This window comes from Amblyomma mixtum, chromosome 8 (assembly GCF_055824585.1).
Source record: "Amblyomma mixtum isolate Tamu chromosome 8, ASM5582458v1, whole genome shotgun sequence".
Taxonomy (NCBI): domain Eukaryota; kingdom Metazoa; phylum Arthropoda; class Arachnida; order Ixodida; family Ixodidae; genus Amblyomma; species Amblyomma mixtum.
The window spans coordinates 145,124,119-145,268,297 of record NC_143019.1 but is presented as its reverse complement, the minus strand read 5'-3'; positions in this window follow the sequence as shown (position 1 = coordinate 145,268,297).

The following is a 144,179-nucleotide window of genomic DNA, read 5'->3' as shown; positions in this document are numbered from 1 at the left end:
GCACGTGTAGTGAATAATGAACAAAGGCGCGTATAGTGAATACGGTGTCTTCGTTCACTCCCATCTTCCTCTCTTCCCGTTACTGCGAGGTTTAGGTGTCCACCGAGATATGAGGGACATATACATTTCCGTTCCTCAAAAACCAGTTTACCGACGAGCAAGGCGTAGAACCGAACAGGCGATGGCGTTCTACGGACTCTCTGGCAGCCTTGCTAGACGCTGTCGCGTTCCGCTCTTAGAGGCGAAGCTTAACATCTTAACCTCACATCAGTGACACAAGCAGCAACACTGCGCTTTAGGCTTTCGGCTCACCGCACTTTAGGTCAACAAAGTGCACCCCTGAATTTTTGTAGCCACCGTCGGCGACGCATGCCTCGGGTGGCGCAGCGTTGGCAGTGTTTTATCGGTAACGCACTCCAGCGTGTAGCCGTGTTACGCTGGGCAGGATGATAACAAGGCGGAGGGTGCGCGGAAATATGCGCATGGTGTGCCGCCACCTCTTCATTTATGCTGACTTTATTTTTATTTTTTATTTTTGTTTTATTTGCGATTTTGGTTTTGCTTTTATTTCTGGATCTTTTCACTTTTCCGACGTACTTTTATATTTCCTTTAATCCATTTGTTACTGATTTAATTTTTAATATTATCATTTCTATTTTGCGCTCCGCCGCCTCCCAAGGTCGTTTTGCACGACCTTGCTGACATGACCATACAGACTTATACTATAGCTCCATGCGTCGACAGAGGCGTTAAAGTGTTGCTGTGTCACCAGCTGTCCGTACAACCGTCGTTGGAAATCGACGATGCGCTGTCCATCTCACCCGCTGCTCCCCGCGCATGCGCAACGCGACACGCTGCGCGGCGCCTCGTTGCTTCCTTGTGTGCAGGCATCAGATGCCACGGCGGCGTCTACTTTGAACTTAAGCGGTGATCGTTGCCAGATCGCAGTCTACGCAGAGTTCTTTCCGCTTCTCCGCACCTCAGCGCTAGCATTTATTTTGTTTTCATGTGGATTTATTTGCGAAGAGCAGGCACTCTGACGCTCTCTACCACCGCACGCTGCGCGCTGGCGGCTTAAGGAAATAAATAATCTGTGCTCTTTGAGTACGCGCTAGTGCGAACACATGAGTCGCACATTCCTTCGCTCCCGCAGTTCGATGGAGGGCGAAATTTACTTAAGTGCTGGCTGATGATTCGTGTAGAATTTCCATGTGCTTTGGCTGTCGAAGACATTCGGAAAAATGAAGCTAGGCGCCTCGTGCAAGCGCGGATGGAGACGGCGCTGATTGTGCCGCAAGCAACGCGCCGTGCTTGCATTTCTTTTCATTGGGATGCGATATCTACGAGCAGTGTTTGCAGAATCGGACAGCTTCAAAGCTCTTCGCGGTGCTGGCTGTATCTTTATAAGCTTCAGAAACTGCCAGGACAGCAGCTTGGGCATGTTGGTTATTCATTTGTGACGGAACAGCGCAAAACAACTTGTCCCGGTCTCTTGTCCCGGTGTTTTGTGCTGTTCCGTCACAAATTCAGAAACTGATTCGACAACGCAAGCACAATCTCTTTGTTAATGAAGAGAGAAAAAATTGCTGAGGCTCAGCCTGGCTAAGCCTGGGGAATGCGAAGCATATTAGTGGCTAGGCTTGGTAATACATGGCTTTCCTTGGTTGAATACTTGGTAATTTTAATACAACCACTACAAGCCTTCGTCGTGGGGAAAGACAACGGCATGGCTACAGCGGAACGCCGACTAACCCCGAGACGCGCGTTGGGTGAGCGCCTGGATTGCCACGGAAGCCTGCGTTCAAAGGGCAAGGCATCGCGCCGAACGGGTGGTTGCGTTCCTCCCTTCCTTTACGGTGCGGTTCGGGTGCCCACCGAGATGGCAGAGAATTACTGCGCCATTTTCTTTCCTCAAGAAACCTTGGGTTCAAATGGCAAGGCATCGCGCTGAACGGGTGGTGGCGTTCCTCCCTACCTGTACGGTGGGTTCGGGTGTCCTCCGAGATGACATTAGGCCCGTAAACATTTCATGCTTACTGTACTCTCGGTTACGGGTGGTGGTGGTGTGACATTTTTATTCGAACATACGGGAGAGGCAGAGATTTTTGTCCTGATCGTTTGGAAGTCAATAAACTTCTCTTTATAGTATGAGACACAAGGACATTCAAGTGGTTGTATTAGAAACAACGCTCTTCCAGCCGGTGCTCTCGTTCTTCGGAGGATTCCATGGCGCGCCTTTGTCGTCTATAGGCATTCCGACGCTCCAAACGAGTCGACATACTACTACACTCACTACCGTCCACACTGATTAAAGCACAGTTTAACTCTTGCACCAGAGTCGATACACCACTGTCCGCACTGGTTGAAACACAGTTCGACGGCGCGAGGTGGAAGCCGGCTCTCTCATCCGATGTCACGTGGTGTGACGTCACGGTGTCACGTGGTGTGACGGCTAGGGGTCCCGCGGCGACGGCGCGAGGTGGAGGCCGGCTCTCTCATCCGATGTCACGTGGCGTGACGACACGGTGCCACGTGGTATGACGTCACGGTGTCACGTGGTGTGCCGTCACGGTGTCACGTGGTGCGGCGTCACGATGTCACGTGGTGTGACGTCACGGTGTCACGGGCGGGTCCCACGGCGACGGCGTGAGTGGTAGCTCTAGCAATATGCTTCGCATGAAAGTACCGAACCTAAGTGTAGTTACTCCTATAACGAAAGCAGCTGCAGCAAGCTACATAGGAGCAAACAAGTTTTTACCGCTCCTTCGCCGCCGCCGCCGTACTCTGCTTCAAAGGTGTTCGCCCACGACTGCGCGAAGATGATCTGCAGAACCACCACCCTATTCAAATTACGCGCACAGTCTGCCGGGTCACGTGGCATGAGGAAGCTCAGCCTCCCATAGACTTTTTGCATACAGCCAAAGCCTCTACAGCTGGCGATAGCACCGTAGCGTTCGCTCGTGGTACAACTCAAAATGTTATAAATTAGAAATTAATATAAAGCGCATTCAGTGCATATCTTCCATACTGCAAAATACTTATAAGTTCGATACAGCCCTGCAGTGCCCAATAAAAGTCAACTAAAACATTTCTTGTAAACCTTGCTAACACATTAATATGCAAAACATCAGAGGTAATGTATTGTAAAAGAGACTTCAACTCACCGATAGTGACCATGTCGCACCCAGGAGTTGCATATCTGAGGCGAGAAACTATAGGAAATAATTCATAAGGTTGCACCATAATGTATGGATACGCGTGGCATGGATTAGATGAGCGGCAGCACCAACCGCGCTTGAGAGCGCAGAGCAAGACCTGGCGCTGTCTGGTCAACTTGATTTTTTGCTTTCTGGGGCGGTAACACCACTGACTTCATAACATGAGAGCACTGCGAATTATGGTTGCGTTCCATGGACCGGTAGAAAGATTTGCGTTTGTTTGGGCTGGATAGATAGCTGTTCAACTCGCACTGTACTCCTCCTTCGCCTTACCATTGGTCATTTTCAAGGAAGCCGCAAAACATAAGTAATTTATTCAATTTCGCTGCCAGTGGTTGTATGGGAGGCTCTTCCTGGCAGATTTTCTAAGTCGATAAGCTCTCTCATACTCAAATTCCACCCCAGTGAGGGCTGTGCTTTTGGCCGTAGATTGCACCGTAAACAAGGAACGCTCAGTGGTACCTAACACGGAGCAGAACCCTTTCTGAGCTCGATTTAAATTATCAGATGATGCAATGAGCACAAAGAGCAATTCACAAGTTTTTTTTTTTTAAACTTGAGTGGTTGATGAATTTCTGTGGAAAAGCAGTCGCCCTAATAGTACAAGATAGTGTGGCGAAAGTTACCAGAAAGTGATCATTGGAAGTGCCACAACCTGAACTAGACTAGAAGAGACCTGTACCCTGTTCGCTGCCAAAGTTGTCAATGACAGACAGAGAATCGGCATGCATATAGGTGACTCCTGGGCTTTTGCACAGCGCACCTTCCTTGTCGACATTCAGGACCAAAGAAGCTGCGCATAGGCACATCCATGGGAACTCCCAAATTCGTGATGATAATTGAAATCGCCATCTTCAAGGCCCATGTATTCGGCGCCGTCCCTCACAGGCTGTCACCATGCACAGCAAACGGACGGACACAAACTCATACAGGCGCGCCTCTCGCGTGTTCCTTCCCTGTGCATGTGAGCTGAGGTTGACTCGTGCTAACCACGGTTGATGTCTGCAGCTAGAGGGCAATGTGTCGTTGACCGCGTCTCAAGCTGACCACGAGTGCCGTTGTAGACAACCTACGCAGTGAGCAGCGGTGCCGCTAACATGGGACAAAAGCCATGTGACGCGATGCGGATTATGATGGCTCGTCGCAGCCCACTTGCGCTCGCCTCGCCGCAAGGGCTTGCACATTAGGATGCGCCCCGATGTATACGCTCCTGGAGTGTTCTGACCTTTCCCGCATTCTCGAAACATTCTGGTGTCCGGCTCCCCCTATCGCGCTCGGTAGCGACAGACTCACCCCCTTCTCTACCGTTGTGCGGAGGGCAGAAAAAAGAGAAAATTAATTTCCTTTCCACGAACCCAAATGCGCAAACAATGCATAGCGCAGTGAACTTCACTAGAACCTTTCATGTTTGTGTTGTTTGTGTGAGCACACTTCGACGGAGAGGAAGGAGCTCGACGCTTCTGGGCAAGACTCGCCATTTCGACGTCCGAAGTGCAGACGGTAGAGTCGCGGGTATCCCCGACACCATGCACAGGCACAAACGAGGAGGCAGCAGGAATCGGAGTCCTGGGAGAGTTACCAGAGACACTATGGGAAGGAGCAGTTTGTGGAGCGAGTAGACGAACAGCTGAAGGAGCAAACTGACTAGAAGTCACTCACTGGGAGAGAGCTTCACGAAAGGTCGTCCACATGCAATCCACAGCGCCTACAATTGCCTTCTCAACAACTGAGGCCACATACTTAGCACCGCATCCACATCAGACCCAGATGTCCTAGCAAGGCGCTCATGACAATGCCTTTTCCTGTCTAATAGTGCATAGACATCTGCTCTGAAACACCTTCAATGCTGGATGTTGTCCAGAACACTCTGGTCATCAGAACGTTTAGTCCAGACAGCATGATCAGCCAGATGAACGCTGCGACAGAGACTTAAAATGGGCGCGTCAGATGTGCGGAGGTCTGAGTAATTGTTTTCCCGCAAAGTCGGCAGCGCGCAGCAGATTTGCAAGCTTTGCTGCTATGACCAAAGCTTCAGCAATTTCTGCTTTGCAAAGGTCGAGGTTGTTGCCGGTCGACGACTATGAGCCAACCCATAAGGGCAGACGGGCACAAAGATCTTGTAAAAATTGCGATCACGGATTCTATGAGCACATGAGACCCGTCAGCGTCTCTTCTACAGCGGAATACTAATATCACGTAAACACCGGCGTCCTAAAGGTCCTCAAGCATTTACTGAGCAGAGACCAATAAGTCCACGCTGCGGATAATGCCCTTGGATCAAGCGAGTTACTCAGGTATTGGATGCTTAACTGGAAAAAAGGCTTGGAGGATTTGCAATGCAGCACATCCGACACGCACCTGCACATCAGCGTATCGGCACAGAATGTCCCGCCTGCAGAAAGGACGAACCTGCACATTAGCTTATCGCGCCAGAATGTCCCGCCTGCCGAAAGGATGCACCTGCACATTAGCGTATCGGCACAGAATGTCCCGCCTGCCTAAAGGACGCACCTGCACATTAGCGTATCGGCACAGAATGTCCCGCCTGCCTAAAGGACGCACCTGCACATTAGCGTATCGGCACAAAATGTCCCGCCTGCCGAAAGGACGCACCTGCACATTAGCGTATCGGCACAGAATGTCCCGCCTGCCCAAAGGACGCACCTGCACATTAGCGTATCGGCACAGAATGTCCCGCCTGCCCAAAGGACGCACCTGCACTTTAGCGTATCGGCACAGAATGTCCCGCCTGCCGAAAGGACGCACCTGCAGATTAGCGTATCGGCACAGAATGTCCCGCCTGCAGAAAGGATGCACCTGCACATTAGCCTATCGGCACAGAATGTCCCGCCTGCCGAAAGGACGCACCTGCACATTAGCGGATCGGCACAGAATGTCCCGCCTGCCGAAAGGACGCATCTGCACATTAGGGTATCGGCACAGAATGTCCTGCCTACCAAAAGGACGCACCTCAAAGATTTCAAAGTGGCGGCTGGTAAAAGCCTTCAGCTACTCGGATAATTTTAGAGTTCTCCAGCTTTAGGGCTCCGTCTCCAATAGGAACAACGGCCGCCGGAATTTTGCTGACGCCTTTCCGTACGAATGAACCCAAGGGCAAATTTCGGTCCGGCAGACTGGCGAAGCATGGTGCCGAACACCCACTCGGGGAAGCTAAAGACGTAGCTCGATGCCTCAGGGGACATTAAACCTAACCACAGCTTCAACAATGAAAAACAACACCTGGTCAAACCGCCACACGTAGAACGCCCTCACCGTCGAAGAGTGAAGAGGGAGTCCGGAGGAAGGAATGATGTGATCGGGAGCGAGGTCTGAACCGCTTGAGGAAGAAGTGGGCAGGCTACGTAGGGAAGCCTTCAGGATAATTAGCAAGATTTCAGGTTTATTTTACATATTTACAACACACACAGGGAGACCAAAATTCGGAAATTAAGTGCTCTGAAACCCACCAGATTGCGGGTTAAATACAGTTGATATTTCGTGGCACCTCGCTAGAGAATCCGTAAGCCGGTAGAGCGTCCAATGGTCTTTTAGCCTCTTTACAGGCTCCGGCCTCACCACGTGACCACGCAAAGCGCACAGAAACACACAGGCAAGAAGGAATCCTTCCGCCTTGCTGTCGCGGACTGCGGTTTTCTGCAAGTCGACCAGGTTCTAAGGGTCGTTGGCTCCTTGTGCGGCGATTCCGCCGGTGGAAAACTAGAGTTTCATTTCATTTCATTTATTTTTTCCTTAAAAGCTCGAAGGCATTACATAAGGGGTTAGCAAACTCAAGATTTGTACTAACGAAGACAAGAACACTACAAAGAAAGAAAAAGAAATAACAGTAAAGAGGAACAAGAATGTACAGGAGATAAGTGGCGCAGAAAAGGTCATATAATATGTAAGAAGTGAAAAAAAATTGAACATATGAGTAAAGCCACGGTAAGGAATGATATAAAAAAGCCTGGAAAATTCCCTCCATAAAGTACGTACTCGTATCATTGACAAGGTTCCTGTCACGAAAAATGGTCATTAATTATTTCACGGAATGATTTGTCGTTAGTGCATGATACAACGATGTCTGGCGGGGCATTTAATATTGCTATTGCGTGCGGAAAAAATACTTACGGGCGTGTGCTATCAGGGAGGGTTACGTCACCCGAAATTTGTAGCCTTGTTACTTAGCATTAGAGACATGGCACTGTTCTGAGTCTTGCCGCGTATTGCCTTGCCGGAGGTAGGGGCTGAGCTCAGACCTGATCGCTAATGCTCATACCAATGAATTCTTCAGAAAAGAAGCATGAATTAGCCGTGTCCACCCCCGCTTTGTCGGGAAGCTCAGGTGCAAGAGGGTGGTGGGTTGGCGCATCTGTCGCCGCCGCTCGATGTCTCCTCAATCGGAACTTCTGCACATCAGATCCGATCCTAAAGACAACACGAGTTTGCAAATCTCTCTGACGGGAGGCCCTATCAAAGAGGTCGGGGAGCTCCGCATACTAGGTCTGTTCATCCATAACAGGCTCAGCCCGGAATCCACTATTGCCAAACTCAAGCGCGTAGGCGAACAGGTCGGACGCATGATCCATCGCGTTTCTAACAAGCGTGGCGGGTTGCGAGGCAGGGACGCGCTTCGGCTCGCCCATGCCTTCGCGACCAGCAGGATCCTCTACTCCGCTCCCTACCTTCGCACTACGAAACAACAAGAAATAAGAATCGACACCATCGTTAGAAAGGCTACAAAGCGAGCACTGGGCCTCCCAGTGGCCACCTCCAATGCTAAGTTGTCGGCGTTGGGGGTGATCAACTCCTACCAGGAGTTACGGGAGGCCCACCTCGTGAACCAATATACGCGACTCTCGCAGACGGCATCCGGGCGCCGCCTGCTAGACCGCTTGCACATCCAACACGAGTGCACTCCAGAGGAGACGTGTCGGATTCCAGAGCTATGGCGTCGCAAGCTCTGGGTCCCTCCACTCCCGCGCAACATGGACACACATACACTCGAAGGCAGACGAGAGGCGCGCGCTCGGGCCCTCGAACACCAACACGGATCCAAACAGGGTGTATACTACGTTGACGTGGCAGGGCCGTCGCCCAATGGATTCTACACGGCCGCAGTAGTTCACCAGGATCAATGCGTTAACGGGCTCTCCTTTCGAGCTCGAAATACAGCACAGGCTGAGGAAGTAGCCATGGCGCTTGCCGCCTCGGACTTGAATTCGAGGGTAATCGTGACAGATTCGCGTCGAGCCTGTCAACTCTACCTGGCTGGCGAGATTTCACCTTTAGCCTACAGTATATTAAAGCGCGCAGTGAGGGAATCGGACCCTTCGCCCAAACGCATAGTTTGGACTCCAGGCCATCAGGGCGTTAGAGGTAATGAGGCTGCGGACGCGGCTGCCCGAGCGCTTACCTACCGGGCACCTCACCCAGGCTCTTCCGGCTCGGAGATTGTGCAACTGCTTCTGCGGTTCAGAGAAATTCTGGACGACTACTGCGAACGCCATCGCCTTTTCCCGGTCCCTGCTAAGGGCCTGAGTAAAGCTGATGAGCGAACTCTGAGGCGCTTGCAGACCAACACTCTGTTGTGTCCTGCAATAGTAAAACATTTCGACCCCAAAATTGATGGGCGCTGCCCTCACTGTGGGGAAGTTTCCGATACCTTCCACATGGTTTGGGCCTGTCAAAAGAATCCTTCCCTTCCCCCCAATCCTTCCCCTTCCCGAGAGGCATGGGAGGCAGCCCTGCTCAACTGCTCGGGGCTGGAGTCTCAAAGGGTTCTAGTCCAACGGGCGCGAGTAGCGGCCTCGTCCAGCGGGGTCCTGGACTAAGGACTCCACCTATGTAAAGGGCCATTTTTGGTCTGGAAACTCTCCTGTTGTTTATTAAAAAGTTTTCACCACCACCACCGCCGGTCCGCGGTAGAGCACAGTGCGGGAGAAGCGCAGTATTCCTCATTGCAAGTGAAGAGTCCTTTGTTCACGGCGACGCCGTCGCCAGAAGCCGCCCCCACGTGGATGTTTCTTGTGTCTTCTCCGAAGAACAGCGTCTTTGGTCAAGGTGGCTCGATGGCGCCTGCCTGGCTCGTCTGTTCCGTCTGTCTGGGCCCAAGACGCCATGAAGTGGTTGCAGCTGGTCGGTGCACCGCGAACGGGCGTCAGAGTCACAGTCGGCCTGGTAGAAAAATCAGCCCACATGACCTGCACAGCTGGAAATGGTCCTCAATGGAGCATTAGCGATCAGATCTGATCAGGGCCCTGCCTCCGGCACTGCATTCCGCGCCCAGCTTCAGATCACTGCCAGGTGTCTAACGCTGAGCAACATGGCTGCAAATTTCGGGTGACGTAACCCTCCCTCATTGCACGCGCCCGTAAGTCTGTTGAGCCAAAACTAGTTCCTCTTTATTTTTTTCTTTTAGCAAAAGGTGCGTCTGAAGTTTGGTAAGAAACCACTTCTTGTTGAAAGCATTGGAGTACGTATGCAGAAGCAAAAATAAAATGAACGAGAGCTTTTGTCGAGCACTAGGGCATTTTACGCCAGACTATAATATGAAAGCTACGACTGAGAACGCCGGCATTCCCGTTTTCCAGCCCCTTCCGGTAGCAGATCTCAAAGTTGTGCTCTTGAAGCGCTGGGCTCCAGCGCAAAAGTCTCCCATTCTTTGGTGACATATTTCTAAGCCACGTTAACGGGCAGTGATCAGTTATAGAGAGTGAACCTCGCATCTGCCAAGTTGCACCTCAGTCTCTTGGTGGCCCAGACCAAACATGCACATTTTTTTCTCAGACGCGCTGAAAGCCTGTTCTCTTGCAGTCAGCTTTCAGCTCACAAAGAAAACCGGATACTCTGCTCCGAGCTCGTCGTGCTGGCTTAACTAGAGATGCAAAATTTCAAGAAATTTTGAATGGCATGAAAAAAACCATTCTTTTCAGGGTTTTTTTCATGAAAAATTGGAAATTTTGCAAAACGTATTAAAAACACATTTATTTGCAACAGCACAACGATCAATAATAATGCTCCGAAGTTCAGTCGAACATGCAGTTATAGATGTCATATTCTGAAACGAACTTCTTGTTCTATTGCACCAAGAAGATAAATAATGATTTGCACTCCAGGCGAATATGGAGATATAAATATTGTATTTGTGGAACGAACTTCTTGTTCCATTGCACCGACAAAGGGAACATGAAAACTGATCTATAAGTCACTCCATATCGGATTCAGAGTCACTGCCGCTGGATGCGGCACTACGCGCAGGAGCATGGATTAAGTTGTGTCCACAGTTAGGTTCGACTGCACATACATGAGCTTTCGAACGCGATCCCCTGAAAGCCTGTTGCGAATCCTTGTATGGACGTTTCCTAAACGTGACCAGTTTCGTTCGCAGCTGGCGGTTGATTATGGTATCTGCAGCAGTCGGCAAGCCAGATGAGTTAGCGGCTGGTTGGTACAAAGGCCTTGCCACCAGGTAGATGGGGCCACGTGCTTTGCTGAGTCCCAGACCCCTGTCCTGAATCAAATTCCTGCGGATGTCCTGTACTCTGCTACGTTGGAAATCAAGAAGCTAGGCTTGTATTTGGCTAGAACCGCTTACGTGCACAGCAGCCTATGTTATTTATGTCATGTGTGTCGCGCTGTAGAATTTGCAGTCATTTTGTTCTACTTCAGCCTTGAGTTTTAAAAGCACTACCTGGTACCGGCGATGACGACTGCTCTCCAATCGTTCAACGATGCAAACTTATGGTTTTCAAAGCAAAAACAAAAACCTTGAACTGAAAGCAAGAAATCATAGAACCTTGAAATTGCATTGTGAAATTTTCGATGTTTCTTTCCATTTTTTGTCGTCTGAAAAAAACGAAAAAAACTGGTTTTATTCCAAAATTGCAGTGTTTCTTTCAGGCCTTCACATCTCTAGGCTTAACACTTGTCCCATGACCCTGTCGCTAGCGTCACACTGAGGGATGAACGGGCGGTCATACGCGGGGACTTTCAGCAAACGTCGCCCTATCAATGCCGCCTTTAAGGCCCTCAAAGAGCTTTTCTTATCATCGTCCCAAACCTGCCGAACCGGTTCTACCTTTCTTAGACTGTCCATCAGCGGACTAGTGATTTCCGAGTAGATGGGGGTATAGTTCTGATAATACCCGGTTTGACGTAGGAATGCTCGTATGTCGGTCTTAGTCACTGGTCGGCGGTACTCCTGAATTGCTTGCACCTTTGCGTCCAGCAGCCTTCGTGCTGCCCCTGCGATAGCATGCCCTAAGTATTCCACCTCAGCTTTTCCCATCATGCACTTCTCTGCCCTGATCGTGAGGCTGGCTTTCTGCACCCGGGTCAATACTTCCCGCAAATGACGCAAATGATCATCCCAGCTGTGCGAGAAAACCCCTATGTCGTCAACGTAAGGAAGCGCAGCCTTCCGTCCCTCCGACGATACGATCCATTAAGAGGGAAAAGCAAATGGGGACGTTTTTAAGCCCAAAGCTCATCAGAAACGGTCGGAAACTACCCATAGGCGAGATAAATGCCGCGGAACGGCTCGCTCATTCTGTCGGGGCACTTGCCAGTACCCCGCGTTAAGTCAATGGTTGACGCATAGGCAGCCCGGCCAACAGTCTCTACACTTTCCTCCCAATTAAGAACTGGGTACAGCTGATCGCGTGTTATACCATTTAGCCGGTGGTAATTAGTGCAAGGTCTCGGGTACTTGCCAGGTACGAGAGGTGACGTGTATTCACTCTCAGATGGAACAATAATCCTCAGCTATAGGAGCCGTTTTATTTAAAAAGAAAAAAATTTCTTCTGCTGCGTCGAGACTCGATATGGCCTAGAGCCAGTGGCTTGGTCTGATATTAGTTCAATGTCGTGTTCTATCAAATTAGTCCTCCCTGGCTGGTCCGCAAAAACAGGCTTGAACTCGCACAGTAGTCACTCCAGGTCTTCCCGTTTTTCTGCACTCACGCTCTCCTCTGCACGAATCCTCTCGAGCAGGTTTTTCAAGCGCTGTGGTTCGGCTTCGCCCCCTGGAAACACCAATTCTGTCTCCACTCCTTCTCGTACATTCAGTGCCAGATAGACAATGGTTTCGCGTTCTGTGTATGGTTCCCTGAGATTCGAGTGATAAAATCTCGTTTCGTTTCTCCGGCCTGCCAGCCTAACCACATAGTTAACATCGGATAGCTTGTCAACTACTTCGGCACACTCTTTACACTGAACAGAGAGCTATTTTTGCCCTTTAAACAGCTAAAATCAAAACTTTGTTACCCAGAGCAAACATAAGGTGGCGCTCATTGCGGTCATAGTACCGCTTTTCTGTTTGATGTGCAGACTTTATGTAATTCGCTACCATCTCCTAGCCGAGGGAAGCCGATCAAGCAAGCTCAGCACATACTCCACCGCTGTAGGATCGTCGCCGGTTCCCTCCCATGTCTCTCCTAACCAATACACTGTAGCGCAGCAAAGGCGAGGACACAAGAGACGAGAGACTAAGGAGGGTAGATGTGTAGGCCAGTTGGTGAGACATGAAGCAGCTAGACACCGCAGGGGACACGGGACAGAGAAAGAAGACGACACAGGGCGGTACTTGGAACTAAAATTTTATTTGAAACTTCATGGCTTTTTAAAGACAGAGGCACGTGTGATATTACAATCAGGTAAAAAAGAATGAAAAGCAACAGAAAACAAGACCTAACTGACAACAATGCAAATAAGATATGCGAGTGACAAACTACAGAATTAAGAAGTATTAAAACGTTATGCGATGCTCATCATTCCAGTCACAATCTACAGATATCAGAACTGTTAAAAGCCGTCGACCGCATGTGGAAGCATGAAAACCACAAGACAAAAGAAGGAAAAGAACGTCAAAAGGAAGCAACCCAACCTGTTACCTGTCAAGGAAACCCAGTTCTTTTTGGAGGATGGAAACCGAAGGCGAACTAACGCATCATCCGGTTGCGAGCGCAAGATGCCATCTTGCGCCTATGGGTACTTTCCGACCGCTTGTGATGAGCTTTGGGCTAAAAAACGTCCCCTTTTGCTTTTCCCCCTTAATGGATCGTATCGCCGGAGGGACGGAAGACTGCGCTTCCTTACGTTGACGACATAGGGGTTTTCTCGCACAGCTGGGATTATCATTTGCGTCATTTACGGGAAGTATTGACCCAGGTGCAGAAAGCCAGCCTCACGATCAGGGCAGAGAAGTGCATGATGGGAAAAGCTGAGGTGGAATACTTAGGGCATGCTATCGCAGGGGCAGCACGAAGGCTGCTGGACGCAAAGGTGCAAGCAATTCAGGAGTACCGCCGACCAGTGACTAAGACCGACATACGAGCATTCCTACGTCAAACCGGGTATTATCAGAGCTATACCCCCATCTACTCGGAAATCACTAGTCCGCTGAAGGACAGTCTAAGAAAGGTAGAACCGGTTCGGCAGGTTTTGGACGATGATAAGAAAAGCTCTTTGAGGGCCTTAAAGGCTGCATTGATAGGGCGACGTTTGCTGAAAGTCCCCGCGTATGACCGCCCGTTCATCCTTCAGTGTGACGCTAGCGACAGGGTCATGGGACAAGTGTTAAGCCAGCACGACGAGCTCGGAGCAGAGCATCCGGTTTTCTTTGTGAGCTGAAAGCTCACTGCAAGAGCACAGGCTTTCAGCGCGTCTGAGAAAAAAATTTGCATGTTTGGTCTGGGCCACCAAGAGACTGAGATGCAACTTGGCAGATGCGAGGTTCACTCTCTATAACTGATCACTGCCCGTTAACGTGGCTTAGAAATATGTCACCAAAGAATGGGAGACTTTTGCGCTGGAGCCTTAGCGCTTCAAGAGCACAACTTTGAGATCTGCTACCGGAAGGGGCTAGAAAACGGGAATGCCGGCGGTCTCAGTCGTAGCTTTCATATTATAATCTGGGGTAAAATGCCCTAGTGCTCGACAAAAGCTCTCGTTCATTTCATTTTTGCTTCTGCATACGTACTCCAATGCTTTCAACAAGAAGTGGTTTCTTACCAAACTTCAGACGCACCTTTTGCTAAAAGAAAAGGAAAAAAGAGGAACTAGTTTTGGCTCAACAGACTTACGGGCGCGTGCAATGAGGGAGGGTTACGTCACCCGAAATTTGCAGCCATGTTGCTCAGCGTTAGACACCTGGCAGGGATCTGAAGCTGGGCGCGTAATGAAGTGCCGCAGGCAGGTGCCTGATCAGATCTGATCGCTAATGCTCCATTGAGGACCATTTCCAGCTGTGCAGGTCATGTGGGCTGACCTTTCTACCAGGTCGACTGTGACTCTGACGCCCGTTCGCGGTGCACCGACCAGCTGCAACCACTTCGTGCCGTCTTGGGCCCAGACAGCCGGAACAGACGAGCCAGGCAGGCGCCATCGAGCCACCTTGACCAAAGACGCTGTTCTTCGTAGAAGACACGAGAAACATCCACGTGGGGGCGGCTTCTGGCGACGGCGTCGCCGTCAACAAAGGCATCTAATCCTCTTCGCTTGCAATGAGGAATGCGGCGCTTCTCCCGCACTGTGCTCTCCCGTGGACCGGCGGAGGAGACATCGAGCGGCGGCGACAGATGCGCACACCCGCCACCCTCTTGCACCTGAGCTGCCCGACAAAGCGGGGGTGGACACGGCTAATACATCCTTCTTTTCTGAATAGTTCACTGGCATGAGCATTAGCGACCAAGTATGAGCTGAGCCCGTACCTCCGGCAAGGCAATACGCGGCCAGTCTCAGAACAGTGCCATGTCTCTAATGCTGAGTAACATGGCTACAAATTTTGGGTGACGTAACCCTCCCTCATAGCACACGCCCGTATTTTTTCCCGCATGCAATAGCAATATGGAATGCCCTGCCAAACATCATTGTATCATGCACTAACCGCAAATCATTCCGTAAAATACTAAAGGACCATTTTTCTTGACAGGAACCTAGTCAATGATAGAAGTACGTACTTTATTGAGGCAATTTTCCATGCTTTTTTATATCATTCCTTACCGTGGTTTTACTCATATGTTCAATTTTTTTTTTACTTCTTACATATTGTATGACCTTTTCGGCACCACTTACCTGTTGTACATTCCTATTCCTCTTTACTTTTACTTCTTTTTCTTTCTTTGTAGTGTTCTTGTCTTCGTTAGTACACATCTTGAGTTTGCTAACCCCTTATGTAATGCCTTAGAGCCTTTAAGGGAAAAATAAATGAAATGAAACTCGAGTTTTCCACCGGCGGAATTGCCGCATAAGGAGCCAACGACCCTTAGAACCTGGTCGACTTGCAGAAAACCACAGTCCGCGACTACAAGGCGGAAGGATTCCTTCTTGCCTGTGTGTTTCTGAGCGCTTTGCGTGGTCACGTGGTGAGGCCGGAGCCTGTAAAGAGGCTAAAAGACCATTGGACGCTCGACCGGCTTACGGATAACCCAGCGAGGTGCCACGGAGTAACAACTGTATTTAACCCGCAATCTGGTGGCTTTCAGAGCACTTAATTTCCGAAATTTGGTCTCCCTGTGTGTGTTGTAAATATGTAAAATGTAAATATGCAAATATGTAAATATGTAATTATGTAATCCTCTTGAAGGCTTCCCTTAGTAGCCTGCCCACTTCATCCACCAGCGGTTGAGACCTCGCTCCCGATCACATCATTGCTTCCTCCGGACTCCTTCTTCACTCTTCGACGGTGAGAGCGTTCTACGTGTGGCGGTTTCGCCAGGTGTTGTTTTTCATTGCTGAAGCTGTGGTTAGGTTCAATGTCCCCTTAGGCATCGAGCTACGTCTTTAGCTTCCCCGAGTGGGGGTTCGGCACCCTGTTTCACCAGTCTGCCGGCCCGAAATTTGCCCCTGGGTTCATTCGTACGGAAAGGCGTCAGCAACATTCGAGTGGCCGTTGTTCCTATTGGGGACGGAGCCCTATAGCTGGAGAACTCTTTTACCAGCCGCCACTTTGAAATCTATGAGGTGCGTCCTTTCGGTGAGCGGGACATTCTGTGCCGATAGGCTTATGTGCAGGTGCGTCCTTTCGGCAACGGGACATTCTGTGCCGATACGCTTATGTGCAGGTGCGTCCTTTCGGCAGGCGGGACATTCTGTGCCGATACGCTAATGTGCAGATGCGTCCTTTCGGCAGGCGGGACATTCTTTGCCGATACGCTAATGTGTAGGTGCGTCCTTTCGGCAGGCGGGACATTCTGAGCCGATACGCTAATGAGCAGGTGCGTCCTTTCGGCAGGCGGGACATTCTGTGCCGATACGCTAATGTGCAGGTGCGTTCTTTAGGCAGGCGGGACATTCTTTGCTGATACGATAATGTGCAGATGCGTCCTTTCGTCAGGCGGGACATTCTGTGCCGATACGCTAATGTGCAGATGCGTCCTTTCGGCAGGCGGGACATTCTGTCCCGATACGCTGATGTGCAGATGCGTCCTTTCGGCAGGCGGGACATTCTATGCCGATACGCTAATGTGCAGGTGCGTCCTTTCGGCAGGCGGGACATTCTTTGTCGATACGCTAATGTGCAGGTGCGTCCTTTCGGCAGGCGGGACATTCTATGCCGATACGCTAATGAGCAGGTGCGTCCTTTCGGCAGGCGGGACATTCTGTGCCGATACGCTATTGTGCAGGTGCGTCCTTTCGGCAGGCGGGACATTCTTTGCCGATACGCTAATGTGCAGATGAGTCCTTTCGGCAGGCGGGACATTCTTTGCCGATACGCTAATGTGCAGGTGCGTCCTTTCGGCAGGCGGGACATTCTTTGCCGATACGCTAATGTGCAGGTGCGTCCTTTCGGCAGGCGGGACATTCTTTGCCGATACGCTAATTAGCAGGTGCGTCCTTTCGGCAGGCGGGACATTCTTTGCCGATACGCTAATGTGCAGGTGCGTCCTTTGGGCAGGCAGGAATTCTGTGCCGATACGCTAATGTGCAGGTGCGTTCTTTAGGCAGGCGGGATATTCTTTGCCGATATGCTAATGTGCAGGTGCGTCCTTTCGGTAGGCGGGACATTCTTTGCCGATACGCTAATGTGCAGATGCGTCCTTTCGGCACGCGGGACATTCTTTGCCGATACGCTAATGTGCAGGTGCGTCCTTTCGGCAGGCGGGACATTCTTTGCCGATACGCCAATGTGCAGGTGCGTCCTTTCGGCAGGCGGGACATTCTTTGGCGATGCGCTAATGTGCAGATGAGTCCTTTCGGCAGGCGGGACATTCTTTGCCGATACGCTAATGTGCAGGTGCGTCCTTTCGGCAGGCGGGACATTCTTTGCCGATACGCTAATGTGCAGGTGCGTCCTTTCGGCAGGCGGGACATTCTTTGCCGATAAGCTAATTAGCAGGTGCGTCCTTTCGGCAGGCGGGACATTCTTTGCCGATACGCTAATGTGCAGGTGCGTCCTTTGGGCAGGCGGGAATTCTGTGCCGATACGCTAATGTGCAGGTGCGTCCTTTCGGCAGGCGGGACATTCTTTGCCGATACGCTAATGTGCAGGTGCGTCCTTTCGGCAGGCGGGACATTCTGTGCCGATCCGCTAATGTGGAGGTGCATGTCGGATTTGCTGCATTGCAGTTAAGCATCCAGTTAAGCATCCCATACCTGAGTAACTCGCTTGCTCGAAGGGCATTATCCCCAGCGTGGACTTATTGGCCTCTTCTCAGTGAATGCTTCAGAACTTTTAGGATGACGGTGTTTACGTGATATTAGTATTCCGCTGTAGAACAGACGCTGACGGCTCTCATGTGCTCATAGAGTCCATGATCGCAACTTTTGCAGGATCTTTGTGCCTGTCTGAGCTTAGGGTTTGGCCCATAGTCGTCGACCGGCAACAACCTCGACCTTTGCAAAGCAGACATTGCTGGAGCATTGGTCATAGCAGCAAAGCTTGCAGATCTGCTGCGCGCTGCCGACTTTGCGGGAAAACAATTACTCAGACCTCCGCACATCTGACGTGCCCAGTTGAAGTCTCTCTCGCAGCGTTCATCTGGCTGATCATGCTGTCTGGACTAAACGTTCTGATGACCAGAGTGTTCTGGACAACATCCAGCAGGGAAGGTGTTTCAGAGCAGATGTCTATGCGCTATTAGACAGGAAAAGGCATTGTCATGAGGGCCTTGCTAGGACATCTGGGTCTGATGTGGATGCGGTGCTGAGTCTGTGGCCTCAGCTGTTGAGAAGGCGCTTGTAGGCGTTGTGGATTGCATATGGACGACATTTCGTGAAGCTCTCTCCCAGTCAGTGACTTCTAGTCACTTTGCTCCTTCAGCTGCTGGTCTTCCCCCTCCACCAACTGCTCCTTCCCATAGTGTCTCTGGTAACTCTCCCAAGACTCCGATTCCTGCTACGTCCTCGTTTGTACCTGTGCATGGTGTCGGGGATACCCGCGAGTCTACCGCCTGCACTTCGGACGTCGAAATGGCGAGTCTTTCACAGAAGCGTCGAGCTTCTTCCTCTCCGTCGAAGTGTGCCCACACAAACAACAAAAACATGAAAGGTTCTAGTGAAGTTCACTGCGCTATGTATTGTTTGCCGCATTTGTGTTCGTGGAAAAGAAATGAATTTTCTATTTTTTCTGCCCTCCGCACAACGGTAGAGAACGGGGTGAGTCTGTCGCTACCGAGCGCGATAGGGGGAGCCGGACACCAGAATGTTTCGAGAATGCGGGAAAGGTCAGAACACTCCAGGAGCGTATACATCGGGGCGCATCCTAATGTGCAAGCCCTTGCGGCGAGGCGGGCGCAAGTGGGCTGCGACGAGCCATCATAATCCGCATCGCGTCACATGGCTTTTGTCTCATGTTAGCGGCACCGCTGCTCACTGCGTAGGTTGTCTACAACGGCACTCGTGGACAGCTTGAGACGCGGTCAACGACACATTGCCCACTAGCTGCAGACATCAACCATGGTTAGCACGAGTCAACCTCAGCTCACATGCACAGGGAAAGGACACGCGAGAGGCGCGCCTGTATGAGTTTGTGTCCGTCCGTCTGCTGTGCATGGTGACAGTCTGTGAGGGACGGCGCCGAATACATGGGCCTTGAAGATGGCGATTTCAATTATCATCACGAAATTGGGAGTTCCCATGGATGTGCCTATGCGCAGCTTCGTTGGACCTGAATGTCGACAAGGAAGGTGCGCTGTGCAATAGCCCAGGAGTGACCTGTATGCCGATTCTCTGTCGGTCATTGACAACTTTGGAAGCGAACAGGGTACAGGTCTGTTCTAGTCTAGTTCAGGTTGTGGCACTTCCAATGATTACTTTCTGGTAACTTTCGCCACACTATCTTGTACTATTAGGGCGACTGCTTTTCTACAGAAATTCGTCAACCACTCAAGTTTTAAAAAAAAACTTGTGAATTGCTCTTTGTGCTGCATTGCATCATCTGATAATTTAAATCGAGTTCAGAAAGGGCTCTGCTCCGTGTTAGGTAGCACTGAGCGTTCCGTGTTTACGGTGCAATCTACGGCCAAAAGCACAGCCCTCACTGGGGTGGAATTTGAGTATGAGAGAGCTTATCGACTTCGAAAATCTGCCAGGAATAGCCTCTCTTACAACCACTGGCAGCGAAATTGAATAAATTACAAATGTTTTGCGGCTTCCTTGAAAATGACCAATGGTAAGGCGAAGGAGGAGTACAGTGCGAGTTGAACAGCTATCTATCCAGCCCAAACAAACGCAAATCTTTCTACCGGTCCATGGAACGCAACCATAATTCGCAGTGCTCTCATGTTATGAAGTCAGTGGTGTTACCGCCCCAGAAAGCAAAAAATCAAGTTGACCAGACAGCGCCAGGTCTTGCTCTGCGCTCTCAAGCGCGGTTGGTGCTGCCGCTCATCTAATCCATGCCACGCGTATCCATACATTATGGTGCAACCTTATGAATTATTTCCCATAGTTTCTCGCCTCAGATATGCAACTCCTGGGTGCGACATGGTCACTATCGGTGTGTTGAAGTCTCTTGTACAAGACATTACCTCTGATTTAGCAAAACGTTCAGTTGGGCGAGTTGGTAGATATTCATGATGTAAACAGCACGAACTACAAGGGACAAGAAAAGAAGGGACACAGGGCGAGCGCTGACTCGCAACTAAAAGTTTTATTCACTGAATCCTTCTTATATGAAGAAACAATCAAAGGGAAGAAACAACACAAAAAAAATTAAAAACCAAGAAACGCAACATTCGTCAGGTGCTCCCGAGAAAATTCATTTTCCTATCGCAAAGGAAAACAGATGGTTTGCTGACGCAATTCAGTTGATCCCCTGCGATGTGAAAAGCCTCGACAACTTCTCGTGTCGTCTGATCACTGTGGGTGTATAGTACATTGTTTGATTGAATCCTGTGTCCCTTCTTTTCTTGTCCCTTGTAGTTCGCGCTGTTTACATCATGATTACCTCTGATGTTTTGCACATTAATGTGTTAGCAAGGTGTACAAGAAATGTTTTTAGTTGACTTTTATTGGACACTGTAGGGCTGTATCGAACTTTTAAGTATTTTGCAGTATGGAAGATATGCACTGAATGCGCTTTATATTAATTTCTAATTTATAACATTTTGAGTTGTACCACGAGCGAAAGCTACGGTGCTATCGCCAGCTGTAGAGGCTTTGGCTGTATGCAAAAAGTCTATGGGAGGCGGAGCTTCCTCATGCCACGTGACCGGGCAGACTGTGCGCGTAATTTGAATATGGTGGTGGTTCTGCAGATCATCTTCGCGCCGTCGTGGGCGAACACCTTTGAAGCAGAGTATGGCGGCGGCGGCGAAGGAGCGGTGAAAACTTGTTTGCTCCTATGTAGCTTGCTGCAGTTGCTTTCGTTATTGGAGTAACTACACTTAGGTTCTGTACTTTTTCACAACGACCACTTTTGCACCTAGCATCGATGCGAAAGCAACTTAGTGAGGAAAAATCGAGGATCCAGCATCGAGTAGCAGGCATCGATTTATAAATTCAGCCTTTCAATTCCAAACGTCATAATACGTCTGTTAGCATGTGATCATCCCGCTCTGGATGTTCAGATGCTCGAGAGCTTCTGTCTAGTACATTTGAATTGCTCTTGGAATCTGTCAAGAGGTACCACAGTGGTGACCTAGTTGTTTGAGCACGCGCCTCACGTGCCAGAGGTGCAAGGTTCAATCCTCAGCACTGCTGGGTACCCACCGGCGCTAGAACGCGTACAAGTCTTTCCCTAGCGTGGTGTTCGGCATATTAGGAGTGAAATGCTGGAAAATGGGTATTTTACCCCACCTTCTGTAACAAAAGATGTTTTGTGCTATGACGCCTTTTGACCAAAGCTGCCCTTGCAGAATCAAAATACATCTTTATAATTACTAGGTTGTGAGAAATACGAGGAGTGTGGTGAGGGACTAGTTGGTACGACGTTATAAAAAAAACTACGCTAAAAAGGACAGTGCAAGAGAGAATAACACGGGAAGAGCTCTCCGTGTGCTGCAGAAAAATGGCAGCCTTACTAAAGCCCGTTTTGTAGTAAGGTACTGGTGGTATCCATGGCTAAGCGCCAGCTCCCTTCCGATCATTAAATGCATTTCAGCTCAAACGCTGACCTATATTACCGCATTGGAGAGAGAAAACAGCAGCACGCACATTCATAGGAGACTTCAGCAATTAACATCTGTCACAAAATTAGGCGCACATTCGGAAAGCTGGCGCGGCGCGGAAGCAATCTCGCCAGCGTACGTCGTAGACAACTCTCGGACATTGGAGGAGCGAACCCTGAGGAGAATGTAACATTGCGTGTGTGTTGATGCTCTCTCCACTTCGATCGCAGGTGATTTGAGAAAGGAACTACATCCGCGCGAGCCATCGACAATTCGAGAAGCTTGGAGAATATATCACAGCTTGCCGATAGAGAGTACTTAACATTGGGGGTGCTGAGTGATGCCCTGTCCACTTCGCTCGCCCGCCGTCGGCGACGGGTCGAAAAGAAGAGACTAGAATTCTCTGGAAGACTTTCTCCAGGCGTGACCAACGTCAACACGCACCTATGGCGAGGATGGCAGTGCAAGTGTACCTAAAATACTCTATGTGCGCGCCTGCCTTGGCGCGAAGAAAAGGAACGTATGGGCCGCGCGCCTATATATGGAGGACTTTGGGCGTTGTCTGTCGGCCCGTGCCATCGTTTGAGCTTCGTTGAAGTGCGCTCGGCCGACTCCCGGGTTCGCCACCACTCGCCCGTATATGTCAGGTGTATACGGCACCGTATACGTCAGGTGTCGCCTCAAAACTCGGTCCTCACTCAGTCACCACACTGGTGGCTTTGGAAATTTAGCTGAATGTTGACCTACCTTTGTTTGATGAGGGAAACCTCGCTGGAGACGTGCCAAGGGACTGGCGTGAGTAACCGCGAAACACATTTCGCAGGAACACTTTGAACATTGGTAAGCGACGGTCGAGGGGAAGGTGCTAATCTCCCGCAGCCAGCGACAGCAAGCTTTCAACCGCGCTAGGTGATGCCGTTAACTAACGCACGATATTTTCGTGCCGTAACCACTAGCACAATTTGTTTGCGCGACCGGTGCATCGGAAGTTTCCTTTGTGGAAAGGAGTTTTATTGTGGCCGATTCAAATAACATTAGATTGATCTTTTTCTTCCGGTTCGTTCAGTGTAAGAGCCCATGCTCGAAACTGATCGAAAAACAATCGCATCCTTGACACCAAAAACAGCCAAGCATTTACCGTTAATTAACCACAGATAATAATCTGGATCATAGTAAAACAGCGCAAAAAAAGAGGGACCAGGGAAAGAAAGACAGAGTACAAGCGCTGCCTCTGTCTTTCCTTCTCTGGTCTCTTGTTTTTTGCGCTGATTTAAAATAAACCTACACCAAGTAGCCCAACCTGACGCTTTGCTAATCAGGATCATTTCGCAGCACTCAATAAAGCTTATTTTTTTACCATTCCTCTTTCACTCTTTCCCGAGAGGACGACGGCAAATGTTTTACCTGGTGGATTTCGTGGTAATAAACCCCACCACCTGCGGAACTTCCCCAGGTGGAGCTACTCCACGAAGGCCTCAAAAGGCTTCGAGAGAAAATGAAATTTAAATCACGTGGGCCAGTTGATTTTGGCTTATTATCGCGCTCAAATATCTTCTATTACAAGGGCACGTGGTAACACTGGCTGCACAATAAAAATTCATAATGAGGGCGCATACGGGGGCAAGCGCTTTTTCCTTTACAAGAAAAACAGAAACATATGCACACTGTAAGTTTCACAGCATCACTAAAAGCACTTGGGACGTCTTCACAGTCCGTCATTGTCACAATAAAAACTTGTTAAAAATGGTCTGTAGTCCTTCAGTGCAAGGTTGACTCTGTAAGGAAAGGAAAAATGAAAAATAAATAGGTACTCTATACGTAAGTGTAGGGCTATGTTCACAAAGCAAGCGAAGAATTTACCGTGCCAGGTTTTCTGAGAATTGCAAGCGGAGCAACAAGATGCATTGCTTGGACAATACAAAAAGAAACTTCGGCGGACGAGCAACAACATGCATAAACGTACTTATTTCAGCAGCGCCAAACTAAAAACTTGCTTGAGAATACACTTACGAAAAGTAGAGGCTGCTTACAACATTCAATTCAGTGCCAAAGCACGGGCTGTTTTTTTTTTTTTGGCAAAGACAGTTTTTAGTGATTTTACAAGCATTACTTTACTGCTATTACATGCACACACGTAATGAGTGATTCAATTTTCCGTGTTTTTTTTTAGCGGACACGCAAAAGGCGATTTTGTTAGGGTCCGAACCTCCTGAGTGCTACTTAGAAGGCGACGATGAGCGGGCAGGGCTGCGGGACGGAGCGCTTGCGCTAGGCCAGCGGCGGCACGTACACGCTAGGGAACATTTTGCTAGGATCATACCCTCAGAATTACCGTTAAACCTGCATGGGATATTTGCTAACGTAATGAGCATGTTGGAAGTTAAGGGACGTAAGCTAAGCGCAGAATAATTTATTCAAATATAGGTCAGAGCGAGTGTCGAATACTGCCATGGTAAAGTGCGGTGTGCGTGAAGGGCAGCAGGTAAAATTGGGCCACCGTTGTGGTAACAACAATATATTCGTTTACGGTAATCATTGATATGCAATGAAGATTGCTAACAGGCTGCAGCTCATTCTCGAGAAGAAAAATAAGGCGATAGCCGGAACTCAGAAGAGTTGTGCCATGCGAACAACGCTACAGTTAACTCGAGTGTAAAAACTTCATGTCTCATCCTAGAACTCCAGAGATGCTTACACCGAGTGCAAGTGCTCTTCAGGCGTATGAAAACACCATAACAACGCTCAAAGTGTCGGAATGTTCTAGACAAAAAGTAATGCTTGCTCAGGATACCTTGTATTCCTGTCTTGAGAATCACGTATGTACACTATCGATCAAAGTCAAGCAGGTAAAATCGCCCTTACTCGACGGATGGTGGAAGACCGTAAGTGTAAAGTACTTCCCACCATATTCCTGATATCTCCTGGTACATCCGACATTCCGCCTATAAAGGAAAAACGATCAAAATGCAGTTTAGCATTTATTCCTGCACCAATTTAAACGGTAATAAATTTGACTACGTGATCTCACATGCGAAGGGAGTGGGCTATGGACAGCCAACGTGTGGGCAGGATTTTCTTCAGTAAACTAGTTGGCCGTTTGGGCTAACCTACAAATCGTTGTCACCAAATACTGAACGCAGTGGCGAGGCCCCTGGAAGAGGGTGCACCAGCCAATGGCGGCGACTGGTTCTCATCAATTCGCGGTTAATCCCGTGGAATAAAGTCGCAGATGACTTGCACGTTCCTCCGTGAAATTGGATTAGCCGAGACTTAATAACAATCTGTTGGTGCCATTTGCTGAAAGGCCTACTTGGAGGGGTATTTCGCGCTGCCTTCTTGATTTGCACCACACTATAGCCACATCTATATGGCATGTCGTAGTATGGCGACGTTCTGGGCAGCACACCCGGGTTGCACGGAGGCATTATCAGGTTAAAGTTCAGAGTCACATACTTGTTCACAAAGTAGAAAGCACATTGCGATGACGTAATATGCATTGTTTAATCGGTTCAACCGCGTCGTCTCTTCCTTCTTCTCAGTGAACATCTACACCTCAATTCAATCAAGTCATATCCTCACGAAAGAGTACTTTGAATTGAAAGCCTCATAAGATACCTACTTCTTTCAACGTTTTTTCTAACAGTTTCTTTACGCTGATACCAGCCCGAAACCTTAGTATCGCCAGCCGTGCCAACTGTGTAGCACACCCAAGTCATCACCTCAGATTTTTCTGCTACCCCCCGTACGGAGACCATCGGGCCCTCCCTCTACTGTGACATTTTGTATCCTTACTGGATTTCTAGACCGTATGCTTTTAGCGACTAAGTTTCTCTTATAATCGCGGTGTGCCGCTATGAAGGAAAACCTCTCATCATTTTGTATGCAGTGCCCTGTTATTATTACATGCAATGCTGAAGCCTATTTTCAATGGGATAACATCTAACACCGTTGCTTCAGTAATCAATGTGGGCCTCTATGTGTTCCATTGTCAACCTAACAACAATTTATTCTTCTCATATGCTTTCCTGAGCCCTAATGCAGTTACGGATATTTTCAATGCACTCGTTTCAGTACGGGCCTAGTTAGACCGGATATTTGCAATGCTCTCGTTTCAGCTGGAGCCTAGGAGATCACCCTTCTTAAGCTGCTCGACTTTTTGCTCCTCGGCTGGTCTGTCCACTGCTGCTGCTCACGTGAACTTCAATCAGTAAGGCTAAGTAGCCCGTTGCCTTCGACTTCGAGCGCTGTTTCTGGCTGCTTTACTCACCCTCCCTACTCCTCGCACTCATCGGCAAGTAATAGCGAAGGCCAGAGAGTCGGACTGTGGAAATCCTCGGCTCTGAAGGCAGGATTTACAGGGAACGATGATGAAGTAAAGGCTAAGAAAAAAGGCCCGAGAAAAGGGTTTTACTAAAAAGAATGACAGACCTGAAGGTGTAATGCGCATGCACGCTTAGAAGGCTGCGACCTTTTCACACCTGTCCCCTCTAAGAACCTCTTGCCCTTAGTTAAGAAGTCACGGGCCCATGAACGGTAGAATCTTGCCGCCATAATTGAAAATCACGAAATTTTTCCATGCTATCGCAGGATGATTATAATTAGTTTCCTGGTGTAAAACATTATTAACCTTATCGAGAAATCAGTCTCTCAGCCTCTAGTGAAATGGGCTGCGACATGGTCGCGCATGCCGCATGCGCACAAGTGTGGAGCCATTATGAAGCGAACTAAATACCACCGCTAGGAATGTGATTAATCGCGTGGGCACTCGCCATCAATTGCTAATCTGGAGGAAGGACAAAAATGTGTGTCAGAGATGAGGCTTGTGGCAAGATAAAACAATGGCACTGCCTCCTGGGTGTAAAGGGGATAATGGAATTGGAGTAGATCGCGGCTAACCCGTAAATGCTGTGCAACATTTGCTGCGTAAGGCCGGTACGCTGAAAATGTGTTTCACTGTTCTGTCGCTTGACTCATCGGCCAATGTTTATGCTTAGCATAAATATTACCATGACAGTCACGCACCTCAGCGAACAAGATGTATTTCATCCAGTGGTTGTACTGTCGAGGCAAGCCGCGGTCGACTTTCTCGTTTTTCACGACACCATACTCCTGTGAGACAAGAAAGCGGTGACAATCGGTGCTTAATATCAGACGTTGTGCGGTGCGTCAATAATACAAATTTTTCACAAGCCTGCATACTCGGCGGCTAAGAAAGAAGGTGGGAATATATTTCTTATTACCCGTGTGAATTTTGTGGTTTGCGAAGATGATAGTGGTAGTAATTCTCGTCTACTCTGTGTCACAACTACGCACGCAAGGGGCAATTTTCACAACTATATTGTCGGCGGAAGCCATTTCAGCCGATGAGAATTTTTCAGGAACATGGCAAAAAGATGAGATCGCATTTAATGGCAGGAGTTGCTGAAGCATACAAAAGTCTTTGTGGTCTGCCTGATTCGCATCTCGCCTCGGGCACATGGAGCACATCCCAACAAAGGAAAAAACCGAGTCGAAGTAATGTCTAGAGGCCAGTGCACTTTGCGATATCAGTGCAATTTAAGGAACCACAGGTAGTGTAAACTTTCAGAGCGCTTCACTACGGCGCTCCTCATAGCCTGAGTCACTCTGGGACGTTAAACCCCAGTTAAGCATAAAGCAAAAAAAAAATCATTAATTTAAACTGCGGTTTCGTAGAGGTGCGAACGCTTTTAACGAGAAATGACGTTGCACGGAAAGGCGAAACGCAGTCGGCTGCTATCACGGCTAGATTACAAGGTCACACACGGACGTATGATGATTTCGAGTCCATATGATTCCGCATTGAAAGGGCGACAACGCTCAGGTGCTCGTGTTTGAAATGCAAAATTCGAAGTTTTCGGGGCACAAGGGCGGGTATATGTATTCAGCTTTTTATCTATGAAAATCGCAATCCACCGGCGCTAAATATCGCTGAATAGCGCACATTAGAAAATTTCGCCTCTTTTGTCCTAGAATTTAAGAAACAGTGCACTTTGGGAGCGGGTGGACAGATTTGATATACCACATCGATTAATACCCGCCCCGGTGGCGCAGTGGTTACGGCACTCGGCTGCTGACCCGAAAGAAACAGGTTCGACCCCGGCCGCTGCGGCGGAATTTCAATGGAGGCGAAATTCTAGAGGCCCGTGTACTGTGCAATTTAAGAGCACCTTAAAGAACCCCAGGTGTTCGAAATTTCCGAAGCCCTTCACTACGGCGTCTCTCATAGCCTGAGTCGCTCTGGGACGTTAACTTGCAATAAACCAATAAACCCATTTCGATTAATACATTCTTGTCTAGATGATCTCAGAAATAGTTGGGTTGAAAATTTTTTTCTTAGCAAGCGGCTACAGGGCAATTTTCGCGCATAATTCTTTTCTTAGCGTTTTGCCGAAAAATGCAGCAGCGAAAAATTATAGTTACTTGCGACGACTGAGCTCGAGGGCTTCCCTTCAACGCAGTGAAATGAGCGCCTTGTTTTGTTCTAGAGCTTCCCCTCCCTCTTTTAAAAATAAGGTGGTGAAGTGTTCCGATGGCGATCCCGAACGCCTAATATATGAACTTTGGATGCTAACTGTAACCAGGGCGTCTTTCATGAAACATAGCTAATGTATTTCAGTCCTTCTGCCTCAAAGCACTGCGAATTGTTTGACAGTAAATCCTGGGCTCCCCCAGCAAGTTTAGCTCATCATCCCTATCGCATGGAATAGATGAATGCTGCCCTGCATGTGCGAAGCTACTCAATGAACCCAGAAATGTTGTTTAAAACTTCCGACGTAGGTATCTCATAACTCCGGCCACAGCGCGTACCAAGAAAGACATGTGAAAGCCATTTGTGTCATATGATCTACTTCTATAATCTTGTAGTATGCACGCGCTCAACCAAGGAAACATAATGTTCAGTGAATATTTCCTTAAGGTCTTGCACTTACGAGTCCAAAAATTCGGAAGAACCACCTGGTAGACAGCATGTCTGCCCACAACCACCTGTAGTCCTTGAATAAGAAAGAACGAGTAATAAGTATAAGAACGCCTTGAACAGTGTATGCTACCTAGTTTTCTGGTCATTCAAAAGATAATGTGTTCACTATGTGCTCAAAACCACCGAGTGCATGTGGCCGCTTTGTGCTAAGCTACTGGTTTGTGCTACTGCTGTGATGAAGATGCCTAGGAGAAGGACGAATTACATTATGCTGCCATCAGACGCTTTTATTTTTGCCTGTGCTTCTTTTAGTTTTAATAATTAAAAAAATACTGGCTTTTCAGGCTCGCAGGCTATTCACATGGTAATTTTCTTTATCACTTACCTTAGTCATCAAAGGCAGTGTTACTAAGATCTGCACATTACGTTGCGCGCTTTTAAAATGAAACCATTCCTGGTGCCCGCATAAATAGTTCATGACTTTCATCTTTAGCGTTAGTCCTAACCCGAAATTTCACATTTGAGGGCTGTACTGCAATAAAAATTTCGCCTGCAAAGCGAGCACTGCTGAAATAAGAGAAAATATAAAAAGTCTGTGTACCTTGGTGCCTCGTACTTAAAAATAAATAACAGCGCACCAAGGAAGGCAGGACGAACAAGTGGACACGTACAAGCGCTAACTTTCAACTTAGGGTTTATCGCATAATAAGGAGCATATATATGCATTAACCATACATAGAATAGAAAGAGAATGCTGGAAACGTCATCAGTACATAAAACGAGATCGACGGCCCACTGACACACCTAGTTCCAGATCCCACAATCTCGCAAGCTTCTATCTTGTTGGTCGCAGTGACAATACAGAACTGCACCCTCATGAAGGGATGGGCAATGAGGGTCACTGTCACACGCTTTGTAAGGTACGGCCTGATGCCCGTGTACGCCACCGCACACTTTCATCGTGCGCTCTTTTAACGCGATGGCACTAAAGACCACGTTCACAAGAAAATCCGGGTTCGGCGTTACCGGCGTCGGTGCGGTTGCCATCGGTATCTGTGTAAAGTAGAGAATGACTTTGCCTATATGCGAATGAACTCATCACTCTGTAGGGACATATTCTGAAGGCGGAGCTTAAGTGTCTCCTCCAATCTTTCGGGCCCCGCCTTAGTGGCGCAGCGGCTATGGAGCTCGGCTGCTGACCCGAAAGACGCAGGATCGATCCTGGCCGCGGCTGTAGAATATCTTTGGAGGCGAAGTGCTGGATGCCCGTGTACTGTGCGATGTCAGTGCACGTTAAAGAACGCCAGGTGGTCGAAATTCCCAGAGCCCTTCACTACGGCGTCCCTCATAGAGTAAGTCGCTTTGGGACGTTAAACCACCATAAACCATAAACCATCTAAATTTAAGCTTAAATTTACACATCTCTTTGTCTGTTGAGGCCGAAGATACCGCGTGCAAGTGGAATTTTTGTACTCCACTCTCTGCCGACGAAGCACATGGTTCTTCTTGTGTCTGATAGAACAGCCCCGCTCTCGCTTCTTGACCGGGCTGCTCATGCTGTACAAACTCAGTAATCTTTTAGGTGCAGTGAACATGAATTTCACATGTGACCACTGGATCAGCTTCATGATATCGAGTGACACTTTATGCATGTGTAGCCTCACCGCTAACTTTTCCTTCTCCCTTTACTCTTTCTGCTTTATCCTGTCCTCAGCTTTTTGTTCATCGCGCGAGCATGCCGCTTCCTTCTGCGATGTCGGCTTTCTGGAACTGAAGCTAGCATGTGTTTCGGATCGACCACCACCTCCAGTCATGCCACCTGCGTGTCTATACTTTCTTCAGTTACATGCCGGCATGACTTGTCGAGAGTACTGGACTAGAACGAAAGCATAATATTTTTCTTGAGGAGCTTCGGATGCTGAAATGCACAGCATAAGAGGATTGTTGACTCTATGTTCATATACCTAACAAACAAGGTCATCCTAAAACCGGAGCTGCAAGTCTAAAAACCTAATGTTGTTCTGCTCAGGCATCTCGAACATGAATGTTAGAGTTAAAACACAAAGGGGAAACAGGTGCGCTCAATGGTTTTGAAATGTATTATGAAACTGGTTTTGCAGGAAAATATTATTGTCAAATGTTACAAAAGTAGATACCAAGTATACCCATGAAAGCGCCCGACATCACCTTTGTAACATTTACATTAACATTTTCCCTGAAAAGCAGGGTGTTTGCATCGGGTCTTGCATAGCGTCAATATTAAATGAAAGTATCAGAAGCCTCTCACGACACAGTAACTGGTAATAGGACTTTAAATGCTTTTCGTAACCTTGATGAGTTTCATTTCTGTTAGATATGTCTAATTTTAGCGATAATATTTTAGCGATCTTTAGCGATTTCAACGGGGTTTATCAACAGTAACCCAATTGGTGGAAGCAATGCATGATTTTTGCGAGATTGCTGATCGCAAGGAACAGATAGACATTATATTTCTAGATTTTATAAAGGCTTTCGACAAAGTAAACCACCGAAAGCTTACCTCGAAAATGAGGCAAGTTCTTAAAAATGATTCACTGGTACAATGGATTGAAAGCTTTTTGAAAGCCGACAGTTCGTATCCATCGAAGGAACTATGTCCAGAACATGCAAAGTAAAATCAGGGGTGCCGCAAGGGTCAGTGCTTGGACCTTTATTGTTCCTGTTGTATATTAATGATCTTGTGTCGGAAAGTTCAATTAAATTAAGATTATTTGCAGACGACTGCATCATTTATACTAGGATTCAAACAGTAGATGACCAAATTAGACTAAATCAATTCTTGGATAAAATAAATGACTGGTGTAAATTGTGGCAAATGTCCTTAAACCCCATTAAATCAACATGCATGAGTATATCGCACAAACGTCAACCACTAGAATTTGGGTACTCCGTACAAGGAAACACGCTCCGACGCACAAATGAATTTCGTTACCTAGGGGTGACTATCACATCGAACCTTAATTGGAAGCAACACGTCATGTCCATTGTTGGTAAAGCTAATAAGAAGTTAGGCTACCTCAGGAGAACACTAAAGTTTGCTTCAAGTGAAACAAAACTAATTGCATATAAAACGTTGGTGCGCCCTTTGCTGGAGTACGCATGCGAGTTGTGGGACCCGAAAAGCAAAATGTTAGTGCAGGAACTGGAGCATGTTCAGAGGCGCGCGTTACGTTTCATATTCAACCGCTTTCGGAGGAAAGATTCAGTATCACCTTTGTACCGTGAAGCCAAGTTACCGCTCCTTTCTGTTCGACGAAAACATAAACGACTGTGTCTCTTTTATAACATTATGAATGAAACTGTTGGGATTGATAAGCAATGTTATATAAAGGAGTGCACATCTCGCATAACCCGTAATAAACACACTCGATATGTCGAAGAATTCCGTGCTGCTAAAGATTGCTTTAAATATTCCTTCTTTCCGCTGACCGCACATCACTGGAATCTGCTACCTGATGACGTGGTGTCTGTGGAATCTCGTGATGAGTTTTGGTCTCTGCTTTATGACCATTTGTGTAGTACTTAGTAAGCATTTTTTGTTACGGGTATGTTTGTTTGTATCAGTTGTCTTGGTATTTATGTCACTATACAATGTAATGTTTCCACTCCTACCTTAGTCCTGGAAAGGACTTGTAGTGTGTAATAAATAAAATAAAATATTGTGAGCAGGGGCAGTTCTCGGGACTGTAATGATGGTATTGTCCCGCCTATTTAGGGCTGTTTTGTTGACTCTTTTAAACCTATCGAAAAATCCTTTCAGTTCTCAAAATCTCGGGTGAGGAGAGAGCAGACAACACAAACGCAGGCAACAGAAACGACGTTCGTGTTGTATGCTCTATCCGTGTCGGTGTTTATGTGCGCCGAAACGAAGTTTCACACTGCATTTCAGAACCAACTAGCCCAGCGGTCTACGTTGAGTGTTTTAATCCTTTAACGCTCACGTTGAAGATGCCTGAGCTGCGCAGCTTTAGGTTTTTAGACTTACAGCAGCGGTTTAAGGTCCAAGGTTGCGTATATAAACCAAAACCTCAAAAACCTTACTTGACATATTGCGTCGTACACTCGAGGCATCCCAATAGAAATATTGCGCTTTCGTTCTAGTTCAACGCTCTCGACAATTAATGCGGGCATGTAACTGAATAAAGTATAGACATACAGGCGGCACGTTTGGAAGTGACTGGCTATCCAAAACACGTGATAGCTTCAGCTGCTGGAAGCCTGCATAACAAAAGGAAAGAAGCGTCATGCTTGAACGATGAACAAAGAGCGGAGTACAGGAGCAAAAATAAATAAAAAGGGAGAACGGAAATTTAGCGGTGGTAGCAACATGCTTAAGATGTCGCATAATCCCACGAAGGTGGGCCACCAGTCACGCGTGAAAGGCGTCTTAAAGGCACTTAAAAAATTGCCTAGTTTGTGCAGGATGAGTTGCTCGATGAAGAAGTGAAAGCGGGGCTGTGCTATCAGACACAAGAAGAGCTACGTAGTGTGTTCGTGTACAAAATTCCGCTTGCATGTGCTACGTTCTGCATCGACAGAAGGGCAGATGTACAAATGTACTTCCACAAGAGAACGAGGACAGAGTTCTAAGTGGCGTAGACGACCTTTGGCGGTGCATTACAAAGCGCATGAAGTAGCCTACCTAACTGCCTACTTTATTAGTGTACAGTTGTTCTGTATTATCATTATGACGAACTAACAAGAGGGATCGTTGACGCGTATGTTAGCAGGCCGTTGATAACAATACCTGAGAGGGAACTTGATTTTTTGGCAGCGTGAATAGCTGATGCTGAAGAAGAACTCTAGTTTGGGCTAGTTGGTTCATGATTCAACAGGAAAATGGCGCAAAAGACGTGGACAAAAGAGAAACACGACAGGACAAGCGCCAACTTACAACTGAATTTTATATCGCACCAAACCCGCCTTTCTGTAGGCCAACACGCCCTAACATCCGTGTAATCACGCACAGGCAGTAGAAAAGATAACTGTAAGATATCTAGCACATGAAGCACAATAGCAACCACGTAACATACTATCATGGCTAAAAAAATGATGTTTGTTGGGTTTTTTTAGCCATGATCGTATGTTACGTGGTTGCTATTGCGCTTCATGTGCTAGATATCTTACAGTTATCTTTTCTACTGCCTGTGCGTGATTACACGGATGTTAGGGCGTGTTGGCCTACATAAAGGCGGGTTTGGTGCGAAATAAAATTCAGTTGTAAGTTGGCGGTGGTCCTGTCGTGTTTGTCTCTTTTGTCCACTTCTTTTGCGCCATTTTCCTGTTGGAGCTGATGCTGGCATGGGGTTGTGCGTTCGGATAACTTTTTCGTTATTTTTCTCTTGCATTGATCAGAAGTGTGTGTGTGTGTGTGTGTGTGTGTGTGTGTGTGCGTGCGTGCGCGCGTGCGTGCGCGCGTGCGTGTGCGTGCGCGCGTGCGTGTGTGTGCGCGCGTGCGTGTGTGTGCGCGCGTGCGTGTGTGTGCGCGCGCGCGTGTGTGTGCGCGCGTGTGTGTGTGTGTGTGTAAACACGCTCCTGATCATGAAATAAATCCACATTTGATGTCCCTGTCGTCTCGTTCACCTCACTACTTGTGCGCTATTATTTCTTTTTGATTATGAGAGAAAAATTGCCGTCTATTACGTTACTTCCAATTTACGAAATATTAGCGCAGCTCATCGGCTGTTTCAGCTTTTCGATAGAATGAGGCAAAGAATTCTACCAAGACATGCATGTACAATTACGAGCTTGTTATTTTTCACACATTCCTTCTTCAAGAAACACTCCCCTAATAGTTCTTGATTGTCATCAAGGAAGCTTTGTGGATCGAGAAATAGATGGATATATGCTCGACTTGTTGCATCAATGCCTGATTCTCAAAGACGAGGTCCGCGCAAGTATTTCGCGAGGTTGTCAGAGCTGTGGGAGCCGTTACGAGTGAGAGGAACGAAATTCTCCCGCATAAGTGGTAAGAAATTCCTGCTTGGCTTTATATCTATAGTAAAGTCCACTGCCACCCTGAAGGTGGCAGCCTTTCTGGCACAATGTTGTCAATGCCAAGGCATGCAGCGCTCGTCTGTCACTACCGAGACGTAGCTTAAAGCACGATTGATGCGTCCCCAGTTCCAAGAGGGCAGTTATGCGCCTTCCCTCTGGTTAAGGTGTCCACCGAGATGAGGGAAACCGATAATGCGCATTTCCTTTCTTCAAAAAAATACCGAAGACACTTTGTACATTCTAAAGCCTGCTTGGCGAACGCCTTGTGGTGAACCCACAGCCGCTTCCCCGTACCGCTTTACGCGGAATCACTCGGCCGCTTCGGAGCCATCCGTCTCACTCACTCGACTGCAGCGAGACGTCTGACGAAGGAGCGGTGGTGCAGCTGCCACCGCAACGCGCGCGCGCTGGTTCTACCGCTACTGTGTGGCGCCGGTTGCTAAGAAGGGGAGGAGGTTGCGCTTTTACTTTCTCCTTTCCAAGCTCCCGCCCCATTGTTTTAGCAGCTTAAAGGGTGTCCACAGCTGGTGACAACGAACAACGGCGACTGCGACGCCGCGAAACGCAGAAACGGGCGCCAAAGAGCTGCGCACTAAAAAGAACACTTCGCCTGGCGCACATATCCTGTACTTGCGATGTACTAGAAGGCACAGAGTTATGCTCTCTATTTTTTCTAGAATATGCTCCGCGCCTGGCTAACTGTGCGTGCTTTGACATCCACTACTCACACATCATTCTGCAGCCTTCCATGGTACTAAAAATCTGAGTGATTACACCAGAATGAAATACGATATTACGGTGTTTCCTACTTTCCATTACGTCCAGTAATAGAAGCGTGATCTTCGATTTTTTTTTCAGTGTTGCTTCTTGGACACGAGACACCATCTCCACTCTCCTCCAGTAAAGACACATTTGCAATGGAGAAATCAAACACTCACGCTGGGATCCTGGGTGCCTTTGAAGAAAGCGGAAAAAAGGAAAAGGCGCGAAGCTAAGGCGAGGACAAAAGACATTCTACGACAAAGCATTTGTAGGGTGGCCTTACGTTGGTTCCTTTTCTTTCTTCGCGCTGGCATCTAAATATGAAACCAGGCCAACTCGTTCAACTCGCAGTCCTGCTGCATCATTAACAGTGTTGATATCTACGGTGCCGATTTGAACCGCACGTTCTAGACTTAAATTTATGGTCACTTAATCTTACTACAGTGTCAAGTTGACGTGTCTAAAAATTAGAACTACAGCATGAACCATGGATGGCTGCGAGTGCAGTGACCGGGCAAGGAGAGACAAATCCAAGGGAACGGTTTGACGGGCGCAGAACATCTGACTGAACAACGACGAAAGTGCAGTTCTCATTTCATTCTACATGTCAAGCTAACGCTTCTGTACGAAGTATTCAGGACAAATAACGACATGGTAGAGATGATTGCCGGATATTCCGAAGAATACGCCTGTGAGAAAACTTGGTGATTGAGTACGAAAACAATGCGGCTGGTACTCTCACTCGTCTTCAAAGAAAAAGCAGTAGTCCTGGGTGAATGGGCTCCCGCTGTCTTAAGATGTAAGTACTCCAGTTGTCTCCATTTCGCTTGGTACAACCCAGGCCAAGATGTCCAACCAAACCATCGCTCCTTCCTCGGCAGAGATATGCCACTGGAGGGAATTTTGCAAGCTTCGCGACTCACTGATCTATCGCAACAGCCGCCTCCCTGCAACGAGCAAGGACCACTATTCTAGACTTTTCTAGCAAAGGGAAAAGGACCTACCTTCAGCCACAGAGCTCTGCCTACGATTCAGGACTACAATGTGGTCGCTAATATTCTGTTGAAAAGGCACTTTCCTTCATGTTGGAAGCTTTATGAAGCTTCATGAGGCAACCTCAGTGTAGAGGGCTAGCATGCGCCATGTGTGTTTTCCCCCCTTTCCCTCCCCCCTCCTTTCTTCGCGGCTAAGGGAGGGGAGCTTCGCCGCTGAGTGGGCCCCAAGGAGATCTGTGGATGCGCACGGTGTCATTAGGAGTGCCCATCTTTCTGTCTCCTGTGTCGCCGCTGCAGACCCCGGAGAGCCCCCGGCAGGAGGAGGGGGGGGGGGGGGGGGGGCCTGCGAGAAGGGCGCAAAGCGGGCAGCAGCCAGAGAGGGAGCGGCCGGCTCACCCAAGCATCCCATTGTCCCCTTTCGGGGAAGGACCGTGTTTCTCGCGGGGACCGCTTCGCGCCAGTGCACAAAGGGCCATAAAAATGTCAACGCCACCGTTGCATCGTACGCCGACAGCTCACCGCGGCTTGACAAACACCACTTGCGGCCCAATTTAGATTATAACGCTTCTTCGGAGGTTCGGCAGCTTTTCTTTCGAAAAGAGAACACTGCTGGACGAAGCGGGGCCGGGGGCGTCCGGATGAATGGGGGTTGTGGTCGACAGTGCAGCTGGCTGGCGTCCAATATGGCCCCGAGGCTCGACAACTCGGTCTCAAGAAAAGGGAGCGTGCAGAAGACACCACCGGACTGGACGAGCACAGCCACCTGCTTAATTGGGGACAGGGACAGCCACTTCAGTTATGTCGCCGCACGGACCCTGGAGGACGGCTGGTGAGGTCGGCAGTCCATTGTGATCCGACTCGTATCGGAAAGTGGATCTGCGCTCCAGGGTGTTGTTTGCGACGATCGCAGCTTGGTTGGGGCCGATAATTGCCCTAGTTCCGGGAATCGTCAAGGTCATGGGTACTGGGGAGACAGACGTACCCGTGGAAGTGTTTTGACATGTTGTTTTTATGTGTTTTGGTGTGTCTTTCATAGGGGAGAGAGTTTGTGTAATACAGTGGAAGTGTGGGGCGGGGCGCGTAACCCAGGGGGCCAATCCGGATGTGTGTGCATTCTCGGAATGTACTATGTTTTGAGGGAAAATGATGCCCTTTTTACAATGTGTACATTTGAGAGAGGGTTATGTGCCTCAAGGAAATTGGAGGGCGGGCCAGATGGCTAAAAACCAATCGTGTTAAGGGTTTGACACGATTGGATGCTCATGAATGTGGGCCGGGCCCATGTGTCTTTAAAACTGCGTCCCGGATCCCGAAAAAGGGTGTTCTGGGCTACGGAGACAGATGTAACGCATCTTCGGCTATGCCGAGTAGGGGCCTCCCCTAAATGTTAGCCAGTTCCATGTTGTTATTGTGCTTACTGCTCAACATTGTATGTATATATGTAAACTATTGTACATAAAGCTCCAGTATACTATATCCCCTGCAAGTTCTCAGTTGTTGCCAAGTATCGTCCGCTAGAACTTCATCCAGCCTTCAAGTTCATTCAGAAGCCGTCTCCGACGGGGAACCCCTGGTGCAAAGGAAGGAAGAGAAAAAAACCATTCGCTTTGGTGTAGGCGAAACTTTACTCTCAGTGTTGTCCTCATCAACATATGAAGTCTCTGTGTGTTCCGGAGTTTTCTTCGATGCTCTGCGATAATCTGCTCGTGACGTTTGCATGTGACATGGTAATCCAGGACTAGCGTTTCTGCGCAACTGCTGCAGCAGGTGATGGCCCAGAGACTACTGCCAGCATTAATGAGCTAGAACTTTGTTTCAGTTTCAGGCAGCTGAAATCGAGAGTTTCTCTCGAATAACATGGTCTGGTTCCGCTGCGCATGGAAAGGTCATCGCGCTCAGAACTACCAATCAATCAACTTTATTCAGCATTTTTTGTCCCGAAGAACAGAAAAGAAATGCTAGGGTAGGAGCAAAAAGCTACAAACGCAGTAGCTTGACGAGCCTCCCACCCCTAATTGACAAGGCCAACAGACTGTCACGTTATGACTCACACACATACACACACACACACACACACACACACACACACACACACACACACACACACACACACGCACGCACGCACGCACGCACACGCACACGCACACGCACACGCACACACACACACATACACACACACATATACATGCAGGACTTAGAACCAGCGAGAAAAATGTATGCAAAGGAATGTACAGTAAGACAGGTGCTATATCTGAAATAGTTTTGATGTGAGAAATGAACATGTATCTGTGTTAACTCGTCGCAGACTATTTATACAATATTAAGATTACAATTCAGCGCTCAGAAAATGAAACATATCTAGCAGGAAAACAAAAAAATCGCGTCAGCAGCTCCAAATGGCCAAATACAATCGGGTGTACAGAAGTTCACATAATAGAAGCAGGAAAATAGACGATGACAAAAAGATACAATACATGCGCAGTACAAAAGCAGTTTGTGTCGGAGAAACTTAATTAAACCGATATGTCAAGTATATCTATATTTTTATTTTGTAGGAAATGCAGATATGTAGGCATGTGGTATTGCAGCATGTGCCGACCCTGATTAGTGCGGGAAGAGGGTATAGACCAGTATTCTCTGTTTCTGAATACTAGGGCACTTCTAAAGGTCCATGTAAATTACATAAGTTGATGAAAGCTTCGTTGTTAGTTTGAACACTGTGTTTGTACTTCATAACAAGGTTAAGTTTATGTATGTGGTGTATGGGGAGTACATTAAACGAAGCAAAATGTTCTCTCGTATGGGCGTCATATGAGGCATTTGCTACATGACAAATTGCTTTCTTTTGTAATAGCATTAACTTGGTAAGATTGGACTGATTTGTGTCCATCCATACAAGCGAAAATTGAATTATAAAGAATTAACTTAATTTTATTCGGAAGAAATGAACGGCGGCGCAACAAGAAGAACACAACACGAGAGGGGACACCACATGCGCACACTACCAACTGTTTTATTGCATGGAAAGGAGGCATATTTATACAGCTCAGGCATGACACTAATCGCAATATCGCTCAGAACCCAACACGTGGAAAAGAAACAGCAACATCAGGATAAAAGAAAAAAAAAAAAAAAAGAAAAAAAAAAAAAAACACCCTTAACCTCTGCAGAAAAAACTAAAAGATTTTGATAACAGAACTTTGAGCAGGCCATCTCGTAGCAAAAGCAGAGTCAAACAATCGTAGCAAAGGCAGAGTCAAACAAGAGAAGCAAAAGCAGTCAAAAAAATTAAAAAAAAAAAAAATACAATCGTAGCAAAGGCAGAGTCAAATGTATTAAGCAAAAGCAGTCAGAACCCGATAAACAACAAAACGGAAAGCAAAAAACAGTAAAAAAGTTAACAACCCGCCTAAAACAAACAACAGACGGCCGCTAGAAATGCAGGGCTGAAAAGATGCACAGCACATGGCGTTACAAAAAACTGTCAAGAAAGGACACTTCATTTCTACGGAGGGATACTGAGGAGTCGCTAACACAAGTGCTTCCCTTCTTATTGATCATAAAGGCCTCAAGAATTTCGCGTGCCACCTGATCGCGACTCCTGCCGAGAATCCTTATTCCGTTAAGCACTGGCTCACACTTGCAATCTTTACAATGTAGGGGCAAATTCGACCCGCCTCCGTTTTCTAACGACTTTTCGTGTTCCCGTGTTCTGTCGTTAATGCAGCGACCTGTCTGGCCTATATAGACCCCCCCGCACGTCAGTGGGATTTCGTACACCACTCCGACGGCACAAGAAACGAAATGCTTGCCGTGCCTCTTTCCGCACATGGCTTTCTTCTCTTCGCTGATCCGCGAGCATAACCCGCTCAGCTTTCTTGGCGCAGAGAAAACGACAGGAACGTCGTACCGGCCAGCAACTTTCTTCAAGTTGTGCGCCACACGGTGTATATAAGGGACCACTTGTGGTCGCTTTGATCCCGGCTTAGCATGGAATTTCTTCTTCTTTCCTTTCATTTTTTGAAGGAGGGTCTCCGCTACGCTACAAACAACAGAACACGGGAAGCCAGCCATTTGAAGCCTTTCGATCTGATTGTTAAAGCTAGCCTCAGCCATGTGAGCACAGGACTTAAGCAATGCGGACTCGAGGCAAAGTGAAGCGATCGCCCTTTTTACTGTCTTAGAGTGCGCTGATCCGTACGGAAGAAGTTCCTTTTTTGCTCGTGGGGAATACATCCAACAAACACGTCCTTCTAAAAGCTTGATATTAATATCTAAAAACTGCAAGCTGTTGTTGTCAGGAAGTTCGTGAGTAAAAGCCAGCCCTTTTCCCTGTTGTCTAAAAACGGATAAGATTCTTTCCACTGTGCTGGGGAGCGTCAATGCAGAGTTAGTATTTTTTAGTATTACCAAGAAGTCGTCCACATATCTAAAAATTCGCAGGACTGGGCCACTGTCAAGGGAAGAAGCTAAAGCACGGTCAATAGTTGATAAAAATATATTACACAATGCAGGGGCGACACAGGAACCGATGCAGATGCCTCTTCTCTGCAAGTACATTTCGGTTTCAAAGGAAACAAACGTAGACCTTAGGTAAAATTCTAGAAGTGATAAAAAATTGTCAACACTTAGTCCAGCTGAGTTCTGAAATGCGATGGCCCCATTAGATTCAATGCACTCCCGTACGGATTTGAAAAGGTCACCATGAGGAACTGAGTAAAATAAATCTTCCACATCAACAGAAAACAAGTATCCAATAGAAGACTGGTCTTTTAAAAAAGCTGTCACATCTGCAGAATTCTTGGTAGCGAAGGGATCGTCTACATCCAGTCCTTTCAAATGCTTAAGGAGAAATTTGCTCACCTTTTGCTGCCAAGAATCCCGCTCACTAACAATAGATCTGAAAGGCATGTCTGGCTTATGGGTTTTCACCGTAAAAAAGACATCAAGAGACCCTTTCCTGCAGTTGCTGATTCCCTTGGCCAGCCCGGAAAGCTGCAACTGGTTGCACAACGAGATGGCTTTCGTTTTCACTCTACAGGCACTCTTCTTCACCTGAACAAAGTTCTTCAAAATGGCCTGCGTCGCCTTTTCTTTGAATACGCCAGCCGGAACCACCGCGAAACCGCCTTCTTTGTCTGCTTGAAGAAGTCTTAGGTCGTTGTTCTTGAAGAACGACACGACGTGTCGCGTGCTCTCCTTTGGGTAGAGGTCCTTTTTCCGGGCTGTCCTCAGTATCCCGTCAACGCCATCCAAAAGGCACCTTTCCCGGTCCTCACCGGCTTTATCTGCCACCTTCCTGTTCAGGGACAGTAGCTCGAAGGCTGGGATTCTTGGAGGACAACTGTACTTCGGCCCTTTCGTTAGGGTAGCTGCTACTTCTTCTGGAACGGAGGCATTCCCAAGGACGACCAGGCTCCTAGGCTTCACCGTCTTCTTTTCAGGCTTCCGCGGAAGAACAGTAAGGTAACGTTGCCATAAAAACTCTGTGGATTGCGCTGCGAGAAGTCTTAGAGCAGCCAGTTCCTTTTCAGCGAGCCAGACAGGGTTCAGATTGAAGCACAAAACGCGCAGCCAGTCATAAAACAATCGAACTTGTCTCCACAGTTCGGATTTCAGAATTCGGCAAAGCCGTTTGACGTGTCCAATGGAAGGCTTAATCACACCAAAAAAGGCATTCACTTCTGAGGGAACAAGTCCCTTACGGAGACAAAATGAGATGAATCTTGCACGGCAGGTTGAAGCAGCGATGTGAGCGACAAGCGCATGTACTTGAGCATAGGAAGGACTTGAACACATAAAAGGGCCCACTGTACAAGAAAGGTACTTCAGAAGAATGGCCTGAGGGGCGAGTTGGTGCATGATGAAATGAACGGCGGCGCAACAAGAAGAACACAACAAGAGAGGGGACACCACATGCGCACACTACCAACTGTTTTATTGCATGGAAAGGAGGCATATTTATACAGCTCAGGCATGACACTAATCGCAATATCGCTCAGAACCCAACACGTGGAAAAGAAACAGCAACATCAGGATAAAAGAAAAAAAAAAAAAAAAAAAACACCCTTAACCTCTGCAGAAAAAACTAAAAGATTTTGATAACAGAACTTTGAGCAGGCCATCTCGTAGCAAAAGCAGAGTCAAACAATCGTAGCAAAGGCAGAGTCAAACAAGAGAAGCAAAAGCAGTCAAAAAAATTAAAAAAAAAAAAAAATACAATCGTAGCAAAGGCAGAGTCAAATGTATTAAGCAAAAGCAGTCAGAACCCGATAAACAACAAAACGGAAAGCAAAAAACAGTAAAAAAGTTAACAACCCGCCTAAAACAAACAACAGACGGCCGCTAGAAATGCAGGGCTGAAAAGATGCACAGCACATGGCGTTACAAAAAACTGTCAAGAAAGGACACTTCATTTCTACGGAGGGATACTGAGGAGTCGCTAACACAAGTGCTTCCCTTCTTATTGATCATAAAGGCCTCAAGAATTTCGCGTGCCACCTGATCGCGACTCCTGCCGAGAATCCTTATTCCGTTAAGCACTGGCTCACACTTGCAATCTTTACAATGTAGGGGCAAATTCGACCCGCCTCCGTTTTCTAACGACTTTTCGTGTTCCCGTGTTCTGTCGTTAATGCAGCGACCTGTCTGGCCTATATAGACCCCCCCGCACGTCAGTGGGATTTCGTACACCACTCCGACGGCACAAGAAACGAAATGCTTGCCGTGCCTCTTTCCGCACATGGCTTTCTTCTCTTCGCTGATCCGCGAGCATAACCCGCTCAGCTTTCTTGGCGCAGAGAAAACGACAGGAACGTCGTACCGGCCAGCAACTTTCTTCAAGTTGTGCGCCACACGGTGTATATAAGGGACCACTTGTGGTCGCTTTGATCCCGGCTTAGCATGGAATTTCTTCTTCTTTCCTTTCATTTTTTGAAGGAGGGTCTCCGCTACGCTACAAACAACAGAACACGGGAAGCCAGCCATTTGAAGCCTTTCGATCTGATTGTTAAAGCTAGCCTCAGCCATGTGAGCACAGGACTTAAGCAATGCGGACTCGAGGCAAAGTGAAGCGATCGCCCTTTTTACTGTCTTAGAGTGCGCTGATCCGTACGGAAGAAGTTCCTTTTTTGCTCGTGGGGAATACATCCAACAAACACGTCCTTCTAAAAGCTTGATATTAATATCTAAAAACTGCAAGCTGTTGTTGTCAGGAAGTTCGTGAGTAAAAGCCAGCCCTTTTCCCTGTTGTCTAAAAACGGATAAGATTCTTTCCACTGTGCTGGGGAGCGTCAATGCAGAGTTAGTATTTTTTAGTATTACCAAGAAGTCGTCCACATATCTAAAAATTCGCAGGACTGGGCCACTGTCAAGGGAAGAAGCTAAAGCACGGTCAATAGTTGATAAAAATATATTACACAATGCAGGGGCGACACAGGAACCGATGCAGATGCCTCTTCTCTGCAAGTACATTTCGGTTTCAAAGGAAACAAACGTAGACCTTAGGTAAAATTCTAGAAGTGATAAAAAATTGTCAACACTTAGTCCAGCTGAGTTCTGAAATGCGATGGCCCCATTAGATTCAATGCACTCCCGTACGGATTTGAAAAGGTCACCATGAGGAACTGAGTAAAATAAATCTTCCACATCAACAGAAAACAAGTATCCAATAGAAGACTGGTCTTTTAAAAAAGCTGTCACATCTGCAGAATTCTTGGTAGCGAAGGGATCGTCTACATCCAGTCCTTTCAAATGCTTAAGGAGAAATTTGCTCACCTTTTGCTGCCAAGAATCCCGCTCACTAACAATAGATCTGAAAGGCATGTCTGGCTTATGGGTTTTCACCGTAAAAAAGACATCAAGAGACCCTTTCCTGCAGTTGCTGATTCCCTTGGCCAGCCCGGAAAGCTGCAACTGGTTGCACAACGAGATGGCTTTCGTTTTCACTCTACAGGCACTCTTCTTCACCTGAACAAAGTTCTTCAAAATGGCCTGCGTCGCCTTTTCTTTGAATACGCCAGCCGGAACCACCGCGAAACCGCCTTCTTTGTCTGCTTGAAGAAGTCTTAGGTCGTTGTTCTTGAAGAACGACACGACGTGTCGCGTGCTCTCCTTTGGGTAGAGGTCCTTTTTCCGGGCTGTCCTCAGTATCCCGTCAACGCCATCCAAAAGGCACCTTTCCCGGTCCTCACCGGCTTTATCTGCCACCTTCCTGTTCAGGGACAGTAGCTCGAAGGCTGGGATTCTTGGAGGACAACTGTACTTCGGCCCTTTCGTTAGGGTAGCTGCTACTTCTTCTGGAACGGAGGCATTCCCAAGGACGACCAGGCTCCTAGGCTTCACCGTCTTCTTTTCAGGCTTCCGCGGAAGAACAGTAAGGTAACGTTGCCATAAAAACTCTGTGGATTGCGCTGCGAGAAGTCTTAGAGCAGCCAGTTCCTTTTCAGCGAGCCAGACAGGGTTCAGATTGAAGCACAAAACGCGCAGCCAGTCATAAAACAATCGAACTTGTCTCCACAGTTCGGATTTCAGAATTCGGCAAAGCCGTTTGACGTGTCCAATGGAAGGCTTAATCACACCAAAAAAGGCATTCACTTCTGAGGGAACAAGTCCCTTACGGAGACAAAATGAGATGAATCTTGCACGGCAGGTTGAAGCAGCGATGTGAGCGACAAGCGCATGTACTTGAGCATAGGAAGGACTTGAACACATAAAAGGGCCCACTGTACAAGAAAGGTACTTTTTTTAATTTTTTTGACTGCTTTTGCTTCTCTTGTTTGACTCTGCCTTTGCTACGATTGTTTGACTCTGCTTTTGCTACGAGATGGCCTGCTCAAAGTTCTGTTATCAAAATCTTTTAGTTTTTTCTGCAGAGGTTAAGGGTGTTTTTTTTTTTTTTTTTTTTTTTTTTTATCCTGATGTTGCTGTTTCTTTTCCACGTGTTGGGTTCTGAGCGATATTGCGATTAGTGTCATGCCTGAGCTGTATAAATATGCCTCCTTTCCATGCAATAAAACAGTTGGTAGTGTGCGCATGTGGTGTCCCCTCTCTTGTTGTGTTCTTCTTGTTGCGCCGCCGTTCATTTCATCATGCACCAACTCGCCCCTCAGGCCATTCTTCTTTATTCGGAAGCATTGTTCTAAACTTACACAGTACGCCACAAGCTCTTGCCAGGTTTCCCGCCACGCGTTCCACGTGGGCATTCCTATTTAGATGTTGACTTAACGTCACACCCAATGTTTTTATTTCTTTAATGACTTTTATTTGTTCGAAACCGAGTTTTATGTCGATATCCCGACTAATAACCTTCTGTACAGGAGGAAATAATATGGCTCTTGTTTTAGCAACGTTAATTTCTAAACTATTTATTTGAAGTCATTGAGAGAATTTTTCAAGTGTAACATTTGCAAATCAGTGAGTTCTTCAATACTGGCTGACTGGGAAAAAATGCTCCATCGAGTTGCTGCAGCTGCGGAGGTTGTCGTTCCTCAAGTACGACGTTAATGCGAAAGGAAAGACACACCAAGTTTTGGTCAACGTCAGAACCGATCTGATTTCTTGCTAACCCTTCGGTAACAGCCACGCGAAAGAGCCGCACAGATTGTACTCTTGCGATCTGATGCAAATATATCATGCCATGGCGATAACCCATGATATATGCGGCTGTTCTGGGAAAATTAGGAATACGGTGACCAGTGCACATTCTTAAGAGCATATTTTGAGGGCATCTCACATTTGCTTATGTGGAATTTCTCACCATTTCTTTTCGGATTCTCACCATGATATTAAATCAGAAGACCATGAAACGAAGCCTACAGGACCACACTTGAAAACCGGTTTTTGAGGCAGAAAATCTTCTTGTGTACAATGTTGATCTTGTACATTGTCGAGACATTGATGAAACGGCTCTGGACTCATCATTTGGTGCATAACCATGAAGTGCCGAAAAAAGCATCAAAGAAGAATTATTCCACCTTGCAGTCGTCACGTGAGGTGGTAGAAGTGTAATCATCGGCTGTGTCAACACGTTGACTATGCTGGTAGGCAATGTTTCTAGTCCAGTAGACTCACTGAGGTTAGTAGGCGATGCTTTGGCTGGAGGCCCACCTTAGCACTTCTTAAAGATAGCCTAATGTTTTATTTGTCTGTCGGCCTCAACCTGTACGTAATAGAGATATCCCTCTAAAAAATTGCATTATATACCTACTTTTCAAAATAAAGGTGAACGATGGATATAAAGACAACATTTGGCTTTGTCGGCCGGTTATCTGCATTCTAGGGGTGTCATTGCCTGCATCATTTTGAAAACGCATGTATTTCTTTAAGGGGTAGCCAGAAATTGTTGCGCCACTGTGCTGAGGGTAATGGCGTCTCCTAAACAAAAAAACAACTGATATGGCTATTAATGACCATCGGCTACAAAGTGCACCACTTGACTAAGTGTTATAGTCAAAAACCTAATTATCTCAATTTAGTTATCTGACTAACTAGTTAAATTTACCAAGCGGTTTTTTCTCGCTGCCGACGCCGTAAATGATATTATTCTGTGGCAGAAGCCGTGTTCATAACTCCAAACGCTATTTCGTAAAAATTAGTGCCGGGCTTCCCTGAAACACCTAGTGTGTGTGAAAAGCACGGGGGCAGCTGAACTGCTAAAGTGCCCAAAATAAAATGTTTATTCCTCTCCTTCCTTGTCATAGCCAAACAAGAACCACACCTCGCCTTCCGCTCTCCCAGTACCCTTCGTTTTGACAACCCTACGGCGGCAGAAGCACATTCCCGTTGCAAGTTGGAGGCGGATCAGCTGACAGCCTAACTCGAAGAACACGAACGTTTGTAGATGGGTGGCCGGACGTTGGAGAAACGTGCGTGGTAATCTCGTAGATCACGTCGGTCACCTAGCAGAGCACGTGTTGGGGCCATAGTAAGGACATAGACGTTTTTCGCAGAGCCGAACATCACCATCAAATGGTTTAGAAGAACATCAATTTGGGCTAGATGGTGCATTATTTGAGACAGAAAAGGTAATACCGCTGCAATAAGACGTAAACAAGAAAGACTGACACATCACATGCGCTAACTTCATCTGATTTTATTTACTGCAAAGCCAGCAAATATATGGAAAATTTAAGGCATGCGCAAAAAACACCGGCATCAACAAAACCGTTCAAGATATGATATTGCCACGTATCATTGTAGTGTTTGTTTGTTCACGCTCAAGGCTGCAGGAAAGGGTTGTTATCACTTTTGTTCGTGACGCGAGAAGCGACCAGACTAATCTCGATTGATCGCAGCCATGAAAGGCTGCATCTAGGTTTTTCTAGATTACTGTAGATGATCTCGTCCTGTTATCTGGAAGTTTCCTTGCCGCCTTTAAATTGAGCGATGCCGCGAGCGGCGGACATTCGTAGTTCGACGACCGACGACCGACGACGTTTGTTGCTTACGCCGCCGCCGAGTGATTCAGTTATTTTGCGGGCGCACAGCATAAATAAAAAGCTTCATTTCCAAGACTGGCTGATGTCTTCCTGACCACTGGACTGCCGTCACTACAACGTGACATCTGGTGGAGGTGCTCGGTAGCCTCCCATGTTCCGGACACCCCCTACAAGTCGTGACGCCAGCCCTTTGAGTCATCTACCGCAGGACCTGAGTCCAGTCCACCGCGCAAGCCGACGCCTGCAAGGGGACGCACCAGAGTTCGGGAATCTGCCGGACCCTACCCGGAAGCGGAAGCCAGCCGCAACGTCTACCATGAGCTTGCCCCAGACGACGACTCCAATCATTCTTCACCAGCCCTGGGTGCCACCAACCTTCGACGCTTCGCCTGGCGCCGACCCCGAAGAATGGCTGGAGCAGTTCGACCGTGTGGCTATCTTCAACAACTGGGACGATGCCACGAAACTTAGGTACGTCTTCTTTGCCTTGGAGGGACCAGCAAAAGTCTGGTTTGGTAATGAGGAAGCTAACCTCACGAACTGGGAAACCTTCAAGGAGCCGCTTATAAAGACCTTCACGAACGTCGTGCGAAAGGAGAGAGCCCAGCAGCTGCTACAGGCTCGCATACAACACCCAAACGAGACCGTTGCTGTGTACACTGAGGAAATGAAGCGTCTCTTCCGGCGTACCGACGCAAACATGAAGGAAAAAGAAAAAGTAAAGCTGCTCATGCGAGGAGTTAAAGAGCAGCTCTTTGCTGGCCTCGTCCGCAACCCACCAAAAACTGTCGCGGAATTTGTAGAAGAGGCATCCACGATGGAAAAAACTCTTGATTCCCGAGCCCGCCAGTAATCCTGCCAGCAGCGCGTTTTCTCAGCAAGCTGCCTGGACACCGCTAACAGCAATGACCTGTGGGAGGTTATACGTCAAGTTGTGCGAGAGGAGCTCCGACGATTGCTGCCAACGGGAACGCAGCCGCAACTTTCATCGCTCACTGACGTCATCCGGGACGAGGTTCAACACGACTTGGGTGTGATGCCGACACCCACGCAGCCTCTGCAGCCCCCAGCCATGACTTACGCCGCAGCTGTGCGCCGTCCTGCACCTCGACGACGGGACCCAAGCCCCTATCGCCCTCAGCCAGCTGCGTTGGACCGCCGCCCACTCGCCCCAACCCGCCCGTCCTACGAGCGATGCGCGCAGCCGAGGAAATGCGACGAGTGGAGAACTCCCGACCAGCGCCGCCCACTATGCTTCCACTGTGGCGAAGCCGGTCACGTCCTCCGGCACTGCCCATACAGAAGACTGGGCATCCGAGGGTTCTCTTACGACGCTCCACGACCCCGACCCGGCCAGCGACCAGCCGAAATCGAGGAGTTTTTGCGTCGGGAAGAATGCTCACCGCCCAGCCGCCTATCACGTTCCCCGTCGCCTTCGTCTCCGCGCTTTGTATTTCCTAGCCGAGGCTACGCAGTGCGCGGACGCTCCCCCAGCCCCCGAAGGTTAAACTGAATAAAGCAGCCTCTGGAGGCGAGGTTGCTTCCGAGCGCAAGTACAAAGATCCTCCGTCGACGGAAACCCAAGTCCATGCCTCAACTACGACGACAACACCGACGACAACACCACCGACAACGACGACGACGACGCGGCCAGACTTGAAACTTTTACCGCTGCCCAGAGAATTAACGTCGGAGTACGCCCACCGCAGCCTCACTACTCGACGAAGCCGAGATCGGACACCGAAGACAACGTACAATACGAGAACGCGAACAAGTGACCTTGAAGTTACGGTCGACGGTCACGCGGTTACTGCCTTAGTCGACACTGGAGCTGACCACTCTGTCACGAGTGGCCCACTCGCTCTCCGGCTCAGGAAGGTAAAACAACTTGGGATGGCCCGCTGATCCGCACCGCAGGTGGTAACCTGATTACGCCGTCAGGACGCTGCACCGCGAGAGTGACTGTAAATAGGAGAACCTATGCGACAACCTTCCTGATCCTACAGCAATGCTCGCGAGACGTGATTTTGGGAATGGAGTTCCTGAATGAACGTCGAGCGATCATCGACCTTCGATCTAAGTCGATCAAGCTTTCAACGGACAAAGCCATACCTGTTGCGACGAGCGCGACTCATAACGTTGCCTTAAACGTCCTCGACGAAGCATTGAGCGTACCGCCCCGATCAAGTGTCCTCGCCTGCATAGGTACTGGAGACATCGAAAATGCCGAAGGCGTCATCGAGGGGAACACCCAGTTACTCCTGGATCGAGGATTGGGCGTCGCAAGGGGAGTCGCTGAAATCCGATATGGCCAAGCCCAGGTGCTGCTAACCAACTTCACCGAAGAATACCGGGATCTGAACAAAGGTACGACGATTGCCTTTCTCGACGAGCTGCCAGACATCAGAGACATATTTGCCCTCCCCGACCAAACCGCAGAACCATCTGACCAAGGCCATCAACCCACGTTCAACATCAACCCGGCATTACCCCGGAGCAGACAAGACCAAATACGCAGTCTTCTTGAAAGGTACAGCTGCTGCTTTTCATCAGCATCGAATGTGCGACAAACCCGGCTTGCCAAGCACAGCATTGTAACAGACGAACACGCCCGAGCACTGCGGCAGAGCCCTTACCACGTGTCGCCGATAGAACGCCAAGCTATCCGCAAGCAAGTAGAGGAAATGCTACGTGACGACGTCATCCAGCCATCAAGAAGCCCCTGGGCAGCACCAGTTGTCCTAGTGAAAAAGAAAGACGGCACCCTTCGCTTCTGCGTCGATTACCGCCGCCTGAACAGCATTACGAAGAAGGATGTCTACCCCCTCCACCGCATCGACGACACATTGGATCGGCTATGCAACGCAAAATACTTCTCATCGATGGACCCGAAGAGCGGCTACTGGCAAATTGAAGTCGACGAAAGAGATCGCGAGAAGACTGCGTTCATCACACCAGACGGACTCTTCGAGTTCAAGGTGATGCCATTCGGTCTCTGCTCTGCAGGCTTGAAGTGGCAAATTTGTCTAGTCTACTTAGATGACGCTGTTGTCTTCTCCTAAAGCTTTGAAGACCATCTCAGAAGGCTTCAGATAGTGCTGGAAACAATCAAGTCTTCAGGACTAACACTGAAACCAGAGAAGTGCCACTTTGCCTACGAGGAGCTGCTGTTCCTTGGTCACGTCGTATGCAAGGATGGAGTTCGCCCAGACCCTCAGAAGACGGCTGCGATCGCAGAGTTTCCACAGCCTAATGACAAGAAAGCTATACGCAGATTCCTTGGATTGTGCGCTTATTACCCGCGATTCGTCAAGGACTTTTCGCGCATCGCTGAACCTTTGACCCAACTTATCAAGGCTGACGTGCCTTTTAAATGGGAAAGGCCACAAGAGGAAGCTTTCAAAGAGCTGAAGCGCCGCTTACAGTCCCCTCCTGTGCTCGGGCATTGATGAGAACATCCTGCCCCGCCGGACTGCATCGTGTGTCATAGGGCGCACAGCACGGGAAGTCGGAACTGCAAGTTTCGCCTAGCCCCTTAGCAGCCGACGGGCCTGCAGCAGAGCAACGAGGACAAGAGCCAAACTGGCAAGGAGGAGCGGCGTTCGAGGCCCAGGAAGCGGTCATCTAGCGGTGCGAGAGGCGATAGCAAGAGCAGGGACCGGTCAGCTTCCTTCCCGCCACTGCCCGGACCTGAGCCTGGCAAAGGAGGAGGGCAAGGTTCCGGTCATGGAAGAAGCCCAAGGGCCACGAGGAAAAAGGTGAGCTGGCCCAACGCGGGCTCCCAAAATGAGACTGCTCGAGAGAAGGAGCTACAAAGCCAGGTGCTGCAGCAAGCCGAAACTATCAAAAAGATGGAAGCTAGGATAGCAGAGATAGAACGCGCGCTTAAAACCGGTAGAGTAGAGTAGAAAAGGTAAAGACGCCGTTGACCCAGGCCCCACAGCAAGCGGCGCAGGCGAACGCTTCTCGCGTGGACGATAACACAGCTATGGAAGTGGAGAAAGTGGAGAATCGGGGGACGGTCAAAAGGCAAGCTCCGGCAGATGAGGGAGCTCATGCAAAGAGAGTAGCAGAAACTTCGGCGGCGGACACGCCGCAGCCAGTAGTTAAAGTCACTTGTCTTAGGAGGAACATGCTTACCCTTGCGTAGAGAGTAGGAAAACTGGAAGAAAGGCAGGATAGGTTAGAAGGTCGGGTCGACAGGATCGAAGCTAGACTAGGCAACATTGAGGAGCGTCTTGACGCCTTCACCAATGGCATGCGGGGTTTCCAGACCCAGGTAATGGACATGTTTAAACAGCTAAATGCTATGCTAGAGGTTAGATTGCCTCGCGTAGTCGGCCAAGAGCCGATGTTAGTGAACCTAGGGCCTCACCATGGCCCCTCGCCAGCAAATTGAGGTTTGGCGGTGGAACTGCAGGGGCTTCCGTCACAAGCGGGGGAACCTGCAGTTGCACATACAAAATCTGGATAGTAAAAGGGTTGAAAATTGGGCGAGTTGGTACGAATTCATACTGGTGTGGCACCACAGGGACAGGGACAGAGACAGAGTGACAACAACACAAGCCGGACATTATAGCTTTGCAGGAGGCTAGCGGCTCGGTGAAATTACCGGGATTTAAGACATTTACACCACCAGAGATTGATCGACGGGGCGTATCGAGCGTCTTCACGGCCGTGCTAGTCCATCGCAACACCACAGTGATTAAGGATACCATAGATAATAGCAGGGAGGACTACGTTCTGCTGGAGATTTTACCCAAAAGAAAGGACGATAAGAGTCTATTTGTTCTCAATGTATACTCTTCTCCAAAAGATAAGGTGGTGGGCTTGCCAGACCTTCTGATAAAGACGCAACGGCTAGCGGCAAGGTCTCAACTCATCGTGGTGGGAGATTTCAATGCGCCTCATCCGGAGTGGGGCTACATCCGAGCCAGCCCGAAGGGAAGTAAGCTTTGGCAGGTTGCCCAGGACCTGCGATAGACGATCTTGAACAACCCGCTAGATCATACCAGGATAGGCAACAGCGTGAGCATAGACACCTCTCAAGACCTCACATTTGTGAATGGTATCAGGGATGCAAAGTGGGTAAACACGGGACAGCCACTGGGAAGTGATCACTATATCTTTTCCACGATATTTAGTGCTGCTAAGCGCAATGACACGGTGAAAGGAACTCGAGTGACGGACTTGGACCGATTTCGGAAATACAGGAATGACACAGTGAACGGGGAAATCGAGGACTTAGGTGCCTGGATTGACACACTCAAGAAGGCCGTGAAGAGTACCACAGAAGAGGTTCCGAGGAAGGAGGAGGAGGGCTTTACGGCTGACTCTAGATTGTTGCACATGTGGGAAGCATATGCGAGTCTCCTTCGGAGGTGGAAGAAACAAAGGCATAATGGTGTCCTTCGTAGGAAGATGGCCAAGCTAGAACGAGAAATCGAAACCTACACATTGGAGCTGCAGTGCAAACAGTGGGGGCAGATTTGTGACCGGATGAATGGACAATTCGGATGCAAAAAAACATGGCAGTTGTTGAGGCACCTTTTAGACCCGGCGGCAACCAAGTCTGCACAGAAGGGGCAAATGGCTAGGTTAGTGCATCGGTATCAAGGCACGATTGGGGAATTTATACATGAACTCCGAAGTCGTTATATAAACAGAGAGGCGGCGGTTGCTTGCCGGATTACTCGGGAGAGGAAAACCTTGAATTAGATGCAGACTTTACGGAGGCGGAAGTGGAGTTTGCAATGGGGCAGCTTCGTACCACTTCAGCAGCGGGTCCGGACGGGGTTACTAATAAAATGCTGAGGAACCTGGATTTCAAGTCAGTGGGGGCACTCACGAATTTGATGAATAAATATTGGGCGGCCGGGGAGATTCCGCCAGAGTGGAAGCATGCTAGGATTACATTTATTCCTAAAGCAGGGAAGAAGCTCTGCATTGAGAATCTGCGTCCCATCTCGCTAACGTCGTGCTTGGCCAAATTGATGGAGCATGTAGTCCTGAACAGGCTTCAGGGTTATGTAGAAGACAATGAGTTGATACCTCAAGCAATGATTGGCTTCAGGGCTAATTTATCAACGCAGGACGTCATGTTACAGCTAAAAAAAGACGTGGTTGTTCCTGGGTACGGCACGGGCACCAAGGCTATCTTGGGGCTCGACCTCACTAAGGCCTTTGACAATGTTACCGATGAGGTAATACTGAGGAACCTATCGGACATAGGACCGGGGGGTAGAACCTTCCGGTACAACAAGGGGAAGCTTTGGGCCAGTTGGTCAGACATGTTGGGGAGGAGGGATAACCGCAAACTTGACAGGACTGAAGATCGAAAAGAGGACAGGACGAGGACAGGACGAGCGAGAGGTACCGCTCGTCCTGTCCTCTTCTCGATCTTCAGTCCGGTCAAGTTTGCGGTTATCCCTCCTCCCCAACCTTCCGGTACATCAGATCGTTTCTGGAGGGTAGGACTGCGGAGATTGTAGTCGGAGAAATGAAATCGGATCCCTTCCCATTGGGGGGCAGGGGGACACCGCAAGGGTCGGTATTATCGCCCTTCCTATTTAATCTCGCCTTGATCAAGATAGCACCCAGGCTGCAAGGGATATCGGGACTTAAACATACATTTTATGCGGATGACAGTACTCTATGGGTAACAAGAGGCAGTGACGCACAATTGGAAGAAACTCTACAACAGGCGGTAGATATTGTGGAGGAGCTAGCAGGGGAAGCAGGACTCTCGTGCTCCCAGCCCAAGTCCGAGCTTTTTGTGCTGAGGGATAAACCAAGAGGGATACATGCGAGGCACCATATGCCGCCACCATCTTTCGAGGTGAAAGTGGGGGAGTACCGGTCGCTGAGGTCCAAACAATCAGGATCCTGGGTATGTATCTGCAGACTAACAGGAAGAATATCGAGTCCTTGCAAAGGCTTAAAAATACGATCAATGCTACCGTGCGGCTAATCAGGAGAATCGCCAATCGTAAGAGAGGTGTTAAGGAAAAAGACTTCTGTAAGCTAGTGCAGGTGTGTGTGCTGAGTAGAATAGTGTATGCGACGCCTTATTTGAAGTTGGACGCGGCGGAAAAAGGAAAGGTGGAGGCTATGATAAGGCAGGCGTATAAAGCGGCCCTTGGGTTGCCTCACAATGCGTCTACCGAAAGGCTGCTGGGATTAGGGGTGCACAACACCCTAGAAGAACTACGGGAGGCGCACTTGGTGATGCAGCTCGGTAGGTTTTCAAAAACAAAAGCAGGAAGGGACATATTGGAAAGGATCGGCATTGGAGTTGACGTTCCAGCCGGTGACACAAAAATTCAGATGAGGCGGGAAATGCATAAGGGCCTGTACATAAAACCTTTGCCCAAGAACGTGCATCCAATACATCACGTGGACCGCAGGAAGGCAAGAGCCAAAGCTTTACATGCTAAGTACGGGAAGTACAACGGGGCAGTGTCTGTAGATGTCGCCGAGTATAAGGACAAGGATGCTTTGCAATTGCGGTGTTGGACGGGCGGGGACGCTTGATCGCCTCTGGATCAGTCAAAACCCGCTCCCCAGAAACTGCAGAGGAAGCGGCGATAGCACTAGCTATAACTAGTAGTAATGCTGACCTGATCTTCAGCGATTCAAAAACAGCCATCCGAAATTTGGCGAGGGGCAGAATATCTGTCACAGCGGCGCGACTGCTGAATCGGGCCACGGAGCGAGGGATTACGGAGGCGGAAATTGTCTGGGTACCTGCACACTCTGGGAACCCTGGGAACGAGAACGCTCACATGAATGCTCGAGGTTTCGTCAGCCGAGTAGGTGAGCCGGACGTCCCGGGAAGGTCCACGAGAGATGGGCTGGTATCCTTTCATGACATCACTAATCATTTCAGACTTGAGCGGAGGATTTACCCACCCCCGGACAAGCAATTGGTGAAGGCGCAGGAATGCCTCTGGCGACGATTGCAGACTAGATGTTTCTTAAACCCATACGTGTTGAGCAAAATCTACCCGGACATTCAGCCGGAATGCAAATGGTGTGACGAATTGGCAACATATGACCACATATTATGGAGCTGTAGCATAGCACCGCCACCGGCGGACATTATGCGTGATCCTTCCCTCGAGCAGTGGGAGGCCGTGTTGGCCAGCTCAGACCCGGTCGTCCAGACCAGGGTCGTGGAGTGGGCCACACAGGTCGCCGTCAGCCATGGGTTGATGGCCATCTAACACGGAATCGTCCACACATGCTTTCTGACGAAAATAAAGTTTTTCCATCCATCCATTGATGAAAACGCCGAAACTGAAATCCATACCGATGCAAGCAATGTGGGCTCAGGAGCGGTCCTCGTTCAGAAAAATGGAAGACAGGAGAAAGTTATCGCGTACGCTAGCCGTTCACTGTCGAAAGCCGAGGCCAAGTATTCGACCACCGAAAAATATTGTCTCGCCATTATTTGGGCCACGTCGAAATCTCGCCCCTACCTGTACGGACGACCATTCAAGGTTGTGAGCGATCACCATGCTCTGTGCTGGCTAGCCAATTTGAAAGACCCCTCCGGCCGCCTTGCTCGTTGGAGCCTGCGCCTTCAAGAATTCGACATAACTCTAGTCTACAAATCTGGCCGCAAGCATTCCGACGCAGACTGCTTGTCGCGAGCCCCCGTCGACGCAGCACCGGAAGAGGAAGACGGCGACGCTTTCTTACGACCGGTAAGCGCCAGCAGTTTCGTGCAGCAGCAGCGCTCGGATCCTGAGTTGCAAAGCCTAGTTGATTACCTGCAAGGCAAGAGCGCATCACCTCCTCGAGGGTTCAAGCGCCAACTGTCGTCCTTCGTCTTTCACCATAATGTCCTCCTGAAGAAGAACTTCGCGCCCAACAGGACAGTGCATCTTCTTGTCGTGCCCAAAAATTTCAGGCAAGAAATTATGCAGGCATGTCATGATGAACCGACTCCAGGGCATCTCGGGATTGCTCGCACGTTGCACCGCATCCAGGAGAAGTACTATTGGCCGCGGCTAGCTACCGACGTTTCCCATTACGTGAAAACGTGCCGTGAGTGTCAGCGACGCAAAACGCCTCCGACTAGACCAGCCGGACTCCTGAACCCCATACCACCGCCAACTAAGCCCTTTCAGCAAATGGGGATGGACCTCCTCGGCCCCTTTCCGACTTCGTCATCAGGTAACAAGTGGATCATTGTGGCCACCGACTACATGACCCGCTACGCCGAAGCAAAAGCGTTGCCTAGTGGTACTGCAACAGAAGTCGCAAAATTTTTTGTTGAACAAATTCTCCTGCGACACGGCGCCCCCGAAGTGCTCATTACAGACAGAGGAACGGCATTTACAGCGGAGCTGACGCAAGCCATTTTAAACTACAGCCAGACAAGCCATCCGAGGACAACTGCCTATCATCCACAAACCAATGGACTCACAGAGCGTCTGAACAAGACCATCGCAGACGTGCTCTCCATGTACATCAACGTCGAACACAAGACGTGGGACTCCATTCTGCCCTACGTGATGTTCGCCTATAATACTGCCGTCCAGGAGACAACTAGGTTTACCCCATTCCAGTTGGTATACGGCACGAAGCCCACGACAACACTCGACGCAATGCTCCCGCACGTTTCCGACGAAGACAACCTCGACGTCGCCGCCTACCTTCATCGCGCCGAGGAAGCCCGAAGACTTGCGCGGCTTCGCATTCAAGACCAGCAGCACACCGACGCCCGACGCTACAATCTGCGCCGACGAGACACGCATTACAAGCCAGGTGATCGTGTTTGGATATGGACGCCAGTTCGCCGCCGTGGATTGAGTGAAAAGTTGCTGCGACGCTACTTTGGCCCGTGCAGGGTTGTACGTCGCATCGGTGACCTCGACTATGAAGTCATCCCCGACGGCACGACAGCATCTCAGCGACGCCGCACACGCCTGGAAGTCGTACATGTCGTACGCCTGAAGCCATATTATGAACGCTAAAGGACCCGAAGTTTTCATTCTCCGTGTTTATTTTCATTTTAAAGCATCGAGACGATGCTTCTTTGGAAGGGGGTAATGCCACGTATCATTGTAGTGTTTGTTCGTTCACGCTCAAGGCTGCAGGAAAGGGTTGTTATCACTTTTGTTTGTGACGCGACAAGCGACCAGACTAATCTCGATTGATCGCAGCCATGAAAGGCTGCATCTAGGTTTTTCTAAATTACTGTAGATGATCTTGTCCTGTTATCTGGAAGCTTCCTTGCCGCCTTTAAATTGAGCGATGCCGCGAGCGGCGGACATTCGTAGTTCGACGACCGAGGAGCACGTTTGTTGCTTACGCCGCTGCCACGACACGACTTCACTCATGGGCTACCCAAAGGGGGGTGCTTACAGTTTTTAGATCTTAATATTACCCTGGGCGAGGATCATGTTTGTTGGCGTTACTGACCTCGAGCCCAGAAGGAGCTTTTGCCTTACACATCAGCACATTCAAAAACTGTAAAACGCGCCATTGCTCGCCTCTGCCTTGAGTCGGCTCTCGTGAAGTGTCACCATGCTATGCAGACGAGTTTTGATACGCAAGTTGATCGGTTGGTTTCGGCGGGGTTCCCATGCACGGTTATCACAGCAGTTGCTGAAGCCCTCCTAAGAAAAGTCAAGTGTGCGATGTTTCACAAGTCGACTGAGCCGAACAAACAGTCCGTGAGACCAGAAGTGGTGCCTTATGTGCACAGGGTCGCGCACAATGTGAAGAAAGTGGCAAAGCGACATGGCGTGCCGGTCGTGTTTTCTGCCCCACGAAAGCTTGGCCAGCTATGCGCGCGCATTGGGAGCGATAAAAAGATCTCCTGCAACAAAAACCAAGGCAAGCAGTACGTGAAGTGCTGCACAGGTGTGGTGTATGAAATACCACTGACCTGCGGAAAAGCCTATGTGGGCCAAACGGGGCGGTGCGTTAATGACCGCGGGGCTGAGCACGCACGATCGCTAACAAATCTAGGAGGTGCACATCTTTCGCAGCATTGCGCTGAGTGCTTCGTGTGTAATCTTGCGGCAGAACATGGGCCGGAGCAAAAAAGATGCCAGCAATTCAAGAAGTGTGAGCCACGGCATCGGGAGATAAGGATTCTGGGCAGGAGTGGAGATACGAAGGCGACGGTGCTTTTGGAAGCATTCCACATTACGAAGAGGGGATTAGTTGCGTGAGTGATACCTTGGTTCGCCTTTTCAAGACTGAGATATCATATCTTGAACGGCTTTGTTGATGCGTGTGTTTTTTGCGCATGCCTTCAATTTTCCATATATTTGCTGGCTTTGCAGTAACTAAAATCAGATGAAGTTAGCGCATGTCCTGTGTCAGTCTTTCTTGTGTACGTCTTATTGCAGCGCTATTACCTTTTCTGTCTCAAATCACCACCAGAGCCGAGCTGGTATGTATGTCGTACGTGGTAAGTATCGAAGATGCAGTGCTGAGAATATCAGAGGGCAATGTAAGACACCTCTGAAAACTCGGAAGGACCATGGCGGAAAAAATTACAAGCGAGCGTAAAAAGCGGTAGAACAATGTCCCAACCCCTGCAGTCATCTGATACATACCTAGATAGATTATCGGGCAGTGTTTCTTTGAAGCGCTCAGTGGGGCTATTACTATGCGGATGACAGGCTGTCGTCACCTTCAGCTAGGTGCACAAACGCACAAGAAATAATTGATATCATTCCATAAAAAGTGGTGGTCTCTGTCGTTGAAAAACTGCTATATAGCACCATGGAGAAGGACTCCGACAAAGAAGAACGGCAATACTGGTCGTGAAACTTGTGCGTGACGTACGGACCTATTGTACATTTCTTGAGTAGATCACCTGCAAATGACGCAGCACATTGAGGGCCACGCGATAAAATATTCGGGACGAATGTCAATAGGTTGAAAAATGATCAGGAGGCAAACCAGCCGGCTTTTTCGTAAGCTTCCAGAAGCGAATGATTGGTACCTTTTCCTTTAAATTTCTTCCCCAAGTTCTGCACAGAGGAGGCTCCGTGCTCCTTTATTGAGCATAGGCGGTTTCGTCGTGGCGTGACTGTGACTGCGTCCTTGACTGTGTGACTGTGACTGTGTCGTTGACTGTGTGACTGTGACTTCGGGATTGTCTTCTTTTGTTTTGATTATGGTTTTATTTTTCAAATTTTTTGGGGGGCCGGCACTCAGTGCTTTGTTAGACTATTACTGTGGTCATTACTTTGCAGTGACTTCGGCTTTTTCTTTTTTATTATTATTATTTATTCCGCGCACTGCACGATGCACCTTGGCTGTCTGCCTGCGACTAACTTTTACTGTGATCAGCTTTTTGTTTTCTCTTCGTTTGAGTTTTCCTTTACTGCTCTGATTTTCGCTTAATTTTTTTTTCTTCTTTGGAACATTTAGTTTTTTCATTTATCTGGAATTGGCGTTAAGCCTGGCAAAGCTTTGCTGGTCCAGGCATGCTCTCTCTTTCTTTTGCGTTTTTTTTTACCTTTTCTAAAAGGGCCAATAAAAGGGTAAAAAGGGTGTACTGTGAGGTACATATCGACCCTAAAGAAACGGTGGCGCACCAGGCCGACCGCCCCCGATTGCGCAAGATGGCCACGGCGACTAGATCCGCCACTTCCTTCACGTCCGCCGAACGGAGCTGCTCAGGTACCATACGCAGCAACTAAGGGTCGTCAGAGGAGATATTGCGATAATAAAGGATGCAATCGCGGACAAGAAATACTGTCAGAGAAGCACTCAGTATTATAAATAAAGAGCTGTCTTAATTAGCGGTCGTGGAACTTGTACGCGGCCACGATGAAAAAGCCTAAATTGGTGAAATAGCGATGCTCATTTTAGGTCTGAGTCTGGTGAAGCGTTCCACGGGATGACGATATATTGCGCGTCGTGGTGCAGACGCTCGGATATGTACGTGAATGTGAACAATATTCTATTGCAAGCTCGAAACCCCACCACAACTTCACGAATTGACAAAGAACGCCAGAGAAAATATTTCGGCTTGTCGGACTGTGAACTGCCATCCAAACCCTTCAGGGTGCAATTCGGCAAGCGCCCATACCAGCACGAAACAACTGCGTTCACCGATGAATTATCTGTGATCGACAGCGGTGCGAAGGCGGCAAGAAAAAGCATTTCACCGTTCATGCACGGCCCTGCTGCATTTTGTCTATCAGAGCAACTATTCTCTGTCAGCCAGCGTGGGGTCGACCACTACACGATGCGAAAGCCCTTCCATCGCTCCCATGTAAAAGGAACGTTTTTTTTAGGAGTCCTGCTAATAGCCAGGAAATCATTTCCCTACCTCAAAAGAAAACATTCGACAGAAGTCTGTCTGGTTGGGAAATTTAATTTAATGGAAATTAAAACAACCGGAACCGGTTCTGTGCTATAATGTATAGCGCAGAATTTATTGCCGCTTGTCTGTTGCAATGCCAGCGTGAAAAAAGGGGGCAGGACCTCTGTCAAGCTTTCGAGCTTTTAGTCCTGTCTCCTTCTCTAATATAGAGAAAATAAAAGGCTGATTGATTGATTGATTATGGGGGCATCAATTTCAGTCACAGTGGCTAACCTAACCATGGAAGACGTCGAAAGCCGGGCCCTCTCCTCCTTTAATCCCAAGCCAAAGTTATTCCTCCGTTATGTAGACGACTGCTTTTGTGTGGTGAAAACCTCAGAGATAGAAAACCTCCAGAGTCATCTAAATTCAGTTGAACCGGCCATACAATTTACTGTTGAGCATGAACAGCAGGGCAGCCTGCCTTTTCTGGATGTCCTGCTTACAAGGCACGACAAAGGCCTGCAGTCCTCGGTGCACAGGAAGCCAACCCACACAGGACGGTACCTACATTTCGATTCGAACCATCCCATCCCGCACAAAGCATCTGTCGTGACGTCATTACTGAAGAGAGCCGACTCCATATGTTCCTCAAGTGAAGAAAAAAGGAAGGAGAAGAACCGAGTCATTTCTGACCTCCAAAAGAACGTCTACCCAAGCTCATTCATCCGGCGCATTATCAGGAAACAAGAAAGGCAAAACAAAATCCGGTCTATTATTTCCTCAGACGCATGCCAGAAGCGGAAACGTGTTTGCACCCCCTACGTGAGAGGCGTGAGCGAGACGCTCGGTCGCATTCTCGGAAAAGAAGGGGTGCTGACAACGCACAAACCGACCAGCACTATCGGTCGCCTTCTCCCCCGCCCAAAAAACCGGCAGCCCAGAGAAAAGGCCCAGGGCGTCGTGTACAAAATTCCGTGTTCCGTCTGCCCGGCGTCGTACATAGGGGAAACGAAGAACTTCGCGGAAAGGATGAACCAACACAAAGCGGACGTCCGTCACATGAATCGTCAACGCAGCGCCGTGGCCGAACACTGTGAAGGGTGTGACCACCCAATTGACTTCGACAGCACCATTGTATTGGAAACGGAAGCTAACCCACGCAGGAGGCTTCTACTCGAGTCGTGGCACATACAGCAAACACGAGAGAATGTTAATCGTTCCCTGGGGACTCTCCCCTCATCCTACGTCCATGGGCTGCGGCCATTGACCCGCAGGTCCTCCACACAGGGGCTTAAAAAGCCAAGCTGCGCTCGCCCGTAGTCACACCGTGAAGAAGGGGCCGAGCCGGTCCCGAAACGTCGTGTTTTTCCTGTATTTTACTTGGTTGGCGTCACTTACCTTCTCCTAACATTTCCCTACCTGCTTGCAGCACGAAGGCTACTCTGGGAAGCACGGCACCCAAACCTCATCACACTCTCTCTCCACCCCCCTCCCCTGCTCACACGCACACAAAGTAGTTGCATCCCCCTCAATGCTGTACACTGTGGGTTTCTAAGTGGACACAGGCCACCAACCACCGCGGGTTCGAGCTTCGCGCGAGCCAAGGGCCCCGATCAGCCGTCACCCCACACACTGGGACACCGATGCAGTGCACTCAACCTCCGCTGGGAGGAGAGCGATTCGCCGCAAAGAAATAGACCTCCAAGTTCACCAAGGAGACGTTTATTCACGTCGTCCTTCAGTAGTACACACACACTCAATCGTCACCCCGTCCCGGGGGCGTGCGAGGAGCAAGGCTCCGCTGCGCGCACGAAGCGACTCAAGCAATGCGCGCCGCTAGCACGCCGCTGCAGGAGAATGCCCCGCGGCAGTGCTGTGATCTCCCTCTCGTGTCGACCGTTGGGCCGGTTGCGAGAGAGAGTGCGCAATAAACGCAAGGTACGCCTGTCGGAGGTCGCTGGACCCCGCTGGACAGGCTCGAGCCGCTGCAGGTCAGAGGACACGTGCGGGCGAGATCGAGTATATGCACTGGTCCGAGCGGCAAAGGCCGGCACGGACAAACAGTAGCGTTCGCACCTTACGCTGTCTCCGAGGGATCTCTCTCTCTGGGCCCCGCTCGGATGGTCGCGCGGTGCGCGGCCGCCCAAGCGGGTCCCGAAATCCCGCCAAAAGGCACCAATGGCAAAGGCCGTTGGGGAACCGGGGCGGAGCTGTGGCCAAAGGACAGTGATTAGTCACTTAGCCGCCTCTCCACCGCCTGAGGCGGGAGCAAGGGAAAGAGGAGAAACAACGCGGGAAGCCGGCACAGCCGCGCAAAGGCAACGGCGGAAAGCCAGGATTCCCACATCCCCCTCTCCTTAAATGCCCTCCTACCCATCGGCAAAGCACGCAGCCAAAATAAAGAAATCAATACACAAAAAATAAGCTACACTTCAGTTCCAGAATAAAGAAATGAATACACAAAAAAAACTAACTACACTTCAGTTCCAAAATAAAGAAATGAATACACAAAAAAAACTTGCTACACTTCAGTTCCAAAATAAAGAAATGAATACACAAAAAAAACTAGCTACACTTCAGTTCCAGCCAGAACAACGTAAAATAAAACAACACACAAACAAAGGAAAACAAGGCAAACAAACAAACACTGCCATACACTTCAAGAAATCAAAACAGCTTGCAGATTATATACACGGTACACAAAGAGATGTGAATACAACTGTACAGCTATGTGACAGGTTGATGTCAGCCTCAAAGTTCGATAGCGCGGCCCAGTGGGCCGGTCGGCGACTCACAGCTCGCAGACTTCAAGTTGAACGGGTTGGGAGGGGCGACGACTGATGGTGGTCTTCTTTCCGTTGATGACGACGGGGCCGCGGCAGAGCACTAACCTCGCGCCCTTGGACACGACGTCACGTTCGGCACAACACAGCTAGTGCACCCCTTTCACGTCGGCTGAAACGGGTGCGGACGTCCGGCGGCGTCCTGATGTGTAACCTTGGCCACAGCGAGGGGTCCTTTTCATCCTCGCGCTCGAAGTTTCTCCGCATCAGGCTCAACGGCACAACTCACAGGCGTCGCCTTGGCTCATGGTTACGCGCGCACACAGCCACAGCCACAAACACACATACACCGGCACGTGCGCGGACGCTGGTCGGCGACAACGATCCCCTCATCAAAAGCGTCCAGAGGCGGCGCGGCGAGGGTCAAAGGGTGCACTTCCGCCCTCCATCGCCCCAAACGCCCCGCCAACTTCCCCTCCATACGGGCCGCACAAAACTCGCACCGCGACACACGGCTCCTTAACGAGCCAACCACCCACAGTCGGGCCGGAAATGAGAAAAGGCGCGCCGTACAAACGACACCCAATCTATTCCTTCTAGAAGATAAGAGCAAGCACGAGCGGGCTGAAGTTTGCCTATGTACATCTCGGTACGTTAGAACAAAAACAGACGAACAACCAGGAAACGAAAGTGGCTAGAAACTGACTCAAGCAAACAAATAAATAAACTGATAAACACACAAGGCTGGAACTGAGCATGCTGCCAAAACAACAAAAAAAATGACACACCGTGCTTCACCTGGGTAGGGCCTGACGAGAAAGCTCGCCAGCTAGCTGAGGCTGCGTGCCTTCGGTTGCGGAAAAGTCCGCCGTCCGGCATCAATCACACCGGTGACCGTCGCCTCAGATTGTACCGGTGCTCCGTACGCTTGCGTTCCGCAGCACCAGTTGTGCCTTTGCGCTTGCCTTTGATACCAATGGATACCGGCGCAAGCTCGTCAGACCGTGACGCGTAGGCCTTCAGGTCTGCGATGTGGGCACGGCTGGTTTTCCCCGTAAGGGGATCCTTCAGCAGGTACGCGAGTGGCGCCCAGACTCTGACCACTCGGTACGGACCAAGCCACTTCGGAGCGAGTGAGGCTGAGAACCCCTTGCTCGCATCGCTAAGAACGTGGTTGCGCTTCAGGACAAGATCACCCACCTGAAAAGTCAGGCGGCGGTGTTTGCGGTCATATTGAGCCTTCTGTTGGGCTTTGGCTGCCGCCAAACTCTGCCTTGCTCTGTTGAGCGCCCGACCAAGCCGGTCCCGAAGCGTCGACGCATAAGCAGAGCAGTCTGCCCGCGTCTGCTCATCCCAGAGCTGGCTCTGCACGACGTTTGACATCGGATTCGCCAGCTCCCTCCCGAAATTGAGGAAGGCGGGAGAGAAACCAGTTGAGCGATTCTCAGCTGTTCGGATGGCGAACGCAAACTCGTTCAAATGGTCTGCCCAATCCTTTTGACACTCGGCAAAAGCCGCAAGCATTGGCTTGAGCGATCGGTTGATTCGCTCGGTCAAATTGGACTGGGGGGTGGTAGGGTGAAGTGGTGTAGTGCTCGATTCCGAGGGAACGGCACGTATTACCGAACACCCGAGCGGTGAAATAGGACGCATTGTCCGTGATCAGTCTTTCCGGAAAGCCGAACCGGCAGAACACTTCCTGGAGATTATCCAGCACCGCTCGTGCTGACACTTTCCGAAGGGGGTACAACTCAACCCATTTGGAAAAGTGGTCAGCGACTACCATAGTTAATGAACCCCTGCTTGCTCCTGGGGAAAGGCCCTATCAAATCGCAGGTGGTCATCTGCCACGGACGCACACTGTCGATTGGTTTCATCATTCCAGGCGGCTTGCCGCCCCGTGACTTCACCGTTTGACAGACATGGCAGGAACGGCAATAGCGGAAAATGTCACGCTTCATACCGTGCCACGTCAACGATTGACTCAGTTTTGCAAAACCTTTGGAGCCACTCAGATGGCCGGCCAGTGGTTCGTCATGCGAGAATCGCAAAAGTGCGCCTCTTAGACTTTTGGGGATAACCACCTTGAACGGATCAATGGACTCGTCATCGGTGGCTATGTACTTCAGCACGAGCCCGTCACGGTCCAGCAAATATGAATCCCCGGGGTGCGCCGCAGCACACGCTGGCTTCTACCCCCCTGCGCCCGCTACAATACCAGTAGCGTCACGGCGCTCCGTCTCCCTGAGACCGTCGCTCACCTCGCGACAAAAGGGGTCATTTTGCTGGGCTTTCAGTAGTTCTTTACGGCTGAAAACGATTCCAGTCATCCCAGAGGGGAGCCTGGTCTCGTCCCCACTCAGGTTTGCTGCCAAAATTTCCGTTCGCGTCGGCACCGCGGAGGCGCTCACGAAGAGCTTTGCCTCTCGTCCGCTTTGCGAAGCGCTGCTTGCCTGGTTGGCGGAATGGGTTAACCCGTCTGCGGGCTCCCCTTCCTTGCCGCCCGGCGGCTCGTCCGCTGTTTCGCCCCCTCTGCTTTCAGACGTCAAGGCGCCGCTGGCGAGTGGGGCACGGGATGGCGCGTCAGCTACCACGTTCGTGCTCCCCTTTCGATACTGCACCGAAAAGTCGTAATGCTGTATCAGGAGTGCCCAGCACGCCAGCCGACCCGCAGGCTCGCGAAGCCGCATCAGCCAACTGAGCGCACTGTGGTCGGTCTGCACCACGAATTGCGTTCCATCAAGCTGGACGTCGAATTTGCGCAGTGCAAACACGGTGGCGAGGCACTCCTTCTCGGTCACGGAATAATTGCTCTCCGATGGCAGCAAGGAGCGGCTGGCAAAGGCCAGCGGATGCAGCATGCCATCGAATTCCTGTAGGAGAACTGCTCCTAAACCCAGATCGCTCGCGTCAGTCTGGACTAGGAACTGTCTGGTCAGGTCGGGTAGCCTGAGCTGCGCTGTCTCGGCAATGGCACTAGACAGGAGGCGAAAGGATCGCTCTTGCTCGGGCCCCCATTGCTACGCTGCAGTCTTTCCCAAGAGCTTGGTCAAGCACAGGACGGGATGAACGACCGATAAAAATTGGCCATTCCCAGAAAACGGCGCAGGCCGCGTACGTCCTTGGGCGCGGGCAATTCGAGTATGGCTCGAAGTTTCTCCGCATCAGGCTCAATGGAGCCCTCGCCCAGCGTGAACCCTAGTAATTGAACCCGGGTCCGCGCTATTTGGGCTTTCGCAGGATTCAAAGTCATCCCAGCAGCCCGTACCCTCTCGAGCACGTCGGCAATGTAGCCTAAGTGCTCATCGTAGGTTCGTGAATAAATCACGATATCATCCAGGTAGCACATGGCGTGGGACCATTTCGCTTCCCCCAGGACGCGGTCCATGAGCCTCTGAAAAGTCGCAGGACCATTGCAGAGACCAAAGGGCATACGAGTGAACTCAAACAGCCCTCTGTGGCACGTGAACGCGGTCTTAGACCGGTCAGTGTCAGCCTTCTGTACCTGTAGTTAACCTTTGGAGGCATCTAGCGTGGAAGAGTACCGCGCACTGCCCAGGTTTCGTACGATTGAGCTGATCGTCGGGAGCGGATAGGCTTCCTTGCGAGTCAGCGCATTCAGACGGCGATAATCCACACACAAACGGTGGCTGCCATCTTTCTTAGGCACCAACACCACCGGAGACGCCCAGGCGCTGGACGAGCGACGGATAATGTCCGCCGACAGCATGTCATCCAGCAACCCATCAATCACCTGCCTTTTCGTAAGGCTGACGGGTCTAGGGTTGCACTTCAAAGGAAGCGCGTCTCCAGTGTGGATCTTGTGGCTCAGTAAAGTGGCACAGCAAGGTTGATCCGTGAAGAACTCATCGTACTGACGCAATAGCGCTGTCAACCGAGCCTTCTGTCAAAAAATTTTAACGAGCGCACGATTATGAAACGAGGACTGAAAGAAGACACACACCACAAAGCGCCGTTGTTACCGCACTGGCGGCCAGCGGATGTGGTGCCTGGTCGTGCCGCGCCGCTCGGTCCCAATGGGGAGGCTGAACGACGGAACGCTCGACACAAGGGCGTGGCCCTGCCCGCTGAGCGTGGCACTCTCCGAACGCCTTCACTGCGCAGGCAGATACTGACGCCGGCGGGTTAATGAACGGCTTAAGCTGGGAAAATGGTCCGTCGCGATAGCCGCCATTCGCGATGTCTACCACGATCCCGGTTTTCAGGATAAAGACCCGCCCGAGAATCATGGGCACACTGAGCCCTGGGAGATGGATGAAACGCGTGCGTCTCGTCCTCTCTCCCCACCTGACAGTCAGCCTCGCGGCGCCAGCCGAATGGGCCACGCCTTTCGCAAGGTTGAATGCCGTACGGCAGTCCCGCAAGCGCACAGAGCGCTTTTGCAAGTGGGACAACACCTCTTCACTGAACAAGGAAGTGCTGGCTCCCGTATTCAGTAACGCCGAAAATTCGCGGCCAGCAATGGTGACTGGAATAAACGGCGTGTTCGCATTAGCAAGCCAGCTTGCCCTGTACGCAGAGGGAATTAGCAGAGATTGGGCCGGTGGTCCCTTTACGACCGACCCCCCGCCGCCGTTTCCCTGCCTCGCAGGAGGCCTGGCTACGGGGCATTCTCTTGCTAAGTGGCCCCTCTCTTGGCAGCGGAAACAGCGCACACCGGCGCGAGCTTGGTCGCGGGACAATGGCGCTTCTCCCTGCCTGGGTCCGCCCGCTGCACGACCAAAGCGTCGGCCGGGTCTGGTTTCCCCCTCCGCTGTGCGTTGGAGCGCTTGGCGCCCCGCAGCACGCGCTCCAGAAAACGGTGCAGCGCAGGCTGCCCGTCTCCCGTACGAGTAGGGATCGAGAGCTCTGTCGCTCAACTCCCATGCCTCGTTTTGCCCGCTAACAGCTGCACAGGCAGGTTGTGCGGGTGGTCGCCGGTTGGGTAAGGGCAAGGCCCCTCTCCATGCACAGCGTGGCTCAAGGGCCTCGCTTGCCGGCGGTGGCGGACGATAGGCGCGCGCGGCGAGAATGTCGCCTTGAATGCGCTTTGCCTCGGCGGCCAGCTCCTCCAAATCTCGGAATCAGCCGCCGCGCAGGTAAGTCGAAAAGGTCAGATATGCCTGCCTGATCGTCCTTTCGACACGCTCCTCGTTCGAGGCTCTGGGCTCGGCGATTGAGAAAAGGTCTTCCATCGCACGAACATACTCTTGCAGCGACTCCTCCGGAGCCTGAGTACGGAGCTCCAGCTCTCGCCGCATCCTACGCTCGTAGTCAGCGGGCAGGAATTCGCGCAGGAATGCTGCACGGAACTCCTCGAGAGTCGCTGCCCGGTGGCCGGAAAGCCGGTGCCACCGAGCTGCCGTGTCAGTAAGCGCTGCGGGGATGATGTGTGCAAGCACCACCTGCTCAGTGAGACCCATAGTTCTCTGATAATGGGTGAGGGACTCAAGGAAATCCCGGGCACTGAGTAGGTCATCATACCCGCGGTATGTTGGCATGGGCAACTTGACCGCGGGGTGAGACAACTTCGGCGTGGCCAAAAGTGTCCCAACAGCCCCTGACAGCGACTGGATCATCTGGGCAGCACTGGCTAGCAGCGCCTGCGCCCCGGACTCAGTGGAGGTTTGGGCGGGCTGCACGAACGAGGGAGGCAAGGCTCCTAGTTCGATGAGCGGCGCGGTTTCCACAGGGGACCGGGCCAGCGCCTCGCCATTCCCAGAGCAGAATTGACTGCTCGCGGGGCACGGCTGCTGTTGTTCGAAACTGCCGTTTGGGGCAGCGTGACACGAACTGCTTTCGCACTGGGCGGAAAGCGTGCACAGCTGAGGGATGTGACCAGCGGATGCACCACAGGGTGCTTCGGATACAGCTCCAATGGGAGCCGCGTGGTCAACATTTTGGGTTGTGTCGCCGTAAACCCCAATGGGGGCAGCGGCCAACCACTGTGTCTGGCTGTTCGAAGGAACAGCAGCCAGCGGATCAAACGACGCTACAACTCCGTAGGGAGCCGACATGTAGCTGTCGAGTGCCCCGCTGGGGGTGGTAGACATGGTGCGCAAGCGTGATCGGCAAGGCGACCTGCTCGGCTAATGTGCCATCAAAGGCGTAAGCGCCAATGGCTTAGCACGTTGGGCGCCAGTTGTGGGTTTCTAAGTGGACACAGGCCACCAACCACCGCGGGTTCGAGCTTCCCGCGAGCCAAGGGCCCCGATCAGCCGTCACCACACACACGCTGGGACACCGATGCAGTGCACTCAACCTCCGCTGGGAGGAGGGCGATTCGCCGCAAAGAAATAGACCTCCAAGTTCACCAAGGAGACGTTTATTCACGTCGTCCTTCGGCAGTACACACACACTCAATCGTCACTCCGTCCTGGGGGTGCGCGAGGAGCAAGGCTCCGCTGCGCGCACGAAGAGACTCGAGCAATGAGCGCCGCTAGCACGCCGCTGCAGGAGAATGTCCCCGCAGCAGTGTTGTGATCTCCCTCTCGTGTCGACCGTTGGGCCGGTTGCGAGATAGAGTGGGCCATAAACGCAAGGTACGCCTGTCGGAGGTCGCTGGACACCGCTGGACAGGCTCGAGCCGCTGCAGGTCAGATGACACGTGCGGGCGAGCTAGAGTATATGCACTGGTCCGAGCGGCAAATGCCGGCACGGACAAACAGTAGCGTTCGCACCTTACGCTGTCTCCGAGGGATCTCTCTCTCTGGGCCCCGCTCGGACGGTCGCGTGGTGCGCGGCTGCCCAAGCGGGTCCCGAAATCCCGCCAAAAGGCACCAATGGCAAAGGCCGGTGGGGAGCCGGGGCGGAGCTGTGGCCAAAGGACAGTGATTAGTCACTTAGCCGCCTCTCCACCGCCTGGGACGTGAGCAAGGGAAAGAGGAGAAACAACGCGGGAAGCCGGACTGCCGCGCAAAGGGAACGGCGGAAAGCCAGGATTTCCGTCGTCGCATTTCAAGTCTCACCCTTTATCACAAATTATTTCATTCTTCCCTCAATCGGTCACCGTATATCACAGCTGCCGCACGCATATCTCACCGCACCAGTCATCCCCTACAAGTTGCCCGGCCGCCATCGCATCTGCCACCTTTTCTGCTTCATTTTTCGTTCGAGCAGCAACGGACTGGAACGGCCTACCCCGTGACATCGTCAACACCGCTTCATCCTCTACTTTTCAAGAACATGTAACCGATCGCCTTCAGTGCTAAATAATATTCGCTGTTTTGTTTGCTCATTCAATTAAAATCCCACCCCTTATGTATTACCTCTGATACAAGGGGGACAAGGGAAGGGGAATGAGGGGCTCGTTATAAATATGAAAGAAGCCAACAGCCACAGAAACCAAGGGGCACAGGGAATTTTTTATTTTATTTACTTATTTCGCGGTGTTGATCAATTTAGAATACTACTGAATATGTTATCGCTTAAAGCTAATTGATTAGAAAAGCAGAAGAAAAAACAACCACTGCCGCCGGTTGGATCCGAACCCACGACTTCCGAATTACGCGTCCGGTGCTCTACCTCTGAGCTACGGCGACGGCTGTCAAATCTTCTGCTTTCGGGGGTATTTATGTTTACAAGTAACCTAACCTTGAGAGTGTTCATCAGCGCCACCCACGCTCATAAACGGCGGACGTGGAACGTCCTGAGTTACCGCAGGTGTGACGTAGAACGTCATCGAACGAAGAGGGTGGAAGCTGCGTGAGAACCCTCTTACGCTTCCTATGGCGTCAAGGCTGCCAGAACCGAGGCCCTCGCTAAGCAATTAAGCAAACAAGGGAAGGGGCATGAGGGGCTCGTTATAAATATGAAAGAAGCCAACAGCCACAGAAACCAAGGGGCACAGGGAATTTTTTATTTTATTTACTTATTTCGCGGTGTTGATCAATTTAGAATATTACTGAATATGTTATCGCTTAGAGCTAATTGATTAGAAAAGCAGAACAAAAAACAATCACTGCCGCCGGTGGGATCCGAACCCACGACCTCCGAATTACGCGTCCGGTGCTCTACCTCTGAGCTACGGCGACGGCTGTGAAATCTTCTGGTTTCGGGGGTATTTATGTTTACAAGTAACCTAACCTTGATAGTGTTCATCAGCGCCACCCACGCTCATAAGCGGCGGACGTGGAACGTCCTGAGATACCGCAGGTGTGACGTAGAACGTCATCGAACGAAGAGGGTGGAAGCTGCGTGAGAACCCTCTTATGCTTCCCATGGCGTCAAGGCTGCCAGAACCGAGGTCCTCGCTAAGCAATTAAGCAAACAAGGGAAGGGGAATGAGGGGCTCGTTATAAATATGAAAGAAGCAACAGCCACAGAAACCAAGGGGCACAGGGAATTCTTTATTTTATTTACTGTAAGGAAGAGAGTTGGAGTTCGATGCCCCAGCAGCTAGCGCCAACGAAGGCGAGGAAGAAGATAGGCGAAGCCGACGAAGTTCGGGTTTTGCGCTTGCGAACGCTGGCCTGCTGAGCGGCACCGCTGGGACAAGGACTGTGCCCGTCCACGCTAACTGTGCGAGTTTCCACATTACACTTGGTGGAGGTGCTGCTTGTTCTCCCCGTGGACCTACGCCACGATGCCCAGGCTACAAGGCTCTACCACGACGTCCGACACCTCGGTCCAACTAGCCCAGCCTGTCCTCTGTTCTGGTGCCGTCCGTCAGCGCGACCCGGCGATCTTCAGCGGCACTGACGACACTGACGTAGAAGATTGGCTCGCCTCCTACGAACGCGTGAGCGCATACAACAAATGGGATGACGTCGTTAAGCTCACGAACGTCATCTTCTACTTGACCGACGTCGCCAACTTATGGTTCCGCAACCACGAGGCGGATTTTACTACCTGGGCGGCTCTAAAAAGCAGCCTGACTGACGTTTTCGGCCGCCGTGACGTTTTCGGCCGCCCCGCTGTCCGAAAACTTCGCGCTGAACAACGGTTGCGCAGTTGTTCCCAACAGAACGGCGAGAACTTCACAAGTTATATCGAGGACGTCGTTGATTTGTGTAAGCGGCTCAATCCATCTATGAGCGAGGCTGACAAAATCCGACACATTCTGAAAGGGATTGAGGACGATGCGTTTCAAATGTTGGTGTCTAAAGACCCCCAAACCATCTCCGACGTCGTGTCTTTGTGCCAGAGCTACGACGAGCTCCGCAAACAGCAACATGTCACCCGCCGTACCACTTGCTCGGACGCCACCATTTCGAGCTTGGAAGCAGGATGTCCTGCCCACGATCAGCCGACACTTCTTGAGCACATAAAGCAATTTGTGCGGGAGGAGGTGGCTCGTCAATTATCGCTGGTTACCTCCCAACCCGCCCCTTCGCCATCGCTGTCGCCTTCAATTCAGCGTGTCATCCAGGAGCAGGTAGCTGAGGTCCTGCCGCCCACTAATCCACCCCCTCTGGTCACTGCACGACTGACATATGCGGAAGCACTCATCCGGCCACGACCTCAGCCGGTTGTCCCCACTTATGCGCCACCTGTCAACGTGTATCCTCAGCAGCAGCTCGCCCCTGCGCTGCCACGCACTCACCATCCTTTGACTCGCACCGGTCCCCGCCCTATCAATCCGTGGCGCACCCCAGATAACCGGCCGATATGCTACGCCTGCGGTCTCGCTGGTCATGTGGCCCGCTGGTGCCGCACGCGCGGCTCCGGTCCTTACGACTACGGGCGCTCCCCAACGTACGACGCTCCATTACCCTCCGTCCCTGTCTCTTCTCCTATGCCGGCTCCGAATCCCTCTCTGCCTCGCTCCGACTCCTACAACCGAAGCCATAGGTCACCGTCTCCTCGACGCCGTTCGCCCTCTCCTATGCGCCGCCGGTCCCCACCACTTCAAGCGGAAAACTAGGCGCCGCAGTTCCGGAGGCAAGAACTGCGCCGTCAACGACCGTCTCAAGCCCTATCGCCGCTCCTATGAACGTTATTGAAGTGATCGTTGAAGGTCTTCCTGTTGACGCGCTTATTGACACTGGTGCTGCCGTGTCCATCATTAGTCGCAACTTGTGCCGCAAATTAAAAAAAAGTGATGACGCCGCTTTCTGACCTTTCGCTTCGGACCGCCAGCGATGACCCCATTCGCCCTCTCGCAGCGTGCACTGCCCGCCTCGTCATTCAAGGTCTCTCCTACACCATTGAGTTCTTCGTTCTCGCCCGCTCCTCTCATGACATCATCCTCGGGTGGGACTTTCTGTCCGCGCATCGCGCCATCATTGACTGTGCACGTGCTCAAATTGATTTGTCGCCGCTGTGTGATGCTCTTGTGGACGCCTCCCCTGTTACCGCCGCGCCTATTCTCGTCGCTGACGACGTCGACTTGCCAGCTTTCTCTTCTGTTCTTGTGCCGCTGACTTGTGCTGCCCTCTCTGACGATACTGTTCTTTATTCACCCTCTCCTCTTTGTGCGCACCGCAAGTCTGTTTTGCTCCCTCATGCCGTGCTCACCCTTTCTGGTGGTTGTGGCGCTCTGTACGTCGCGAACCCGTTGCCTTTCCCCACCACTTTACATCGGGGAGAATCGCTCGGCACGGTTGATGTCATCGATCTTGACGACGCTTCTCCTGTCCTTGATGACCCTGACACCCATGACATCAACGCCCTCACCCCTCCCGCCGACGTCGCCGCCCCGTCCTCCCCGGATATGTTTTCCCATTCTGTCGACGCCGCTCTACCACGTCACCAACGCGCCCAGCTGATCGCTTTGCTGCAGCGCTTCCGCGCATCCTTTGACTCTCCTCAAGCACCGCTGGGTCGTGCAACCGCGGTTCGCCACCATATCGACACTGGCACCCATGGACCCTTGCGCCAACGCCCCTATCGCGTCTCCTCCGCCGAGCGCCGCATCATTGATGAACAGGTGACCGACATGCTGAACCGCGGCGTGATCCAGCCCTCTCACAGTCCGTGGGCTTCTCCAGTCGTGCTCGTCAAGAAAAAGGAGGGCTCCATTCGATTCTGCGTAGACTACCGCCGGCTAAACAAAATTACTCGGAAGGACGTCTACCCACTGCCTCGTATAGATGACGCGCTGGATTGCCTGCAGGGAGCGGAGTACTTTTCTTCGTTGGATCTGCGCTCTGGGTACTGGCAGGTGCCGATGGCCGACGTCGATCGCCCGAAAACAGCTTTTATCAGGCCTGATGGGCTGTATGAATTTAATGTGATGCCCTTCGGTCTGTGCAACGCGCCTGCCACTTTTGAGCGTATGATGGACAACATCCTCCGTGGGCTTAAATGGCAGACATGCCTCTGCTACTTGGACGATGTTGTCATCTTCTCCCAGAATTTTCCGTCTCACCTTCTTCGCCTGGAGAGTGTTCTTCGCTGCCTCTGTGACGCTGGCCTGCAGCTGAACTTGAAAAAGTGTCGCTTCGGCGCTCGACAGCTGACTATCCTAGGCCACGTCGTGTCCAAGGATGGTGTACTCCCGGACCCTGCCAAGCTCCGCGCAGTTGCTGATTTCCCGAAGCCCACATCCCTGAAAGAACTCAGAAGCTTTCTTGGCCTTTGTTCTTACTTTCGCCGGTTCAAGAATTTTGCTGCCGTTATCGCCCCGCTGACGCAACTTCTCGCTGGTAGCCACGACCTGTCGGCTTGGTCCCCTGAATGTGACGAAGCTTTTGAAACGCTGCGCCACCTCCTCACCTCTCCTCCGATCTTGCGCCATTTCGACCCTTCCGCGCCTACAGAACTGCACACAGACGCCAGCGGCATTGGTCTCGGTGCCGTTCTAGCTCAGCGGAAACCTGGTTTCAATAAGTACGTCGTTGCCTACGCCAGCCGTGCGCTCACAAAAGCGGAGACTAACTATTCCGTCACAAAAAAAGAATGTTTGGCGATTATTTGGGCGATCGCAAAATTTCGTCCTTACTTATATGGGCGCCCGTTCCATGTCATTACAGATCACCATGCCCTTTGTTGGCTGCCGTCACTCAAAGATCCATCTGGCCGCCTCGCTCGTTGGGCTCTGCGTTTACAAGATTTCGACATTCGGGTCATTTATCGTTCCGGTCGTAAACACTCCGACGCCGACGCTCTCTCGCGCTCCCCTGTGACCTCTGAGCCTGACCCGCCATCTATTTCCGGCCTCACACCTTCTCTTGACACTATTGATATGGCTTCTGAGCAGCGCAAGGATCCTTGGATTACTTCTCTTCTGGATTTCTTAGACAACCGATCAGCCCGTCTCCCTTCTCGAGCGCTCCGTCGTCAAGCTCATCACTTTGTCGTGCGTGACCAGCTGCTGTACCGTCGGAATTACCTCCCCGACGGTCGCAAATGGCTGCTCGTGATTCCCAGGCATCTCCGCTCCGCCATTTGTGCCAGTTATCACGACGACCCGCAATGTGCTCATGCCGGTGTGCTGAAAACTTTTACCCGCCTGCGTCTTCGGTATTATTGGCGGGGTATGTACCGTTTTGTCCGCCAGTACATACGCTCTTGTCTGGAATGTCAGCGCCGCAAAAACCCACCACCGCACTCACCTGCTCCTCTGCAACCGTTACCGTGTCCGGCCCGACCATTCGACCGTGTTGGAATCGACCTTTATGGCCCTCTTCCCAGCACTGCCGCCGGGAACCGCTGGATCATCGTCGCCATTGATCATATCACGCGCTATGCGGAAACTGCCCCGTTGCCAGCTGCGACGGCCTCTGACGTAGCCGGTTTCATACTACAGAATATCATTCTTCGTCACGGTGCGCCTCAGGAATTGCTCAGCGATCGGGGTCGCGTCTTCTTGTCCGGCGTAGTGGAAGCCCTTCTTCGCGAGTGTCATATCGTTCATCGCACGACGTCTTCGTACCATCCACAGACGAACGGCATGACCGAACGCTTTAACCGGACCCTCGGCGACATGATGGCCGAGTACGTTTCTACCGATCACTCCGACTGGGACCGCGTTCTACCTTTCGTTACATACGCTTACAACTCTGCAACGCAAGCCACTACTGGTTTTTCCCCGTATTTTCTTCTCTACGGACGCGAGCCTTCCTCCATCACGGACACCATACTCCCTTACTGCCCCGATTCGTCCGACTTTACAACCGTCTCTCAAGCCGCTGCGCATGCCGAAGAATGCCGTCAACTCGCCCGTTCCTTTACTTCTCACGATCAGCACCGTCAGCAAAGCGCCCGCGCCGCTTCTTCCGGTCTGCCGCCGTCATATCTGCCTGAATCCTTCCTTTGGCTGTGGGTGCCCTCCTCCAGCCCCGGCCCGTCTACAAAACTGCTGAGCAAATACCAGGACCCCTATCGCGTTATTCAGCAGGTCTCCCCAGTTAATTATCTGGTCGAGCCCATCACGCCTTCGTCTGACCATCGCCGCCGCGGTCGTGAAATTGTGCACTTAGACCGCCTGAAGCCCTACTACGACCCAGCCATCGTCTCGTGCCCTTAGGCCGCCAGGATGGCGCCTCTTCACCCCGGGGGTATTGTAAGGAAGAAAGTTGGAGTTCGATGCCCCAGCAGCTAGCGCCGACGAAGGCGAGGAAGAAGATAGGCGAAGCCGACGAAGTTCGGGTTTTGCGCTTGCGAACGCTGGCCTGCTGAGCGGCACCGCTGGGACAAGGACTGTGCCCGTCCACGCTAACTGTGCGAGTTTCCACATTACATTACTCATTTCGCGGTGTGGATCAATTTAGAATATTACTGAATATGTCATCGCTTAAAGCTAATTGATTAGAAACGGAGAAGAAAAAACAACCACTGCCGCCGGTGGGATCCGAACCCATGACTTCCGAATTACGCGTCCGGTGCTCTACCTCTGAGCTACGGCGACGGCTGTCAAATCTTCTGCTTTCGGGGGTATTTATGTTTACAAGTCACTTAACCTTGAGAGTGTTCATCAGCGCCAACCACGCTCATAAGCGGCGGACGTGGAACGTCCTGAGTTACTGCAGGTGTGACGTAGAACGTCATCGAACGAAGAGGATGGAAGCTGCGTGAGAACCCTCTTATGCTTCCTATGGCGTCAAGGCTGCCAGAACCGAGGCCCTCGCTAAGCAATTAAGCAGACAAGGGAAGGGGAATGACGGGCTCGTTATAAATATGAAAGAAGCCAACAGCCACAGAAACCAAGGGGCACAGGGAATGTTTTATTTTATTTACTTATTTCGCGGTGTTGATCAATTTAGAATATTACCGAATAAGTTATCGCTTAAAGCTAATTGATTAGAAAATCAGAAGAAAAAGCAACCACTGCCGTCGGTGGGATCCGAACCCACGACTTCCGAAATACGCGTTCGGTGCTCTACCTCTGAGCTACGGCGACGGCTGTCAAATCTTCTGCTTTCGGGGGTATTTATGTTTACAAGTCACCTAACCTTGAGTGTGTTCATCAGCGCCACCCACGCTCATAAGCGGCGGACGTGGAACGTCCTGAGTTACCGCAGGTGTGACGTAGAACGTCATCGGACGAAGAGGGTGGAAGCTGCGTGAGAACCCTCTTATGCTTCCTATGTCGTCAAGGCTTCCAGAACCGAGGCCCTCGCTAAGCAATTAAGCAAACAAGGGAAAGGGAATGAGGGGCTCGTTATAAATATGAAAGAAGCCAACAGCCACAGAAACCGAGGGGCACAGGTAATTTTTTATTCTATTTAGTTATTTCGCGGTGTTGATCAATTTAGAATATTACTGAATATGTTATCGCTTAAAGCTAATTGATTAGAAAAGCAGAAGAAAAACAACCACTGCCGCCGGTGGGATCCGAACCAACGACCTCCGAATTACGCGTCCGGTGCTCTACCTCTGAGCTACGGCGACGGCTGTCAAATCTTCTGCTTTCGGGGGTATTTATGTTTACAAGTAACCTAACCTTGAGAGTGTTCATCAGCGCCACCCACGCTCATAAGCTGCGGACGTGGAACGTCCTGAGTTACCGCAGGTGTGAGTAGAACGTCATCGAACGAAGAGGGTGGAAGCTGCGTGAGAACCCTCTTATGCTTCCTATGGCGTCAAGGCTGCCACAACCGAGGCCCTCGCTAAGCAATTAAGCAAAAAGGGAAAGGGAATGACGGGCTCGTTATGAATATGAAAGAAGCCAAAACCACCGAAACCAAGGGGCACAGGGAATTTTTTATTTTATTTACTTATTTCGCGGTGTTGATCAATTTAGAATATTACTGAATATGTTATCGCTTAAAGCTAATTGATTAGAAACGGAGAAGAAAAAACAACCACTGCCGCCGGTGGGATCCGAACCCATGACTACCGAATTACGCGTCCGGTGCTCTACCTCTGAGCTACGGCGACGGCTGTCAAATCTTCTGCTTTCGGGGGTATTTATGTTTACAAGTCACCTAACCTTGAGAGTGTTCATCAGCGCCACCCACGCTCATAAGCGGCGGACGTGGAACGTCCTGAGTTACCGCAGGTGTGACGTAGAACGTCATCGGACGAAGAGGGCGCAAGCTGCGTGAGAACCCCCTTAAGCTTCCTATGGTGTCAAGGCTGCCAGAACCGAGGCCCTCGCAAAGCAATTAAGCAAACAAGGAAAGGGGTATGAGGGGCTCGTTATAAATATGAAAGAAGCCAACAGCCACAGAAACCAAGGGGCACAGGGAATTTTTTATTTTATTTACTTATTTCGCGGTGTTGATCAATTTAGAATATTACTCAGTATGTTATCGCTTAAAGCTAATTGATTAGAAAAGCAGAAGAAAAACAACCACTGCCGCCGGTGGGATCCGAACCCACAACTTCTTCCGAATTACGCGTCCGGTGCTCTACCTCTGAGCTACGGCGACGGCTGTCAAATCTTCTGCTTGGGGGGGTATTTATGTTTTCAAGTAGCCTAATCTTGAGAGTGTTCATCAGCGCCACCCACGCTCATAAGCGGCGGACGTGGAACGTCCTGAGTTACCGCAGGTGTGACGTAGAACGTCATCGGACGAAGAGGGTGGAAGCTGCGTGAGAACCCTCTTATGCTTCCTATGGCGTCAAGGCTGCCAGAACCGAGGCCCTCGCTAAGCAATTAAGCAAACAAGGGAAGGGGAATGAGGGGCTCGTTATCAATATGAAAGAAGCCAACAGCCACAGAAACCAAGGGGCACAGGGAATTTTTTTATTTTATTTACTTATTTCGCGGTGTTGATCAATTTAGAATATTACTGAATATGTTATCGCTTATAGCTAATTGATTAGAAAAGCAGAAGAAAAAACAACCACTGCCGCCGGTGGGATCCGAACCCACGACCTCCGAATTACGCGTCCGGTGCTCTACCTCTGAGCTACGGCGACGGCTGTCAAATCTTCTGCTTTCGGGGGTATTTATGTTTACAAGTAGCCTAACCTTGAGAGTGTTCATCAGCGCCACACACGCTCATAAGCGGCGGACGTGGAACGTCCTGAGTTGCCGCAGGTGTGACGTAGAACGTCATCTAACGAAGAGGGTGGAAGCTGCGTGAGAACCCTCTTATGCTTCCTATGGCGTCAAGGCTGCCAGAACCGAGGTCCTCGCTAAGCAATTAAGCAAACAAGGGAAGGGGAATGAGGGGCTCGTTATAAATATGAAAGAAGCCAACAGCCACAGAAACCAAGGGGCACAGGGAATTTTTTATTTTATTTACTTATTTCGCGGTGTTGATCAATTTAGAATATTACTGAATATGTTATCGCTTAAAGCTAATTGATTAGAAAAGCAGAAGAAAAAACAACCACTGCCGCCGGTGGGATCCGAACCCACGACCTCCGAATTACGCGTCCGGTGCTCTACCTCTGAGCTACGGCGACGGCTGTCAAATTTTCTGCTTTCGGGTTGTATTTATGTTTACAAGTAACCTAACCTTGAGAGTGTTCATCAGCGCCACCCACGCTCATAAGCGGCGGACGAGGAACGTCCTGAGTTACCGCAGGTGTGAAGTAGAACGTCATCGAACGAAGAGGGTGGAAGCTGCGTGAGAACCCTCTTATGCTTCCTATGGCGTCAAGGCTTCCAGAACCGAGGCCCTCGCTAAGCAATTAAGCAAACAAGGGAAAGGGAATGAGGGGCTCGTTATAAATATGAAAGAAGCCAACAGCCACAGAAACCGAGGGGCACAGGTAATTTTTTATTCTATTTAGTTATTTCGCGGTGTTGATCAATTTAGAATATTACTGAATATGTTATCGCTTAAAGCTAATTGATTAGAAAAGGAGAAGAAAAAGTAACCACTGCCGCCGGCGGGATCCGAACCCATGACTTCCGAATTACGCGTCCGGTGCTCTACCTCTGAGCTACGGCGACGGCTGTCAAATCTTCTGCTTTCGGGGGTATTTATGTTTTCAAGTAGCCTAATCTTGAGAGTGTGCATCAGCGCCACCCACGCTCACAAGCGGCGGACGTGGAACGTCCTGAGCTACCGCAGGTGTGACGTAGAACGTCATCGGGCGAAGAGGGTGGAAGCTGCGTGAGAACCCTCTTATGCTTCCTATGGCGTCAAGGCTGCCAGAACCGAGGCCCTCGCTAAGCAATTAAGCAAACAAGGGAAGGGGAATGAGGGGCTCGTTATCAATATGAAAGAAGCCAACAGCCACAGAAACCAAGGGGCACAGGGAATTTTTTATTTTATTTACTTATTTCGCGGTGTTGATCAATTTAGAATATTACTGAATATGTTATCGCTTAAAGCTAATTGATTAGAAAAGCAGAAGAAAAAACAACCACTGCGGCCGGTGGGATCCGAACCCACGACCGCCGAATTACGCGTCCGGTGCTCTACCTCTGAGCTACGGCGACGGCTGTCAAATCTGCTTTCGGGGGTATTTATGTTTACAAGTAACCTAACCTTGAGAGTGTTCATCAGCGCCACCCACGCTCATAAGCGGCGGACGTGGAACGTCCTGAGTTACCGCAGGTGTGACGTAGAACGTCATCGAACGAAGAGGGTGGAAGCTGCGTGAGAACCCTCTTATGCTTCCTATGGCGTCAAGGCTTCCAGAACCGAGGCCCTCGCTAAGCAATTAAGCAAACAAGGGAAAGGGAATGAGGGGCTCGTTATAAATATGAAAGAAGCCAACAGCCACAGAAACCGAGGGGCACAGGTAATTTTTTATTCTATTTAGTTATTTCGCGGTGTTGATCAATTTAGAATATTACTGAATATGTTATCGCTTAAAGCTAATTGATTAGAAAAGGAGAAGAAAAAATAACCACTGCCGCCGGTGGGATCCGAACCCATGACTTCCGAATTACGCGTCCGGTGCTCTACCTCTGAGCTACGGCGACGGCTGTCAAATCTTCTGCTTTCGGGGGTATTTATGTTTTCAAGTAGCCTAATCTTGAGAGTGTTCATCAGCGCCACCCACGCTCATAAGCGGCGGACGTGGAACGTCCTGAGCTACCGCAGGTGTGACGTAGAACGTCATCGGACGAAGAGGGTGGAAGCTGCGTGAGAACCCTCTTATGCTTCCTATGGCGTCAAGGCTGCCAGAACCGAGGCCCTCGCTAAGCAATTAAGCAAACAAGGGAAGGGGAATGAGGGGCTCGTTATCAATATGAAAGAAGCCAACAGCCACAGAAACCAAGGGGCACAGGGAATTTTTTATTTTATTTACTTATTTCGCGGTGTTGATCAATTTAGAATATTACTGAATATGTTATCGCTTATAGCTAATTGATTAGAAAAGCAGAAGAAAAAACAACCACTGCCGCCGGTGGGATCCGAACCCACGACCTCCGAATTACGCGTCCGGTGCTCTACCTCTGAGCTACGGCGACGGCTGTAAAATCTTCTGCTTTCGAGGGTATTTATGTTTACAAGTAACCTAACCTTGAGAGTGTTCATCAGCGCCACACACGCTCATAAGCGGCGGACGTGGAACGTCCTGAGTTGCCGCAGGTGTGACGTAGAACGTCATCGAACGAAGAGGGTGGAAGCTGCGTGAGAACCCTCTTATGCTTCCTATGGCGTCAAGGCTGCCAGAACCGAGGTCCTCGCTAAGCAATTAAGCAAACAAGGGAAGGGGAATGAGGGGCTCGTTATAAATATGAAAGAAGCCAACAGCCACAGAAACCAAGGGGCACAGGGAATTTTTTATTTTATTTACTTATTTCGCGGTGTTGATCAATTTAGAATATTACTGAATATGTTATCGCTTAAAGCTAATTGATTAGAAAAGCAGAAGAAAAAACAACCACTGCCGCCGGTGGGATCCGAACCCACGACCTCCGAATTACGCGTCCGGTGCTCTACCTCTGAGCTACGGCGACGGCTGTCAAATTTTCTGCTTTCGGGTTGTATTTATGTTTACAAGTAACCTAACCTTGAGAGTGTTCATCAGCGCCACCCACGCTCATAAGCGGCGGACGAGGAACGTCCTGAGTTACCGCAGGTGTGACGTAGAACGTCATCGAACGAAGAGGGTGGAAGCTGCGTGAGAACCCTCTTATGCTTCCTATGGCATCAAGGCTGCCAGAACCGAGGTCCTCGCTAAGCAATTAAGCAAACAAGGGAAGGGGAATGAGGGGCTCGTTATAAATATGAAAGAAGCCAACAGCCACAGAAACCAAGGGGCACAGGGAATTTTTTATTTTATTTACTTATTTCGCGGTGTTGATCAATTTAGAATATTACTGAATATGTTATCGCTAAAAGCTAATTGATTAGAAAAGCAGAAGAAAAAACAACCACTGCGGCCGGTGGGATCCGAACCCACGACCGCCGAATTACGCGTCCGGTGCTCTACCTCTGAGCTACGGCGACGGCTGTCAAATCTGCTTTCGGGTTTATTTATGTTTACAAGTAACCTAACCTTGAGAGTGTTCATCAGCGCCACCCACGCTCATAAGCGGCGGACGTGGAACGTCCTGAGTTACCGCAGGTGTGACGTAGAACGTCATCGAACGAAGAGGGTGGAAGCTGCGTGAGAACCCTCTTATGCTTCCTATGGCGTCAAGGCTTCCAGAACCGAGGCCCTCGCTAAGCAATTAAGCAAACAAGGGAAAGGGAATGAGGGGCTCGTTATAAATATGAAAGAAGCCAACAGCCACAGAAACCGAGGGGCACAGGTAATTTTTTATTCTATTTAGTTATTTCGCGGTGTTGATCAATTTAGAATATTACTGAATATGTTATCGCTTAAAGCTAATTGATTAGAAAAGGAGAAGAAAAAATAACCACTGCCGCCGGTGGGATCCGAACCCATGACTTCCGAATTACGCGTCCGGTGCTCTACCTCTGAGCTACGGCGACGGCTGTCAAATATTCTGCTTTCGGGGGTATTTATGTTTTCAAGTAGCCTAATCTTGAAAGTGTTCATCAGCGCCACCCACGCTCATAAGCGGCGGACGTGGAACGTCCTGAGCTACCGCAGGTGTGAGGTAGAACGTCATCGGACGAAGAGGGTGGAAGCTGCGTGAGAACCCTCTTATGCTTCCTATGGCGTCAAGGCTGCCAGAACCGAGGCTCTCGCTAAGCAATTAAGCAAACAAGGGAAGGGGAATGAGGGGCTCGTTATCAATATGAAAGAAGCCAACAGCCACAGAAACCAAGGGGCACAGGGAATTTTTTATTTTATTTACTTATTTCGCGGTGTTGATCAATTTAGAATATTACTGAATATGTTATCGCTTATAGCTAATTGATTAGAAAAGCAGAAGAAAAAACAACCACTGCCGCCGGTGGGATCCGAACCCACGACCTCCGAATTACGCGTCCGGTGCTCTACCTCTGAGCTACGGCGACGGCTGTCAAATCTTCTGCTTTCGGGGGTATTTATGTTTACAAGTAACCTAACCTTGAGAGTGTTCATCAGCGCCACACACGCTCATAAGCGGCGGACGTGGAACGTCCTGAGTTGCCGCAGGTGTGACGTAGAACGTCATCGAACGAAGAGGGTGGAAGCTGCGTGAGAACCCTCTTATGCTTCCTATGGCGTCAAGGCTGCCAGAACCGAGGTCCTCGCTAAGCAATTAAGCAAACAAGGGAAGGGGAATGAGGGGCTCGTTATAAATATGAAAGAAGCCAACAGCCACAGAAACCAAGGGGCACAGGGAATTTTTTATTTTATTTACTTATTTCGCGGTGTTGATCAATTTAGAATATTACTGAATATGTTATCGCTTAAAGCTAATTGATTAGAAAAGCAGAAGAAAAAACAACCACTGCCGCCGGTGGGGTCCGAACCCACGACCTCCGAATTACGCGTCCGGTGCTCTACCTCTGAGCTACGGCGACGGCTGTCAAATTTTCTGCTTTCGGGTTGTATTTATGTTTACAAGTAACCTAACCTTGAGAGTGTTCATCAGCGCCACCCACGCTCATAAGCGGCGGACGAGGAACGTCCTGAGTTACCGCAGGTGTGACGTAGAACGTCATCGAACGAAGAGGGTGGAAGCTGCGTGAGAACCCTCTTATGCTTCCTATGGCATCAAGGCTGCCAGAACCGAGGTCCTCGCTAAGCAATTAAGCAAACAAGGGAAGGGGAATGAGGGGCTCGTTATAAATATGAAAGAAGCCAACAGCCACAGAAACCAAGGGGCACAGGGAATTTTTTATTTTATTTACTTATTTCGCGGTGTTGATCAATTTAGAATATTACTGAATATGTTATCGCTTAAAGCTAATTGATTAGAAAAGCAGAAGAAAAAACAACCACTGCGGCTGGTGGGATCCGAACCCACGACCGCCGAATTACGCGTCCGGTGCTCTACCTCTGAGCTACGGCGACGGCTGTCAAATCTGCTTTCGGGGGTATTTATGTTTACAAGTAACCTAACCTTGAGAGTGTTCATCAGCGCCACCCACGCTCATAAGCGGCGGACGTGGAACGTCCTGAGTTACCGCAGGTGTGACGTAGAACGTCATCGAACGAAGAGGGTGGAAGCTGCGTGAGAACCCTCTTATGCTTCCTATGGCGTCAAGGCTTCCAGAACCGAGGCCCTCGCTAAGCAATTAAGCAAACAAGGGAAAGGGAATGAGGGGCTGGTTATAAATATGAAAGAAGCCAACAGCCACAGAAACCGAGGGGCACAGGTAATTTTTTATTCTATTTAGTTATTTCGCGGTGTTGATCAATTTAGAATATTACTGAATATGTTATCGCTTAAAGCTAATTGATTAGAAAAGGAGAAGAAAAAATAACCACTGCCGCCGGTGGGATCCGAACCCATGACTTCCGAATTACGCGTCCGGTGCTCTACCTCTGAGCTACGGCGACGGCTGTCAAATATTCTGCTTTAGGGGGTATTTATGTTTACAAGTAACCTAACCTTGAGAGTGTTCATCAGCGCCACCCACGCTCATAAGCGGCGGACGTGGAACGTCCTGAGTTACCGCAGCTGTGACGTAGAACGTCATCGAACGAAGAGGGTGGAAGCTGCGTGAGAACCCTCTTATGCTTCCTATGGCATCAAGGCTGGCAGAACCGAGGCCCTCGCTAAGCAATTAAGCAAACAAGGGAAGGGGAATGAGGGGCTCGTTATAAATATGAAAGAAGCCAACAGCCACAGAAACCAAGGGGCACAGGGAATTTTTGCATGAGGTTGTAGAAAATGTATTAGAAGATTTTAAAGCTTGCTCGAACTCCCTTTCTTTTACCTTTGAACTACCCGCTAACCAGCCGATTCGTTTTTTAGAACTTCAACTAACTTTTCGTGACGATGGCCATGTATGCTGGTGTTTTTTACCTAGAATTAAGAAGGCTTTGTTACCGTACTCGTCTGCACACTCAAAAGTCGTCAAGAGAGGGATTGCCATGAGCTGCTTTCGCAATGCTCTGCAGAAGAGTTGCCACCATAGCATGAAGTCAAGTTTCGACAACCAGGTTAAGCGTTTGCAAGAGGCCGGTTTCCCAAAACCGCTTTTGAATGCTGTGGCAGAGTCGTTGCTGCAAAGAATTAAGAGCCGGGACGAAAAGGTGGCTGACCCTACTAGGGCTGAAAAAAGAAATTTTGAGGTGATGCCTTATGTGCATGGGGCTTCCCACAACATCAAAAAAGTTGCTTCAAGACAAGGTGTCAATGTTCTCTTTTCTGCTCCTTGCCAACTTTCATGCCTTTGCTCACGTGTCGCGCGTGGAAGAACTAGGCCACCTGTTTGTTCGACGCGGCTTCAAAACTGCTATGTTCCTTGTGCGACTCGGGTGGTTTATAAGATTCCGCTGACATGCGAAAAAGTTTACATCGGCAAAACTGGCCGGTGTATAAATGAAAGGCTACGAGAGCACCATAACTCTTTGACTCCGGCTGACGGAGCAAACTTGCCTCGCCATTGCCGCGATTGCGGGTGCTACCCGTCGTTTTCGAATGTCACTTTTCTCGGTAGAGGCAAGGGTAAGGTTGAGCGGGAAATCCTCGAAGCATTTCACATTAGCAATCATGGAGATAACTGTGTTAGCACGGCTTCTATCACGTTGATGCAGAAAGAATTAGGTTACTTGTCCCGTTGACACTGCAGCTTGACTATCTTACGAGCTCGCTGTTTTTTTGTGCTGGTTTTGCGGTGCCATTGAGCTGCGCATGCTCTGTTTGGTTTCGTGGGAGACTGGCTGTTTTTCAATAAAGCACAGTTGATAGTCCAGTCGTTGTGTGTGCCTCGTCTCTCCTTTGTCTCCGTCTTTTTGGCTGGTTTTTCTTAAGTATATTCAGTAATATTCTAAATTGATCAACACCGCGAAATAATTAAATAAAATAAAAAAATTCCCTGTGCCCCTTGGTTTCTGTGGCTGTTGGCTTCTTTCATATTTATAACGAGCCCCTCATTCCCCTTCCCTTGTTTGCTTAATTGCTTTTTAGAGGGAGCTTCGGTTCTGGCAGCCTTGACGCCATAGGAAGCATAAGAGGGTTCTCACGCAGCTTCCACCCTCTTCGTTCGATGACGTTCTACGTCACACCTGCGGTAACTCAGGACGTTCCACGTCCGCCGCTTATGAGCGTGGGTGGCGCTGATGAACACTCTCAAGGTTAGGTTACTTGTAAACATAAATACAACCCGAAAGCAGAAAATTTGACAGCCGTCGCCGTAGCTCAGAGGTAGAGCACCGGACGCGTAATTCGGTGGTCGTGGGTTCGGATCCCACCGGCGGCAGTGGTTGTTTTTTCTTCTGCTTTTCTAATCAATTAGCTTTAAGCGATAGCATATTCAGTAATATTCTAAATTGATCAACACCGCGAAATAAGTAAATAAAATAAAAAATTCCCTGTGCCCCTTGGTTTCTGTGGCTGTTGGCTTCTTTCACCCTGATACAAGGGGGCCTTTAAGGTAAATAAACTGAACTGAACTGAACCCTCTGCGTTGCGCACCACCAGCGCCTCGCTGTTGACTGCACAGCTTCAGTAGAAGCACAGAGGAGGCGCAGAATGAAATTGAAAGCTGGGATAGATATTTCAAGGTACTGCTACAATATGCTTGAGAGCCAGCTGAAGGGTTACGGTTTTTGGTGTTGTGCGCAAAAGAATAACCTAACTCAGAGCGACGAGTTCATCCGCTAAAATTGCACGCTCGACTTTAATGTTATATGAAACGCGGCTGATAACAGCCACTCTCTCACTATAGCCAAACGGGCGAGTTGGTGGTACTCTCTCTCTCGCCGCGACTGTACAAGGCTGATTAAATGACATGAAGAAGTTATGCTGCCGCATGAAATAGACACAAAATATGACCTACCCTACGAATAAGATACATTGTCTACCTTCAAGCAACATCGCGGACCTCTTCATGGGTTGCTGGTGAAATGAAATAAAAACTTGTGAAGCCTAACATGGTGCCGCGGACCCGAGCTCAAACGAATAGCTGCACAAATGTAGCCTTTCGCTAAAAATCAACGATCCCTTTCTTAAGTCTACACTGCGTGTAAACTGACACATTTCTAGTCCGCGCTGCTGCCTGCGATTGATTGAAACTGTGCTTGTTAGAAACTCTGCGGTAATCTACAGCGGCTCGTATGCTCGCGCAGTGTATATCTAGATAGCTTGAGAACTGCCTGCGTAGAAAAATAGAAGTGAAGTTTGGGAAACACAGAACATTTTGTATGCAGAGCAAACGTGGGTAAAATGCTCTCAAAATGAAACCTTTGCCGGGAGATCGGCAGCCTGTCAGCAAGCCCACCTTTAGGCAAGCGTCCCGTATATGGGCATCAACCTCTGCCTAGACACTGAAAGCATGCCGCCTGTTTGTTGACGTTTATCACACTTCAAATGAACAGCACAGCCAGAGAGCTTTGTCAATATTAAGGCAGATTATTGTTTTTCAACGCTTCTGGCGAATAGAGCGCACGTCCAAGTACTTCGTGGTGGAGCGATAAAAATGACAAAACTTCGCGTATGACATCAGGTTTACCGAGCGCAGGGCTTGTGCATCCAGCGATCCACAACCACTTCATGTCGAAACATGGGAGGAATAGCTTTGGAAACGCTTCTAACATCCTCCTTGAAATTCTTCACCTCTCACCATCCAACCTCTTCGAGGTAGTTGGTCTTGATTTCGCAGGGCTCCTGGTGTACACACGGAAGGGGGAGGCATGTGTTTCAAATTTTGTCCACCTGCTCCTCGCAAAAAGGCTCCCGGCCACAGAGAAAAATATCAGTGTCGATGTCACACTAAATACACTGCGAGTAAAAGCAATCCGATGACGTGTGTACAATGAACTGCTCATAGAAGACCTATGGAGACTTTAATGAAAGAGTATACCTTGCAGCTTTGTTCTGCGCACCACTAAGGAAAAGAGCGGCAAACGGACTCACATTATTCAATGTTGTGCGTATTCGGGCAGAAAATGCCTCATGGAAGCAATGGTACCTTCAATATAAATAAAAGTTCTGATGGACACGTTCGCTCATGCAGGGCAGATCTCCAAGACGTGTTTGCACCATTCCAGCATGAGAATGTCCTGGAGGGGACAAATGAGTTTTTGCACATTCAAATGCTGAATATAAAATAACAGGGCCAACCTGCTACTGGAAGCTGCAGCCGAGGGAGTTATGTTGGGTGGGGTTATCTTGAACGGGGTTATGTTACGCGGAAAAAAAAATTATGAATACGGGAATGGACTATAGGAACTAGGTTGGCAGTGGGGCAGCGCGGGAATCGTAAATTAGTCCAAAAAGAGTGATTCTCATTTTGAGGCCTTCGTAAAATGCGGCAACTCCCTCTCCGCCTTATGAGCGGTCCTTGGCCTTCAGCCAACTACCAAACCACGGAATATCTCAAGGATGACCCACTTTCTGAGACAGAGTACAGTACTGGGGCAGCAATATGGGGCCCCCAACAAGTCCGGTTCTGCCATACCGACGTTCCTTAACTACTAGAGACCCGTGTTTTCGCTCGCCCCTGTGTGGTTTGGCTGTTATTCCGAGCTGGCTGTCAAGGTGCGAGATTAACATATTCTATCAGATTACTGAATCCACTGATAGAATCACATTCACTGTCCTCAATTCTCGTCTCAAGCGCGAACTGAGGTACGGGCGCTCTTTTGAAATTGCTCCATTAAGAAATGACCAGAGCTTGTCTAATATATGATAGTTTATTACTAATCAGATGATGACAGCTTTTTTTTTGTTAACGAGGGTATGGTTCCCGTGAAATCTTCATTGTGTTCACTCGCCAGCACTCGTTATTTGCAGCTTTGACAATCCCTACGTGTAGGCATTGCTTGAACTCAGGTCTCACTAGTAGAGAAGGTCCTTTCGCTAATTGCAACCTGAGTTTATTCCGTGGAACCAGGCTTGGTTCCTGGAAATACAGAGCCCACGCGAGGCACCTAGATCTTTAAGATGTGAAACGAGCGCGCCGCGTCTGGGTGGCAGGCACTTTGCACTTAGACAGAGATCCTGCGGCACGACACAACACTGACTTTTGCGTTTGTTGCTGGCTTTGGGTACGCTGATTTGCTCGAGCTCAGTTCGGGCCTCTCCAGACCTGCCACCGCCCCCTGTCACGGGGCATCGTGGGCCGTGGCCCGCTCACGAGTTCATTGGAGAGCACACCGCCACGCTCCACGGATCCCTACCGTGTCCGAAGCTCAAGAGAAATAGTGCAGGTCTTAGAAGAAGGAAAGCTTGCTGCTACTACCGCATTTTCTATAGACATAGAAGACCTTTTTTACTCTCTGCCTCATGATGGTTTGTTCGCGGCTGTTAGAGAACAACTGGAAGAATACGGGGAAGTAAAGTTTCAAAATGAAGTGGGGCTCACAGTAGAGAACTTTTTAGAACTCTTGGTGTTCTATCTTAATTCCACAGCTGTTTGTTTCGAAGAAAAATTTTTTGTACAAAAGCAAGGAATCTGTATATAGGATCGTCAGTTGCTCCAGTTTTGTGTGAAATTTTTCTGGCTTCATTTGATCGACGACTTGAATCCAGTTTTTGCGGCACAGCTGTCTCATGCATTTTTAGATACGTTGACGATTGTCTTGTTCTGTTTGATGTGCCGGCCCAGTGTGAATCAGATTCGGATATCGAAAACGTACTGACAGCTTTTAACTCGAAGTCAACGTCCCTGAAGTTCACGCATGAAAAGGCAGATCATGATTGTATACAGTTCTTGGATTTACAGATTTCCTTTACCAACAACCACGTCTGTTGGATGTATCAACCTCGCTCAAAGAAGTCTCTGTTAGCCTACGATAGCGCCCACTACAAATTAGTAAAACGAGGAATAGTTTCTCTGTGCATTAGGTCGGCCCTAGAAAAATCTTGTCCACACAAGATCAGTGAAAGCTTCCAGTCTCAGATCAGAAGAGTTATGTCAGCAGGTTACCAATTGCAACTGGTCACCAGTGTGTCTGAGAGCCTCCTTCAAAAAATGAAGAATCCGGACTACAAGCGGGACATTGGAAACAAACCTGTGCAGGTCATACCTTACCTGCATGGGTTTTCGCACAATTTGAAAAAAAGTGGCTTCCAGGCACGGATTGCGGCTGGTTTTTTCAGCCCCCTGGAAACTGGCAAGCATATGTCCGATGGTGTCAGGAAAGCGGGCCAAAAAGGCCTGCACTGTCAAACATCAAACAGTGTTCACAAAATGTACCACTAATGTGGTATACGAGATCCCTTTGACGTGTGGCAAAGTATATATGGGGCAAACGGGACAGTGCTTCAATGAGCGTGCTCGACAGCACAATGTGATACTAAAAAGCAAGACGGGAAGCAATATAGCTTTACATTGTAGCAGGTGTAAAGATTGTTTTCCGAAATTTCAGGAGACCAGGTTTCTAGCCAGGGCAAGAGAAAAAATCGAAAGAGAAGTCATTGAAGCTTTTTATATTGATCAAAGAAAAGACAACTGCGTTAGCACGCCTTCTGTTCTCCTTACCAGAAACGAACTAGCTTTTTTGGACGGTTTTGTTTAGATGCCCTTTGCAAAGTCCTCCTGCTTCCTTCAATCGGTTTCATGATTGTTAATATCTTAGAGGTAGTTCTTATCCTTATTCATAATCGTTCAACCTGTGCTATCATTCACGCTCGCATGAATTATGAACATGCCTTTTGTAATAGCGACCTCCCTATGACTTGTTGCGCTGTGTTGTAGTGTTGTTATCACTCGTCCACCACAGCATTTGTGTTTTTAAGTTCACGCACCCTCATGCAGCTCAGCGGCTATAAAAGAGCGCCTGGTTTCCTTTACTGTTATTAAAGTTGGAAGTTGCGCCTCTTTCCTGTTCTGTGTTTTTTCCTTCCTGTTTCGTCCTTTTTTGGCGTACGACATTCTTTCAAGCCAATTTATTCTTCCTGCCAATATTGAGCTTCTCCAGACTGTCACCAAAACTTCAGTGAACTTGAATTCATTAACCCCCCGCCATATATGCTCTATTTGGGAGTGACACTCTTCTTAACAGTACCTTTTGCTGGGCTAGTTGGTGTGACATTGTGTTCAGGAAAGTAAAAACAGCTCTAAGTTCTACACGAAACACACAGAAAGATGGACAGGACGGGTGCTGACTCCAACTAAGTTTATTGAAATCGACATGTAGCATATATATAGCCCGAAGAAGGTGAACGCATGCGCATTCCTTACATGGCAAAAAACACACACACACACGGGCGATAACCTCTCATAATCGCATATTTTTTAACAATCTGTGCTCACTTCCTTGTAGGGAGATAGAAGTGGTGCTGACGCACCTGCCGCCCCTCTTTTTGATAAAAAAGGCTTCTGCCAGTTCGCGCGCTAATCTATCTTTACTCCTGGTTAGAATTTTAATCCCCTCAAGTCGTGGTGCACAGTTCTTTTTTGTTTTTATCAATGCAAGAGCGGCAATGGGCGGGTAGGTTTTCGAACGAATCTGATGCGTTCCCTAACGACTTTCTATGTTCCCCGGCACCCTCGTTGACGCAGCGTCCAGTCTGGCCGACGTACACCTTGCCACATGTAAGGGGGATCTCGTAGACCACTCCCGTGGCACACCTTACATAGGGCTTGGAGTGCTTCTTCCCACACCCAGATGTTTCTTTCGCACCGCTGCTAATCTTGGGGCACATCTTGGTCAATTTGCTCTTCTTATCTTGTAGAATACGACACGAATCGACCATACTGGCAAGACAGAAAATACTTTCTCCAAAACCAAAACGCTCGCTCAGTCGTTCGCTTTGCTGACAGAACCGTGACGACCTGTCTAGATATTTATTTATTCATTACGTATCGAAGTGTTGATTACGCGTGTTTTATTACTGTCTTGGACAACACACAATTGTGAAACGCCTACCGAAGTTCATCAGGCATTTAGGCAATATTTCGCTAAATGGAGCCTATCTGCACCTGTTTATTTCAATTTTCTTGCGGTCATGTTCTGTGAATGAGACCAGTTAATGTCAATAAATTAATTACACTTCATGCGACGCATAACTTCCAGCAATGTTGACTACACTGTTGAAGAGAAAATGCGGTTCGTCATAATGTAAAGTATTTCTACTGGCTTCACCGGTGTCATTTCGTTTGCATTCAGTGCAGCAATATAAGCTGAGACTCACTGCTCCAATCGGCTTGTCAGTCAAATTTAGAGCGCTCCGGTATTCCCCCTCTATTGCTGTTGCATTCTGCCACACAATGTCGACGATTGGCACGCCACGACGAATTCTGGTAGCGTCGTTTCCGCCTGCAAGAATGAAATAAAGGTGCATCAGCACCGAGTGGGAAAAATGAATACCTATCGTCACCCGTGATTCTCCACTGTGCACCACCTCGTTATGTGTAATCGGGTTCCCCATTCGCACTGCGATGCAACACGGCCGTGCGAATATCACAGCTCGTACTCTGCGTGACTTAAGATGTGTAATCTCAGAGTGCGAAAAACGGCTCTGGCCACAGAGCAGTCACATACAGACCTATACATAGCAACTATACATTAAAATGCTATGGCTAAAAAAAAAGATGTTCTAAAAATGGCACATGAAAAAGGGCGCAGTGCACACAGGATGAATCAGTACTGGTCTGTGTTTCCTCGGCTGTCCTGCGTACTTTCTCCATTTACCGTCTTCTCAGTTTTTGTTGGTTTTTCAGGTCTCGCTGCGAACAAAATGCAACGGGAAGTGCTCCCCGCAATGAAGACATAGCACTAAAGAAACCTCATTGTCTACGTGCAGTCTTCCAAAAGTGAACAATGATGAAATAAATGCAAAATGCGCTAGAAGACAGCGCATTACGAACGGTATGACCAGTAGGCAAGTGCCTAAAACCCTGCTTTTTAATCTGTTTGCTGCGCCAAGAAAAAATAATAGCACAAACCATCAATTCTCTTTCCACCAGGTTTCAGTGCAGTTCAAAGAGAATGCAACTGATCCGATCCGAAATGATGTTCCAGCTGGACCGCAACACGGACTGCGAACAGGACTAATCCAGTTTCCAACTGGTCCTGATGGCACTGAGGCGGAATGCAATGGGTCTAAACGGGAACTGTAGCTTTAGTAGAACAGCCGAACATTGAAGCGCTTGCTAATAGGTGAACTGATAAAATGTCGAGCCTCACTAGAGAGTCTGAAAAACTAGAGAGTCGTACCAGAAGTAGCATGCTAGGCTGGCTACATAAAGCACTACATAAAGCAAGCATGAACTGGCTTGCTTGCTTTATGTAGTTTTAATGTCCCGAAGGGGCTTATGAGGAACGCCGCAGTGGAGTGCTCTAGAACATTCTGATCCCATGTCGTTATTTAATGTATACTGGCATCGCACAGTACCCCAAAATTGTACATACAAAACATAAAAAAAACAAAAAACTCATGTCCCAAGAATAGCAATATAGATAAAAGCAGTACAGCAATACGACGCATGATTTGAAGTGCCTAATGAGAGAGTGAGAAGAGCGATTTTGAAATTTCAGGTTTAAAGAGTTATTTTCCAAAGCACTGGCTAAGTTGCCGTGGTTTGTAAGTGCATCATAAAGCAGCGCTGTTGTAATAAAGAATTTAATGCTGGTGGACTGAACAGTTTAATATCTTCTTCCCCTTCAGTTTAACGAATGCTGATGGCTTAGTGCCAAGCTTTTCCACTTCTCTGGAAGTCATCACTTTAGGGCATTACAGTAAACGAAGTAGGTGCCCTCAAACTTTTGTTGAATATTAATAGAAAAAAGTCCCGCACGGGACGTTATTTATAACGCATTTGTCAAGTATGCTGAATGAATGCCTAGGTTTCTTAAGAAACCACTTTATTCGTCCGTTGCAAACAGTTCCTTTTCTTCCGCATAGAAACTAGCCCGAATTATAACTGTTCATAAGTCGGGTAGCACTTCGAACGTTACCTTTTAGAGGCAGGTCCTCATCGGAGAACTTGTTTAAAGGTATGAAATACATTCATCCAATCACTCGAAAAGTACGACTTGTCACCAGTTCAGCACAGTTTTCAGAGAGGTCCGTTTACAATCCCAATGGGAGTTGATGTGGTACGTGACGCTCAAGAAACAACTTCGGCAGATAGATAGAGCTTAATAAAGTTGATTTTTTTATGTGTCGATAAAGTTTCGCACGCAAAATTTGAGCTGAAAATCAAGAATAGTTAAGAACCCAGCCTCAAGCAGTGGTTCACCTGGTTCGCCTACGGTGCCTTCAGCAGTATGGTGATTTAGAATGTTCTTGTCCAGCGTTAACAGGTGAACCTCAGCGGAGTGTCAAAGGCGCTCTTTTATTATTATTTTTAGTAATGACCTGCCAAGCCTCGTTTCTTTTCCGAGATGATTATTCGCGGTCAACTGTGTTGCGGACAATAAGAATGAATTTCTTAGTGATAAAGTAAGGTTTAATGCAACGTTAAAACAATAAGTAGTTTGATGACCGGACCGTGATAACGAATGTTTGAAATGCAGTGTGCGTGTCTATTACTCCAAAGAACAAATGCCTGCAATTTCCTCACCGCATTCATGGCAGCAGCTTCGGATAGGTAGAGGAGTGCAGACATCGGGGTTAATGTTTAATGCGACTTGAGATGGATTAGACACATAGAGGAAATATGAAACAAGGCAGGGAAGGCGCAAAGTAGACTGTGCAACTCCTAGTATAAAAAAATTTGCTTACAGAACAGTGCTTAATTTTTTTTATCGAGTGTGCATAAATGCAACTTTCCTTATGAAGGAAAGCTGTAACAAACTGGAAGGCGTTAAAAATCTGGCTTATTGGTTCACCTTCAGCAAATGGTTCACCTTCATACCGCTTCAGTGTTATGTCAGCTTGCAAACCTTCCTAATTTTCAAGTAAGAACCAAGTACGACAGGTTTAAATTTGAATTTCTTTTATGAGCTGTAAAAAAAATCAAAAGGATAAACTATTTTTAGGTTCATAAAAAAATTATCGATACACCACCACAGCAGGTATATTCCGTCTCGGGTTACCATTAACGGTGCCTTTCAGTAGTTTCTTCCCCACAGCAATGAAGGAATGGAAGATGCTTCCGAATAATGCGGATTATAGTCTTCCGGAATATAGATTATAGTATTCTGGATTATAGTCTTTTCATTCACACATGCCCTCAGGTACGCTTGAAATTGATTTTTTCGGGTACTACATTGTATCATACTCACTGCATAAATATCTGTTGCTTGGTGTCATCAAATGTTGATTTATACGTATGCCGTTTGACCTCATCAGTTTTGTTGGCATTGCTTGTTTTCAGTTTTATTTCCACTGTTGTAATGAGCCTTCAACAGGTCCGATATTATCAAGAAAAAAAAATGAAAGGAATTGGCTTACGCTTGGACATAATGGCAGAGCAATTAGAAGGTAATATTTCCAGTGGACTCGAAGTTCGTTCGGTTTTTGCCAAGTGGAGAGCCAAACTGGTGTTGCAGTCGAACACTGGTCTCAACTCGACCCCATTCGCACTGATGTGTGAAATGGAGCTTACCAACTGCATCCGATTGGTCTCTCTAACTGCATCACAATAACGATGTGAAGTTTAAAAAGTCACACAACTTTCTAAAATACCGCTTCACGGTAACCAGAGGAGTGATAGAGCCTGTAATGAGTGCATTGCAGTTCTCTGTGAAACTGACGCCTAATGATGTACGCGCTGGAAGAAGTCTCTCTCGTGGCACGCCACTATTCTTCCTCTCTGATAGGCCGGCTGCTACCTAAGAGATTTGCCTATTCTTCGCACACGGCAACACTGTTATGGTCTTTACAGTTGGAGTTAGCATCTGGAGGTGCTGGCTTTTATTGAAGCGTTCCGCTATCCTTCTAAATTAAGAGAACCAACTGCGCACAACGTGTAAGCGCCACTGGCCCTAGCATCAATCTCTCATTAATTCGGCACATTGGCGGGAGCAAAACCTTGTTCCGAGGAGTATGTTATTAGGTGTATGTTATTAGTGCCTTAATTATAGTGGTTTTTGTATGTGGTGCATGCTTGTTTCTTTGTGCTTACTTATGCAAAAGCATACAATACTCATGAATTGAATTCCAACCTCGTATAAAAGTTAGCACGACGAAGAACGTCCCATATAAGCAGTCCTAGAAAGACAGTTGTCTTTTGTACCTTAATTATTTAGGTAAAGATAGCCAAATATATTTATCGGGTCGGGTTTTTTTGCAATACTGCCAGGTGCACTTTGTAGATGTCTACTGGTAAAATATTTGCCCTACGCCTAACTGGTCAAATTTATTTGGGCCAGTTAACTGTAGTGCTGAAAACACAATCCAAACCAAATATGAAATTAATGTTTTTGCAGTTAGAAACATCGCACTTTTTTTTACAAGGATCCTATAAGCTTAAGTAAACTGCGCAGGTTACCAATGATACTACGCAGCTGTCATTTTCGTTTCGAGCTTTGCATAAATTATGTACAATGCAGCTCTTCCTGCAATTTTATACATGTGTAAAATATACACGACCTTCAACAGTACACTAACTGGCCCACGTCAATTGCCACCTGAATTATGAAATTAATTCTGCCAGAGTCTAGTTCACAAGTCATGTATTTATGAACACATGCTCCGAAAATATACTTACGTTGATCAAACAAGTGCCGCATTAAGCCTTTGAGGGTATCTCCGAGAGACATCAGTACAAACGTTTCCCTGCGACCGATAGAGGCACTATTACTATAAGAATATTGAACACAGAACTATTTGCTTGTAGAACTTATGTGATGAAGCCATGGCGAAGGCTTGTAATTAGCTGCAACATGTGCACCATCACATTGCAAAGAATTTTTTGTGTGCACATGTTCAGACAATACACTTTTTGTTAGTAAAATACAGTGGTGTTTGGAGCTGTATTCAAAAGCAATAATTGTATCACATCGCATGCCAGAGTAGGACACTGAATCGAGATCGACAGGATTCTTGTATGCAGAAAAAAGTGAGGCATTCCAAGGGGAAGTAATTTTTGGTTCAACTGTTTAGCATTTGAAAATCTGAAGAGCACTCAAGCATCAGTCAACTTAGCATCCACAGAAATACTGTGCGACATACAAAAGATATGACTTCCTTACCGAGAACAGCGCTATAATATTCCTCTCACATCAGAAAATTTGGGACATTTAAAATCACGTATTTATTGGCTATTGCGGCAAGTGACTACATTAAGTTCGCTATGCCACAACAACTCACTTGAATGACGGGTACTGGAGGATACCGGCGGCGTACACCAAAGGCACAACTGCAACATGCGTCAGCGCGAAGGGTCATTGCATCAGTTCAGAAGGCACTCAGGTACTAATCCGAAGTGATTGATTATACTCACAAATGTGGTCGTCAAAATAGTGTACGTTGAACAAAAAGCTGCTGGCGGTCGACTTGCTTTGAGAAAAGAATAACAATAAAGACAGAGATCACGAATGAAAGCTCTTATAGACCCATAATTACGCGTAAATATTGTACGACCGATACATACTCCTATGCTTGAAAAAAAAAAGCGAACAAATGCATGCAAGAAAAGAAGCAGAATTTCAAATTATTTAAATTCTCATGGTTCGGAGACTAGCATTTCGGAGTCATAAAACCTTTTCTAAACGATAGAGCAATATGACAGTGCAGCAAACAATGCACTCATTCCATAAACCCGTCTCCATCATCTATGCACGCGCACTAGAGCCAGTCAGCGTGATGGAGACTGATTTTAAAATTAAAAAGGGACTTGGTGATCGTGCGTAAACCAACCACACTAAAAGCCGGCCGTTACAGTAGCACGCAATAGGACCGGCGGCCCAGTTTAGAATGTTCTCCGCCTTGGGCTTCAAAAATGAAGCCGAGAGCGAGCCGCAGTACAACACGGAACATATCATCTTTAGTCTGAGGTGCTTGTGAGGTCGGACAGAAGCACGCTGTTTGCGCAGTAAAGCATGCTAACCGCAAACCTGCCTAGAAGTTTCTCGAATAAAATCACTACATCGTTGTGCTACAAGAGCTTCACAATAAGGTACCTCGTAAGAAGCGATGACAATGCCTAATTCTGAAATCCACTTAGCTCCAACATGAGGCCGGGTGAAGCTTCCTAAAAGCTATACATGGTGCAAAAGCAGGAGCTTTAGATATTTAGACGTTATCAGCAGGACACGTACTCGTAGTCTGTCGCTGTTTGCGTGAAGCGGGCGTTCCACGCTGCCGAGGTATGTTTCTTCACCGCATCCACGAAATAGTACAGGACAACGTCATCAGCCGACATGTTGATGGAGGTTCTTATTGGCACCTGTAAACGAAAAAAGTGAAACGTTAATTAGTGGCAGATGAAGAAGCTTCGTTCTCGGCTCTCACCTGTCATAAAAACATTTCTATCGGTGCACTTCTTCGAAAGTAGCGGAATAATGTTCTTTTGATCTCTTCGGCAGGGGGGAATGACAAAATTAAATAAACAGAAATAAAAACCCACAGTAACCCCGGTTTACAGCATGAAACCACAATAAACATGACCACGGTTGATGTTTCCGCATGAACAAATCGGTGTCTTATTCGCCCACTGTGAACATAGCTTCTGTAGTTCGTGCTTTTCGCACAGAGTTAATCGGACGTAATAGTGGCAAAAAGAAGGTAGCAGGGGAAAGGAGAGTGTTGAAGTTGCATCAGCGCACCATGTCTGCGTCGTTCACCGTTTGCAAAACTGGTCCGGTATAGGTGCGGATGCACCACTGACCTACAGAAGACGTACTGTACGGGACAGGTGCCACATTTTTGCAACACGTTCAACATGCATAGCATTACTGGCTTTAGCGGCTACATTGCACTGCTAGTTTTATGACTTTATAATTTCAAGCGACTAGTGAATGCGAAGGGAAGCGGTTTTTTATGATGTCCTGGAATTCTGCACTAGTTCATGCACTTCGGGCGAAGTCTGCCACGAGTATTTTCATCTTAAAATTTAGTAGCCAGATACGGCTTCGAAGACGTATTTCTCTTTCGCCGAACTGTTCGCAGCCGAATCATTGATTTTTGCAAAACTTGACAGGCTGTGAAAACCATTGCGCCATCAGTAATGCCATCCACCCTTTGAACAGATACATACACTCTCTTTGTCCATCGACATATAGCTAATGACGGCCGCTGTTTCTGTCCCTGCCTGTATTGACTTACACCTTGAGCATCAGCTGCTGTCTCTTTGCGTTGGTGTCATGCGTCGCGGTGACACCAGATCACAAGGCAGAGGGGGCGTCCAATAAGTGGCCACCGCAGTTCACACGGACTCCGGCGCGCACGCGAAGTCTAGGGGGGGGGGGGGGGGGGGCGTAATTGATCGCAGGCGACGCATGCATGCAACATCAAGCATGCAGATATCAAACCGTCGCACACCAAACCGCGTGATGAGCTCGTTGAGACCCACTAAAATTGACTGGTTGCTCGTCAGAGGACAAGCGGCGAGCCATCATCGGGAAATTGCCACGGCACCAGAGTGGCAGTGTCAGTGAACATAAAAGAGAAATAGAAGCAGAGGCGACGGCGATAACTTTCGGGCAAGCTCTATGCCAATAGGAACGCGTTGTCTTCCAGGTTTGAGGAGATTTTTTCATGAACCTCTGTTCACCAAGAAATCAGGCATCTCGTGGGAAATTAGCCAAAGATTCACGCTTCTTAAAAAACTTTTTCCCACACACATAGACTAACAGCAGTCGCCATTCTGGGAGCGTCGTCGGCACTATCCTTTCCTCAGGCAGCCTTTTTTTCTATTCTTCCTTTATCTATACTGTGACTACATCAGACTGTAGAAAACATAGCCGCATTCAGTGGTCTATGATAAAAGCTATCTAAATCATTAAATTTTGTTGTGCATAATATTACCGGTTTGGAGCGCGACTGTCCTTAGTTTTCCTGTTTGCAGTCATTCCGAAAGGAGGAAAAAGGCTAAAGAATAAAATGAAATTTTTTTTGCCCAAGGAAAATCTTCCTTTATGTAGGAGCAGCGAGCAAACTCTCACTATGAAATATTTTTGATCGCCAACATACTTACTTCACACTTGAGCTCGCTTAGGTCTTGATCGTGCTGTTCTGGAATCGCGACACGAATAATCCTTTGGGCCTGGGAGCACACCAAAAAAAAGTATTTTTTAAAATGTTGCGGGGCAGTATAAGGCCAGAGTCTAGCAAAAACTAGGCCTAGCAAGAAACAAGGAGAAGCATCTTCTCCACCTTTAGCGCCTCTAAGACGGAAGATGTTAATTTAATGTGGTTGATTTGAAAAACGGAAGTGTAAATTGGAAAAACAGTCCCTAGTTGGGAAACAACAAATGATTAGTCCCTTTTCGCGGGACACATAATATACCAATAACTTTACTAACTTTGGTAATCATAATTAGTACTCTTGCCGCCGCGGTGGCTCAGTGGCTATGGTGCTCGGCTGCTGTCCCGAAAGACGCGGGTTCGATCCCGGCCGCGGCGGTTGAATTTCTTTGGAGGAGAAATTCGAGGCCCGTGTACTGTGCGATGTCAGTGCACGTTAAAGACCCCCAGGTGGTCGAAATTTCCGGAGCCCTCCACTACGGCGTCTCTCATAGCCTTAGTCGCTTCGGGACGTTAAACCCCATAAACCAACCATAAACCAACCATAATTAGTACTCCGGCTTTCAGAATCTTAAGGCATCGTCACATCGTCCAGGTTGTGTTCAGAAAGGAAAAAACAGCGCTAAATTCTACATAGACCACAAAGAAAGACGGACAGGACGGGCGCTGACTCCAACTAAGTTTATTGAAAGCCACATGTAGCATATATATAGCCCGAAGAAGGTGAACGCATGCGCATTTCCCACATGGCAACAACACCCACACACACAAGTACGATAACTTCTCATAATCGCGTATTTTTTAACAATCTGTGTTCACTTCCTCGTAGGGAAATAGAAGTGGTGCTGACGCACATGCCACCCCTCTCTTTGATAAAAAAGGCTTCTGCCAGTTCGCGAGCTAATCTATCTTTACTTCTGGTTAGAATTTTAATCTCTTCAAGTCGTGGTACACAGTGCTTTTTATTTCCATCAATGCAAGAGCGGCAATGGGCGGGAAGGTTTTCGAACGAATCCGATGCGTTCCCTAAGGACCTTCTGTGTTCCCCGGCACGCTCGTTGACGCAGCGTCCGGTCTGACCTACGTACACTTTGCCACATGTAAGGGGGATCTCGTAGACCACTCCCGTGGCACACCTTACGTACGGCTTTGAGTGCTTCTTCCCACACCCAGATGTGGCTTTCGCACCGCTGCTGATCTTGGGGCACATCTTTGCCAATTTGCAGGGGGCGGAAAAGACCAAGGGGACTCCGTACTTGTTGCCAACTCGTTTTAAATTGTGGGACACCTTGTGCATATACGGTATCACCACTGGTCTGGCTTCACCGAAAGGTTCTTTCCTCCGTTTCCCCTTTGGCTTGCCCTTAAGCTTCTGCAGCAATGCCTCGGTTACGGCAGTCAAGACGTGGTCAGGGAACCCTGCTTTACGCAGTCTGTTCACCTCGCCCTCGAAGCTCTCCCGCATCATGTGAGAGCACGACTTGAGGAGTGCTGATTCCATAGAAAGGGTGGCGATAGCCCTCTTGACAGTTTTGGATTGGGCCGAATCATACGGTAAAAAATCTTTCTTGGCCCTGGGCAGGTAGCGCCAGCAAACACTTCCGTCCCCCAGCTTAATATTAAGGTCCAAAAACTGGAGGCGGTCCTGTTCAGGAAGCTCAAATGTGAAAGAGAGCCCCTTCCCATGTTGTCCGAACATTTCTAAAATCTTTGTGGCAGTCTCCTCATAGCGGCCTGTGTCATGTCTCTTTAAGATCACTAAAAAATCATCAACATATCTAAAAATCTTTAGGACAGTTCCGTCGTCAGTTAGTGATGCCAAAATGTTGTCAATGGATTCGAGAAAAATGTTACATAAAACTGGCGCGACACATGAACCGATGCAAATGCCCTGGCGTTGTAGGAACCGCCGGTTGTCAAACTGGATGAAGGTGGACTTAATATAAAACTCTAAAAGAGACAAAGTTATCAACACTCACCCCTGCCTTATTTTGGAATGCAATAGTGCCGCTTGCCTCAATACATTGTCGAACAGCAATGAACAGGTCGCTATGGGGCACAGAGTAAAAGAGACCTACAACATCTATAGAGAAGGCGTAACCAACCTCCTTTTCCCTCTCCAACACGCCCACTACATCTAAAGAATTTTTCGTGAAAAAAGGATCAGAAACGTGCAAATCCCTCAGGTTCTTAAGCAAAAAGCGGCTGATGTGTGCGATTGTTGCATGATTGGTTAAACTTGGTTTGCTTAAGTGAAGACGTGGAATGGATAGCTAAGAAGAAGCTGCAATCCTTAAGAAGACAAGCGGCCCAGACTACTGAGGCATTATGGAGGTGCGTACTGAATAAGACCCTACACACCGGTGTAAAGCATCCTAGGAAGGAACCAAACAAGAGCGGAGCTGTGGTTCTAGGCAACGTGAATGTGCCAAAAGACATCGAGGACGTCTTGGCAAAAGGTCCAAAATACAGCTTTGAACCTTCGATACCGGCACACGAGCTGTTGGCTTTCAATCGGCGTGTCGCAAGGAATACAGAAAAAGAAAATGAAGAAAGGTGCGTTCTCGATGGTGTCGACAGTTTGGCAAGAACCACACTTCTGAAGAAACCCGCTCCGAGAGGGAAAGCCTTGACTGACAAGGTGATCGCATATTGCAAGGATAACGGCCTGTCCCTGCTGCAGGCGGACAAAGAAGGGAACTTTGTTCTCATGCCTTCGGGTCTCTACAATGAGAAAGCCTGTCAAGCAATATCGAAGAACTTTGTGGAACTCAAGCCGTCCGCCACCAGGATCAAGGGCAAGGCTGTTGACCTGTGCAAATCCATGGAGCTGCAGAGCCTGGCAAGAGGTGTTTTGAACTCTTCCGTGAATTATCTGTCAATCTTCTTTGCTGTTAAGACCCATAAACCAGATGCACCGTTTAGGGCCATAGTTAGTGAGAAAGGTACTTGGCAGCAACACATCAGCCGCTTTTGCTTAAGAACCTGAGGGATTTGCACGTTTCTGATCCTTTTTTCCCGAAAAATTCTTTAGATGTAGTGGGCACGTTGGAGAAGGAAAAGGAGGTTGGTTACGCCTTCTCTATAGATGTTGTAGATCTCTTTTACTCTGTGCCCCATAGCGACCTGTTCATTGCTGTTCGACAATGTATTGAGGCAAGCGGCACTATTGCATTCCAAAATAAGGCAGGGGTGAGTGTTGATAACTTTATGTCTCTTTTAGAGTTTTATATTAAGTCCACCTTCATCCAGTTTGACAACCGGCGGTTCCTACAACGCCAGGGCATTTGCATCGGTTCATGTGTCGCGCCAGTTTTATGTAACATTTTTCTCGCATCCATTGACAACATTTTGGCATCACTAACTGACGACGGAACTGTCCTAAAGATTTTTAGATATGTTGATGATTTTTTAGTGATCTTAAAGAGACATGACACAGGCCGCTATGAGGAGACTGCCACAAAGATTTTAGAAATGTTCGGACAACATGGGAAGGGGCTCTCTTTCACATTTGAGCTTCCTGAACAGGACCGCCTCCAGTTTTTGGACCTTAATATTAAGCTGGGGGACGGAAGTGTTTGCTGGCGCTACCTGCCCAGGGCCAAGAAAGATTTTTTACCGTATGATTCGGCCCAATCCAAAACTGTCAAGAGGGCTATCGCCACCCTTTCTATGGAATCAGCACTCCTCAAGTCGTGCTCTCACATGATGCGGGAGAGCTTCGAGGGCGAGGTGAACAGACTGCGTAAAGCAGGGTTCCCTGACCACGTCTTGACTGCCGTAACCGAGGCATTGCTGCAGAAGCTTAAGGGCAAGCCAAAGGGGAAACGGAGGAAAGAACCTTTCGGTGAAGCCAGACCAGTGGTGATACCGTATATGCACAAGGTGTCCCACAATTTAAAACGAGTTGGCAACAAGTACGGAGTCCCCTTGGTCTTTTCCGCCCCCTGCAAATTGGCAAAGATGTGCCCCAAGATCAGCAGCGGTGCGAAAGCCACATCTGGGTGTGGGAAGAAGCACTCAAAGCCGTACGTAAGGTGTGCCACGGGAGTGGTCTAGGAGATCCCCCTTACATGTGGCAAAGTGTACGTAGGTCAGACCGGACGCTGCGTCAACGAGCGTGCCGGGGAACACAGAAGGTCCTTAGGGAACGCATCGGATTCGTTCGAAAACCTTCCCGCCCATTGCCGCTCTTGCATTGATGGAAATAAAAAGCACTGTGCACCACGACTTGAAGAGATTAAAATTCTAACCAGAAGTAAAGATAGATTAGCTCGCGAACTGGCAGAAGCCTTTTTTATCAAAGAGAGGGGTGGCATGTGCGTCAGCACCACTTCTATTTCCCTACGAGGAAGTGAACACAGATTGTTAAAAAATACGCGATTATGAGAAGTTATCGTACTTGTGTGTGTGGGTGTTGTTGCCATGTGGGAAATGCGCATGCGTTCACCTTCTTCGGGCTATATATATGCTACATGTGGCTTTCAATAAACTTAGTTGGAGTCAGCGCCCGTCCTGTCCGTCTTTCTTTGTGGTCTATGTAGAATTTAGCGCTGTTTTTTCCGTTCTGAACACAATGTCACACCAACTAGCCCAGCAAAAGGTACTGTTAATCGTCCAGGTTCTAGGGTTGTTTGCTGAGCCTAAGTTGAACGCGTGCGAGAGCATTTAAATAAAATTAATTGAAGCAGAGGGCTGAACTGTATTGAAGATGTCTTTGAGTTGAAATAATTTAAGTTACTCTTACGATGATGATGATATTCAAGCCAGGCTAGCACATAGATACGCTGTATGGATAGTGCTACTCTTTGGACGGTTTTCGCAGTCACGATTTTATAAAGCGCCCAGTCCAGTGTAGTCTGAGCCTACGACTGATTATTCAAAGTCTTAGTGCAGATGACTAGCAAGCTCGCTTAATCGGTGGCTACTATTCCAAAGCAGCTTATTGGTGCCGATTCTGTATTTCCTCGCATTTGTACAAAGAGCGCTTTTCATTGTGTACCTACTGGTCGCATTTGTACAAAGAGCGCTTTTCATTGTGTACCTACTGGTCAGAAGAGCAGGCTGAGTGTTGTGAACTGCACGTAAAAACTATGAGGGAGAGATGAAAAGACGGTGGAGACATTCACCCGCGCTTCTGCCAACTGTTTAGTGAAGCTTTGTGAGTGATGTGAGTGATACGTGTTCGCTTACTGCCCCTCTTCAAGCAAGTTCTACTTTCTCGTTACGGTTTGGTTTATGGGGTTTAACGTCCCAAAGCGGCTAAGGCTATGAGAGACGCCGTAGGGGAGGGCTCCGGAAATTTCGACCACCTGGGGTTCTTTAACGTGCACTGACATCGCACAGTACACGGGCCTCTAGAATTTCTCCTCCAAAGAAATTCAACCGCCGCGGCCGGGATCGAACCCGCATCTTTCGGGACAGCAGCCGAGCACCATAACCACTGAGCCACCACGGCGGCTTTCTCGTTACGCATGGTCTGTATCACCACTTGAAAAAACATATGGTAGTAGCACTGGTGAATGTATTCTCTCCTTGATTCTGTACCTCGTATAGTTTCCGCACTCGCCCCTTCACAAAATTCATATAATTATTCCGGCTTCTCTGAACGATTTGCTTTCCATCTTTAGCACTTAGATTCCGCTTAATCGCTTACACTTTTGACCACGTTGCTCACTTTGCAGGGATGGTGGCAACACAGTTGGAAATTGCCACATGCAGCTATTGAATTCGATGCACTGCGGCCGAGTAGAACTAACTAGTGCTTTCATTTTTTTTTTTTCGCAACTCCATTTCTTGTTTTCGTCGGGACATCCCTATCAGCTGCGTTGCACCGCATAAAGATCACTTTATTGGACACGTTGATTACTGTGGTGTGTATTTCTGTATGCTTCTTTTTCACAATGTTTTTCATTGACTATATTAATGTGTTTGCTATTTTGTTTCTTTTTCGCATTGTCCTTAATTGACTTTATAATTTGTTTACCGTTTTGCTTTGCCTTGTTCTCTTTTTTTAACTTGCTTTTTTGCCTTTTCTTATATATGACCGTCGGACACTTGTATCCCCCCTTATGTAATGTCTCCACAGGACCCTTAAGGGCTAATAAATGATGATGATCAGGATGGCAATCAGTCGTACGTAGTGCTAGCTTCCCAAAGCACAAGATGCCATGGTTAGTCAGTACATAGTTGATCTCAATGAAGTTCACTGTTTGTTTCCAGTTTAAAGTTAACGCGCAGAGATACAGTGGACTTTTACCGTACAATCATTCTGTACTCAAATAGTGCAGCCAGCTGCGCTCCTACTTTGACCGGTAGCAATGGCTTCGTGTTGGCCAATTTGGCATCGCTCCAGCTACACGTCTAGCGTGCACTCTCTCTTCAGCTACGTCCTAAACACTCCATCACTTCTAACTGCATTCCTCGCTACGATCATGTTAGCGTACTATATTATTATGCTCTAGGTAGCACCCCAAAGCAAAAGTGATCTAATTTTCTGCTTCGAAAAAGTTTTTTTACCTCCCATTCACTCCTGGGACGTGGGAAGATCGCGTAAGCAAGACACACTTGCAAACCAGGGGCTTCCACTGATTGCTAGCATCAAATAAACTCATGTGGATGATGTGGACTTAAACAACTACAGGCAAGGATTTCAATTTCTCAAATGCCTTTATTAAATTATTGAACAATGCGAATGTGAATGAAATTTCAAGCCCCAATACTTGACAACAGACTCAGAGGTCAAAATTTGTTTGTGACTGTGGCTTTGTATTGCCACAAGAATACACATTCTGGTACATAAAAAATAGCTTTGTTCCTTAAACCCGTGCACACTAGATTCATACATATTGTACACTATTATTTCGCAAAGATTGAAAGCGATTTCTTTTCTTCTGAAGGCGGGGCGTAATTTTGATACTTACAAAAACGTCTATCTGCCCTTTAAAATACTTGTTCTTGTCCACCACGCTGGTCGCATTGCCCGGAATTATGGTGTCGCTCAGGCCTTGGAGAAAACGTTTAATGTAGTGGCGGTAAATGTCGCCGATCTCCTTTTGCTATATGGGAGGAGAGAGACAATCTTGTTAGAACCCGCACTGCGCCACGTTTCCGAAAAATCTCTCTTAAACGGGCCGTTTCCTGTCTTTTTCCGTAGTTTTTATAGCTAACCGGTGTTATAATGACGAAATTTATAGTTATCCACAAAAAAGTTGTCTTTCCGAATACCAGTTCACCGTTATGCCGAACCAAAAAAATTAAACAACGTAAAATAGTCAATAAAAGTTATCTGCTGACGAAATGTTTTCTGTCTATAAGAAATTGTTATTTTGGCGCTACGATGGCCACACCGAGATTATTATTTCTTTATTTCAGCATCAGACGAAACACAGAGCCTGATGCCGGGACAGAAGCTAAAGGCTCTTGGTGCTTGACGAGGCCTCCGACCCTACGCAGTTCGCAGCGGTGCCGATACAATACAAATCTTAGAAACGAAAGAATAAAGTGTGCCTTCCAGCTCCAATCACAAAAGGTAAAAAAAACGCAACATTTGACACTTGTACATAAACGTAATGCATATACTGTTGCTCACGCAAACCACAAGTCACACATAATACGACGTTACACAAATTACATGATTAAATCATTTACATGAGATCATCAGGTTGTATGACATTATATCAATTTAAGCACCTTCTTGAAGCCATTTACTAAGGCGCACAGTTATCGTCCAGTCACCAGAGCATCTTCAGCTCTTCTGGCAAGCAAAAAATCCAAGAATATGAAAAAAGGGGGAAGTTAGTTTTGCTGTCTTACGAAAAGTCGGACTGTTGCGTATACTGCAACAGACAGCGTGCATGATTCTACAACAATGACAGTGGCCCTACAGCTTTGGGGCAGGCTGGCATGGCCAATTTTTACAGCTCTGTTCTAGCCAGCAATAGTTTATTTCATTGAGAATTCTCCTCGCCGCCATGATAATATCTCGCAGGCAGCTTACAGGGTGAAAATATTCTGTGTAGTTAAAGCGCACATTCCATTTAGCACCAGATAAAAGCTTTATATGATATCCGCAAACTGTTTAGAGGCCCCTCATACGAGAGAGCGGAGCCTGAAAGAGGTAAGGAGGAATTACCCAAGCTGTCGCTGCTTGTTTGTCTGGAAATCGGAGGACTTTTTCCCTGCGGTGGAAATAGCATAACTTACTGTATAAACGAAGCAAAATAAAAAAAAATGCCATGCAATTTTTGTGCTTTTTTTCATGAAGAACTAGCATTTATTCTTATCCGCTTTTTTTGCGAGTGCAACAAATTGCCGAGCATGAGTAGCACTTGATGACGTGAAAAGACGCCATTACTTCTAGCTTTCAAAATAAATTACTACAAAGTATCCAGTTTCTTCAAGGATTGCCCACATATATTGTTAATGTTAAATTTCTTCCAACAATCATTGTGTCTTGAACCTGCGCGCTATTCGCATACGCCTGCAAGTTTCAATATTTCTGTTTTGGCGTAACCCAATGAACCGTCAGTAATTTTATTTTAAAAACAAACCATTCTGTGTTCATTCATTTAAGACTTGTTAAAAAGACCATTATTATAGCCGCACCCCTTAACGTACATTTTAGTGGTCTCTACTTGCAAGAATTATTGACAGCTGCCTTTTGCGGGAGCAGATTGGTAAAAACTTTACGCTGCGTGATAATTAACACTACAGCACAGTGTATGGAGCACAACCTCGAGTTGTGAGCGTTGTCACGCCTCCGCGCGGTGAAATACATTTCAGGCATCGCGCCCTGAACACGGGCGTTCGTCATAACGGATTATTTTGTTTTTCCCATGAAAGGGAGCAGAGAAACGCGTGTCATTCTCTCAAGCCAGCATAATCTTACGGCGCCCGTAGTGCACGGATATCCCTCTGTCCCATGCCGCCCCAAAAGCCCGCAAAAAACACGAGCGTGACCCAAACGCTAGGACATGTTCCGACAGAGTCCTTGCAGTAGTAACCCGAAGGCTGCTGGCCTTGACGGCCGCACCGCGCAAGTCCCATGAAGTGAATAAAATGGCGGGCACATCCTCATTAAGGCAGCACACTTTGGGCAGGTCAAGTCTATCGAGAGCCTCCCACGGAACCGATTGTCCACGGTCCTTCGTTTGTGACCCTATCGACTGCCTCGTCGTCAAACCCCTTCGCCTCCGGTTGCCTCCGTGACGTCAGAGAAACTTCCTTGCTTACGTATACTATTCAAGATTTAATTCTCGTTGCCTCGAATTTTATTGTTTTGTGCCTGTGTATATACCATCACTAACTGTAACCTGCTGCGGTCTTGCGTTTCAGTTATATGTATTTGTGTTGTGTGCTTGTAGTGCTAGTTGTTTGCTTTATACCGCTTTATTTTCTTATACTAAGATTGGAACTTTTTGTCTTATAAAATAATCAACCTCTTTACACGTGAAAACCGAAGTACATCGAACTCGTTCCTTAATTACGCACGACGCACAGGTCGACCGGCCTAATGAATTTAAATGTGCCATAGAGCTCCGTAGTGGGAAGGCGGGTAGCCGTTGAGGGGACCCGCACCTTAACCTCGCCCATTGCGGAAGTTTGTAACACCCGGTCGAGCAGAAGTTGCAGTCCTGGCTTACGTTCGCGCGTTGTCAAATGCAGCGACTGCACTGCTCCACTAATAACAGTTCCGGGAAAATGCGTGAGCACACACGTTGTCCGTGATAGTCATAAAATTCCAAAGTCATTGTCATCATCATCATCATCATCATCAGCTTGACTACTCCCACTGCAGGGCAACGGCCTCTCCCATGTCTCTCCATGACCCTGTCCTTTGGCAGTTGCCGCCACTGTATCCCCGCGAACTTCCTAATCTCATCCACCCCTTAACTTTCTGCCGTCCCCTGCTACGTTTGCTTTCTCTTGGAATCCACTCCGTTACCCTTAAGGACCAGCGGTTATCTTGCCTTCGCATTACATGCCCTGCCCAAGCCCATTTCTTCCTCTTGATTTCAACTAAGATGTCATTAACCAGCGTTTGTTCCCTCATCCACTCCGCCCTCTTCCGATCTCTTAACGTTACACCTATCATTTTCCTTTCCATAGCTCGCTGCGTTCTTAACTTAAGCTGAACCCTCTTTGTTAGCCTCCACGTTTCTGCCCCATAGGTGAGTACCGGTAGGATACAGCTGTTGTATACTTTTCTCTTCAGGAATATTGGTAAGCTACCATTCATGATCTGAGAGAACCTGCCATATGCGCTCCACCCCATTCTTATTCTTCTAGTTATTTCCCTCATAATCCAGATCTGCGGTCACTACCTACCCTAAATAGACATATTCTCTTACTACTTCCAGCACCTCGCTACCAATTGCGAACTGCTGTTCCCTTGCTAGGCTGTTGAACATTACTTTGGTTTTTTGCATGTTAATTCTTAGCCCCACCGTTCTGCTCTGCCTGTCTAACTGATTGATCATGCTTTGTAGTTCTTGTCCTGAGTGGCTTAGCAAGGCAATGTCATCAGCGAATCGCAAATTACTCAGGTATTTTCCATTAACTCTTATCCCCAACTGTTCCCATTCCAGTCCCCGGAATACCCCCTGTAACAAGGCAGTGAAGAGCATTGGCGAGATCGTGTCTCCCTGCCTGACACCTTTGCGTATTGGAATTTTATTGCTGACTTTATGGAGAACTATAGTAGCTGTGCAACCGTTACAAATATCTTCCAATATTTTCACATAACACTCTTCTACACCCTGATTCCGCAATGCCTGCATGACAGCCGAGGTTTCCACTGAGTCAAATGCTTTCTCGTAATCAATGAAGGCTATATATAGGGGTCAGTTATATTCTGCGCATTTCTCTATCACCTGATTGATAGTGTGAAAGTGGTCTATTGTCGAGTATCCTTTACGAAAGCCTGCCTGATCATTTGGTTGACTAAAGTCCAAGGTTGTCCTGACTCTATTAGCGATTATCTTAGTAAATACCTTGTAGGCAATAGACAATAAGCTAATTGGTCTGTAATTCTTAAAGTCCTTGACGTCTCCTTTCTTATGAATTAAGATAATGTTAGCGTTCTTCCAAGCTTCTGGTACTCTCGAGGTCACAAGGCATTCCGTATAGAGGGTGGCTAGTTTTTGTAGCACAATCTCTCCTCCGTCCGTCAACAAATCTGCTGTTACCAGATCCTCACCAGCTGCTTTCCCTCTTTGCATTGCTCATAAGGCTTTCTTTACTTCCTCCTTCGTTACTGGCGAAGTTAATCGAAGTTAATCAATAAGCGCAAGGTAGCAGACATAAGAAAGTTTAACATGGAGAAAATCGAGCAAGCTCTAAGGAACGGAGGTAGCCTAAAATCAGTGAGGAGAAAACGGGGCATAGGTAGAAACCTATGCGCTAAAAGACAAACAGGGCAATGTCATCAGCAATATGGATAATATAGTTGAAGTAGCCGAAGAGTTCTACACAAATCTATGCAGAAGCGAATGTAATCATCAAGTTACTGAGGGAGGCAGTCGAGCACAGCAATGGGACATCCCGCCAGTAACGAAGGAGGAAAGTCGTTGCATTGGATTAAAATTCGAACCTGTACTTTATTACGGCGCAGTCGGTTTTGCCTATGTGATTCTTTTCCAATGAGAGTGGTGCAATGGTGGCCAAATGCTCACAACAAATTCTCACTTGCGTTAATTTACTTGCACCACACCGGAGCATGCGATCGGCCACCGATGAAACATAAAACGCGCCAGACGGGGGTGTGTCCTCTCTTCCCTTGAGTGATTGTTAAACTTCAGTAGTGTTGGTTGAGGCGGCGTCTTCCTATCGGCCTGCAGGGCTGGAATTTTGAAGTTTTAGTAGTGCCGCCTCGTTGCAAGAAATAATGTTCGCGGTGTAGTAGAAACCAAGGTGAGCCTCTGCTGCAGCCATGTCTCAGCGGTTTTGTGCGTTTACTCGAGTTTTTTCTCTCCCTTACATGCGAAAAGAGTCTTAACATGCCGGAGACCTTTTCAAGGGCTGGCTATGTCGTAGCAGTTCGGGAACAAACCTTTGTTCCGTTTCCGACGTAAAGTTGTAAGGGGACACAATCGCCAGCGTGGATTTGGTCGAGAAGCCTTCAGTACTGAAACACCGTGACTGTCGCTGCTGCTGCGCTGTAGGCTGCGACGAGTTAGGAGGCCTCAATCTTAACATTGGGTTCTGCGTTTTCCTTAAAGCTGGATGAAACGGGGAGTCAGATGCGCTGCATGCGGGCTCTTCAGCAGTGGCTGAGACAGGCAACCCTTGGGCCGCGGTGGGTGTTCCGCTTCACTGCACATGGAATGTGGGCTGAAAAGGCAATTCGCAAGTCGCGCTTATGCAGCCGTAAGTAGAATCGGGCAGCAGGCCATTTTGGTCGACAGCCGCGACATTGAATCCTAAATTTGTTTCTTGCACAGGCGCTGCCCATTGTATATATGCATGAGGGTTCTGCGAAAATAAACCAGCTGTGAGTGGCGCTTTGTGCCGTTTCTCTTGTGTGTGCGCGCGCGCGCGCGCGCGCGCGTGTGTGTGTGTGTGTGTGTGCGTGTCTGTGTGCGCGTGCGTTTTTGGCGCCTTTAAATTACAATTAAATTCTATAGCGGCAAGCAAGAAATGTGGGTGTTATATGCAGTTGAATATATATTTATCCTAAACTATCCATATCTCGCTGCAATAAATAAGAGAGCGAGTGGTATGAAATACAATAGTAGCTGTATGCTTCAGCTGTCACTGCACGCTCAAGAAGCTAAATGAGCGTATTTTTTCCGTAGTCCATATCCAACACCCACCAATCTAGCAACGATAGCCAGAGCCCGCTCTGTTGTGGATTCGCACGATCCTGAGCCCCCAAATCTGCCGATATACTTTCACTTGCTTAAACCTAAAAACCACTTTCATCTCCAGATAGCGCACGCACCGGAAAATCGCTTAGCGGCGCTAAGCAGCCAGCGAAGATCACAACGCGGCCGCAGGGAAGACGTGTGTGCTACTGCACGACCGTTTCTGCCTGACAGGAGTCATTTTTACCTCAGCTCAATGAAAAAAATTCGGTGTCTTCTAACGACGAAACGTAGTGTCGTGCAAAGCTTTTGCAGAGCCCCACTGGTAAAACATTGGCGTCTGGAAGGGCGCAGAACCTTGTCCAACCTTCTCCCCGATTGGCGACTGGAAGGGCGCAGAACCTTCTGCACTGATTCTTTTCTACTTTTTATATGAACTGTGATTTCCCACTTTAACGTTGCGTGTCAACCATAAAAAGTCTCTCAACGTCTTAAATTGCTTGCAACCAGTCTCCAGTAGAGCACAGAACACTCGGTCCATACCGGTTGCATGCATTCGGAAGAAGACGTCACGGTTTTGTGCAAGCCGGACAGCCCGTAAAAATAAAAATTCAGGGGGCACTTTGGCTCGCGAAAGTGCTGCAAGGCGAAAGCGTTTCTGTTTATTTTTATTTCTTACATTTTATTTTTGGCTTTGTATTTGTTTATTTTCTACTTTTATTTTCTTATTTTTTGTTATAGTTATTTTTTATTTCTTTTATTTAATTTATAAAATCCATGCCTTCACTAGATGTGCCTTTATTCATGCCCAAACCCTGAACCTTCGTGGCGGAGTGGTAGTGTCTCCCTTGCAAATGCCAAAGGCCCTGGTTCGATTCCCAGCCTCGACACAGTTTTTTAAGTAGTGACGCCGAAACGCGGACACATTTGCTAACATTCCTTCGTCACGACAGTATGAGGCATTAAAGGTTTTCGCCTTAAAAGATTTTATAGCATTGTTTGCGCTACGTCCCCCGGGCTGCGCAAGAGTTTCAAATATAAGATACCTCGCTACCACCACTCATTCGTCGTCTGAAGTGATGCGTAGTCTGACTCAGACAACAAAGGCACTGAAGGGGCACTTACCATACCACTGCCGCCATGCCTTCCGGGCAGAACATTTCGGCCAGCTTGAAGCAAGGGGCGCGAATGTGAGGCGCTCCCAGCGCAACGTAATCGCTGCCCGGAAGGTACAGCAGCTTGTGCACGTATTCCTTGGGGAGAAGCGGTGTTATCAAGCCCCACGCTGCCAGTGTGATGTAATTGAGTACGGTGACTCTGCATGATAGACGACAAGCACCGATGGTTCTTAGTTTTCCTCATTTCATTGAATGATTGATTGATTCTATTGAGCAAACCATTACAAAAATGCATTAGCACTCTCCCCTTTATAAGCGAAAATTCTCAATTTTCTTGTGCGTAACAGCATCCTGTTGTCGCCCATTATCCGTTTCTTTAAAGTATATGACTACGTTGTGAGATCACATGTAGGGATTTCAGGGACCCTTGAGCAAATGTTGGCTCTAAAACGAGGCCGCTTAACTAAACTCACGATGTATTGATGACTGAACTATTTCCACTTAACTGTTTACCAATTATTTGACAGTTTTCAAAACATTTTTTTTATTAGAGCCTCAGGCATATACTCTGTACATTGGTGTGTAGTTAAAAGTAAGAAGTTTTATACTGGATTTCGGCATTCAGTATTCTCATAGCGGCAAGGTGAATGAGTTAGTGTAATCTCCTCTACAACTTTTGTTGTACATGTTTCCTCAGATTCAAAGGATTCCAACTTCTTAAAGTACATTAGTGCCTCAAAAATAGACAAATTCTGAAGCTATCAGCACGAATTGCAGTAGTGCAGTCGAGACAACATATCGCTGTTTTCAGATGACAAGCCAGTTAGCCAAGCCTACATAAAGGGTATGGGATGCCACGACATCTCGCACGCCGAACTACGGCACTTAGATGGTAGCTCAACAGCGCCAATTTTGAAAGTGCAGTGTCTGAAGTTTTAGTCTTTAAAAGTTCTGGATGTCTGCTTAAAGTATGTTATGATGTAGAAGTGGTACTTCAATATTTTACGAATAGTTGGCTGACCGAGAAAGTACAGTGTTATGAAATTCAAACTCTCTGACTGGTACACACCATGCGTAAAGTGACTTCGTATTGAAAAAGTACAAAGAAACTCGAGGAGATGGCGAACTCAAAGATGTGCAGCCCCCGTCAAAAGTATGCAGCACAAAGGGTTTGCTTCTAAGCTCTTTAGCGGACCTCCCTAGCACGTCTAGGAGTTCAAAGCTGAGAAAGATTGCGGGCGCGATGGGATTCCTCTTTCCTGAGGTTACGGACACTGATGACGGATAAAAGAAGGTATAGCAACAACTGTCAAAAGATGTAACACTAATCTGGACTAGGGAGTTTACAACATAAGCTGTATACTAACATTATTACCGTTATAGTATTACCGTATTAGCATTACCGTCATGTTCTACTTATAGGGAAAAGTGCTTTTTGCTGCTGTCCACGATATTGAATAAGCTAGCGCCACATCTCACCAAATGAGAGTGTTGATATCCATGAATGAAACGCGAAATCATACTTGGGTAGTCCACGCACTGTTTGATAAACGTCAAAGAGCCCTATCGCATCATCCAGTTTCGGAGGCCGTGTTTGAGCACTGTGAACACCGCCACTAGTATGGACCGCGTCCTGGCGTTCAGTATTGCATTCCCCGTAGAGGGGCCCAAGCCGCATGCTCTGAGGCGTAGCAGTGGCCGCTGTTTACAAAATATTAGCGGCTTTCATAGTTGGAACTTGCTGCCATTTATTGAAAAGTGTCCGTGAACTTGAGACCAGATTCGATTCGTTTGAATCAATTTTGATTATGCTATGTTTGTTTCTTTAGATGAACCCAATAGCAGAAACTTTGATTGCCTATTGAAAAATTCGCCTATCCGCAAACCTTTATTAAAAGCACCGATTTTCACGCGGTATAAGAGCTGCTCCGAAGCGCGTCATTCACGGTATAGGTGCACCAACTCACGTTCCAAACCAGTGTTGAGTTATGATTGCCGCGTTGTGTTAAACCTGAAGGTTGCAGTCACAGCCTTCATCCCATTGTGAGTGGTTGGGTGCATTTGTCGTCACACCTGTGAACACTACATCATTTTATTTAAGAAAGGTTAGATGAAACTGACTGAAATACAATTAACTACAAAAAATTATGGACAAATGTTTACTCACGCTGAGTTGTTCTGCACCATTTTCATTATCCTGATGATGGAATCGTAGTCCTCTATGTTCACTCTTGTTGTATCTTTGAAGACGAAAGATGTGTTGTACAGCAACGTATTGAAAAACAACGTCCAGTTGAAGCCCTAAAAGAAAATTAAATTTAATAAAGAGGCCATGAGTAACAGAAGAATAGCTGCTCTTGTGAAATAAAGACGGGGTCTTCGGCTAATACTCACATAATAAAATATCATTGCCAGTGCATTAAAAAACTCCCACATGCTGGCCTCGGTCACTCCCACGAAAATGCAATGATAGCAGTACCACAGCCAGGCAACCATGACAGCTCCCGCTAGTGTCAAACAAGTACCTCTGAAGGCGACATACATTGAAGGCAAGTAGAGAGTGAAGATTTTTGTAATGCGAAAGCCTTACTAGGCTATGTCGGCGGCGGTCTATCATCAAAAGTGTGTCCGCAGTGATTTTGGGATACCATAAAAAGATATTCTCAAAAAAGTTATTATATTTGAAATAGGATAATGGGAGGATGGGGCGCAAGAACTTTGGTGCCAATCGGATCATCAATGAATTAATTAGAGCAAAGAACCGATAATAAGTGGGCATTTTGGGGCCGGGAGTGGCACGAAATTTGAATCGCCGGAAGTGCAGTACCACGTGACGGATCACGTGATTGGTCCACGGGACTTGTAAAGTGGCTGGAGGCAACGTGCGGCGCGAAATTTGAACAAACCGCGGTGGAATTGGACGAATTGCACAAATTCCTTCGGTCAAATGATTATGCAATCGATGAGAGATCGATACGTGATCGATGAATGAAGAATAAGCGAGTGATAACTGATAAGTTTTTGATAAATAATTATAGCTAAGAAGTCATATATAAGCAACTGATAAGTATTGATACGTAATTGATAAGTGATTGATAAGTAAATGATAAGTCATATATAAGGAATTGATGAGTGGTGATACGTAATTGATGAGTGATCGATGAGTAAATGATACGTGATCGGTAAGCAATTGATAAGTGACTGATAAGAGAGTGATAATTATCTATAAGTAAATAATAAGTGATCAGTGATTAATTGATAAGTGATCGATATATGATCGATATGTGCTCGACAAGTCAATTAAATAGACAGTTGTGTGTGTGACATAAAAAGGCGAATTTATTAGCAAAGAGAGGCAATTAGGACCAAAAAGAGGCAACTAGGCGCAAAGATAGGCGACGAGTGCCGAGGAGGCGTCAATGCTTTCGCATTACTCCAATGCGGTTTCCGCAGCGCCCTCTCACGTTTATTTTTTAAGATAGTAGAGAAATTCCTTCAGGTAGCAGACAGTTGCAGAAAATGGAAGTGAGGACAACGTGCCGCCAGTTGGAGTGAGCCATGGGACCGGTTCTGTGCCCTCCTGCTTCCGAAGGCATGTTATATTAGTTTTACTATAGCTTACCCTATAGCAGACATAGAGCAGGATGGGGTTAACTGGTTGGATAAGGGACAGGCCTTCGCTCTTCTGCAGGCTAGTTATGCTGCTGGTGATCATAAACCCTAAAAGTACTCAACACAGCCAGAAAAATTATCACGGCATACGTGATACACCGTTTTCAAAGAGTAAGTTCCACATGGCATTCGGCTAAACAGAGCGAGAGCCCGCTGCGCGAACATGCTACCAGTCTGGTCAACGCTGCCACCGGGACCTCTGAGTAGAAGACTGCAGCTACTTGATGAGTCAAGGGTATTTATAATTATCTTTAGATGTCTGCCGTGCGCAGCGCCGCCCTGGCGTTCTAATTTAAAAAGCTTGTCACGAATGTCAGGAGAAGACAAGGTATGAGGTGCATTGAGAGGATCCTTCCCAAAGTTAACATAAATGTGCACGCTGCGCGTATTAGTTTCCTCGTGGCCCTGCGATCTGGTTGTGTCTAGTTCTTACGGCCGTCGCAAGCTCCTGTATGCGTAGCACAAAAGCAGAACTGCGAGAATAAGACGGGGAGAGGAGCCTAGATAGAGAGAGACGTTATGGTACAGGTGATGATTAGCTAGTGATGCCCCAGTGAATGAATAAAGCAATATTGACATGCATGTCGGTGGAAAGACTGTGGAGCAGATTGGTGACCCATAGTTCGCCATGGTGGACGCCTGAAAGCCAGGGTAAGAAATGCCGCGACACGGAAGACGTTGCGATATCGCTCGCTGACGATGTCTTGAGAAGCGATGACGCTGCAAGGACCATAGCGAAGTGGCACAATGGCGCTTCGAAGGCAGGGGCTCAATTTCATGCTTGGCTTAAGGTCGCCACCAGCGGCCGTTAGACCCAGGTGTGTCACTACAGAGCCGTGTATGTACAGCCCATGCACGTAAGCCGCAATGCTCGTTCTCGATGCGCAAGATGCGCCTGACCTAAATATTTTTTTTTCTTTCAGGAGGACCAGCCAGGCTCATTGTTGCGACACGGATTATTTATTGCCTCCGCCGCTCAGTGCGTCTTTGAAAACAGCAATTATTTTAGACATGGTGGAGGGAAAGTCTTGAGAGCCGATACCAGCGTTCGCTGTTTTACCCGATATCTTGAAACGCTCAGAATGCGGCCACATTCAGGCGCAACACCTTCTGAATAAAGTAAGACTGCTTTGGCATCAACGTAGAACATAATACTGCGAGATGTGCGAAGCTCAAGGGGTTGCACGGTAAGGGCAGCTTATCCAGGAGAGACACTAACTCTCACCGAGAACGATTCATGCAGATAGAGCTGTCTTGAATGATGAGCCACACTTGCAGATTCATCTCGTCTAAATCTGCTTAGCTCCACAGCTCTGCAAGCGAGGCTAACTGCGCGGAGAGCCCCTGCGCGACACGTGGCACTCGCGGTGTGTGAGACGCGAAATCAGTGCAGTGAGGGTGGCTAATAATATAATAAATATTTCTGCTAGTCTAATTCGACTGACAAAAACATTCTAGAGAGAAATGAATTGGCAGTTAAATATACAGAAAAATAATTCGAGGAATAAATGCGTGAAGGAAACCACGCCTCTGAAGTGTGCAAATCAGGAGACGTGAATCCCAAATGTGTATAAGCACATGATTAGGAAATTATCTTCTTCCCACTAACATATTCGAAAACTTATCAGAAGGCGCGAACACAGGACAAAGATGCGTGCCTAACCTCTTTAATCGAAGTTCAGGCGCCATGAAGATAGTAACCATATTTCCATAAAACGTTACTATTTCTCAGCAAGTACATTCTCCTTAAATGGCATCCCCGTCAAGGCTAGGCAAGCAGACCATTAAGAACCTTGGAGAAAATATCACATATCAGGTTTAAAATGTTCTTAGCATCCCTAGCACTTACCTTGTTTATCACGGTGCTTTGCTCTTTGATGGCTGTTGCATCTGTTAGCTCTGCAAGTGTGGCAGTCTTCTTTTCTTCGTCCTCTGTCCACTTATGCCTTTCCTGAAATTATACCAAAAAACCTCGCTTAAGGAGTACTTGCGTCCCCGTAGTGACGGACACTGAGTTAAAATTGAACAGTGACATCATCATAACCGAGAGAAAGATGACACCTGTATTCAAAGTAGGTACTGGCTCTTGCTGTGCAATTGAGATCGCTTTCTGATCACACATTCTCGTTTGGGTATCTTATCTCTAAAATATACTTGCAAGATCAAGATAGAGCGATTAGACAGCGAAAGAAAGCAATGGCTGGCAATTTTTGTTAGGAGCAATTTGTTAGGTAAATGCGATATTTAATAGACTGGTACATACGAAACGAGGTTTCCTTGCACAAGGTTACACAGCAGCTGGTACTTCGCGTCGAAGATTCTCTATAAAATATCTGGCAAAAGGATATATTTCCACTTGCGCCGTTGCGCAAAGAAAGTGCTTCAATAAAAGCCGACAATGGCAAATTCCCATGCCTTCGCCTGAGCGTTGACCACGATGAACCTCCTCGAAAAGAGGCCAGCTGCCCATTACAGTGGACGAAAAGTGGGCCTTGAGAAATAAATTACAGTACGAGGTGTCCAACTAAGACGAATCAAGGCTTTAAATAAAAAAGGCCCTTAATATCAAATTTTGGCCAGCTTGGAAATAACATCCCCTTTTTTCGAACTCTACAACCTGTGGTCCATGGTAGAAAGAGGGTGTGGTAGATGGTTCTTGGCGATCACAAAATGAACAAGGGAGGGGAAAACCTCAGGTTGCTTGAGCCAATGTTTCGACAAGGGGACTTGTCTAAGTTATTGACCTACCCGTGGGCAGCTGAGAAATCGAGATCGGTATTGCCTAGGCTGCTTTGGTGCCATAGAGCATCCAGGAAGTTTGGCTACGTGGGGCATGCGTTGTTTCCGCCTATAAAGAAACTAGCTAAACGAAAATATCTTTCGTTGTGGAGTTCATGTAGGCAAGACCTAATGATCCCATGAAAGTCACGCGAGCTCTTCAGTTATGGAAAACAGAAGTATACAGCGACACGCATGAAGAGGTCAACGCTTCAAATCTGCTCCTTGCGTGCGTAAGAGGCTCTTGCGTGCCATAAGCTAACCTTATAGACTCTTCAATATCGGCTCAACCTGTAATTACATTCTCGCCGGCCACGTCAAGCGCGGTATACTCTTGCACATGCGCGGGTAATAAAGGAAAATATCCCACCTCGGCGACATTTTTCGCGAACCAGTAGAATGTCTCGGTGATGTAGTCGTAGAGGTACTCGTCTCTCCGCAGCAGATGGGGCGTCTTCAGCATTGTGTACACGTACTCGCTGTCCTCCGTGGCTTCGTTGTCGCGGCGACGCTCCGTCGTGGGGATGTGGTACGGAACCTTGCGCAGCTAGAGGGAAGCGCAGCGAAAGTTATGCTCGGCGGCGTTTTGTAATGCAACACTACGAACCTCCGCAGAATGTTTCCTGTTTCTTTCTATAAATAACGTACGCACCGGAACACAATGTTAGCGTAACCATTCGCGGTAGTGCCCAGTTTTCTTAGTGTTCGTTTTCTGCAGGCGAATGCAACGCATTCGGAAGTTAGCGCCTGTGTTGTTGGTATGTGTTCTCTCCCCTTTTGTCCGTCGTCCTGGTTTTGCGCTACTCTTATGTTCTGGATCAATACCGAATTGCCCAAATTTCCACCCTGGCGAATGAAACCCTTCGATACCTACACCGATGATAACCAAGACGAGTCTTTGGTGGTGACGCGTGAACTTAATTTTGTGCACTTCTTGATGCGAATTAGCGTCGTTAACACTTCAGGATTCACTTCACTTTTACGTAGATTAGTTTCTCAAGTTTCGCAGAGTCCTAGTTAGATATTTCCAAATTTAGTAAGAGCGCATGTTAATAGCTGTGTAGTCGCATTTACTAGTCTTATTGCTAAAGAAGCGGTGTGCCCCGGCCGTCATACAGAAGCGTCGACAATGCTGGAATTTAAACATTTGGCAACATAACTAAAATTAGTCCTGCTTGTATCTCGAACGATGACGCGTCCCAGGTACCGTGCATAGTAAGTATACCTGCATTTCTTTCTGACTCTTGCCTCATGTAGGGCGGCAGGCGAAACAGACCTCTCGTAGAAATCAGCATCCAGCACTATCTGTCGACTGCTACGAACTAGCGCAGCGTATCTCAGTTCGAATTCTTTCAGAAAACACCACAGCGCGCTGGGATAGTGCGCAAAGATTTTGGCAGTGATGGCTGGCTCCTCATGCGAGCTGCAGAATCATGCCTACCAATCGCCATGTGTGCGCACTCTGACAAGTACTGAAGGCCGTAGAACACCAGTGGCGTGTTACAGAAATGCGAAGTTCCCGCAATATTTTTGCATGATCTGAGCCATGCGGCAAGCCGTATCACACACGCAAACTAATACTGTTACTTGAAATATTCATACTTCGTTTCTCCTGTGGTCATACAGTTATGCACTTGCCATTTCTTCATATCCTGACCGTACCGAACTGAAATGAGCTCATCTTTTGAGTATCAATAGTAGTAGTAGCAGAAGACCTTTATTCGACCATAATTTACACGCCGAGCATGTCGATGGCCTGGGCGACCAGAAGACGCTGTTCTTCCTCCCCTTCAGCGCCAAGCCAGTCGAGCCAGGTGCTACAGGGTAGGGAAGGTGGGCGTAGGAACACGACTGCTGAGCAGCCGGGCAATAGAAGAGGCAATGGGCCAGGTCCGCATAGATACAGGGGCAGTTGGGACAGGAAAGGTCCGATGAACAGCGATAGAGAAATAGGCGGGACGGGGTGATGACTGCATACATCTGGATGTACTGAAGAAGGCGAGCCTCCGGCACAGTGAGTGATGGATGACGGGGAGGGTAAAGGCGCTTGTCGAGGCAAAATATAAACTCTTAAGGATCATCGCCCGTGTCAGCTCTCCTTCCTGTCTCCATAATTTTTAACACTTTATGGGTAAAGTGTTCAGTTTGTCTCAAACTTAAAACCACAATTGATTCTGTAAAAATTATTTTTTTTTCACTTTTTTCCACCGCTCTATTCGAAATCGTGATATGACGATTGAAGAAATAATTCTCAGAATCTAGTATAATGTGATGCGATGAAGTGCGCAAAAGAAAGAGCTGTTATTGGGAAGCTCATTCATTTCATGCCTTGCTCTTTGCCGCATTCAATATTATTAAGGATGCGCTAATTAATTTCGTTTTACTTTGCCTAGCTCTTTCTTTACCGCGCTGTAGGCTGTGGGTCATACACGACCGATGTTTTGATCAAGCCGTCAAAAAATCAATTCGGCTCTTGCGGACAAGATGTGACATCTAGTTTACTTCTTTATCGCAATGTGTTTTGTTTGAATGTTTTTTTGTGATTTTCTAACGCAAGGAAGCTACGTGAAAAATGAAACTGACCGCTCGCCGATCATGGCGTCCGCTCCGCCGTGCGATCCTCAAAGGCGAAAGGGCACTTTTGTCAGTTCTTGTGCTGCCTTTTCGTTTATAGCCGTCGTGATGAGCTAGGCAACCATGTGCAATAGTCGGATTTCAGTTCCAACTGCGAGACTTCGTCTCAGAGGCCCATGATATGAGCGCGTGCTTACATGCATTTCGTTTTGCCGTTCACGCCGTATATTATGCAGTGCGCCAGGGTTGTAACTGTAGAAAATATATTTATTGGGTCTTTACGGTCCTTGCAACATAAAGCCAAGATATTTTACCAAATTAATCAGCAGGTGTTTTATTATTTTCGTGTCAAAGAAGGCCACGCTACCTTTTAGGGCTCTTAGTATTCGTTTCATTTTATTACTAACAACCACAAGAAAGTAGTGCAAAAAACAATAAGTGCAAGCTATGGTAAAAAAAAACAAGAACAGAGCTCAGGACAACCGTAAAGTGAAGTAGATCGCATATCTACCTCCGCCTAATGTCTGCAAGCGACTGCTGTCTGTACTTGCACATCAGTCGTATTGCCTAACTTGAAAGGCCACGGGAAGTGCAGTTTATTATGTACACAGCTGAAGATCACAAGAATGGTAAGCACGAACTTGTGCAACATTTTGCGTATTTCAATTTTGTAATCAATTTCTGGCTTAGGGCAGCGGCTTAATTTCTTTTGCTTGAATTATTTTTTTGGATGTTGTCAGCATATTTAACCAATAAATTAAAAAAGAACTATTCACATAACTCTGCCATTCTCTTCGTTCCAAAGTATATTCAATGAGCTGCAATTTAGTACATTACTATGCTCAGTGTATTTTGGAGTTCTTGAAAACGTAATTTTTACTTTAGAACACTCGAATCAGTCACTGTTTCTCAGTGTGGAAAGAGATAGAGGTGAGTAAAGAATTTATGCTTTAGATTTGCTGAATTTGTCCTCTGCTTTACTTTGTCTGGCTTTATAGCTTGCTAATGATATTTCTATGTTTTTACATTTGTGGCATTGTGTACATATCGCATTACTTGGAGCGACGCGGTAGATGAGTCAATGATGCGCGCGACCTGAAGTGATCCGGCCGAGCGCACTGGCTTTTTTGGTGGCGCTTGCCCTCTCCACGCGCTCGCCACTCAACTGCGGACGTCGGTGTGCCCGCCTCTCCACAGTTGGTAAGGAAAGAAGTGTTTGGCGTTCCTTTTGCCTGCGCTGACCACGCCTCTATTGCCTCCGCCGCGGTGGGTGAAGGTTACTGCGCCCGGCTGCTGGCCCGAATGACGCAGGTTCGATCCTGGCCGCGGCAATAGAATTTCGATGGAGGCGAAATTCTAGATGCCCGTGTACTGTGCGATGTCCGTGGACGTTAAAGAATCCCAGGTGCGCAAAATTTCCGGAGCCCTTCACTACGGTGTACCTCACAGCCCCAGTCGCTTTGGGACGTTAGACCCCATAAACTACAAACCTTTGAGAGAGGGAAGTTTTATGAGGATCATTTTTGTGTATTTCGGTCATAGCTGCCGGCATGGAGCCTTATCACTTTGTCTGCAGTGCGAGAAGGAACGAGATTTCTATAGAAATGATAGCAACGACGTGCGATACTTTCTACGACTTTCGAGATTGTTTTCGATGGTTCCAGTACCTTACGTCAGAAGTTCATCTTAAGCACTAAACTGAGCACAGCCGAAGGCTATCAGCATAGTGATCTTCAACGCCACAGAGCGCAGCTGTTGCTATGGCCGGCGGTGAGTTGCTTTCGGTTGCAAGCATAGGTTCAAGTTTAACGCTAGTTTTTTGTTCCGCCATTCACCTCTGCTACCGTGCTCCCGTCAGAGCTACGCTGCAGCTTTGGGAACGATGCAGAGTAAGGAGAATTCCCTGATTTCATTGCGTTTCGATATCCTTTCTATTTTTATTTTTCCCGTTTTTACCGTGCTTCATATATTGACATCATGCGCACGTAATCCCCTCTCCGATATTGGCTCAAGTACTGCTATGGTTAGGGGGTGGCATCGGTGCTGCTAGAAGCAGGACACAGAAAAAAGCAAGAAAATCAATATGGATGCGATACACCACACAGGCCCGGGAATGCGCAGCACATTCGCTCAGTGTGCTGGATACATACCAACACTTTTTTACCAAACGGGGCATCGGCCTGCGAATTGGCCTCAGCGACGAAGTCGACGACGAAGAAGAGCTTCACGTCGAAGCTTCTCATCACTTGGCCGAGGGCGACGGCAACGTCCAAAAGCGTCTCGTTGCGCTCGGAGCTGTACGGACTGCTCGGGAGGCCCACCTTCGCCAGCACGCGCTTGATGTGGCCTGCGAGGAGCACCATGCGCATAGAGCAGGCGATGGCAAAGGGCGAAACTATTTATAGTAGATATTGACTTTTTTTGAAGGTTCTGGCTTCCACGCACTGATAAGCTCCTGATGCACACTTTCAAATTTTGCCGCAATAAGACAGACACGGACGCCGCAAACGCTGCTTTTGCAGCCGGACAGGTTTCGCCTTCATGGAAACCCTAATAATATCGCATTAAAATGGTTTCCTTACTGTGTACAGTCACCGTTGGCTGGCTAATGGATCCGTTTTCTTTTTTTTTCTAATTACTGCTGCTCCATAATTTTGTATTCTGTGCTGATCGGGGGGTGGAGAGGGCCGTAAACAAGATATCATTTTGTCTCTTGACACGGTCTGCTTGAAATACACGGGACCGGTTTTCTGTTTATGCGCCGGTGGCCATATACGCACTGGAAGTGCTTTCCCATAAAGAAAAAAGTAGCTCGGAATAAGAAGCACTGTTGTATCCTCAATCCTGTCTTCCGCGCTGGTAGTCCGCAAAATTCCGATTTCTCCCTAAGACTGATGGCGATATATACGCATGAAGCGATGGCGGAAAACAGTCTTACGACATTCCTTTGCTTCTCGCAGTCACTGCGTCGCGTCTGGGAATATAAATGAATGTGTGCCTTAAAGTTTTAGATCTCGTAGACTTGGAGACAAACCAAAAAAATATTCCACCTCTGATTTTGATAACGCAGGTGCGCATGCAAGGCGAACACACGTAGATCTGCATACGCACGAGCGCATAGGTAGAAAGTTGAGATGCGAACCTAGGTAAATATTTAGTACACATATTTGTCATCATTATCGCCATCAGCCTGACTACACCTTCTGCAGGGCAAAAGCTTCTCCCATATCTCTCCTATTAACCCTGTCCTACGCCAGCTGTGGCCAACGTGTCGCCAGAAACTTCTTAATCTCATCCGCACACCTAACTTTCTGCCACCCCCTGCCACGCTTTACTTCTCTCGGAATCCACTCCGTTAGCCTTTAAGGACCAGCGGTTATCTTGCCTTCGCATTACATGCCATGCTCAAGCCCATTTATTCTTGTAGCGACTGGGATGCCATTAACCCGCGTTTATTCCCTCATCACACTCCACCCACTTCCGGTCTCTTGACCTCACACTAATTCATATAATCACATCAGTTTGCTTTCAATATCTTGCTGCGGTGCCCCGTCTACCCCGTCTACATTGCTCCTAAGGCTAGATATATTTCCAGTACATATTTGCAATGGTGAACATGGTCGTAAAACATGCAAACTGATTAATATTACATAAAGCGGCTCATTTCGGAGCGCGACTGTTCACGGCCGCAATCTGTTTTTGTCAGTTTGTCATAGCACAGCCTGGACTCCAGAAAGACGTGATTGTCGGGGCCACCCAACGAGCTAGGATAAATAGGGCCCTGGACTAACGGCACCCCCTTACGGCGGCCTGCCTCCAATCTAAGCTCACAGTAAAAGTGTTTCTCTCTTCCTTGCTATTGATTTATCTACTCGAATGTATTAACAGCTTTATGAACGTGTACATCCGGGCAAGACTCCCACAGAACGCACATGTTGTACAGCTTAACAGGTAGGCACTGGCATATTAGCTGACTGGTTGCCACAGAGACCGAGGGCTTATGGAAAATGACGTAGGAACACGGTGGCGCTGCGGTTGGCGAAATCCCTTCCGATCGTCTCATTCCATGAGTGTTGCACTGTTTTGGCCCTTTCATACAAAGGATGTCATTCTTTGGACAGCCATTATTAATGAGTACAAAATGTGTTACTCCGAGGTCTATGATCAGCATAAGAAGTTTGATATACGGTTCCCATCTGAGCGTTTCGCGCCTTATAAGTCTGGCTGTTTTGACCCATACGTTATTTTCGAAATGTCTTAAGCACTGCCCTCAAGTATCGCAGAGATTATTCCACTAATATACACCCTACCGCCCAACTCATTATTCTAAGTGCACTGGATCTGTTTGAGTGCCATAGATATAAATTTTGGATGACTGTTTCGTTTGTGAGACACCTTTCCCCTGCGTGATGGTTTCGATGCTAAGGAAGCTCAGGTGGACGAAATAAATCTTAAGCCTTCGAATAAGGTGTTGCCTATGTGTTACTTTAATGCGTTAAACTCCACAAGCACATCTGCCACAGTGCTCGCGTATCAAGGCTAAACATTGTATTCCAAACCCGATGAAACACATGACCAAAAAAAAAACTCTGATGTTTATCACATTTGAAGCATAAGATAATAAAGCATACCATTAAATTCCATAGGCTCAAAGTTAAAACATGTGAATATAGCTACTGCCTTTAAAGGGACCACAAAACAGACATTATACATGGGTAGCGTGAGATGCAAGCCACTCGCCGCCTAGAACAGCCAAACTCAGAAGTAGCCGGCAACCCTGACTGGCTCCGCGCGTTCCTTCGGGGAGAGCCGAGACGGGAAGAGAGCCTTCGGCCGCGAGCGGAGATGCCGCCATCCGTATTTTGAGCCCTTTGTTTGTAACTGTAGTTCAACGGCTAAAATAAATGCACATGTTCTCACAGTAGAAAAACGGTAGAAAATTAAGGAGATTGGATGAAGAAATTTTGTTGCAGTACTGATAACTCGTGCCGGCATTTCCTGATTTCATTTTGCATAAAATGAATAAGTCATTACGCGCCTCACAGCCGTCATCAACACTGCCTGCCTACCGCGTAGCGGAGGCAACGTTCATATTCATCAAAGCTGAAATGCCAAGCTGTGTGATGAACTCAAAGCCTCCAACTGCCATGCTTTTGAAAAGTTTGTGGTCCCTTTCTTCAATTCATCTCGCATGCTAGACTATGGAGCGTATTGTTTATGTTCGCACAGAATTCATACTACTGCCGACATGTGGGAGTTTCAGCACCCACGTGCACTATTAATGTGCCCCCAAAATAAAAAAAACATGTCGCTAGCACAGCATATCTTGCCTTTTTTACGCTCTGCTGCCAAACTGTGTTGATAAAAGGCAACAGATTTAGGGAGTAAGTAGTGGCTGCATACATGCGCACTTACCGGCGTGTATCCTCGCTCGGTCTTCCTCTGCAGGATGAGTCATAAAAAGTGCGTCAGAGATCGAAATTGACATACTAAACACAAACCTCCAAACTAAGCTTCAGTGCATAACAGGGCGCTCAAGTCAGGAACTATGCACGTTGATCCTGTTCAGTCAAATGCAATGAATACCTTAACTGGACTTCGCCTTTGTGAAATTACGTTGACTGGATGAGCACGCCAATGATTTATTTAAAAAAACCTTAGTAAGTTCCGAACACTGAAATGATTTCTAAGGCCTTTATTTTCAATACCGCGAACCCGACGCATTTATTGTGTATTTTGATTTTTTTATAGGAAACCGTAATTTTCTGCGAAACTAATGTATTAGCCGTTGTCAACTTCTTAAACTTGAAAGGCTCGTCGGTGCATCAGAGCATTCATCTATGCGATAAAATATCTGCTTAAAGACAAAACCTTTTTAACTTCCTTAGAAACTCATACCCAACGATTCTGGACAAAACCATTTTTTAACGAGAAATGGTTGATGAACACAATTTTTTCATATATTGTAAGATTTTACTACAACTTTCAACAAATCGGAATATCTCCCGTCGGCAGGCTTAAAGTTTTCTGCTGTATACATTTTTGATATCGTCAAAAACGTTCCCCGTTGGATTCTGGGACAGTCGATGCGAGCGGTAGAAACACTATAAATCAAGATTTTGCTACGCATCGAAAGAATGGACCATTGCCTGCATTATGTCTACACCAGTGCTTTAAAATTTTCCAACATTTAAAAATTTTTTCCAAGAGTGTTGGACATGTATTGGCTGTTAAGCTGAAATTCTTCTTGGAATCGGAAACGGGTACTTCCTAATTTCTCGCTAAGACTGGCAGCAAGGCGAATGCACTGTCCCACGCATTTGACAAATGGAAAAACTACAAGCGGCGGATATGGCCGACAAAACTATGATAGGTATGGCACCTCAGAATTTAATAATTTAAGCTACGGGAACTATCGAAAACCACGCCATTTGCAGTATCAGCGTTCGTAGTTTCGGGGACAAATTGAATGCCCGCTCTGCCCAAGACGCTGTTCCTTAGGGCTTCTCGCAATGTACACCGAACTGGAATTTGCAGTGAACAGAAATTCCTTTAACGGGACAGGCGCCAAATTCTGCCGGAAGAAAATCCTGCACATCGGAATTTACCACGCCTATAGGCGGATATATTGCTAGAAGCGTAGAGTTGGCTAAGGAGACGAGCGTCATGGGTTTGGACGCCAATAGTAAATGCATATTGAGACGATCAGGCAACAGTTGCGCGTTAGTGCATTTTAATTCCTCAAAGCTCTAGTTGATCTCTTTTTACGAAGTCGTACGAGATTTTCGGAAAAGCCTGCTTGCGGAATTGGGCATAAATTAAATTGCAGAGATTTGGCTTCAGTACACATGGCCCAGGCGGGGAGTTCAGAACAGTTTGTTTGACTGAAAGGTTCCTTGATGTGATGTTCCTTCAAGGGATTCATGTGATGCAACCACTCTTTGCAAACTTATGAAATTTATCGCTCCACTGTTAATATCCTCTATCTCCCAAATTACCTGCTATGATTTTATTCTGCATCTTTATGAGACTATGAAACAATGTTTATAAAGGTTAAGTCAAGTGGAAAAGCGATTGGCATTCCACAACTCGTCACTGCATCATAACATATTTTCAGCTAGCTTCATTAACAACAAATATATAAAAGATGAAAACTGACGCTCCCCTCTCTTACTAATCTAATCATACACTCTGACACACAAGGAAAAACCTGTTTGGCGCGTTATTAACCACATTCTTCCAAGACGAAAACGCCAAAGCATTTAGGTTGCCTGCAGTGGTATCTACAATGAGTGTGTAATATCTTTATTGCGGCAAGAATAAAAGCGCAAAAAGACGACACAAAGAAGGAAGGAAAACGACAGGACAGGCGCTAGCGTCCTGTCCTGTCCTGTCCTGTCCAGCTATGAACCAACATGCCCCGGAGAGTGTTTTACTGAAGTATCTTTATTGCGATTTTTCCGCCAGAACTTCACTTCGAACTTGTTCCCTTTGAAGTACATCGAATGCGTGAGACATCACGTTCTGGAATGTTCCAGAACCTTCCACTGGGTCCCACTTATATCATATGTGGTTAAACTAATCCGACCAGCCAAACGACCGTAGCCCACCCACCGATTTCCCACTAATTCACCTCACTTCATTTTAAGGAACGGGCGCACTTCCAAAATTTTAGGGGTCGTTTGGAATTTTCGAGGGTGGCCAACTTCCAAATTTTGGGTGTTCCGGTTTTGAAATTTCACGGTGCTCCATTTGCTGGTTCGGTATTGGTCACGAGATGCTGATGACATTAAAGGTGCACTGAAGAGAATTCTGAACTTGTGTTTTTGCCGCGGGAACTCGATCTACACGTTCCTAGCATTCTTAGAAACCGACTTATTGCCCTGTGCGGCCGATTTCCCTAATTAAATCGAATTACCGTCCGGCTCCCACCTTTTTTTTTTGAATTCTCCCTCGTACGGTGGGCGGAGTCGACCAACGCATGGAATGCCTTTCAGCCAGCTGTGTGGAGGCTTTGCTTTCGTTTTATTTTGTTTTTTAAGTTTCCATTAATAAATAGTTTCATTCGCAGATAATATAGCCGAAAAATAAGCCCGCAGAAATAAAATACGCGCGGACTTCTTGCTACTACGGACTACTACGTATTACTCCGCCTATGGCAGAGCGGCAAGCCGCCACGGGACTGGCTGAAACGCACTCCACGCGTTGGTCGACTCCGCCCACCGTACGAGGGAGAATTCAAAAATAGGCGGGAGTCAGGCGTTAATTCGATTTAATTAGGGAAATCGGCCACACAGGGCAATAAATCGAAGCTTCTAAGAAAGCTCGGAACGTGTAGATCGAGTTCCCGCCGCAAAAAGACAAGTTCAGATTCCTCTTCAGTGCACCTGTAAGGCTCTTTCAACGGCAATAATCGGTCCCGGAGAGTCCTCATATCACTTCTGGAGCAGTGGTGCAGTGGTTAATCAATGCGCCACTGCCACGGCAGGTGGCTCTGTGAAACACAACCACCTGTAGGGCTTGTGAGACCTAGACTGCTCTTCCCGAGCTTCCATAAGGCTCATGGGGAGCGCTCCGGTGGGGAGAAGGGTTGAAATGCGGGCCAGTTGGTACATTGTAAACGGAGAAAAAACCAGTCACACAAGACGACGGACAAAGAATTTGCTTTTTTAGGTCGTCCACGATAGTTTAGATTTCTTGTCTTTGTCTCTTTTGCGCAGTGATTAGTGATGGTGCTGTTGCGCATGCTCTGCTGGCCTTGCTCGGACCATGTATTTTCCAATAAACTTCAGTTGTTAGTCCAGTCGTTGTGGTGTGTACACTCTTCTTGTCCGTCGTCTTGTGTGACTGGTTTTTTCTCCGGTGGGGAGGCAGCAACTTTACGGAATTTATTTCAATTGCTTTCAACGCCACGTGCCGCGGGAGGAAGGCAACCCGGAGGAAATACTTTCGCCCTCCATGGTAGCCTGGTTTCAATGGCAAAGCACGGTCACGCGACATTTTTCTCCACCAAGCTGCCATGGTGGGCAGTTTCCTCGCAGTCCAGTGGGATGGTTGCCCCCGGCAACGGTGGCAAGGTTGTGATGCCGTCGCAAGGTGACGTGATCTTTCACGGCCAATGAAGGAATTTCGCAACACAGAGGCGGAAATTTTTTGCGAGATGAGAACCTGAATGCTATCGGTTGAAAGTCGAGAAAACCGCTTGGGAACGCGCCCCCTTCTTTAATTCGTCACCGAGTTTCTCTACATTCGATGCCAGGGCCGGCTTCCTCGCCCCTCGACGCAATCGTTTCGGTGCCTTCCAGTGCTTTCATTTTAAGCGCATCATGGAGCTAGTCATCACGGCACCGCTTCTGCTAGTGATCACTTCGATGGGCTTCGAAACATGCAGGTATGCCCCGTGTAAAGTCCGCTAGCGACGGCAGCCAGGACTCGTCGCTGGGATCAGGGGGACTCGCCCGCTGCGCAGGTTTACTGAAGGCGGCGGCGCATGGGCGCCGTTACCCCTCCCCTCAGTCCAGTTGCACCTAGTGACAGAGGTGAGTGCACAAGCCTCTGCCTTGCTCGATGTGTAACAGTGACGTGCTGCTCGCCGCGAATGGCCGCGCCGGACGTCCTGTCAGTCACCTTAACATCACCCGTTACCAGTACTCCTGACGTACGCATTCTAGAAAGCTGTGCCGAAAACCATCACTGCGCGCTGAACAATCTGCCAGAAGATTTTAAAAATCACGGTTAACACAAATTCATTTGAAATGTTTGGTTCGGTTCCGACTATTACTTCGCATGAATCCTCAAATGCATTCGTTCTACGCATGAAATAGACATACCGGTAATCTTCAGAATTGTTTCATAGTCCCTTACATGGCTGGGACACCATCAAAGAGTTCCTTTTCATTCTTTTGTACTAAGTAGTTTCGTAATCATTGAAGAAGGATGGATAACTGGGCGAGTTTGTACTGATACATCGTGGGAGGGAACAGCGCGAAACAAAACGACGGACAAAGGAAGAGGACACAAAGACGAGCGCTGACTCGAAACTGAATTTTTTATTGAAAAACGAAAAACATATATACATCAAACTCACGTGAACAAACAGAGCAACTACCATTGGTCTAGTGGAATCAAGACCATCAAACGCACAAAACGCCAGGGTGCTTTCAGGGGTGCTTTTGTTCAGAGTTCACCACGTGGCGTTTTGTGCGTTTGATGGTCTTGATTCCACTAGACCAATGGTAGTTGCTCTGTTTGTTCACGTGAGTTTGATGTATATATGTTTTTCGTTTTTCAATAAAAAATTCAGTTTCGAGTCAGCGCTCGTCTTTGTGTCCTCTTCCTTTGTCCGTCGTTTTGTTTCGCGCTGTTCCCTCCCACGATGTTTCGTAATCAGGTGTGTATTGCGTCTGTCTCTCCCTTCACACGGAATGCCAGCATGCAAAACATATTAACCGAGCAGGGAAGAATACTGTAGCCGTAAGCCCCTGCAAAACATGCGCAAGAACAGCTTCTATGTATAAAGGCTAACTGAAGCGTCTTTACGTAATCGATAACCTTCCTCAGACTGTTTTCATCATTGTACTCACCGGATGTGCAGTTCTTGATGAAATACAGTGTCTTATAAACCGGTGTTTCATTAGCCGGGTCTACTGCCTCCGTAAAATTGTTGAAATCCACTGAAAAAAATACATTACGTTTCTCCATTCATCTCGCATTCATAAGGCACAACCCGTTCCTTGAAAAGAACTGTGTATTTTTCCAACGTTTTCGAACTTTTTCAAGAATTACTGAAAACAATCACCTTTAGAAATTGAAGCGCTTTCAGTAAGAAACTGTCACTTGCGGCCGACGTCGTTTACTCTGAAATGCATTCTAATCAAGTATATAATAAAATAATATGCACCAATAAGGATTTGACGAGCACCTTCAGGAGTCAAATTTCAACGGTGTGGCCGAAGATACGGACAAGACGAGGCCATTTCTGTTTTTGAAGCAAAAAAAAACTTATTAATGGTTTGCAGCGACAAGGAATCCGTTTTTTTTTTCTCGCACAACTGAAGCTGAGCGCATCAGGCCCGTGGGCATTCGGATGCGATTGCAGCGTCATCTGATGGAGTGCTGCTGTGCCTACAGCGCGCAATTCCAAATACGTGCGCCGTTGCACCGAGTGATACGCATTTCTTTCTTTCAGCGCTAGGAAATGAAAAGAGTAAGCATCCTCCATAGCGTGGTCGTAATTTTCACAGCGAAGGGAGCAAAAGAAAATGCGTGCCTTGATGCGAAAGAGCAGGCAGCCCAGATTTAGCGAGATAATCGCTGCAGCACTCCATCAGCAAACATTTTTTTGCACAGCCAGCTTCCTGCAAGCCTGTTCAGCTCAGTTTCGATTTTATGCGAAAAAAAATACTGTATATACTTGATAACCTAACTTTTTGAGAACAGCTTTTGCTGCCCATTTGTACTAACCACCGGATGGTCGTAATTTCATAGTTAATTAGCGCATTTTTATTTAGCTACCTAGTAATCATTAACCCCTTACAGTGCTAGGATTAGCGGCTTTAAATACTCATTTTTTCCACGCACCATTGAGGAGTGGAACAGGTGTCCGCCAGATCTCTTAACCAGAGCTGATTCTTTTGACTCAATGTTTTCTTCACAGCATTTAATTTGAGAGCCATTTATTTCTACGTTTACTTTTTGTATTTTGCATCTGAGCCTTGTATTTATTGCTGTATTTTGTGTTACAACTTGTATTTAACATTTTTCAATTTTGCTAAACCTGTTCTTTTTTGCACATATTATGTATTCGCCCCTCCTGCTTGGGCCTACTGTAGGCCTGCAGTATGTTCTAAATAAATAAATATAGTGATGTGCGTATAAGCTGCTGAAAATTTGCTCCAGAAAGGGTTTTATTTCCATTTGCACGGCCCTTGTCTACGAGAAATTCACTGCGTTTTCTGCAAAGCCCGGTAGAATAACCGTCAACGCCCTTCTGAAGGATACTCTTTAAAAGATGTTCAAATTCGAACCGCGCTTGAGGCTCTTACGTGCTGGGAAGGCGAAACCATTTGTGTGTCATCGTGACCGTTCGACATCGACGGAGGGTGCTGCAGTTGCCACTTGCTACCGTCCTCCGTACGGTTCTGTCTCCGCACTCCTCGTGTTTTTAATAATCTTGTGCCGTTTGTCAACCACAGTATATGAACAACAATAGTTCGATGAAAACCGACTTTCAAATATTTTGGTATCGGCGTATAAATCACATAGCCTATCCCACTCGAACAACACTGTCTACGCAAACAAGGTTTGGTAATAGCCAATTACATTCCGAAGCTTCTTACCATTGATGTTGTAGCTTGATGGTGTAACTGGTGACCAAATGCCTGTATTTTGCGGCATTAGAATCAGCATTAGAATCATTCTAGCGTCTGTCCTGTGTATTTGGGTTCTTGTCCCGTGTGTTCACTAAGCGCTAGCAAATATGAATCCAAGCGCTTTCCAACCAGCTCAAGCTTCCGCCTTAATAGAATCAGTACTGCGGCAAACATGCCCCGCACAGAACTTGCTGTTATCATCCGATTACACGAACTATCTAAGAAGCAAGCAGATAGAAACAGCTCGTCTGAACAACGTCCTTCTCCCAGCAGACGCGACCGCAGCAGTTTTTGGTACTTTTTTGAGTTTGTTTATATCGGTGTACCAACCTGCTTTTGTTTTTAAATTCCCGTACGGGAGATAAGAGATGTCGAAAACCTTGGGTGACAAAGAACCTATAGAAGATTGTAAAGAAAGAAGGTCTTTTTAAATCATTATATCTCGTGCACAGTTTAATTCATGAAAGTTCAACAGCGCACACAAGCAGGACAGTGTTAGACAAAGGACACACAGAACGGTCTACAGCGCCGTTCTGTGTTGACATTTTCTTACTGTGTCTTGTTTGTTTGCTGTGTTGAAACATCACGATTTGTTACCAGCTTGCCCAATCTCCAGTTCACAACTTGATTCGGAGTGTTCAAGATATTTCAAAATGATTTACCTAAGCACGTAAAAAGAGAGCTGCAATATCAAAATATGTTCAGTTCTAGCGCAAAGCGCAGCAACGTAACGTGGAATAACTTCAATAGAATCATCGGCCATAGTGAGGAAAAGGAGGTAGTTGAATAAATTTCGCACAATTTGAAAAAAGTGGCTTCCAGGCACGGAGTGCGGCTGGTTTTTTCAGCCCCCTGCAAACTGGCAAGCATATGTCCGATGGTGTCAGGAAAGCGGGTCAAAAAGGCCTGCACTGTCAAACATCAAACAGTGTTCACAAAATGTACCACTAATGTGGTATACGAGATCCCTTTGACGTGTGGCAAAGTATATGTGGGGCAAACGGGACAGTGCTTCAATGAGCGTGCTCGACAGCACAATGTGACACTAAAAAGCAAGACGGGAAGCAATCTAGCTTTACATTGTAGCAGGTGTAAAGATTGTTTTCCGAAATTTCAAAAGACCAGGTTTCTAGCCAGGGCAAAAGAAAAAATCGAAAGAGAAGTCATTGAGGCTTTTTATATTGATCAAAGAAAAGACAACTGCGTTAGTACGCCTTCTGTTCTCCTCACCAGAAAGGAACTAGCTTTTTTGGACGGTTCTGTTTAGATGCCCTTTGCAAAGTCCGCCTGCTTCCTTCAATCGGTTTCATGATTGTTAATATCTTAGAGGTAGTTCTTATCCTTATTCATAATCGTTCAACCTGTGCTATCATTCACGCTCGCATGAGTTATCAACATGCCTTTTGTAATAGCGACCTCCCTATGACTTGTTGTGCTGTGTTGTAGTGTTGTTATCAATCGTCCACCACCGCATTTGTTTTTTAGTTCACGCACCCTCATGCAGCTCAGCGGATATAAAAGAGCGCCTGGTTTCCTTTCCTGTTATTAAAGTTGGAAGTTGCGCCTCTTTCCTGTTCTGTGTTTTTTCCTTCCTGTTTCGTCCTTTTTGTGGCGTACGACATTCTTTCAAAACAATGTACCAACTAACCCGTCAAAAAGTTCTACTTGAATAAATTCATCTCGATTGCCTTCCCGAAGGTGAATCCGAAAGCAAAGGTTTAATTGTTCGAATGTTAATTCGTTTACATAGACTTCAGCACAATCGAGAACGTGTTATAAGAAACCTTGGGGCACGAAAATTCTAGTACATACGTTTTCTAACCAACAGTTGCAAATTGCGTGTGTTCTGTTTTCCTGAGTTTAAATATTTCTCATAGCGTTGCTGCTGAGCGTCTCCGTATAACACCTATCTCCGTATAACCCGTCTCCGTATAACGAGACCGTCTCTGACGGGGCACCCCTGGTGCGAAGATCAAGCTTCAGTCTTCCAGTTGGAACCAACCGTTTCCGACGGGGCACCCCTGGTGCAAGGAGAAGAAGAAGAACGTGTGGATCTTTACTGGCGCAGTCGACAGGATACTGCGGCCATCGGAAGACGGCGCAGGAAGAAGATTGAACGCAGAGAGAAAGGCGGCGATCAGGCAACAGCAGCGTTCGAGAACAGACCTGCGGTGAGAAGGCGGCAAAGATGCAAGGACCACGGCAGTAGTCCAGCGACGCGGGACTGCATACGGTCCAGAAAAGCAGCGCGTCGATAACTTGACGGTCACCGTTGACGGACCAGCGGCGTGCGACAGCTCATCGCAGCGTCCGGGGAAAGTGGCGGTGTACTCCGACGCCAAGGAGCTGGCAATGCGGATCGACGCATCGAAACCGTGAGTTTCCTTGGTCGCATTGTTCACGTCCCTGTGTTCGAGCCGGTAGGACAGCTGGGGGGTACGGAAGGCGGTATGGAGAGTTATCCAAGCCGGCCCTCACTTGATGTGAAGCACCAGGTTGAATTAGCGAAGGCGCGCTTAGCGGACCTTCAGGCTCAACTTGCGAAAGTAGATGGCGGAAAGGCGCTGCTTCGCGAGGAAGAACCTCAGGATGTAAAGTATCTCTTGAAGGTTATAGAAGCAAGACGCCAGCAGGTAGAGCTCGAGATCTCTAAGATCAAGGAGAGCAGGAGAGCCAGTGGATCAGCCAGGGAGAACTGCTCCGAGTCCCGAGAGGTGAGGCCGCCTGTGCTGGAAGACAACGGCTTATGCTGCTCAAGCACAGGTGGAGGAAAGAGCAGTCAGGTCGCTGTAGGTAATCAGCCGATATGCGCGGACGCCTCATTGTTGGGAAATGCCGCAGAGAGCGAAAACGAGATTTCTGAAGGGATCACAGCTTTGCCACTGCGGGCGGTTAGCAAAGAAAAGAGCAGAACAATTCTGATGGTCTAGGGCCAATCGAGACCAAATTGTCCGAAACCAAGCAGGAGAGTGATCTAATTCCTGTAGGATCTATGAATGAGATTGTGACCTCCGACACGGAGCTAGTAACCGGTGAAAATCTGGCGTTGCTGCAAACGCACACTGTGTCGGTCATAGGGCATGAAGTGCCCCGTAGCGTTCCTGGTGACAACAGCCCTACATCCGAGGCAGAGAGCGGAGGTGGGCCCGCTGGGCCGACTGGGCAGAGCGCCGCGCAGTTGTCGAACGCACCCGGTGTGTGTCCGGCCAGGTCATTTGAGGACCCGGAAATGAGTGGCGACTTGCCGCAAGGCAAGCTCGGGTCAAGTGACTGCGAGGGAGCTCATGGAGCCTCGGAGTTAGACGATGCCATGAAGCCGGCAAATGCCTATCATGCAGAGAACGGCAACGTCAGTGTTTGCCCGAGCAGGAACGAGGCAAATGGCTTTAAGCGAGGCGAAGTGCCAGGAGGCAGGTGCGCGGCTTTCATGTTGAAAGTCGGTACGTGGAACATTGCGTTCCGTGGTGCAGGTCGCCAAATCAAGCGTAGCGGGACTGGCCGCATTGGTATGGTTAAACGCGGCAAGGGCTATGCTCCTTACGCAGCACGCAGTTGGTACCGGCGCGCCAGAGAGAGCAGGCCCTCAGGTGCGTCGTGTGGTCACAGATTTGGACCCATCGAGGATCAGGACGTTGTTTTCGATCCTGGAGGGCAGCAATTTTTGAATTCTTGCCCCGCTGTGGCACCGGCCTAATGAGCGTAGTAGCCATTGGGCGTTGATCGTATCGATTGAGATGCGTGGTGGCTCGAAACGCACACAGGGACGCTCGGTGCGACTAAGGAGGCTCACGTAGCCACTTACGGACGTCGTGCGAGTGCTACTGAACGCTCCAGTTGCGAGTGCCTGTGTGTGTGTGTGTGTGTGTGTGTGTGTGTGTGTGTGTGTGTGTGTGTGTGTGTGTGTGTGTGTGTGTGTGTGTGTGTGTGTGTGTGTGTGTGTGTTTGTGTGTGTGTGTGTGTGTGTGTGTGTGTGTGTGTGTGTGTGTGTGTGTGTGTGTGCGCGCGCGCGCGCTCTCGTTCGCGAGCAGGACGAAGGTGTGTACCTTGAGGTGGTGAACTGGGTGGAACCCACCAACTTGGACGCTGTCTTACGGCGCACGGCAGGCATGCCACTGTGTGTATTTTAGTGTGCAATTTGCCTATGTTTTCTTGGTGCCTTAAGCATTTTCCTTAATGTTGTGTTGTTGCCCATGTGCATTATTTTGCTTTTGGTTTTGTTTGTGCCAGTGCTAGTTTATCCGCGGTATGTCACCCACAGGGTGGTTTTGTGACCCGTACCGATCCCTTTAGTTATAATTCTATAAGTGGCATTTGAGCCCTTTGTAGAATCTTGGGAAGGGCGTGTAAGGGATCGTTAGTGTACGCGGAGTCATTGGAACGCGGCTGGGGGCGCTCAACGCGGAGCGTCTCCTTTCTTGGAACGCGCCCGCTCGCGAACGCAGTGGGAAGAACGGGTGTCCCCCGACACGCGGTACCGATTCGCGCACGTACTGGCACGAATGTATATTTGTGTTTGTTTTTATTTGACACGACCGTGCGTTTGGGTTTGTGGAAAGGGCGTTTTGCCCTACGGAAGCTGGAGGGCTGGCCAGGCTCTCGATAAACCAATCATGTGAACATCGTAACATGATTGGAAGCCACCAAATGTGGGCCGGGCCTTGAGGTCTTTAAAACCGGGCCCCGGAGCTGGAAGCGGGGTTCTGCGCTAAGGTGAGATGCTACGCATCTTCGGCCACGCCGAGTAGGGGCCTCCCCTAGTGTTAGCCAGTTCCACCCTTTTTGTTGTGTTGTATCTTTGTGCCGTTAATTTGTCTCTAGTGCCTGATCTTGTATCTATTGTAAATTGCTGTACATAAACTGTACATAAGTGTTCCCTTCATCCGTGCGTCTCAACTGAACACAAGACCGTCTCTGGCGGGGCACCCCTGGTGCAAGGAGTATAGAAGAACCTGAAACTTTACTATGTCATATGCATATTCAGCCCTATTTTGGCATCTTTAATCATTTTATTTCTAGAGCTGTTTTTCCTTCAAAAATGCAATTTGGCTTCGTGGTAGCATTATTTAAAATAGATGATAAGGATGTCGTATTTAACTAAAGGCCAGTGTCAGTTGTTCCAGTCTTTTCTAAAGTAGTTGAGAAAATTATCCTCAACAGAATATCGCACCTTCTCTGCAAGCATAATATTATAACTTCTTCACAGTACGGCTTTAGAAAGGACAGCTCGACATAGTTGGCCCTGCTGGACCAAAAGGAATATATTCTAAAATTTTGAAGACAATCACACTGTTTTAGGCATTTTTCTTGATTTCACTCAGACTTGCGATTATCTTACTCATGCCGTCTTATTTAAAATATTGAATTATTGTGGCATACGCGGACTTGTTTTGGCTGTGTCGAAAAGCTTCCTGTGAAATAGGTTACAATGTACCTAACCAGTGGATTCACTTCTCTCTGAAAACAGTACCAGGGGTTCCACAGGGTAGCATTTTAAGTTCAACCTTACTTAATTTACTTATTATTCACATTGTACAAATTTACATCAGATATTAAATTCATTATATATGCTGATACGAGTCGCCTGGTATCGTTACGTTCTGGAGCGGAAGTAAACCTTGGAGCAAACAGTAATTTGCCTAAATTAAACTCGTTGTCTTGTATCGATCGACTGAAAATTAGCGGGAAGAAAAGTTGTTTTTCGACCAAAACAAAAGCAACTTTCCTTACCTGAGAACTTAATATTTAGATCCGTATCGAATGACGTGGTAGACTAATATGGAACTGCCTAATAAGGAAATTGAGTTGCAGAAAAGAAATTTTATGTCTCAACCCCCACGTCCTCCCGAAAACAGTTTAACTGATGGTTTACGATGGTCTCTTGGCCTTCTAGCTGAACTACTCCCATTTAGTCTGCTGAACAACAAAAGCAAGCCGACTGAATTTCCAAAGGTTGCTGAAAAAAAGCCAACCATTGAAAATGTGGAAGACACTGTACCTGCTTCTGATAATTTCCATTGTCTAATGTGTTAAAAGTAAACAATTTATACGAGTACAAATTATGCTGGAAATACCGGTCAAGTATCGAACGACAAAGTTCGAGTTCTACAGAAACTGCAGAATTATGCCCTAAGCATCCCTTTCACAGCACTGGAATTCCAAAACGGAACAAAGTTCCCAAATACCGCAAAACCTATGGACAGCAAATGCTCCGTAACCCTCTTTCGCGATTATTAAATGCTGTAGAAAAGGAAGGCATCAATATATTCAATGCACGTCTCTTATCTATGTACAAATCGCTGCGTAATCTCGCTTATGTGACTATGTTACTATGTGACTATGTGACTATGCTATGTGACTATGTGACTATGCTCAGTTTCAAATCAAACTTCCGTACACTTGCATATTTTGTTTTATACTTGCAAGACCTCAAAAGTATTTCATATAGGTTTCACAACAGTGCTTCATTCAGTGCTTCATTGATATCATTATTTCTGCTGAGTGTATTGTGTGATGCACATTATATTGCCTCTGTTCTTTTTTTATTTTTTTAAAGGCCTGTAACCGTTCTTGTCTAACTTTGCTGTTGTGTACGCCTTAAGAAGGCCGAGGATTTCCCAAGTCACCGACGCAGGGCTTTGCCTTTGGCCTCCTTACACTTCCCTGTGGAAAACCAAATATCCATGAACGAATGAATGAAACAAAGAAACGCCACCGAACACCGATTCCACAAACGCCGACTCCAGAATGATTCGAGAAAAACACTCGGACACTTGGTTCGAATACCTGTCGTGAGCTAGCCTCCAACCTGACTATAGTATGATACAACTTTAAAAAGCGGCAGTTGGTAAGGCTGGGCCACGGACCGTGGCGCCCTGCATTAGTCCGCTGACCGATCGTAACAGCAAAAGAAGCCACATTATTAATGTTTGTCTACCTTAAACAAGATAGGCATCAGAACTATAGAGCTTATCATTTTTTTATGATGAGCTTCTCATTTAGGTATACAAGAAAAGTT